This window comes from Dunckerocampus dactyliophorus, chromosome 3 (assembly GCF_027744805.1).
Source record: "Dunckerocampus dactyliophorus isolate RoL2022-P2 chromosome 3, RoL_Ddac_1.1, whole genome shotgun sequence".
In the NCBI taxonomy this organism is placed as follows: Eukaryota; Metazoa; Chordata; class Actinopteri; order Syngnathiformes; family Syngnathidae; genus Dunckerocampus; species Dunckerocampus dactyliophorus.
In genome coordinates this window covers 37,095,885-37,240,063 of record NC_072821.1, presented here as the reverse complement: position 1 = coordinate 37,240,063, position 144,179 = coordinate 37,095,885, and the positions used below count along the sequence as shown (strand labels likewise).

Genomic DNA, 144,179 nt, shown 5'->3' with positions numbered 1-144,179 from the left:
CCCTAATCGTATACCTAACCCTAACCCTCAACCCCCTAGCCCTCAATCTATCCCTAACACCTTAACTCCTTGACTTTACCTATTAGAAGCGGTGAGTTTGAGGATAGGGGTGACAGCAAGGTTCTTGAAGCTGGAGTTTATTGAGAACGTAAGGTACTAGAACACCTGGTGATGATTTAGTTATTGCGTTTGGAGGCTTTTGTTGTTGTGGTTACACAGTACAGATCCGACATTTTGGGAAACCTGGACTCAAGCAGCAGTCTCTCATACTTTGGTACCACTCCGTGCTACTTGATGATACTTAAGTTCTGAGTTCTCTGAAGATGCCCAGCATTGAGAATTAAGTGAAATCTCTTGGTTCCTACCATGTTAAATCTCACAGGAAAGGACAAAACTGACATGCTGGAAATATTAAATCACATTGGCTAACACTTTCCATGGTAATATTCCACCCTGCAGCCCCCAAAATAAACACATTCCTTCCTTCATCTTCCTCAGAGCCTTTCAGAAGTCTCCTAACCCCTTGAGGGGGGGCTGCTTTTGCCATCAAGGGATTATTCAAGTTTAGGGAATAACGACTCCCCTTATCTCCATCCAGCGGTCCTCTGGGCAGAAGCTCCTCTTGGGCACTGTCACTTCCAAAGCTCCTCCACTTTGGATTGATCCATCAATGGAGATCCCTCCCTCGCCATTACACCCCCTCCCCCGCCTGCCTCGTGCCCTTTCTTGCTGATAATGCCTCATTGTGGAAGCCATAAAGAGAAGAAGTTATCTCATTTTCACCTGAGGTCATTTTTGGGGATGGTATTTTCTGTCCTATTTCTTGGGCTAATGGCTCTCAACTTTGCTTGCCGCCTCGATATAGCTCGCACTCTTCCAGCGGCATGCCGGCGTAATAGGCTGGGGCTGCGACGACTCTAATTTGAAGGCCTTTTATTAAAGCAGCCATACGTTATTAGTCAATGCATATAAGGAGAGATTGTCCGTCCTGTGTCAAGTCAAGTTAATTGTCCGTTGACTTCTTCACCTCCTTGCCTCAATGGCAGCAGGGATTAATTCCCTGCTAGTCTTTATGTCAAGAAGATGGACTATAAAAGATCTTAACATTTAATGTGACATTGCAAGTTTTTTTAGCCTATATTATTAGACTTAGTATTCATATTTTGCCACTGCTATTTATTGATTGTAAGAGCAAAAAAAGGGTGTTAGACCCAATGGATGCAATTTCAATGCAAATTCCACTCACTCATTCTCCTCCTAATGGCCAATAACGCAGCAGCTCCAACGCAAAGAATGAAGTTGACCTTTTTTGCTTGTCAGTGCGACAAAAGCGTCGACGCATAATCTTGAATTTAGGGCAAATTAAATCATGAACAAGCTGCATTCGACGCTGCAGCCCGACTGCTTGACATTAAATATCGAATTTCTATGAGAACTTACCCCCTATGGTGGTAGCAGATGTTTCTCTGTGCATTGAAGCAATAAGGAAAGTCTGTCAAACCCATGAAATGATGGAAAATATGTGCATTGTTCATACATTGAATTAGTAGCATAACAATTAGCATTTAACGAAAGAGTAAAAATGGTAGAAAACAGTTTTTAAAAAATCATTGGAATCGTAGACCTCCGCCAAGGCCGAACAACACCGTTACTGTACCACCCTGGTCCTGTAAGACGGGAAAGTGGGCAAAAAAAGGACAAAAAGTGAAAATACAGTAAATGTGTGGTCTAAAAGCAAACATACGCCACGGTCTTAAATTCAAACATTGGCATACACGGCGATGGCTGTACTGTCTGTGATGACGTTTGTAAAATGAATGATGGCGGTACGATAAACCCTCGCCACCCTCGCCACTTTGCGCTTCGAATTTCACAGCTTTTTTCAAAAGGATATTCATGAATAAATCCTCACTTTTTTGTCGCTGTTGTTATTGTTACCGACTTACCGTTCACTATAGTGAGATCTTCTGCAATGTAGCGACTTCCGGTGTGCGCGAAAGCTATGAATGACTGCTGCATGTACTTTGATGTTTTCCGTGACTATTAGTCGTGTTTGTTCGTCAAATGACCAAACGTATGACCCCCAGGGTGTACTCAAGCGTGATTGGTACTCATCTCTAAACAGTGTTTGAAGATTTGAAGAAAAATTGGTTATTTGGGATAAAAAAATGATGATAAATGATAAATGACAAAAATATACATACATACATATATAATACAAATATATACATTTACAGCAACACACACGAGCATGAGTCTTGTTTATGCCTTAAATGTCTTTATATTATTTTTTTTATTATGGCTATTATCTTGAGTAATAGGACGGTAAAGGTGACTATAGGGGTGTTATTTCATCTCTTGAGGGCTCTAATCATGTTAAAACCTGTATTTAGAAGGTCGTAATCAGGTTTTGTAATTCATAAAGCAGAAACTCTACTTTGTCGGTCTGGAGCCAATTTTTAGCACGATAAACAAGGGATTGCTGTATACTGAGTGGTCAGCATCCAGAAGCTTTATCTACCTCAGCATGCGCTTTAAAATGTTGCTCCTCAGCTGTTGGTGCAAGAGTCATCAAATGCACGTTACACTGGCTGGCCTGTTAACAATCAACTTATCAGAGCTATTAATGCTGGCTGAGCCGTTTGCTCCTTAGCGCTATTACAACATTGGTTCTGTTGCTGCTGTGTTGTAGAGTTTACCTTTTCATAAATGACCATGCAGTCGAAGAGCAAAATTTAAAGTAGGGGTGCACGAGGGCCAACACCTTGCTGGGCTATGCCTGGTGGCTCCTCTTGCTCTATACTCCGGTTCTCCTGACCTCCGTAGCGGCACACCGGCTGCTTGGAGCATGTGTCCGAATATGGTGCACTTTGCTGGGTGGCTCCCTCAGCTCTCTACTCTGGTTCTCCTGATAGTAGTGATGTGGTAGTCATGCTATTTTATGGTTAGGACAAATCAACAGGTACAGTTGGTCAAATCAAAATGTGTTTGCTTCCTTCTTAGCTGTGCACAAACATCCATCCATCCATCTTCTATGCCGCTTATTCTCACTAGGGTCACAGGTAGGCTGGAGCCTATTCAGCTGATTTCGGGCAAGAGGCGGGGTACACCCTGGACTGGTTGCCAGCCAATGGCAGGGCACATATAGACAAACAACCATTCACACTCACATTCATACCTATGGACCATTTAGAGTTGGAATGTGGGAGGAAACCGGAGTGCCTGGAGAAAATGCAAACATGCAAACTCCACACAGAGATGCCCAACGGAGATTCGAACCCGAATCTTCGCGATCTCCTTGCTATGTGGCCAACATGCTAACCACTAGGTAAAGTCTACATTTTATAACGTAGGCATGAAAAAGTTATCGGTTATCGGTATCATATCGGTCTCGCAAAGCAGAAAGTTATCGGCATGGGTTTGAAAAAAAGATATTGTTCAACTCAAAGTCAAAATGAGATTTTACATTTCTCTCCAATTATCGCCTGCTTCCAATTAGCGCCCTGTCCTCTGAGGTTTCTGTTATCAAATATGCGCCTTTATTCGGATACTCACCAAAATTGTAGGCGTTTTTGGTTAGCACACGTGCCACTACTCCACCAAGTTTCCAAGATATCGGTTGGGTAGTTTTTGTGTACTCTTGCTAACAAACCAAAAAAACGTCCAACAAAAGAATACCTTTCGGAAAGGAACCATTGTTGTGGACTTAAAAGCCTCTTGGACATTGCCGCTTGAGGGAAAGTGCCATGGGCTTCAAGTTGAGCGTAGGCGGATATAGTCGTGTAAGTTCTTCATAATCAAAGAGAAAGTGCCTTCCCGCCTCACATCGAGTGTGAACAAAGCTCTCCAATTAACTCTACAGCTGCTCCGGGATAACAGTTTGTGTCCGACGCGCTCACTGTTGCGCGGTGCATTTATATTTCATGATGTTTTTGGCAACGTTAAGCGCTGCAACAGGAGAGAAAGCGCCCAGGAATCAATGTGTGCTTTCCCGCAAGGAGAGGAGGAGGAGGAGGCATGTTGTTGTTTTTGAGTCGAGGGGGAGAGCGATGAGCGAACAGGACAGCACATCACCAGCGGGAAGGTTCCCTGCTAATAATAATGTTTGTCTGGCTGAGATGTGTGCTTCCTCCCAAGTAAAAGCACAGCAAAGCTCATAAATGCAAGCAGGGGATGATTAGAAACCTATAAACTGGAACACCATCCATTCTGGGATGCTGCTTGACTGATGATTAGTTTGGATTTCAGCATGGGAATTTAAGTCATCTATTCCAGGGTCAAACTGTGGCCAGGATAAAGCCGCTATTAACGGTCTTAACTGTCATGCAAGTGTAAAAAGAAGTTCACCGCTCTCAGTGTCCAAATGTCATTCACCGATACTTCGTCTGATTGTGCGAGACAAGGAATCCGACCGAGGAAAAATACAAAACTAAATCTCAAAAGAGGTTCTCGCCTGCTGGCGCGGCGACAGCACTCACGTCACCTAATAACATCCCTCGCCGCATACATCATCCCCAGGATTTGATTAGAGATCCGATTTATTTATTTGTTTGGCGCCGGGGACCCCACTGTCATTATTCCGCCTTGTAAATAATTCAATAAAAATGTCAGGCGCTGCCCTGCTCTGCATTAATAATAGGTGTAATAAAGGCGGGGGGAGGTGGGGGTGGCATGCGGGTGGAGCAGGTGTGTGCAGGTGACACAGTGGCGGAAACAAACAGTGCATTAGACTACCACATCCTGTAAATTGTGCTGTTTGTTTGTGTATGTGGTGCACAGCTGCTACAGCGCATCCGAGTGGACACCATTTTTTTCATTGGTCAATCGGGCAGTTATGGTTGAGCCCCGACCAATTCTGCCTAGCAACCAGCAACCACGCTACGAAAAATCAACACCAATGGATAGGGTTTGAAATGCATGGCTCTGTGCAACTTTGTACGTAATACAGAGCAGCGATTCAGTTGCTGTGTCTTTATTGTGCTACAGTGTAGCCTAGTGGACAGGGCCGGTACACACTAATGTGAGCGCCACACATTGCAGGCGGTTCTGGTCGTTATCTCTTTCTTCCGTCTGCTGTGATGTGACAGGCTGGTCCAAGCATCGGCCTTAAGGTCAGCGCTGGGCGGGGGTGTGTGGAGGCGCCATGTGCGGCATGTCATGGGCTTAATGACGTCCTGGTCCGCATGAGACCTGAGATAATCAATACTCTGTCACACACACACGGTGGTGTTTGAAGCTGCGGCGGATGACAACCACGCCACCAAACGCTCAACAGCTCTCCAGCTGTGACTGCCCGGATGTGACAGCTCCAAAATATGTCAAAGTCAAGTATGAGGGTGCCTTCACACCAAACAAGCGGACCGAGAATGCCTTCCAAGTGAACTCTGATGCGGTTCGGTTCGGTTGAGCTGCACGAGGCAAAATGACGGCATGCGGAAATGAGAAATATGCGAGACCAAATGCAATGGAAGTGCTTTCTCTTTCCTCTGCTCTTCCCTCTGTGTGTGTCAGAATGGCACTCTCTCAAAGTATACTTTAGAAGCTTTTGGTGAAATCCAAGCTGGTAAAAATAGCAGAATATAAAAATAACCAACGTATTCAACTCAGGAAATATCATTTTGGTTTGCAATATTTCAGTTACGTCACGTGATACGTCACGAAAGCTCTTTAAAAGTATATTTGAGAAGCTTTTGTGAAATCTAAGCTGGTTAATAGAGCACGACATAAAATTGACTTACGTGTTCAAACCAGCAGGTGGCAATTTGGTTTGTAATATTTGAATTACGACACATACGGTACGTCACCAAAGCTCTGTAAAAGTATATTTTAGCTTTTGGTGAACTCTAAGATGCCATCTAAGCCGGCATTTTGGTTACATCACGTAATATATCACGCTTGCTATTTATATTTAAGTATATTTGAGAAGCTTTTCATGAAACCTAAGCGGGTAAAAATAGCAGGATATAAAAATAGCCAACGTATTCAACCCAGCAGACAGCATTTTGATTTGGAATTTTAGTTAAGCTTTTGGTGAAATTTAAGATGGGTTTGGAATATTTGACTTATGTCACATAATATGTCTTGAAAGCACTTTTAAAGGGACAGTATATTTTGGAAGCTTTTGGTGAAATCTAAGCTGCTAAATATAGCGGAATATAAAAATAACCAACATTCAATCCAGTAGATTGCATTTTGGTTTGGAATACACATAACATGTCACAAAAGCTCTTTAAAAGTATGTTTTCAAAGCTTTTGGTGAAATCATAGCTGGTTAAAATAGCAAAATGTAAAAATAACTGACATATTCAATCCAGTAGGGGGCATGTTGATTTGGAAAATTTGACATATGTCACATGATATGTCACGAAAGCTCTTTAAAAGCATGTTTTAGAAGCTTTTTGTGAAACCTAAGCTGGTAAAAATAGCAGAATTTAAAAATAACCCAATATTGAACCCAGCAGACACCATTTTGGTTTGGAATATGTGAATTAAGTTACCTGTGCCTCAAAAGTTCTTTAACAGTATATTTTAGGAGCTTTTGGGTGAAATCCAAGCTGGTAAATGCAACAATATAAAAACACCCGACCTATTCAATCCAGTAGATGGTGTTTTGGTGTGGAATATTTGACTTAGGTCACATGTCTTGAAAGCGCTTTTAAAAAGTAAAGTATATTTTAGAAGCTTTTTGGTGAAATCAAAGCTGGTAAATATAGCAGAATATACAAATCACCGACATACTGTATTTGATTCAGTAGATGGCATTTTGCTTTGGAAATTTAGTGTTACATCATGTAAAGTGTCACAAAAGTCTTCTTTTAGAAGCTTTTTGTGAAGTCTCAGCTGGTAAAAATTGTCACACAATGCGTCATGAAAGCTACCAGTCTGAGCACTAAGACAGAGTGCGCACCATTCTCTTGGTCAGGACCAGAGGACTGAACCACACGTGTGAATGCAGCCAAGGAGTAAAATAGGGAAAGCAAGATAGCATCTCCTGCAATGCTAATGCACATTTGCTCCCTCTCTTGGAAATCATGCAGTCTTTCCTCTCAAATTGCCAAAGGTAGGCTCATGTAACAGAGCCAGGCCGGAGCCATCTCCAAATCACATTTTCCTCTTACAACCATCAAGCGTCTTGCCGCCGTTGATACATTGCGGCCGTCCCGGGCCCAGAAAAAAAATCCCTAAAGCGGAGCATTTTCATTCCAATCCATAAAGCGTGGTCTGGATTTGTCATCTCTTTAGCATAGAGAGGGCCTCCAATCATCTGTAAGAGCATGTGCCACGTTATTGGCGTTCATCCACCGCCATGTTCTCTCCTGTGGGAAATCCATTATTTGGGAATAAAAAACTATCTCATTTGTTTACTTGGCTAGAGGGAAACACATGTCTTCCACAGAAAGCTTAACACTCCATATCAGCCATGCTTTCCAGACTTAAACAGCTTGTCTGCAGTCATCTACGCGCACATTCTTGAGTAGGAATTTGCCTTTCATGATGTTTTAGCGTTGTTGCTAACATGTTACTTGATCAAAAATATCGGAATCCTCAGGTGAGGGTAGGGGCGTAGATTGACCGGTAAATTGAGAGCTTTGCCTTTCGGCTCAGCTCCCTCTTCACCACAACGGACCAATGCAGGGTCTGCGTTGATCTCGCATTCCATCCTTCCCTCACTCGTGAACAAGACCCCGAGGTACTTAATGTCCTCCGCTTGGGGCAAATCTCAGCCCGCAGCCGGAGATATCACTCCATCCTTTTACGAGCGAGAACCATGGACTTCAACTCGGGGGCTGATTTTCATCCCAGCCACTTCACACTCGGCCGCGAACCGATTCAGTGAGAGTTGAAGGTCGCGGCTCGATGAAGCCAGCAGGACCACATCATCTCCGAAAAGAAGAGACCCAATCCTGCAGCCACCAAATGGGATCCCCTCAACGTCCTGGCTGCACCTACAAATTCTGTCCATAAAAGTAATGAACAGAATCGGCGACGAAGGGCCGTGGTAGAGTCCAACCCTCGCTGGAAATGGGTCCGAACAGCCTGAATTAGGTGGTCCAACACCCCTCATTGCCGGAGTACTCCCCACGGAATTCCTGGAGGATTAAGGTCAAATGCCTTCGCCAAGTACAAGCCGATTATAGCTGGGGCATTCATTTACTTACTTAATGAGTAAGGAAGACGAGGCATTAATTGGAAGCAGAAAATAATTATGCAACATGCACGATTAGCAACATTTTAAAGCACATGCAGAGCTAGATAAAGGTACTGGATGCTGACCACTCATACTTCAAATGCAGCTACTGCCATCTTGTGAAGTTACAAACGAAATACATAGGAGGTTGCCTACAGCCGCAGCTGCTAATGGCAATGTTTTCTGACCCAGCGCTAATTATTAGCTTTTTCGACCACACCTTCAGTGACTTCATTGAATACTGTAGAGATGCCAGATAGAGTATTTAGGGTAGGTTTACTTCAAGACATGATACTACAAGATACGTAAGTTCTGCTAGTATCACATACAGCAGGACCTTCAAACGCCTCGTTTCCAAAGGGTGGCCCGTTATTGACCCTCGCTACTTGCGTTTAGCATATCCATCACTTCCTAAACAGATCACACAATGTCCAAACCACAGTTTGGGTGCTAAAAAAATTAAATTGTCCTGACTGTGAACATTCTGGTTAAAAACTACTTCCTGAATGAGTCTTGCTGGTGCCAAGGCGACGTTGCCAAGTGTACTGGAGTGACATCACACTTGGTGCTTCAGCTGGGCAGCACATTGGGCCAGCTTGGCAAACAAACGTCCCTCCTTGGCCGCAAAACAGCATCACTTCGGCTTTTGTGAAAGTACAAAATGCTTTTTTTCTTCTCCTTGAGCCACCAGGAGGTGAAGTGCCTATTGTTTTGTTTATAGAATATCAGAGGTGCTGGCGCGTTAATCTCAATAAAGGAGACTATTGGACTGAATTATCTGTATGATTGCCCTTTAGAAGTGCTGTCAATGCTATTTTCCTTATCCGCCTCTCCCCGCTATGCGAGGTCTGTGTGAGGAGAATGCAAGGCAGCCGGTTCAGACCCCACAAAAGGGCATTGCATTAGAAAGCCATACCTCTGCTGTGTGACCTTTGGCTACGCCGGGGAGGTCGGACCGTTCCCCGCGGACGCGCGGTCGGCTCCGCCGGAGGAAGCGGGATAGGTTGTAAATGTGTGATCGGGAGGAGTTCGGTGAGCAGCCGGCCAAATGAAAGCATATTCTTTTTGTTGCCTATTTACACTCCTGTATGTTCACGGCGGGAGACGCGGACGCCGCGCTGTGGAACAAATGCACAAAACCTGAGAGTCTCACCTCCTCGAGCGAGGGAATCCGTGTTGATCCAAAATGTTTCATGGGCCTTAATCCTCTTTGTCAACCCATCCCCACCGTGGAATGTTTCATTGCATTTTCTAATTGCAGTGGAACATTCAAAGATCAACAACCCTGAAGTCCAAACATTTGGAATTTGATTCGTTTTCTGGACTAACTTTGGAAAATGTCCCTTTTCCCTTCCTTCGGAGGACCATTATTTATGCAAAAGTGGCTTTTTAATGAAGTTCTCATGGTATGATGTGATATGTGTCCCTAGAGCCTGTTTGTGAGCACCAAACGTGATAAAAATCTATTATCCCACTCACTTGTTTGCGTTACACTGAAACGCTAGCTTTTGGAGTTGACACGATGAAAACACCTCCATCACAGACACGGTACCGCCCACCACTTGACCGAGGACAGCTTTGGAAGAAAACAAGAACAAACAGCAAAAAATAAGCTTTGCTACACATCTTAAAAATGTGTTTTTTGTTATCATTTTGGCCACGTGATGCCCCCTCCATTGACAGGCGTACAGAAGAGGGAGAGTTTGGCATATAAACCCACCCCCATAAAAAACATGCTTTTGATACCTACTGCTACTATGAAAACCACAACTACAACAGATACTACAACTACTACTCCTACAACTACTACTAACTGAACTACAGCTAAAAGCAACAAGTAAAACTACACCAGCTATTACTGCTACAACCACAACTACAACAGCTACTACTCCCTCAACTACAAGTACTACGACTACTACTGCAACTACAGCAAAGAACAAGAACCACAACAAACATGAACTGCTTATCACAACCACAGCAACAACAAATGCAACTGCAATCACAACTTCAACAGCTACTAAAACGACTACTACTACAAATACAACAAACTACTATTACTACTGCTATGAAAACCATAACTTCAACAGCTACTACAACTACCACTACTACCACCTAACCTATACAGCAAAAACAACTACAACAAACTACCACTACTATTACTGCTACAACCACAATTACTACTACAACAAACTATTAGGAAAACCACAACTCCAACAGCTACTACAGCTACTACTCCCACAACTACTACTACTACTACTACTACCTGAACTACAGTAAAAACCAGCAAATAAAACAAACTGCAACCACTATTACTGCTACAGCTAAAACAGCTACAAGTCCCTCAACTACAACTACCGTACTAGTACTACTATTTCAACTACAGCAAAGAACAGCAACTAAAACAAACAACTACAACAACTGCTACTACAACTGAAAGTACAACAGCTACTGCAACTAGCACAACAATAGTTACCACTGCTACTACTGCAAATGCAGCTGCAATCTGCAACCACAACAGAAAGCAAAACTAGGACAACTACAGTAATTATTGCTGCTACTATGAGAACCACAACTACAACAACTACTTTTACAAGTACTACTGCTACATCATCAACAGCACAAAACAACTAAAACAAAACACAAGAAAAATGTGTAATGACTGCCCCCACAACGGCAACAAAAAGGGCTATTCCTGCGATGAATCGTAAAAGAGGATACAAATGAAACGATATGAAAGGTACGGTGACGTGTTTCATGATGCAGAGCGTCATCACTGAATATCTGAGGACATGCTCTGCAGCTTTCTGGGTAAATGATGTTGCTTCATCTTTCTTGTGGAACGAGACATTTTCACGACAGAACATACCTTGGCGCCCTTTGTGGGATTAATAATTGTCAAATATTGCAAAACTGTCAGTATTTCCTGAGCATGTCCCATTTGCTAATGGCCGTAATATATTCCCCTGCATTCTGTGGAGAATATAAATCCACATTTACGCACCGGTTGCTCCTCCTGTGGACTGAGTGATGTTCTTGCGCGTGCGAGCGGCATCATTCTGCACATTACGTCGGAGGACATCAAACATTCGAAAACACACGTCTTTTAACGAGGTGGAGGCTAATTCATGTGTGCCTAGATGAGCCTCATGGCTTAATAAGGATCTAAATCACATTTAATGATATCTTACCCCGGCATGGACGCGGAACATTCCCAGCCCGACTTTGCCGACCGTTTAGTGGTGCCGGGGTGCAACATGACTCGTTTGCTAATTGCCGTCATGACTCATTGGATGGTATTAGTCAGAGGAATCGGAATACATCACCGCATTTAAAAGTACTTTTTTAGGAGCAATATGGGCCAAAACTTTTAGGTTCAATCACTCTTTTTCGGGCGAGAACGTAAAGTCAACTAAAACTAAACAAAGGTCAAGGCCTGCACGTTGTGGATGTTCCTGACTGAGCCCAATAGAATCATGGAAATAGCAAAGGACCCGTACTTGACTCCTGTGGAACACCACAGAAGCGGACTGTGGTGAACGAACCCAAGTGTTCCTCATCTGTTAGAGTGATTGGGCCACATTCTAATCATATGATCAGCTGTATCAACAGGGAGCGTGATGGAAATCTGGACTGATTTGCAAGCAGAACAAACCATGCTTTGTTGTGCCTATTTGCTCGTGGCTTGAGCCCCACGGTCTCCAAAAACAAGTTTCTCCAACGGCGTTTCTTCGTCAACAGGTTCTGATTAACCTGGAATACGTCCTTGCACCTGATAAAGGGGGAGGGGGTCACTTGCGGCAGACTTTCAACTGTCTCCCCTTCTGCAGAATAAAATATCCAAAAAGACAGATCTGTCACTGAAAAGTTTATTTCGGAACAGGCGACACGGACCGAGATGTCAAAGCCAGGATTGGCAAGAGCAGCCTTTGTCACGCTCAACAACGTCTGGGTATCGAGACTTATGAACATTGGAACAAAACTTTGCATCCTCAACTCCAACGTGAGGTCAGTACTGCTCTGCGGAGGGTAACAAAGACGATGCAGCAGAAGATCCAGGCATTCTGGAACACCTGTCTGAGGTGCATCTTTAGCCTCCCATGGCCAGAGACGGTTAAAAATGAAGATCTGTGGGAGAGAGCGGGACAGGAACAGGAACCAGTGGCTAAGCAGATTCTGCGGAGGAAGTGGGGCTGGATCGGACACACCCCAAGAAGCTAGCATCCAGCACCTCACAGGTGGAGAGGAAGAGAGATCGCAGGCGAGACACTGAGGCAGAACTGAAACAGCAGAGACAGAACCGAGTGAGATGGCGAGGGGGTGTCGATGGACATTAGCTACTAGTGTAGCAAGAGTGTACCAAATAGGGAACCCCGGGTAAGCAAAACTCAAAGAAGGGAGAAGAACCGAATTGAAAAGTCAGCCAGCCTATTTGATGGTATCACTTGATGACTGGACAGCAGGTCTCCAGAGACGACAGATGCTGCTGTGAAAACGTGCCTGTGGGAGTTTAACAGTCATTTGTCTTTTTCATATGTTCTTTTTTCTTGTCAGACTTTTATCTTGAAAAAATATGACTTTATCTTTGACTTTCTTTCTCTCCCTCAAGATTATTGGAAAAAAAACAAAAACAGTAAGACTCATTCATTCATGAACTCATTCACTACCAAAGTCGTAGTCATACGTTTTTATAATCCCGAACGCCCCATCCCAACAACGGATTTATACGTCTTTTACGTTTTTTTGTGCGAGAGGCAAAAAGAGGTGATGACGCAACTCTCCACGAATGCATTTCACTTCAGAGCACTTTTAAGCCATAAAAACGGCCACAAGGTGGCAGAAGTGCATTTGGTAAGAGCTCAGCGGGGATCATGTGAACGGAATCATCACACGTGACAGCAAGGAGGAAGTGAGAGAGCATGGAGGAGTGTAGCGTGCAGAAGGTTACGCATTGTTTAACGCATGCACATGCACGCCCACACACATGCGCACACATGCACACACATACTGTAGTTCTGTTCCAAATGTGACATTTGTAAACATTTGTTATTTTGATGTAAACAACCCCTTTTTTGTGTCATTTGTGTTGGTATAGTTGTTTAGATATTTCAGTTGTCACAAAAGCAAAAAGTCATTGTGTCAAAGTGAAAGTTACGCTTGAAATGTATCTTTTCACAAAAAGCTGTTTTTCTCCCTTTTTTAGTCAGGAACTGATATTTTCCTGAAACTTACCTATGTTCTACTGCTGATTACTAAAGAACGGAAAAACGTAGAAACACACTTTTTTTCTGATGAAAGACGAGAGTCTGATGTTTGTATAACAAAATAAAAAAACACTTTAATTATATAAATAATCATTTAAAAATTATGATTATTATTTTTAAATGTAAGGTTATTGAATTTTATATTATTTATTTATTGTTTTATTTTTTTATATTGAAAGATCCTGCATGATATCGCCTGCTGATCATATGCATTTTATTTATTAATATCGCTAATATGATGTGATGTGGTTGTGGTATGTTGCCACTGTTTTTGGCGTATATTGTGTGTATTGTTTGTCATTTCTATCCATGTGCTGCCGTTGGCATGAATTTCACCTGTCGGGGATGAATAAAGTCTAATATTTTACTTTAATTAAAGTATATGTTGTAATATGCAGTCAGTGTTTTTTTTGATAAATGACATTTGACGTGTTTCTTGACAAAAATCCAACATTTTTCTTCCAAGATTAAAATCTGTTATTATAATAAAATAATAAAATTGTTGTCAGAATAAAATTCTGAGTTTTTTTCTTCAGAGAAATGTAATAATCACATTATGTTACGTCATCTTTCGAAAAAACAAAATAACATCGCTTACTAAGAAAAACAACCAAAAAAAAACAACTTTTTTTTGTAATATAACAACTTTTTTCCAGAAGTTGACTTTTGCGAATTTTGTGAATTGGGACATCCATTTTTCATTCATCTCATCTTTTTTCTTCCTTAACTTCAAAAATAAATAAATAAATTAAAAAAAATCTCAAAATGTTAAAACTTTTCTCTTCATGTTGTGATTTTCTTTTTTCTTGAAAAAAATGTGACGTTTTTATTGCGAGGTTATCATTTTGCTGTTGGGAAAAGTAAATCAATATTGTGACTTTTTATTGTTTAAAAACACAACTTTTTCCCTTTAATTGCCATTTTTTTTCTGGAGAAAATAGAACTCGTTTTCTACGCTATCGGTGGTATCGCTAGTAGCACATCACCAGTGGGCCTCCCAGATGTGAACTACGTGAAGTGACGCAAGAAGAAAAAGAAGAAGGATAGCAGGTCCTGCTGAGGACTAGCAGCCAGGGAGAACATCTGCTCTTCATCGAGGCCGCGAGCGAGCTGGCAGATGGTCGCTGAGGTCTCCACACAATAGAGGAAGCCAACCGCCTCCAACACCGGCAGCATCGGCATCCGCCTGTATGCACACGCACACACACACACACACACACACACACACACACACACATGTCATAAACTCCCTGACACAAATTGTGATTAGACTTTATTCATCATAGTTGAGTGCAGACAGACAACAAGGTTAGACCGAACATGACAACGCTACTTTTTGACCTGATGTACTTTTGCTTGTTTCAATCACAATTTCAACATAAAAGCCTTCAGGAGTCCCACCTGGCCAAAAGTCATGGGAGGTACCTTTGATACGTTATTACAGGGATTCAATAGTGATCAATTATCAGATATGTACCGCATATAGTATCAGTGTAAAGTACATGTAAGATTTTTACCCAAACATTAGCAACGCGAGCACAGCTACAAATTGTTTTCTCTAAAAACACATTTTTCCTTTGACAAAAACAGACTTTTTCTTGTAAGATGACAACTTTTTATCATAAATGCATCATTTGGGACTTTTTTTTCAATCAAAAAAGATACTTTTTTCTTGTAATATTACGGGTTTAAAAAAAAGGATAAAAATCTGACTTTTTTCTTGTAAAATTACAACCTTTTATTATAAAAATACAACTCTTTTTTTTTGCATAATTTATAACTTTTTTCAATTTTTTTTTACCGTTTTCTTGTAATATTATGGGTTTTTTTCTAAAAAAAAAAAAAGCCAACAAAAATCGTACTTTTCTTCTTGTAAGAGTACAACCTTTTATCATAAAAATACAACATTTTTTGCATAATTAATTATTTTTTTCTGATTTTTTTTACTGTGTTCTTGTAATATGGGTTTTAAAAAAAAAGATGAAAAATTTGACTTTTTCATGTACGTTTACAACCATTTATCATAAAAAAATACATTTTTTGCATACTTTTGCATAATGTATGTTTAAAAAAACACTTTTTTCTTGTAATATTATATTTTTTTCATTACAAATTACAAAAATCAGACTGTTTTTCTTGTAAGATTACAATTTAATCCTAAAGAATACAACCGTTTTTTTCTTTTAAATATTTACAAAAATATGAGTTTTTTCTTGTATGATTCAATAATTTAATCCTAAAAAAACAAAAAATTTTTGCATTAAAAATTACTTTTTTAATAAAAAAAGTTACTTTTTTCTTGTAATGTTCTGGATTAATAAACTTTTTTTTCCTTTAAGATTACAATCATTTATCATAACACAAACTTTTTGCTTAATGTATTACTTTTTGTTTTAAAGAAATACTGTTTTGTTGTAATATTTTTTTTTCTGAAGAAAAAACTGAAAAAAACCAAACTTTTTAAACATTTTGCATAATTTATGGATTTTGTTTCTCCAAAAAGTCACTTTTTTCTTGTAATATTATGATTTTTTCTTCTTCTTCTTTACAAAAACCTGACTTTTTTTCTTGTAAGATTACAACCATTTACCGTAAAATACAAAAATGTTGCATTATTTTGCATAATTTATGACTTAAAAAAATTAAAAATCCTTGTAATATTATGTTTTTTTTCTTGTAAGACTACAGCCATTTATCTTAAAAAAAATAAAAAAAATTGTTAGGTTGTTTGATTAGAGTTTACATTTCTTTTCAAAAGAAAAAAAAATGACAAAAATGTGACTTTTTGTCTTGTAGGATTACAACCATTTATCATAAAAAACACAACCATTTTTGCATAATATGAGTTTTTTTTTCTTATTACTTTTTTCTTGTAATATTATGTGTCTTAACAGCGCTAACATTATTGGCGTTTGAACAAACTATAGTTTAAATAGCTTTATTTTAAGATGTGTAGCAAAGCCTGGTTCATTTGAATCCATGTTTTACAAAGCTGTCCTCCACCAAGCGGTGGACGTACACACAGGACGGGCTCACTTAGCTCGGGGGAGGGTTTGCTCATGTCTGGTGCCCACAAACAGGCTGCGGTGCCACATTTTACGGGTATAACATCATTAAAAAGTCACTTTTGCATAATGGGGGACTTTTAACTGTCATACAAGTGTAAAAAGAAGTGAACCACTGTTAGCTGTGGAAGGTAACAGCAATAAAGCACACACGACTCCACTTAATTGACACATTTTTCATGAATATCTGGCGTTTGCGTCATGCAAATGAAGCCCTGGTTGAGGTGTGGGAGCTTCCAGTTAAAGCCACCCCCTCCTCCTCTCGCGGAGGCGGCCATCGTTCCGGTTTGTGCCGAATACAAAAGAGGGGAAGGCGAAGGAGGGATGCTGCAGCCCAGGCGGGATTTGCTGGGCCAGCAGCACCCAAAGCACTGGAAGAAGTGATAGAAATGTCCCTGAATGACGGCGCAAATGTGTATGATGACAAATAACCTCTTTGAAGCGGCAGCGCGGCGAATAGGATCCCATTTGGCTATTTTAAAATGAGGCGAGGGGCGGCTTAAAATAAAAAAAAGAGGCCAGGCTGTGTCACACTGCTGGTTTTAGTGGTGTAGAAGCTGCGAGCAAAGAGGCGGCCATGTCCTTATCTAAATAAGAGTGTCACGCGTGTTCATTTGGATACTTTCCTGCAACAATATTTCCCTTGACGAGCCCACAATAACGCCAGCTTTTTTCTTTTTTAATGCACCCGCTTTGAAATGCGTCACAGCGTCTCCGTGCAGGTGCTGGCATAAATACATAAGCTGAAATCGAAATGGACTTGTGGAGAAATGAGCAATTTCCCAGCGGAAGGATTGGAAAGTTTGCCAGGCCGGCGGCGGCTGACCTGTCATCAATCACCTCACGGCGCCACGAGAGCCGCCAGGAGGCGGAGTCACGCCGTGCTTTGGGAGAAAGCACCTGAACGTGCGCGACTCAATGAGCCATGCGCTTTCTGCTGTTGACACCTCAGATTTATGGACGGGGGCTTTTAGGGCTTCTAATTCACTCTGCTGTTTTTGGTAATTGCTAAAATGCATCAGGTATTGCGTAATATTGGCGCATACTTATTATGCATTCATGATCAAACACACAATAGTATTTAAACCTCGATAAATAGCTAATTTCCCAAAACCTACAGGTAAATATCGACATGGCATCATGTAGGGACACAACACAACAGCCTGCGCACTTTCGGTACAGAGTGCTATCTTGCCAGCTGTTGACATGCTAACTGTTCACATGTTACCCTTTTAGCTAAGTTTCACATGTATATAGAGCGCCTGCATGATGTAGGGACACTAGAACTGCTTTGGCACTTTTGGTATATATTGCTATCTTGCTAGGTGCTACCATGGTAACTGTTAGCATGTGGCTATATATATATATATATATATATATATGTATATACACACATGGCATGATGTAGAAACGCTATAGGACAGTCTTGGCACTTTTGCATGTTAGCATTTTACCTTGTTTCCTCACATAAATACAGATATGGCATAAAGTAGGGACACCGTAGAACTGTCTTGGGACTTTTGGCGCATACTGCTATCTTGCTAGGTGCTAGCAGGCTAACATGATGTTAGCATTTGAACTGATTTACTCATAATAATAATCATAATAATGATAAAGATATGAGAATAACAATAACAGGGATTGTCACTGAGTGGGCAACATGCTGGCCGCCCGGGTCTTAAAGCTTCCTCTCAGCTTCTCGGTCTTTCCTTGTGAAGCTTCCAGCGGTGCCAAATGGATTTCTGACAGCTTGCCAGCAGAGTTCATGTCATCCGCATCCGCCGCCTGCGAGCTGGGGAACATGGCGAGCAGCAGAACAGCAGAGATTTCACGGACTTTAGAGGGAATTTAAAGGCAGCAAGCGGGCCTCGGTGTTGCTTTTTCTTTCTGTCTGTTGCTGTACGGGAATGTAAAGCCTCCAAAGCGCACCGCGGTGAAGTGAACTGGACCGCCTGGTGGAGTTTGGATGACTTAGCCTCGCCTGGTGACATTTTCATCCGAGGAGGGAAAGTGGAGCCAAAGCGGAGATTTATTCAGAACATCCAAGCTGGGACTTTTTCATGACTTATTGTTGACATTTGGAACTCGTCCTTTACGACGAAAAGGAACAGGAGGGAAAATTGCGAGTCATGCATCTTCTCCCAACGTCAAACGTGAACTTCTCTTTTTTTTTCCTGCATGCTTTTGATAGGAAAGTGCTGCGGAGGATGATTATGTTTAATGGATGATCCAATGTCCTGTTTTGCCATCTTCTGGGGCGGGACATGATTAACAAGAACATTGTGTTAGCCGAGAACAACAACCCACGGGACGTTTGTCTGAATGGATGTGTTTGTTCCTGACCTCAGAGGTGGAACAAGTACTTTGTTTTTACGTCCGCTAATGTCCCACTTCTGGACACTTCTTTGACGAATGCCGCATGCGAAGGTGGCCGGTCACAAATGCACCGACTGAAGCCGTTTAGGTGGACGTTTCACACGTAGTCGTCATTGTTCTTGTCTTTGCAGCAGTCAACTTTAGAGTAGTCAGGGTACAGCTTGCACAGACATGTCAGCCACTAGAAATGAGTCAAATAATCCAAACAGTTGGCGACTTAGGTGACTGGCAAGATAATTGGTCTTGCCAGTCTGGGGCTGCATGAGTGCTGCCGGCACAAGGGAGCGGCGGGGCATTGAGGGAAATCACCAGTTCCAACCGGTACTGTCATATACTGTAGATCACGATCCCTTGCTTCATTCTTCTTGAGTGCATTGAGGAATAACAGCACGCAGCATATCATGCACTGTCGCCCTGATAGGGACATCAAACACACTTTCTCGTAATGTTGCACTTTTCTTTTTCTGTTATGATGTTTTTATTGACAAAAACTCCAACATAGGGTATCATTTTGTACAATACTGTGACTTCTCCCTTTAATTAGCATTTTTTTTTAGAAAATACAATATTTTTTTCAAAAAACTATGTTTTTTTGTATGACGTGTTACTTTTTCTTGTAATATTATGTTTTTTCTAAAAAAAAAGAAGAAAAAAAAGACAACAATCAGACTTTTTTTTCTTGTAAGATTACAACCTTTTATCATAACAAATCTTTTTTGCATAATGTTATGACTTTTTTCTAAAAAAAATTACTTTTTTCTTGTAATGTTTTTTTTTCATTAGAAAAAAATGGACAAAAATGGACCTTTTTTCCTTAAAAAATTGCAACCATTTACCATGAAAAATACAACCCTTTTTGAATAATATATGACTTGTTTTTTTCCAAAAAAAAAAAATAAAATGAAAAGAATCGGACTTTCTTTCTTTCTTTTTTTGCATAATATATACATTTTTTCGTTTAAAAAATTACTTTTTTCTTGTAATATTTTTCTTGTAATGTTTTTTTTCTTTAAAAAATCTACCTTTTTTATAATTTATTTTTTAGAGTTTTTTTCTAAAAAAAAAACAAAATTTTTTTCTTGTAATATTTCAACCATTTATCATTAAAAAAATTTTGTTATGACTTTTTTCTAAAAAAAAAATAGTTTTTTCTTGTAATATTACGTTTTTTTCTTTACAAAAAAATTACAGAAATGTATCTTTTTTCCTTAAAAGATTACACCATTTATCATAAAAAACAACCTTTTTCTTTTTTCTCTAAAAAAAATGTTTTTCTTGTAATATTACGTCTTTTCTAAGAAAAAATTGGCAAAAATCTGACTTTTTTTCTTGTAATATTTCAACCATTTATCATAAAAAATCTTTTTGTTATGACTTTTTTCTAAAAAAAAATACTTTTTTCTTGGTTTTTTTTGTAATATTACATTTTTGTCTTTAGAAAAAATTGACAAAAATGTATCTTTTTTCCTTAAAAGATTACAACCATTTATCATAAAAAACAACCTTTTTTTGCGTAATTTATGAGTTTTCCTCTAAAATAAAAAATGTTTTTCTTGTAATATTACGTTTTAAAATTGTAAAAAATGGACAAAAACCTGACTTTTTTTCTTGTACGATTTCAACCATTTATCGTAAAAAAATCTTTTTGTTATGACTTTTTTCTAAAAAAATCACTTTTTTCTTGTAATATTACGTTTTTTTCTTTAGAAAATTTGACAAAAATGTATCTTTTTTCCTTAGAAGATTACAAACATTTATAATAAAAAATACAACCTTTTTTTGAATAATATAAGACTTTTTTTCTCTAAATAATTAACTTTTTTCTTGTAATATTATGTTTTTTTTCTACAAAAAAAATAAAAAAATACAATCTAATACAACCTTTTTTGCATAATATACCATTTTTTAAATACATTTTTTTTCTTGTAATGTTATGGTTTTTTTTTTTCTAAAATCTGACTTTTTTTTCTTTTTATCATAAAAATGTATCTTTTATCATAAAAAATACAACCTTTTTTTTTTTACATAATATAAATTCCAGGTTTACAGCAGCAAAAGAGCACAAGAGAGCAAAGAAAATGCAAAATCAAGTTAATGCAAATCAAGTTATGTAAAATATATATTTTTTTAATAGATACTTTTTTGTTGATAAAATGTAAGTTTTTTTCTGGACTTTTCTTTCTTCCAAGTCGACTTTTACCGCTGTGCTGCGGCATCCTGTCCTAGCAACGTTTGTTTTCCAAAGGAAAAGTATTTGATACCTTCTTGCCTGTGTGTTAACATGCATGTTTGTATTTGCAATGGAGTCTGCATTGCGTGTGTGCATGCAGCATATCATGCATTGTCATCCAGGGACATCAAACAGACTTTACTCACAGGCGTTGGCCAGTTAACATGTCAGTAGTGACAAAACCAGCAGCTTTGAAGTCTTTTGGCGAGATAATTGTGTCTTGCCTCCAGTCCAGCATGATGGTGGTAGCGCCACAGTCCGGAGATGCATGAGTGCTGCCAGCAAACTAGCCACAAACTGGGACGTGTGTTAGTTTTCCAACATGATAAGGAGCCAGAACGCACCGCCAAGATGACAGAACCCAGTTGAGCACCTGTGGGGCACCCTCAAGCTGTCCAGCGTCCAAGTTGATTGTATAGTTTACTGTCCCTTGGCAAGAGGGAATAAAATGCTTGGTGAAATGTGAGGGCTGTACGTGTTAAAGGGCTGCCGTGTCCCGTAAACGTCCATCATCCTGGTTTGTTTCCAGGAAGTCTCACTACTTCTACAAATAAAAGTCATCCCTGATTCTCCCTGAGAATCCGAGGCGTCTCAGCGGTGAATGTCTCCTACCAGAGGAGCTCAATCGTGTTTAAAAAAAACCAACAAAAACAAAGACGTAAGGTGGTGCAGAAAGTGAAGAGCGACTTTGACAGAAACCAGCCCACCCGCCATTGTCCTCGCACCGATCCACACTCCACTGGGCACCTGGCTTACCTCGCACACGCCGCCGACGCGCCGCACATGCAGAGTGCAGCTGACACTTCCTCAAGGTCGCCTGGCGATGGCTGGCGTACGGGACAATCGTTGTCGACGTGTCGCAGAACGGTGATTTGCGGGCCGATCCGTCGGCCGTAACGCGATTTAAATCTATTAGGTCTGAGTTGAACCGCTGACCTTGGATTCTCCTTTTCAAAATAAGTTGCCGCTCATTTGATTGGCCGGAGGCGTTCGCCTTGAATGTCAATGTGGGCTGTCGATGTTAGCGTCCATGTTGGTCTCAGGACTGACAATTTTAGCCATTAATGGGACAAAAATACAATAACACAGGATTAGCATGTTAGCACTTTAACAAGGGTTGAAGCACAAGGCTTTTATTGATAAAAAGAAAAGTGTTTTGTCTTAAACCATAATTATTGACTTCTGTGGACTATAAATCAACAAGTAAATCATAGTATTGCACATTAGCATGTTAGCATGTTAGCATGTTAGCACGTTAACTGAGGCTGAAGCCCACTGATAAAGAAAAATAGTGTTTGGATTGTTTTTTTGCACTTTAGACTATAAAGCAACAAGTACATCGTAAGATTGCATATTAGCATGTTAGCACTTTAAAAAGGGCTGAAGCTTAGGGCTATCATTGATAAAGAAAAATAGTGCTTGGACTATTTTTTGGGACTTTGGACTATAAAGCAACAAGTAAATCAGAATATTGCACATTAGCATGCTAGCATGGTAGCACGTTGCATGCGTTGTGTTTATTTGCGAAATGTTTGCTTCTATCGCCCTCTAGTTCAATTCCACCAGTCAGCGGACTCCAATGTGTTTCAAAAATTCTGAGACAAAAGTTTTTGGGACTGAAGACTTTTTGAGGCTTATCTTTCTACTTTTTTCCAACCTTCCTTTTCTACATGCTAATGACAGGTTTGCATCTTCTGGTGTAGCCACTCAAAGAAATCTGATGCTTTTTATTGCAAGGTCATCACTTTGCTCTTGAAAAAAGTACATAACTATTGTGAGTTTTTATAGTTTAAAAAAATACATTTTTATCTTTAATTGGCTTTTTTTTGAGAAAATAGAATTTGCTTTCTCAAAAAAATAAATTTTTGGTGTGACATTTTTCTTGACACAAATCTGATTAGCGTAATATTTGGTGTATAACTTTATAACTTTGAACCCTGTTGCCAAACCATTGGAAATCTTACAAAGAACACAAAATTCATGACACAGCAACTTGACACTCAAAAGATATACCCAAAAAATATACAAACATGCACCAATACAAGTTTTCCCACAATGCAAGCAAAGCATTGTCCAAGCAAAGCACTTCATCAGTGCCTGCCGGGGCGCTGCAATGATGTCAGTCTCTCTCAGTGCTCTGGGCTTCTCTGGCTCACTCTGGTGGACTGAGGCAGCATTGCAGCACCTCGGCAGTCATCTATCCATTTTCTCTGCCGTTTGTCCTCCAATTAAATTCTTTGCTCTGACAAAATGCATTATGGGGAAACATTAAAATAGTTCCTAGCTATTTTTTTGAGTGTTAAGTTGCTGTGTGATGAGTTTACTGTTGTTTGTAAGACAAACTGGTGATTAATGACCTCCTGCAATTTCCAATGGGTTGACAAGCTCGTTGTGAGTTTTTTCATCGCTCATGATTGGTTCCTGTCAAATAAATGGCTGCCTGGTCCTCAATGTGCCATTTCATGACGTGGATATGTGCGGCTTTCAGCCCGGTGCGGCTTATACCGTACAAGAACAAATCTGGTATTTCCTCTAAATTTAGTGGGTGCGGCTTATACACCGAAAATTACGGTACATTTTATCATAAAAAACTGCAACCTTTTTTGCATAAGATTATGACTTTTTTTATGTGGCCTTTTCATCATTTTAAAAAATTACTGTTTCGCTTGAACTGGCATTTCTTTCTCAAAGTTCTTCTTGTCAAAATTTTTCTTGACAATAAACTGACTTTTATCTTGCGGGATTACCTTTTTTCATAAAAAATGTAATCTTTTTTGCAGAAGATTATGACATTTATTTTTTTTTTTGCTCATAAGGTTACAACTTTTCTCTTCATTTTATGACTTTTCTTTCTTTTCTTTAAAAAATAATAATCATTTTTTTCTTGCTTTTATTGCAAGGCTATCATTCGGCTCTCGTGTGACTTTTTCTCTTTAATTGCCATTTTTTTCCCCTTGTTTTGATTTTTTTCTTGATAATATTACAAGGTGAAAAAATTCTTATAATGTTACAACTTTTCTATTTATGTTATTTGTTATTATGTTTATTTATGTTAGGCAGTTGGGTTAGTTAGGTTAGGTAGTTTTTCTTTAAAAAAAATCTGACGCATTGCAAAGTTATCATTTTGCTCTTGAAAAAAGTACACAGAGAGATTTACATCCCTGAAGACAAGCAGGGCCAAGTTGAGTGAAGGTGTCACATGACCGGCCGCCCTCCGCACTGCCTCTTTAATCCAGCGGCGTCCTATCAGCTCCTGGTCGTCCCGGTATAATTGTGTTTATTGATCGCAGCTTCGATGCGACGCGGCGGTATCTGCTGTAAATGGAGCGGCGCACACACAATCTGTTTACCTGTGCTGATATTTCAATATTAAAAGCTTTGGTTTAAGGTTTCCCAAGCCGACTTAGAGCTCCTGATGGCTTCTCGTCAATTGACAGCGGCAACAGTAACCCGCATTAACGCTTCAGAGAAAGCCAGTGCCAGTTGAAGTGATGCGTTATTGATTTTTCTTCCCTTCTAAATAAACCTCCACCCTGAGCTGACAGGAGGGGCGGCTATGCTAATACGGCCGGCGAGTACAAAGGTTGTGAACAAGGATAATGTGATGAAATGTGTTTGCAAACGGCGCTGCATGTCTTGGCGCAATCCCAGCAGACTTGCGAGAAAGCGTCTTTGTTCCGCAGCGGCAAAATCATCCCTGAGTCCACTCCTTCTTGACATCAATTATAAAAGCTGCCGCTCGTCTTTTCTTCTTTCTCCCGGTCTAACTTTTATTCTGCTTCTTTTGCACTTGAATGCCTTCGGGCCGGGTCGCTATTTGCCAGCCCGTCTGTCAGGCGCTCTCTATTACTTTGGAACACCGAGACAGCCACAATAGCCTCGTCCTCCTCCTGCCGCCGCTATCTGCGACTTGAGGGCATCTACAAAGTGCCCTCTGGCTTGCTGGCGGTGACAGCGAGCGATAAGAAAGCAGCTCCACAAGCGCGGCTTTCATCTTTTGTTTATGGCGTGTGCGGGGCCGGCCCCACCGCGTGTCTCAGGTGATGTCTCGACAAGGCGGCGAATGCACCGCAGCGACACCGCACGCCGTTAATAATGGATGGAGAGATGCAGCTCTCAAGACGCCCCGGCGGATGTTCGGCAGCTGAGAGGCTTTGGCCCAGAAACTCCCTCAACCACAAACACATCGACCCGACTGGCCATCAGCTGCCGTCACTTACCTCAACCCTGGTGAACTCTGGCCTCCCAAGACGACAGAACTGCAACTGTGCGTGTTCTGGCTGTTGCTTTGGTGTTTACATGCAATACTTGTGACTAGAGGTGCACAATATCTTTTATTTCTGTTTCTCAAGACCAATACGGCACAGATAACCGACCAACTGTACCTGTTGATTTGTCCTAACCATAAAATAGCATGACTACCACATCACTACTATCAGGAGAACCAGAGTATAGAGCGGAGGGAGCCAGCAAAGCGGCCCAGCAAAGTGCACTGTATTCGGACACATGCTCCGAGTAGCTGGTGTGCCGCTACGGAGGTCAGTAGAACCGGAGTATAGAGCCGGAGGAGCCACCTGGCTTAGCCCAGCAAGGTGCACTGGATTCAGGCACGGTGTGACGCCACAGAGGTCTCAACTTCTCAAACACCGCAGCACTGCCATTTCAGGTGGGTGATAAGTTTTTTGTGCGCTCGATTTTTTTTTCCCGTCATGGCGGAAGGAAGCGTCCGGGAGGCATCCTGACCAGATGCCCAAGCAACCTCATCTGGCTCCTCTCAATGCGGAGGAGCCACTCGTGAACAAGCCCCCGAGATACTTAAACTCCTCCGCTTGGGGCAGGATCTCATCCCTGACCAGGGGACCATGAACTCAGACTAGGACGTGCTGATTCTCATCACAGCTGCGAACCGATCCAGTGAGAGTTGGAGATCACAGTCCGATGAAGCCAGCAGGACCACATCATCTGCAAAAATCAGACACCCCATCCTGCCAACCACCAAACTGGATCCCCTCGATGAACCTGACGGCGCCTAGAAAGTCTGTCCATAAAAGAAATGAACCAGAATCCCTGGCAGAGTCCAACCCTCACTGGAAACGGGTCCAACTTATTTCCAGTATAACAACTTCCTTCCTCTTAAAGTGATTTTTACATCAAATGCCCTTCCTGACGCAGTATCAGCATTAGCAACACGACGTCACCCTTGATGAGAACCGAGGCCTTAAGGCTTCATCCTCCCCTCATCCACCGTCAGCCTCCCCAAAGTTACTTTGTTTGCTCGTTACTTCCTTGTCTTTATTAGCTTCCTTTATGCACCTCCGACATTTTTCATTATGCCGGCTTCTGATGCAGCAGACTCACACGAGCCTCCCGAGTCGTTTCAATATGGATAATGTTTCTCAGGGGTTCCCTCGTATCGACGCCGGCTGCTGGGAGGAATTGGTGTCTGGCTAATAGACTGGGGGAGTTTACACGGGCCGCGTCCTGTTGTTATTGAGTGTTTCATATTGGTGGGAGTAAAGTGCTGCAGGAAGTAATAGAGTGTGGTTGCAATCGCTCCCCGGGGCCGCGGGAGGCAATCATCAAGCTAAATGAGAGCGAGGAACGCCGTGCGAGACAATTGACGGCTGACAAATGGCCGCCTTTGATGCACGTTTCATAGTGTTCTTCCAACAATGTTCTTTTATTCAGCCGCATTTATTTATTAATTCTCCACACTTTTGTTGTAGTTTCAGCACAAGTCTGGATGGCGATCACAGCGAATGTCGGAGTCGGATAGAAGCCAGGCCCTGAGGCGCTGTGCACCCGCTTGGCCTTGTCTCCAGGCGGGCATATTTAGCCAGAACACGGGTGAGAACTAATTGTGTGAATGCTGAAGACCATTCACAAATTCACCACCAAAATCCTTCTACAGTGGAGCCTCGGTTTGTCGTTAATCTGTCCCACAAAGTCAGATAAAGACCGAAACACACAAAAATCTACGCAATATTTCCTATAGGAAATTTCAGACACCCACAAATATGAACATCGAGAGTATTTCATAGAGAAACATTATAAATTGACATGCAAAAAATTATGCATAATAAGTATTAATCATGAATAATGTTATAATTTTATTTTTATGTATTAATATTTAATCATTCTAATTCAAAACAAATTCATCAGTCAATCATTATTACGAATGGATGGAACTTATTATTGATATGGACTTCCCATATATCCTGACAAGATGGAATGAAATAGTAGTTTGTTACATGCAATGCTGTCCAAAAACTGGGACAGTGTACAAAAACTGAAAAATTGCCACAAAAATCAGAGGCTTGACTGTGTTTATTATTCCTATTCTGCCCTGTTTTTTTACGCTCAGCTACATCCGGGTTTTATATAATGCTAAATACAATGGAACCTCGGTTAGCTTCTGCCCCGGTTAGCATGTTTTTTGGTTGACGTCAAAACTTTATGCTACAATTTTGTGTGCATTCTCTAGTTAGCGTACAATATGGCGCGCCTCTTGTCGTGCTATTAATACACTGTGTGAGTCTGACAGTGTTTTTAATACATTTTTTCCCTATTAGCTAGGTAAACAAAATGGCAACACAGAACTGAAGTTGCATCGCCGGTCTGTGGTGTCATCAGAGGTTGACTCTCAAAAATGTTAACACAAAACACATTTTGATAGTTTTACAATTATAATTTTACATGTATAAAAATGCAAATTTAAGGTTAACATTTAGTGTTACTTTTACGTCATCAACCACCACCAAGTTCCTGTTTTCAGTCATGTCAACAATCACGTCTTCAATGAAGATAAAAGTAACCTTAAATGTTCATTTATCCCTTCATTCATCATTGATATGTATTTATTAGGGAGGAGCCGGATAATGCATTTTTGCCGAGTACGAGCATGAAACGAGTACAACGCGTCATTATCCGTAATCGTGATGAAGGAAAATCCTCATTGGGTAGCTACTTATGTATTCACTCTTCACGCTCTCTGATTGGCCAGTCACATACAGCAACCGCCCCTCTCTAAACAGACTCCCTACAGCCATGATGATGATGTAAAGTCAGCTGGAAAAATTTGCTTGTGGTGCTGAACGCGGTGCTTCTGAGAAAACTACAGTGAAAAAGGCTGACAGATTATTTCCCTGTTTGCCATCACTGGATGTTAGCATGAATCACCAACTTCACACAGATCATTAACATAATAATGAAAGCGAAATGAAAGTCTTACAGATCACTTACACACATACACAGTACACATACTGTATAGCTGAATCATGAACAATAAATATAGCAACTTCTGATCAATCCATCTCAATTTTACACTTAAAATAATGTACCGGTTTCACCCCACCCATTTTCTGTTAAACCACGCACACTTCCGGTTTATGCCAGGCCCACTCCAAGCACAGATACAGATACACGAGATCATTTTGATGGGTGAACAGATACAGATACAGATAGCGGTGTACTCGCTCATCCCTAGTATTTATATCCATTTCCAATTGTTTTCTACATGTAAAACGATAATTGTAAAACTATAAAAACTAGGGATGTCTGATATAGGCTTTTTTGCAGATAACCAATATGCCGATACCTTCCAACTCTCAATTTCTGATTCCGATATCAACCGATGCCGATATGTGTAACATATATCACATATCTGATCTTATGGAATTAATACATTTTGATGACCCACAATATTGCTTTAGACATTTTAGACATTTCTCTTGGAGATTAATAAAGTATCTATCTATCTGTTATATAGTGTATTTGTTGTGTTGTTACACTTCAATGCCCCTAGATGGCATTCATTTGCGTTAGGCCTATGTGGAGTATGTCTGTTGGATGGAGGATGGACGTTGCTATGCTAGAGAAAATATGTTGTCGCCCTCTCTGCAATAAAGCCACCCAAACAATAGATCGGTTCACTCTTTTTTAGTTGATATATGCACATATCACACCATCTATCTACCTACTAAGTGTACTTCTGTTTTAGTAGTTAACTATCGTCGGTGCTAACTGCGACACACCCACGCCGTGGTTTCAACATATCAAACTGAGGTCGTACAATTTGAAATTCAAACATAATATATATATAAAATATAGACAAAAGATATATACGCCTCTAAAGTCTATTCTAACTGCAAATCCCCATCAAACCATTCCAACATTTAAAAAAATGTGCTTATTTGGGACATGCGGGCCACTTATTGTCAAATTACCAAACATGTCCACATTTTTCGCAATTCCACATTTTCCATGGCAACAATCCCATTGTTAATGAAAATGGACCATTTTTTAGGTTCCATTTTTCTCACATTTCTGAACATTCCAGCATAAAAACATTCATGTCATTCAGGACATTCAGACCAACAGTTCCACATTTTCCACGCAGTATTTCAACTTTGGCATTCACAAGCAACGTTCTGCAGAAACTACTTTCTCCAGCATTCAAAGAATAAAAAAAACATTCAACCTAACAGTATTCCAACTGCCAAAAATTCCCTCTTTTCCCGTAATTCCACATTTTTCATACATCGTTTTTGCATTCACACGTAATATTCTGCAGAAACTGCAATAGCTTCTGTAGCTACCAAACACAAATTAACCCATTCAAAGAATTAAAAAAACATTCAACCTAACAATTTTCCAACTGCCAAAAATTCCCTCCTTTCCCGTAATCGCACATTTTCCATACAGCATTTCCGCATTCACACACATTATTCTGAAGAAAGTACCTCCGCTTAGCTACGAAGCTGTCTCGCTCATGAACCCTCCCCACATACAACACCCTCACTCATGGAGGAAATGAAGGCAGCGCAAAGTGTGTTTGGATGGAAGGGGGGGTTGGGGTGGGGGTGTTCAGGGGAGAGACAGGCGAGGCTAAAGAGGGACGAGAGTGAAGTCGTCTTGACATGATAAACACTGAGACACAGGCCAATTTATCAGACGCGACAGGAGTGTGTTGTAAATTGCGGCAGGCCTTGGCGCATTTACATCAAGTGATTGAAGAAAGTGTCCTTCTCGTGCACTAACACACACACAAAGACAAAGACAAGACCTTACACTCCCTCAGCTACTGTCTCAGAGATGCGCCTTCTCGTGTATAAAGGCCTACAAAAACATGCTGAGAGCTTCTTCATTCTTTATTTTTACAAGCTTTAGCGCCATGATGGAAACAGAAGAAAGTTGTTATGGTTCATACCAGGTTGTCACAAGCTTTTATTCCGACTGTTGAGGAACGTCAAAACTTGAACACACCTGAGAGCTTACTGTTCTATCTTAATAGGGGGGAAAATTGGAATCCGTAGCAACGGCGGTTTACTTTGTGCGACTCTAGAGACGTATTTCGCAATATGTATGCAATGGTGTAAAGCAGGCTTCGCTACACATCTTAAAATCAAGCTCCGCCAACTATCTGTCAGTCAGCTGCAGATGTGGGAGCCCTAAGTTTAATCATTTTGCTTTTCTTCAGCAAATAGGCTAACCTAGCATGATGTTGCTGTTAAAATGAGTGAGTGTAATGTTAGCACTTTAGCTCACATAGCTGTGCTAGTTTTGCTAATGATATACTTCACTGGTGATGGCTGTTTGTAGTTACCATAGACTTTAGTGGCGCATTTTTCCCCAAATATTGTCTGAATTCCAAATTGTGCGAACCCAGCGGTATTTGACATGAGAGGTGTTTATTTGCACGCTAGCAACATTTTGTAAGCCTCAAAACTCGCTGAACTGAAGACTTGTGATGGACGTTGACATCCGGCGTGATGTCTGCTGCGACGGTGATTCCTTTTGTGCGACTTTAGAGATGTATTTCGCAATAATGTATACAATGGTGTAAAGCAGGCTTTGCTACGCATCTTAAAATCAAGCTCTGCCAGCTACCTGTCAGTCAGCTACAGATGTGGGAGCCCTAAGTTTGATCGTTCTGTTTTTCTTCAGCAAATAGGCTAACCTAGCATGGTGTTGCTGTTAAAATGTGACTGTAACGTTAGCACTTCAGCTCACATAGCTAAGCTAATGTTTCTAACGTTACACTGATGATGGTGATTTTGTAGTTATGATCAACTTTGGAGGCGTTTATTACCCCAAATTTTGTCTGAATTCCAAACTGTACAACCTCAGCAGTAATTTAACGTTAGTCACTGTGGAGCCGATGACAACAAAGTACGGCAAGAATGCGGAAATAGTTCATATAGCGGTCCGTGTTTGATACCGTTGGTGAACGTGAGTAGAGCCCCTGACCGAACGGCCTTCGAGAACACCGAGAGGGCGAAGGGAAACATAAATCCCTCGTGATAAATCCGTGCCACCCTGTGCGTTTGCGACAATGACATGCGGCCATATTTCACCATTCATCCCCAGGAGCTCCTCCACTGAGACGGGATTATCGGGGAGGGCGAGTGCGCACTGATGCTCCTGCTTACATATTGGAGGCTTTGTTATTAATATTATTGTTATGGTAAGCCTAGCTTTGACGCCCACGCACAATCCAGGTGACGTGTTTGTGTTGCTTACATCTTTGTAAACACAGTGAGGCAGGATGTCTCACTCTGCCTGAACAGCTGATGTGTCAGAAATATGGACTAACTGTGTACTTATGGTACTTATGGTATGTACTTATGTACCAAGATGATAATTGGAGTTTAAGGCCACATGAACTGTACATGGATATTGGGTGATTCTGCGCCATCTGTTCATGTAATTTTTGTTGCTAGTATGTCTTTTATATTCAATACAGAGCAGTGGAATTAAGGCTTGACAAATAGTCATGTTTTCGCTCACTGCTAGCGTCATTGTCCATCTTTTCAGTCACTGTCCATGCACACATTGGTCAGTCAGCATGTCAATCATTCTAGCAGCACCACTGATTGGTCATGACAACACTCTCAGTGTGTTTGCGTTGGATCGGCGGACAGTAATCTCTCGTTTATCGCGATTAATTGGAAAGTGAATTTCCGTGAAGTAGTATTCCTTATTTATAAATATTTTTTTGAATATTTTGTCAGTTAGTGCATAGAAAACCCGTTGTACGCCCTTCTAAATATATTTTTTAACATTATTACAACCCTCTGGACATGAAATAACATCCCTATAGTCACCTTTCACTGGTATTATCCAATACAGTAGACATAAGAAAATAAAATAAGGGATGTAAGACACAAATCAGACACGTGTGTGTGTGTTGCTATAAATGTGTTCCCTCAGGGAATTGAGTAGCGGAACGGGGACCAGAAGTGACGTCGGGATTCAGAGTTGAGTTTTAGCTTGGTGTGGGTTATGGCTGTTTTTATTAGGGATTATTGTGCCTGCTGTGAGGTCATTCATACATGCAATGAAAGCCTGCAGTTCCGATTGCACACAACATTGCTGCAGCATTACTGACACCTAGTGACCAGTGTAGAATACAAGTCTTGGAATGCGTCTTCTGAATGCCTTATATCTGTATTTTGGTTCATTTAGCCATTTTTATGATAGCTTAATTTAGGCAATAATTTGCTTATATAGGAATATTATTTACTACTAGTAGGCAGTATTCAACCACAAAAAAACATGATTTATTTCATTTTTTGAAAAGCCGTGATAGAGTGAAGCCATGAAATTCCAACAGCGATGCGGCGAGGGACTACAGTATATGCTATTTGACGCAAATGGTGGTCACTGGTTATGGAACCCCCCCTGAACACCACCCACCCTCCAATACAGTTAAACTGCTTAACGCCTCGTTTACACTTACACACATTTTGTCACCTCAGTGGGATGCAGTTTTGCGTGCCAAAGGTGGTCAACAGGCTTCAAGTACGTGTAAACTGGGCGAGGGTGCGTGCCAGTGCGTAAAATTTTGAAATGTTCAAACTTTGTGGTACGGCATAATTTCCATGAGCTAGCTGTGAACACACCACAAACTATTCCTAAACAATGCGGGCGGTGCGTATCAAAGCGCGTCTCGCTCACATGAATGGGTTAACCTTTCCACCACCTCTTGGAGCAAGTCAAGGAGAATTCTCAAGTCATTTCTGTAGCCTCTTGGATCTTCCTTGTAAATTTCTGTTAATAAGTGATCATAATGCCCAAAGCGATGTCTTCTACAGTAGTCAGCAATTCCCTCTCCCACACTGTCCGTGCTTCCTTTTTTCTCCTTTATGCCTCCTTCCTGCTCTTTCCTCATTCTTTTTCTGCAGCTACGAGATAATATAGACTTCCCTTTCTTTTCTGCAATTCTACAACTAGTTCAACATCTTGCAAGTAGAAGAATGAATGAAGCTAGAGGTGATGCCTGCTGTTGCGCAGGACCAAATAATGCCACTACTGCTTCCTGGAGGCAGGAAGTGGTATTGACAGTGCATACGCATACGGCAACGTTGCGGGTTTGTAAAGATCCCAGATCGTAACCTTTGCAAATGGATGGAACCTACTGCAGTTCTCGGACAAACACTTGCGATTCGAACCTGAGGTGGTAAAATTAGAAATGAACTCCATCATCTCACCATCACTACCATCGATAGCCGGAGCTCTTAAATGGAGGAGGTTGGCATTACTGTAACCTCCTGCAGTTGAACCTGATCCACTCAAGAGGTGACGCTGGAAAGTTCACCTTAAAAGCCTGCGGCCCGTATCGATTATGGCAGCATTAAACATTGAAGTAATCACTGCGCTTAGTTAAATGATTGTATAATGAATAATAGATGAGATGGAGCGGCCGGACAGGCTGATAAATGGGTCTGGGTGAAGAATAGCGGGCAGAGTGATGGTCATTCAGTGACCGCGCTGACTTTTTGCTGCTGGCATTTTCGATGTGTCACTTTTTGTGTAGTTTTGCCGTCTTGGACTCATTCAAGGATAGGATTCATTCAACCTGCAAATAAAATCACAAAATGGGGGGGAAAAAAATTCTCTTAAGCCAGGGGTGTCCAAAGTGTGGCCGTTTTTGACTCGCAGCTCATTTTCTATTTGCACCTCAACATATTGTAAAAATAAAATGAATTAATTACTAATAAGAAATATTATTAGATGTTACACTGATTTGTTTTGTCACCCATAACACAAACACAAACTGGGCTCGTGGGACCATATGGGGGGGTTAAGTCACTGTTGATGTACTACACGGCAGATGGGGATGTCATACAACTTCATGTGAAAAATCCAAACTATCCCTTTAAGTGATGCATTTCAAAGATGAATTTGAAATGTAAATGTAGCATGACAGCAACCCCACTGCAGGCGATCACGTCCAAACTGTTCTTCGTCTTCCTTGAAGGTTCTTGTAGGACATAACGGCCTCTTTGGTGATCAATGCCCTTAGAAAGTTGAAACAAATATTATCATCTTTCTCTGTAATTAACGCTGGTCGTCGTTGGCGCTCGTGCGTTTTAAGACGAGCGACCGGCAGAGCCCTTTTTTGTCTGGTGTCAGATAGCTTGACCACAATTAACACACCGGTGGAGGCGACTTCACACGTGTGAATTTTAATGATTTGCCCCGACAGTGTGCAATTACTGGCCAGTGTGAGTGCAGCACACACACAAACACACACATTGTGTTATGAAGAAATAAGTGCTCTGATGTGCGTCATTAGACAACAGCATTCATTCCCAGTAGCATCTGTGGGCCCATCTGTACGTGCACACCACTAAGAATATTCCAGCCTTTATCAGTAGCACTGTTTGTCTACACATTTGTGCGCGTGTGTGTGGCTGTGGGAGTTCTGGCCGTAATGAATGTCTCTCTGGTGGACGAGCGTGTAAACACTGGAGGAGAGTGAACTCTGGCAACCACCATTCCCATTTGGCTCAATTAGGCCCGAAATGGAGACAATCAGCGGCGTTGGCCCCTCAGCCTGCCGGTGATGGCGGCGCTCGCGAAAACACACGAAATGTGAATAATCAAAGTCCGTAATTAGCCGGCCAGAGTGAGCGTGCAGGAGTGTGTTTAGAGGGCAGCGGCGGCGGCGGCACGCGCGGAGTAGCACAGCCTCCAGGAACAAAAGGCAGCAAAAAGAAAACACGTCGTGAACTCTCTGTGTTTTATGGTTTCTCTGTACAACAAAACCAGCGGCGACGCCCAGAAAGAAGTCTTCTGGAGCCACAAATGAAACGTCGAGGGAGAGGCGGCAGTCAGTGTTTTGATCAGCGGGTTCGCTCGGCTTTGTGGACGGCAAAAGTCAAGATGTAAAGAAGGAAAGATGCGAAAATAGAGCAAGGATGGCCTTTAAAGTGGCGGCCGACTGGGAATTCCAGGAGGGAATGTCGGAAAACTGGCCTACATTGTCAGTGAACAAGAAGCTGAAGTTTCACTGGCTCTTTTAAGCATGGAGAGCCTTTTCTCTAGTGGTTCACGTCTTGAAAATGACTCCAGGAATCTTTTCAGAAGCTTCAGTCTGACAGGACGGAAGGTCGAGTGGCACTCTACAGGAAGCTCACTTGAGACGAAATGATTTTTTGTATATATACGTTATATATTTTGACACATGCATGGTTGCATATGAGTGTGAATGGATACAACACCGCAAACCACAACAGTCTTTTGCAGAATTACCGACCCTCTTTACTAGGTCCACCAGCAAAAAAAAACAAAACAAAATGATGTTTACGAGAACAACTATCATTATATCTATATAATTTATATAGTGCCTTTCAAGGGACTTATCGACCTACTACAATACTGCAAGAGGTGTATACAAAATTTGACCTTCACAAAGTTTTTGGAACCAGCCCTTCTACAGGGCAAAGGTCCCCCCAGATTCTTTAACAGCTGTGGAATGAGTCTAGGATACTCAATGACAGTTTAGAATTTCATTTAAACAGGAGTAAATACAAGCAATTACAATGCCAGCACCGGAGAGAGTGATTAACCATCAGCGAAGCCCAATCGACCTCCGAACAGTAGTCATAGGCCGGTTTCAAGGTATACCACGGTATGAAAAAGTCACGGTTCCACAATGAAATAATAACATAGCACTACAAGTTAAAATTAAAAAAAAATATTTATTGTGACATTCTTGAGCCACTTGATTGCATTTACTGTTTGCATTTGGCTTTTTTTTTTTAAACAAAGTAAATATTTTTGTGTTTTGGCAGACCGGGGTGGTGGTCCCCCTTTTCAAGAAGGGTGACCGGAGTGTGTGTTCCAACTACAGGGGGATCACACGCCTCAGCCTCCCTGGGGAAAGTCTATTCCAGGGTGCTGGAGAGAAAGGTACAACTGTTAGTCGAACCTCGGCTACAGGAGGTGCAGTGTGGTTTTCGTCCTGGTCATGGTGGGTACATGGGAGTTTGCCCAACCGGTCTACATGTGCTTTGTGGACTTGGAAAAGACATACGACCGTGTCCCTGACAGAGTCCTGTGGGGGGCGCTACGGGAGTATGGGATTGGTGGTGATGCTTCGTGCCATTGGGTCCTTGTACAACTGAAGCAGAACCCTGGTTTGCATTGCCAGCATAAGTCCAGCCTGTTCCTGGTGAACGCTGGCCTCCGCCAAGGCTACCCTTTGCAAACGATTCTGTTCATAATTTTCATGGACAGAATTTCTAGGCGCAGCCAAGGCCTTAGGATCTTGTGTCATTTTGAGATGTGTAGCAAAGCCTGATTTTTTACAAAGCGATGGGTGTGTACTCTGGGCGAGCTCATCTTGCTAGGGGCGGGTCAGAGGTGGTATCATGTGTACGAGGAAGGAGGTTTTTCTGTTATATGACTTTTCAAGAGCAAACTTGTGCCGTTTTATTGGCGTAGCGGCTGAGTATAAACATTGGAGTTGTGTTGTTATGAATGAAACTTATTTCACTAGCAATTGGCTTTAAAAAGAATCTATTGCTATTTGCTCGCTGTTGACGAGCTCTTCTAATCAATATGAAATATTAAACCTCCACGGGGGTGTTAAATTGGAAGGGTTGTTTTTCATTAGCTATCATCCAGGGGAAATAAGATCATAATCCAGAATGAAACCTGTAAAAAAAAAGTTTCCATTGATGTTCCAGTCAAGCTTTTTTGATGTCCTGGTCCAGGTTGGAGTTGAACTCTTCATACGGCGGGTCGAAACCCCCAGCAGGCGGTGCCAGCTGAAAACAATGGCCACCAATGACGAGGGGGGAGGCCGAGAGGTGAAGCTGGCACGAGCCAAGGTCACGCCACTGGCCGCCTCGCACGCGGCAGCCGGCCGGCCTAATGAAGGGGAGGAGGAGCGCCAAGCTGGAAGTTGGACACTGTGAGGTATGTGTGGTTTTGCCAGTTAAACTTGCAAAGCCAAACAAGTAATAGTAACAGTAATGAAGGCTGTGCAGACATACAGTACGTACAGTAGGCCTACATACAGTACATACAGTATACTGTACATACACACAGATACAGGTGGTCCTGTATCTGCTAATGAATAAAACAGGTGGTCCTGTATCTGTACAAGTATCAAAATAAAAATACATTTTTATTTGATTTGTTTTTATTTTCATTTTATCCCGATATAACCTCCTCTTCTCCTGGATCTTTTTGTAACAGCGCACAGAATCCATGACCCCTCTAGCATTCATTAGCATTCAATCTTTTTTATCCTGAACGGTGGTCGCGACAGTCAAGCAGTTGACGCCAAACTAAGCTAATGCTGGTGGTTATTATGAAGTCCAAAAAGCTAACTGATGTTATCCTGAGCAGGCACACGCAGGACACAAGCGTATTTTTCCGCCGGGAGGCTCAAAAAGATAAGGTTCTGGATCCCCATTTGTCCAAAAGTAGTCGTCGGCGGCAGCTCTCATGGAGTTTACCATGATTAGTAGTAACAAACAGACGGAAGTTTCTATCAATGGGCTCTGTGAAATCAATGCGCCCAGGAAAGAAATGTTTAAAATTATCAAAATATGGCAAAATACTGTACGTATTACATGTTATCAAGACCGTGCTGTGAAAGCCATAAAACCTTGTTGGAGGCTTTTTAGAGGGCTTTATCGTCTACATAGATGTGTCCCATGATGGTGCATTGTTAGCTCCTTCATGCTAAGTTTTCCTCTCTCTTTAGAACGCACAGAAAAGGGAAAGACGGGTGCTCATGTTTCACATTGTGGATGATGATGGGCAAAATTCCCCCCCAAAAAAGTGCAGTTTTGGAAGCACACAAAGAGTGCGTTGAGTGTTAGGAAAGTACTTAGAGCAGCTCTTTAAGTCCAAGTACAGCATGGATGTCATGGATGCACTGATATGGAGTGTCATTATCAATATTTGATAGGGGTGATACGATTGATCGGCCACCAATCAGTATCGGCTGATGTGATCTGATTGGCATATGCCAATGCATGCCTGTTAATGCCGATCATGATCACCTGTGGCTAGCACCGTTGCAGGCTGCAGCAATCCTTTCGTGTACTGTCTTGACCTACCTAATGTCTTTGGTAGCGTCGTCCTCCCACTTTTCCCACAATGATGATCACGTCTGCCGTGTGGAACTCAATCGCCAACAAATGCCGTGGAAACTCTCTTGCGGGGCTAGCACGTTTAAAAGCTGAAGAACAAACAATTGACAGAGTATGGTGAGTTTTCGAGGCAGTGTGATCAGTCCAGGCGGCTAACACTCGCCCGTATGCACGTGACAGTCAGAAGGCTAAGCTAATAACCCCAAAAATAATTGAATTCATTGGACGAGATGAGCGGCCTTTCTCGGCCGTGGAAGACATTGAGTTCTGAGTGCTTTCTCACATACCTGGCAGTTCCAGCAAAGGACTCTCACACCCAAGGTCTCCTTAAAGAAGGCGTCTCATCCTCTGGACGTTTCACCGGTGATATACTGTATGTCCTCTTCTAAAAGTAAGTCAAATATGTTTTTGTCTCAATGAAGGTGATTTTATGCTTCCTTTTGTCATATCATATCGCCAGTAGCATGGGTGCAGCCAGGAATTCTATGTCTCATGAAAAAAAATTGGATTGCCCCCCCTTTATTAATGAATTTATTAATGAATAATGAATTACTAATTATATTAGTAATTACCTATTTTTTGGGTACCCTGGCAGTCAAGGGACCTTGGAATTGTCCTGACGGCACCCCCGGCCAATAGCACTATTAATAATACCATTATTAGCATTAGTTTATTAGCCAATAGCATTATAAATCGGTAACACTTTACAATAAGGTACACAAAATTACAGTAGTTAATGACCCTTACCCTTACCCTAACCCCTACTCAATAGTTACTCATTAGTTCTTTATTAGTTCCTCAGTAACTACTCTAATCATTAGTTCTTCATTAGTTCCTCAGTAGAGTCTAAATTTATGTGCCTCAGTCTTTAGTTCCTCATTTGTTCCTCGTTAGTTCTTCATTAGTTCCTCAGTAAGTAGTCTAAATTTATGTGCCTCGATCATTAGTTCCTCATTAGTTCTTCATTAGTTCCTTAGTAACTAGTCTAAATTTATGTGCCTCAGTCATTAGTTCCTCATTTGTTCCTCATTAGTTCTTCATTAGTTCCTCAGTAACTACTCTACTCATTATTTCTTCATTAGTTCCTCAGTAACTAGTCTAAATTTATGTGCCTCGATCATTAGTTCCTCATTAGTTCTTCATTAGTTCCTCAGTAACTAGTCTAACTTTATGTACCTCAGTCATTAGTTCCTCATTAGCTCTTCAGTAACTACTCCACTCATTAGTTCTTCATTAGTTCCTCAGTAACTACTCTACTCATTAGCTCCTCATTGGCTCTTCATTAGTTCCTCAGTAACTAGTCTATAAGTATGTGCCTTCGTCATTAGTTCCTCATTAGTTCCTCATTAGTTCCTCATTAGTTATTCATGAGTTCCTTAGTAACAGCAGTATTTTTGTGACCTATAAATCAATTGAAACACTTAAAATGACTTCATGTGGTCGGTATTGGACGATTTCAGTCCTGGGTGATCGGAATCGGCAAGATAAAAGCCTGATCGGAGCATCCCTAGGATTTGCTTATGTGAGCGTCGCCGAACAACACCAACGCACACCTGGGTCGCGACCCTGCAGCCCCTCCCTCTAGACAGCGACACGTAGAGGATGATGTTTTCCAACGGCGTCGTCTTTCCCGTCGTCCCTCGTTGGCATGAATAATGAAGCGCATTCACCTTGTTTATCTTTCAATTCAATATTTACTCCTTGTCAGACGCATTTGGGGGCTTTTCATCATCACCGTCCTCTCGATGCCAAACCTTTTCTTACATACCCTCCACGGCATTTGTCCTCTCTGTTAATGTTTGATGAGTGTCACAATAAAAGCGCAGCGAGCTTCTACCTGCAGCGCCACACTTGTGGTTTAATTATTTCTCTCTCTGTGGACCCCCACAGTCCCCTCCCACTCACTCCCAACCAACATCCTCCCAGCAGTATACCCCCATCCCCCTTCTGTATTTTTACCACTTCCTTTTCTTACCCTCAAGGTAAATTTGGGATAAATTGAATTAGGCAAGAAAAAGTAGGTCATCACTCCGTTGTGTTGTTAGCGTCAAGGTTAAACCTGGCGCTGGTGAATTCCCAGCAGTCGGTCGGATGCGTTATGTTTTCTTTGTTTCCACCACCTCACTTTCTCTGTGAACAAAAAGCCTCTTTGTGTGCCCGACCACAGCGGACTACACAATAAGGTACAAGCCAACGGGATCCAACACAAAAGCCACACTGGAAAAGATGGCTGCTGTAAAAACAAATAAACCGCCATGATTAATTAACCCAAAGTCTATAGACGCCGGGTGCACGGTCTACAAGGGTCGTGTAGGCAACCTCCTGTCGTAGTTTTGCACCACCTCCACAAAAAGGCAGTAGCAGCATTTGAAGTATCACCAACTGGAGGACGCCAGCGAGACAGTTGCAGACGTGTTCACAAAAGGCCCGGACGGGTACGAATGTGGTAAAACTTCTCGTTAGTTAAAAAAAAAACACACACACACACACACACACACACACACACACACACACACACAGAGGCACGAGCAGCCCAGCGTGACAGCCAAAACGACTTCTGACAGAAGTGAAAAGCTCAACCGGCCGAGTTTTGGGGAAAGAATGTGGAGGAATAATTTAACAACAAGGGAGTCGTCACACACGCTGGCGCTCAACAGGCGTGAACTTTTCTGCATTCTTAAACAGACAAAATATAAAAAAATCACGTAAGTCTCTTGTGCGCCGCAGCTTAATGTATTCTTACTCACCAACACCACTGACACTGAAATTGCTTACTTCTTCATTTCAGTGCTTACACTTTCATTGGCTTATGATAATACAGAAGAACAACATAAAAATCATTCTTAAATGAATGAATTATTATCCAGGGGGGTCTAGGGTCAGCCTACCCCAGCTGACTTTGGTAAACCCTGGACTGGTCGCCAGCCAATCGCAGGGCACATACAGTTGTGCTCATAAGTATTCATACCCCTAGCATTTTTTTGGTATTTCTTGTATATTTCTTTTCAGATTGCATTTATTCTGCAAAAAATGACATAAAAGGGTTGCACTAGGCTTTCACAAATACAGCATATGCATTTCTGGGGAATACTTATCAACATGACAATTTTTGTAAATTTGTGAAATAAAGCACAAATAAGAATGAAATTCCCCAGAATATACTGTATATATCTATATATATATAGACACATACATATACATATCCATATATTCATATTTATAATTGATGATGATAAGTATGATAATGTTTTTGTTTGTATTTGTAATATTATATCTAAAATTAATAGTAATCAATATCATTTATATTTATATGAAGTATATACAGTATTTCTATATTATTATATATTATGTCTATAATATGACATTGACAATAAATAAGCATTAGTGATGATAATAATAATAATAATTCCTGTTTTCCTCTGAGGATTTATGTCTTTGTAACATGTAATATAATAATATTTAATTTTGCTTTATAATAATTTCATTTTTTATATTTATATTTAAAAATAATCATAATTTCCTGTATGTATTAGATTAGATGTAATTTTATTATTTTTATGTTATACAAATATAAATTATATTATATATAATTTGAATAATTAGATTTGTATTAGCTATAAAAAAGAAGCATTATTCTGCAGGCTAACGTCAACCATGATGTGGAAGATATGGATGTCGTGTTTTCCTGTCAGTGATGCCAAAGTGGCTGATTTTATCCGTGGAAAAATAGAAACAAATGTGTCCCGACACCAATCTCTCCTCCTCTTGTTTCACCTCTCTTTCCAAAGTGACTGAGGAGAAGTGGAATGGACGCCGACGGGCAGCTCGGGTCGCTGCCCCCCCTTCCAGGCAAACAGTCATGACTTATTTGCGGGGCTGGGAGGTGGGATATTGACAGCATCATTTGCATGTCTGCCAAGTGGCAAGCAGGAGAGCGGCTGAAGGGGAAGTAAAAGGGAACAGACGCCATGTGATGGCAATTCCCCAATGAAAATCATCGCCGTCTGACATTTCATGCTATAATCATGATTTGGAGTGCATGAGAAAGTGGAAAGGAAAACAGAGGGGTTCACGACGTGACTGCAGATATTAAAAGAAGAAAGCTGATGCTGGACTCAAAGTTTTCACTGCAGACAAGCCTTAAAGCGACACCATAAAGGCAAGCAGGTACATACAACATGTGTGTGACGTCCTAGATGGTGACTCGGGCGTGTGGGGGGAGCCAGAGGAAAGCTCTTCTTTTATTGTTGACATAAAGGCGGTGCAATAAAGCGGCAGCCGCGGTGTTGCTTTATCGCTTTTGCAGGCTTTCTCGGAAAAGTGCGGCTGAGCATAAACGTATACGACTTTTTCTTTTTTTTTTCCTTGATGGCTTTGCAAAGTCATTTCATCAGGGCCAAGTTTACCTGAAGTGCAGTAATCCAGCTATTGACCCCCGTAGTCGATATGATAATATTTCAATTAATGCGCTGGCAGCGCAGTGCTGCGGGGAAAACAATCCACTTTTACATGCAGCAGACTTCAACTAATGACAGCGCGTGCGTGTCCTCTCAATGTGAGGCAAACTTTCTGTTGTTTTACTCCTGTGGTGCATTTTGCGCCAAAAATGCTGGGAAACAGTTTCATACAGTAATGAGGCTCCATTTGTGGGGTGGGGGCAACGTAATTGTTGAATTTGCATAATTGGCCGTGAGACATTTGCAAAATGTGAATAAAAACATGGCAATCAAAACAAATATGTTTAGAGCTTCCTTCTGTTGCTTCTTTTTGTTGTTTAAAAAAAAAATTCATTCAATACCAAAGACATACTTCTACGTTTTTATAAACCCGAGTGCTTTTACGCTTTTTTGTGTGAGAGGCAAAAAGAGGTGATGACGCATCTCTCCGTTCATGCATTTCACTTTCAGAGCAAATTTAAGCCATTAAAACGGCCACAAGGTGGCAGAAGTGTGTTTGATAAGAGCTCAGCAGGGATCATGTGACGGAAAAATCACACATGACAGGAAGGAGGAAGTGAGAGAGCGTAGCGGAGTGTAGCGTGCAGAAGGTTACGTGTTGTAGTGAAATTTTAACGCATGCACACGTGCACACACATTGTTCAGTTCCAAATGTGTGTTATATTTGTAAAAAAATATATATTTTGATGTTAAAACAAACTCTTTTTGTGTTGTTTATGTTGTGGTGTAGTTTTTTTTAGATATTTGAGCTGTCACAAAAGCAAAAAAAAAAGGTCAAAGTGAAAGTTATGCTTGAAATGATCTTTTCACAAAAATCTGGCATCCTCCCTGTTGTAGTTGGGAACTGATATTTTCCAGAAACTTACCTATGTTCTATGCTGATTACTAAAGAACGGAAAAAGTAGAAACAAACTTTTTTTTCTAATGAAAGACAGGAGTCTAATGTTTCTTTTGGTAGGTTCCATGTGTGCCTTGAAAGATCAGTCAAAATCGTCTAAAATGACCGGTACAGTAGGGGTTTGTCTTTTGAAAAATGGCTGCGATTGAATGAGTTAAATGTCACAAACAAGAGGGCTTCTGATAGGGGAGGGGCGTTGAGTAACTCTGCTCGATACGTGTTTTCATTTCAGAGTCTCCAAACGTCTCCACTAGATTTGACGCCTGTCACTTTTTTCAGAAAAAGAGTACAGCGGAACCTCGGTTAGCGTCATTAATCCAAACCCGGAAACCTACTCTAATCGAGTCAATTCATGCTAATCCAATTCATCTGTTCCCACACCCAAACAAAAAACACTTTGAACATAGAACAGGGGTTGGATGTAAAGCAACACATATTGATATGCTAAGAAGTTATGTACCGTAAATTTCGCTGTATAAGCCGCACCCACTAAATTCAGAGGAAAAATCAGATTTGTACATATATAAGCCACACCGGACTATAAGCTGTACATGTCCACGTCATAAAATGGCATATTGTGGCATGCACAAGGCCGTGAGGACCAGGCAGCTCTTTATTTGACCAATGTTGACCAATGATATAGGAGCCAATGATGAGCTATGATGAGCTATGAAAAAACCCACGATGATCTTGTCAACCCGTTGGAAATTGCAGGACTCATGGTGTCATCTTATATATACAACATTTAACTCATCACACAGCAACTTAACACTCAAAAGGGAGCTAAGAAATATACAATACAATTACCAATGCAAGTTTAAAATAAAAACAATATTTTAACTTCATCCCATAATGTATTTTGTCCCAGCACAGCATCTCATTGGTTATGGCTGCCAGGGGCCGCACGGTGGTCTAGTGGTTAGCACGTTGGCCAACACAGTAACACCTTGGAGATCGGGAAGACCTGGGTTCGATTCTGTGTGGAGTTTGCATGTTCTCCCCGTGTGCGCGTGGGTTTTCTCCTGCAAAAACATGCAGGTGAGGTTAATTGACGACTCTAAATGGTCCATAGGTGTGAATGTGAGTGTGAATGGTTGTTTGTCTATATGTGCCCTGCCATTGGCTGGCGACCAGTCCAGGGTGTACCCCGCCTGTCGCCCGAAGTCAGCTGGGATAGGCTCCAGCATGCCCCCGCGACCCTAATGAGGAAGAAGCGGTATAGAAAATGGATGGATGGATGGATGGCTGCCAGGGTGCTGACTCTGTCACCAGAGGGAGGCAGAGGGAGGCCGACATCATTGCAGCGCCCCAGTGGCCATAACCAATGAAATTCTTTGCTGGGATTAAATGCAATGCAAGTACTTTTTTTATTTTAAACTTGTATTGGTATATTTCTTATACCGTTTGAGTGTTAAGTTGCTGTGTGATGAGTTTAGTGTTCTTTGTAAGATGACACTGTGAGTCAGACAGTTAATTTGAGTAATGACCTCCTGCTTGTCTTAATTTATGACTTTATTATTTCATTCATCAAGAGCGCTTGGCGAAGTAAAAGTTTTAATATATTACATATATTACATATATTACTATATTACATTGCCTGGTATTGGCATTACACACAAAATAAGAATCATAGTGAAGGAAGAAGTGTGGCCCCGGAACAACGTAGTTGAATAAAATGAATTTAAGGGCTGGCGACTGAAGGAACGGGAAGGTTTTATGCATGCCAATTCATTTTGCAACCGAATCACTGCTCTGTATTTTATATAAAATGCTGCCCCCACTACTACTTTTCAAAGTCTTCTGTAGCTTTTGATCTTGCAGGAGTTCTGTAAGAGTGAGCTAGCCAACCACAAACGCTAACCTTGCTGTCGGGGATTGAAGTTCACATTTTAATAGAAGAAGTGTCAAACTTGTGAAAGAAGATGCCAAGCTGGTACCGGCGACCGATATCGTTAAAGCAGCTTCTCGTGTGGCAAGAGTCCACATTGTGCAGGCGAAAGTGACTTCCTGTTTGATTGTTGGTGAAAGCCGCAGACGTCGGCTTCTTTAATGGTACAGTATATTGATGGCGCCCATAGCCCCCATCCCCCCTTCCGCCCCCCACTGCATGTGCAGATATGAGCAGGAAACAATAAGGCCGCTGCTGCCGCCGCCGCCATGTTTGACGAGACTGGCAGAAGGAACCCAAAGGAAATAAAAGCACATAAAGACGACATGATCAGCTCGTCTTCCAATAACAAAGAGGAGCGCAGTGAGGACTTTTTGGAGTGTGACAAATGACAAGACAACCAACTTGTTTCTTTCGGAGTGTAGCTTCTGCTTCTCCTTTTTTTCTGCATGAAACTGCATCATGCTTCGCTTGCTTTAATGGAGGCCAAGTGCCGAGCCACCCAAGCGTTCCTTGCTTAAAGATTCCTTGCTTTAATTCACCTCAGGACGTAAAGATTTGGACACGAGGTCATTCCAGGTTTAAACACAGCAAAGTTGCCACTCCTTTGGGAAGTTCTACTTGTGTTCTTTCACACTGAACATCAACAACCGACTATGAGCGCTTCACAATAATTAACATAGATTATACATCCATCCATCTTCTACCGCATATCCGAGGTCGGGTCGCGGGGGCAGCAGACTAAGCAGGGAAACCCAGACTTCCTTCTCCCCCGGCCGCTTCGTCCAGCTCCTCCCGGCGGATCCCGAGGCGTTCCCAGGCCGGTTGAGAGACATATACCCCTTTTCAACTGTAGCAAACTTTGGTGTTGGTCCTGGATTCAGTTCGCGGTGGTGGAACCAGTGTTGCCTGCAAACTGACTCCGGCACCAGTTTCATTTTCCATTGTCCTGGGGAGCCGTGTCATTATGTCACAGGGGTTACGCCTCCCATCAGCAAATAATGGGAAATTTCAAGTGTTGACCATTTTTTAATCAAAACACACCACTCACTATAGTCCTTGTCACTGCACATTATTTACAGGCAAATCTATAAACATAAAGGAAAAAAATTAAGGTGCAATTAAGGTGAAATGCCTCCTCCTCAGAGGATAAATAGAATGGATCTTGCACCAAGTTCTCAGACTAGAGCTGTCCTATCTAGTCCCACCTAGTCTTTGAGCATGAACTGATGAAAGGCCAAACGTCTTCTTAAACAACTTTTATATATTCATACTCTTTATTTTCATGTTATTTATTATGAGCAATTGATTACATTTTTATTTTATCACATTTTTTAATGTTTGTATTCCATGCTTTCCCATCACGCTGTGCAAGTAACACGCAACAAAAATATAACACATTTGTTTTTGCTGAACTCCATCCATCCATTTTCTATGCCGTTTATCCTCACTAGGGTCGCTGGGGCATGCTGGAGCCCATCCCAGCTGACTTTGGGCGAGAGGCGGTGTATACACCCTGGACTGGTCGCACATATACTGTGGACAAACATTCACACTCACATTCATACCGGTGGACAAATAGAGTCGCCAATTAACCTGACATGCATGAGAAAACCCACGCGCACACGGGGAGAACATGCACACTCCCAAGCGGAAATTCGAGCCCAGATCTGCCAGATCTCCAACATGTGGCCAACATGCTAACCACTCAGCCACCGTTTTTCTCTCAAATATTATTAATAACATAATGATAATTATTCATTATAATATCATGCATTGGCTGAGTCCGGCGGCGCGGCGGTCTTCATCCGTGCATGTAAACACTGTGCAACACATACTGTACACGACGACAGAGTGGCGACAGTGCGCGGTGATACGACGGGAGAGAAAGTAAGGACTGATTTTTTTGGTCGTCATCACCAAAATCCGGTCAGAACTGGACTCGCGGGACCAAGTGGGGGGTAAGTCGCTGGTGATACGCTACGCTGCTGTGGGGATGTCACACAAACTTCATGTCAAAAAATCCCAACTATCTCTTTAATGCTTAATGCTCTGCTTAGAACCTCTTTAAGATCCAACAGTTCTTATTTTTCAACTGGTTTTAACTGGTTTTGAACAGGAATTTTTTGTTGCGTTTTTGTATTTGTGTGATGGCGCCACTCATGGCAACGACAAAAAGTGTCGGTGTCGGCGATACTGGTCCTGCATTTACTTGGCCCACCTCTACCCTGTGAGAAGTGCGTATGCCGTGCCGTACAGAACGTTCCGTACCGAGAAGCCTTCTTAGGAATTCATCCCGACTGGAGTACAATTCCTCTTTTCCCACAGTGAGCATCATCGCGACCATTCAGCCCGTCTCATTTCGACCGGCTGCCATTTAGCTGCCGTGTGGGACTTGATCCTCAGCACTCTCGTCTTCTCTCATCTCTCCCAGGAGACCTTTCTCCTCCCTCACATTTTCCTCTGCGCGTCTCACATTGGAGTCACTCAGCAAAAAAAAAGAGGCCTAAATAATTCCCTTCTTCAACGAAAACCTTTTATTTCCATCCAAACGAGCTTTTATGAGATTAGACTCCTTAAAGAATTGTTTTCCTCCTCCATACAACATCCAGCTCTCATTTTTGTCTTTTTTCTAGCGAGGGATTTAAGTTGCGTTTGTCCTCATTTTCCCAAACAGCTGCGCGAACAAAGCTGCAAACGATCAACAAGCGACAGTGACGCCGGGCAATTGTATCGCTGGTAACGCAATTAAAGCACACATGCAGCCACGCAAGCCCCCGCATAATGCCTTTGATTCCCTTTCAGATCGATAAGGGCTCTTTATTGGGCTGCTATCAGTTTTTGGTGTGCCTCAGTCCAAACAAAGAGAGTGGATGGTGGTCAGGCGCTGGAACCGAAGCGGTACACTGCCATCTTGTGAGGGAACGGCGAGGCAGACTTCCAGCCTGCATTGAATGCAAAATAATGAGAGCTTTGCCTGCCTAATGACCATCGCAAATAGCTGCTGGAACTTTTTTTCTATTTTTATTTTTCCGTCTCACGCAGTCACTGTCACTGCTAAGTAGCTCAAACGTGGCCCGTTTATTAGCAAGCACTGGAGTGTGCCCACACACACACGCACACCCGCACACACACACACAGTCAAATATGCATAAACTCATACGACAACTCACAGGTGAGTCACACAAATGTATTATGTGCGCGGCTCTCCGCAGAATGAGGGGCTTAGACCTGCATGAAAAGGACCACTCGGAACTCTTTTGATGCGCATTAGCATGCTAATAGCTCCCGTCTTTTGTTGGCCCGCTCATCTGCGAGGACGTCAGGGCTAATCTGCGTGATTCCTAATGACAGCGGCGGCTGATAAACACTGCGCGCCGTCTTCTCTGTCTCCCAAGTGTGCCCAGAAGGATGATGATCACTTTTCTGAATGAACCCAGGGAAGGAAACATTTCCTCACTTTTTGGTCTTTATTTACTCCCCACTTTTAATCTCTTTTCACTCCTTGTTATGTTGTAAAAAACTGCCATGCGGCCCAGCTTCAATGTCACAAAACATATTGGAATTCATCTTTTGCCTCAGTGAACCGCGGCTCCCCCGGAGCCGGTAGCACTCATGCAGCCCCAGACCGTGACACTACCACCATCACACTTGACTCAATTACTTCCTCCAAATCCTGCAAAAAAGGTGCTAGTTTTGTCACTATTTACAAGTTCAGGCAGCATGGTGCGGGTGCATTCAGGAAGACAATGCATGATATGCTGCATGCAGTTTTGCCTCATTAAACTCTAGAAGAAAATGGAGGCGGTCAATCTCTACTTCACAATGTCACAGTACATGTTGGAATTCATCTTTCCCCTCAGTGAACCGCAGCTCCCCCGGTGTCAGCAGTGCTCATGCATCCCCAGACAATGATACCACCACCACCATGCTTGACTGTAGGACTCCCCTCTCCAAAAAACATGCTAGTTTTGTCACTGTTGACACTATAAATCTCTAAGTTGCGAACACAACTCATGGGCTTATGAGGAAGACAATGCATAATATGTTGCTTGCTGTTTTGCCTCATTAAACTCTAGAAAAAAAGGGAGGCGCTCATGCTTTGCTTCGCAATGTCATAGAGTTCATCTTTGGCCTCAATTAACCACAGCTCCCCCAGTGCCACTCGTGAAGGCCCAGACCATGATACCACCACCACCATGTTTGACTGTATCACCTAGCAGAAAAAAAAACTAGAAAAGGCACTAGTTTTGCCGCAATTGACAATTTAAGGCACCAAGGTGCGGATACATTGATCTGGCTATCAGAAAGACAATGCATGATATGCTGCATGCTGTTTTGCCTCATTAAACTGTGTAAGAAGGGGGGAGGGGAACCATGCTCCGCTTCACAGTGTCACAGTACATGTTGGAATTCATCTTTCCCCTCAGTGAACCGCAGCTCCCCATCGTCGGCAGTACTCTGACAGCCCCACCATACTTGACTCAATGACCTCAACAAAAACATCCATCCATCCATCCATTTTCTATGCCACTTCTTCTCATTAGGGTCGCGGGGGCACGCTGGAGCCTATCCCAGCTGACTTCAAGTGACAGGCGGGGTACACCCTGGACAGGTGGCCAGCCAATGACAGGGCACATATAGACAAACAACCATTCACACTCACATTCATACCTATGGACAATTTGAAAGTCTCCAACTAACCTAACATGCATGTTTGACAGATTGACAATTGAAGGATACACTGGTGTGCCTGTGAGGAAGACAATGCATGATATGCCGCACGCTGCTTTGCCTTATTCAACTCTAGAAGAAAAGGGAGGGGATGATGCTCTGCGGTAAATGCTGGATTTCATCTTTCCCCTCAATGAACCACAGCTCCGCAGTGCCGGCAGCACTCGTGCATCCCCAGATATCTTGCTACTCAGTTGCCAGTTGCCTAATGGGCCAGCGGGTCCGTTTGGTGACCAGTAAGAATCTCCAAGTGGAGGTGGTATTACTGTCATTGTGCGTGTGCGTGCACGGCCCAGCTCTCCCATTGCTTTGCTGCCGTGCTTTACTTGTGAAGCAGGCCCGGGCGCGGTCTGCCCGCGTCAGGCTCACTGCTCCGCTTTCCCCCACTGGAGGCCGGCACACAAAATCATTCCAATTCTGCACGCATGTCAGCCTGAAAGGTAGCGTCCAAAGCAAAGTTGACTGGACCATGACTGCGATCTGCCCGGTAAATCAATTCACCGTGTTCATTTCACACGATCCAATCACGTGGGTGATTGATACGTGAGTTGACGTGCTGCCTCCCTGGCCACAGTCCACCTTGGCCCCGCAGCGCTGATGCCCGCCATCGACACCTTGTTATCAGACGCCGCCGCTCTCCCGGCAGCAGATGACAACTACGCTGAGAGGCGGGGGCTATCTGCATGGCCAGACAGGCTTAGCGGGGACAGGTAGCATTTAACACCTCGCCAACCCGCAAACACCGCATCCCCGCGCTTTATGGCTGCAGAACGTGGCCGCATTACGAGCCAAAGAGCAGCGATTGGATTGCAAATTAAAAGCCTTTCAACCCAAGCAGATGGCACTGGGGGGGCGGGGGGGTGATCGGGATGAAAGTGATGAGGATGGGGAGGAGAGAGCATTGTCGTGAGTTGGTGTCAGGCCAGCGGCCGTGCAGCATCCGCAAGGTCACCAAAGAAAGATGGAGGCCGGCGATACGCTCGCTCGCGCTCGTTTGATGGCTCTTCATTTGCAAGCCTCCATCTTGTTATCGGCCATCATTACGCCAGCTGCAGCCTCGCTGACACGTTAATGTGTGTCTGTGTGCCGCGCAGTCCGCCGACTCACACTGTCGAAGAGGGACGCAATTACAAACATGGCGGCTCCTCCCGTCCGCCATGATGGATGGAGGCGTTACGGCACAAATAAGACACAAAGGGTCGCATGCCGGTACATAAACCAGGTCCTCCCGGCGTCGCTATTAGGGGTGGAGGACAGCAGCCAGATAATGAAAGGAATATTGATTTAAGGATTTACTCTGCCTGGAATTCTTGTAGCCCCTCCAAGCCTGCCCCTTGATATCATTATTATTACTGATGGATGCTCAGCATTACCTGTAAGCATCCTGATGAGAGGAGGTGATATCATCTACATAAACATGATGGAAATATCTGCAAGGAGCCACAATATAGCCCAGCCTCTAAGTTCAGACACAATCTGTGACAAAAGGTTCCTCGACCTCTGTTTTGTTTGGATTTGGAAACAGTTTTTCCCGTACAAGCTGGTGGCTTCAGAGGCATCTTTTCACAAATATTTGGAGTTTTTTTTTTTTTTTTTTTTACTTCTCTGTTAATCTACTACGGGCCCGTCTTCTTCTGTGCGCACACACACTCACACACACAAGGGCAGGGAATATCAATGAAGTTCAGTGATTGCGGCAACTTTTCAGTGACTTTCTATCGAGCTGCAGGGAGCGGCTGATGAGTCATTGGTGCGGAACCTTGAGGGTGTTTACCTTGACCTCTACAAGTCATAATGTGGGGAAAACTAAGCGTCATTATCTTTGTAGAGGTGGAATTGTTGTCTTTTCTCAAGAAGGCGTTCCTGAAGAAGTGTCCAGTGACACTGAGAAGAATGGGATGCAGGCTTGTGGTGTCTCAGGTGTTCCATTGCTTGTTGGGTCAGTGCCGGTGGCAGGCAAACTGCAAGGGTCTCAAAGGGTAATAATGCAAGCAGACGTTTGAAAAGCGTGTGTGTGTGTGTGTGTGTGTGTGTGTGTGTGTGTGCATAGAAATAAATCAGTCTCACTATGGTTGGCGGATTAGCGCTCATGTGAAGTTATTAATCTTTGATATCACAGAGGAGATTTGATGTAATCTCTCTCACAGGAAGTCCTGTTCCTTTCACTTCAGAAGCTTTTCCAGATCTGACACGGTCTCCGTTGCCGAGGTTACTGTCTTTATTTTATTTTTTTGAAATCAAACCCAAAAGCAAAGAGACATGATGGGGGTACAGCGTGTGAAATGTCCAAAGATAGGCTAACTTTGACATCCACTTTGAAATAAATTACTTTTTTTTATATATTTGACCAACTGATACAAGATCTGCTCTGACTAACTTTTCTTGGATGAAACTTTGATCGTGGAACCAAAAGGAAACGTGGAAAAAAGGACTTTTTTTGTGCTTTCATGTTAATCACATCGTTCCCATGATGCCTTGTGAGACGTAAACAGGAAGTAAACTATAAGTGCATACTTTACGTACACTACATCGGGAGGTCACATTCCTGGAGGACAAGCCACCCATATAAACGTCTACCTTTGACACACGGCTCGCTCCTCCCCCTCCAAACCCTCCTGCCAGCTTGACGCTGATGTTCTCCTCCGATCTCGGATCAGCGTCTCCCTTCAACATGCCACACACACTTACTAAACGCATTTGAAAACATAAAATGTGTACATACTCACCACGTGTGAGTGATCATGTAAGATAAAGGACGGAACAGATGGCATCGCAGTCAGGGCCTAGAAGTTTCACATCAGTTTTACTTTTGCGTCTCACAGCGACTAGAATGGTCGAACAAAGTCAACATCAGTGCAGCATCAAGACATAAAATGTAAAAACTGTGGGCTTTTTAACAGGGGTGCGTGTATGCTGGATATTTCACCCGTATTGTCACGTACTTATACATTATTACCAACTTAGAATAATGCATGAATTTTTGGGGCTGTGAATGCTGGGGGGTCCATTGTATTAGGTATTATTAGGGGCCAAGCACGAAGACCCAGCGGTGTTAGGGCCCTATTGCAATCGTCATGTTTATAGTTCATATTATTATTATTATTATTCGTATTACTATTTAGCTTGTTAGCGTCAATGGCCATTAAAGACAGAAGGGAGGGTTCTGCAGCGGAATGTCATCTAATTTTTGCACTTTTATTGCAAACATCATCAGGGTTTGGCGGGGGAGGAGCGAGCCGTGCCTTGACGTAGCAGCATAACCCAGGCCTTATTGTATTGCATTTGTATTATATTATTGTATTGTTATATAGTAGAATGTCAAAATTAGACATTTACTCAGAAAACATGACCCCCACAAATAGCGAGGGTGTGCTGTACGTCATCTTTCACGTCTGTTGTGTTGCTGCAACGTCCTTTCATTGCCATCTGCTGCCGTGTTCTCGTCGGAGTGCACACGGCCGATTGCGGAAACACCCGCTTGCCGCAATGCGGACAGTCAAATGTGACATTTTCTTTTCAGTCGCAATCAAAATAAAACGTGTTTATCTGTGACCCAGTTTGATTTCAACTTCCTGTTGTAATTTCACTGCGAGCTCTTCACCTCCAGCGGCTTCGCGTTTTTACAATTTTTTATCATCTAAAGTGATTAAACTGAAATATCTGATGAAAAACTATTCCACCATCTGAAACGGTGACTGGTGCCCTTTAGCTGTTTCACATTTCACCAGGAGGCTCTTTTTGATGTAAGCTCCTTTTGACGCCGCGCTCCACTCATCTGCCGTTTTAAAAAAATAAATAAAACGTAACACGCTAACAAAGCGTGTTCTTCATACTTGACTCCTGCTCGGCTTTGCACTTCAGATGTGACGCCGCCAAAAACATCACGGCGGCCTCCGTGGCGGACGAGACGGGAGGAAAGGCCGATTTGTCTTTTCTCGGCGCTGTCATGGCGGGCTGCAGTTTGCAAGTTTGGCCTCAAGAATGGAAAAGAGCAGATTTTGATGGAGTCTTTTCTTCTGAACTTGACTTCCCAGCACATGACAGAGACAGTGTGTGTGTGCGTGCGTGTGTGTTGTTTGTTTGTGTGTGCTGGCAAGCGTCCCCTGCTGTGACAAAGTGGCGGGACAGGCAGTGTCACATGGCGGACAAATGCTTGCCGACACACCTATCAATCTCATAGGTCACTTGCCACCTGCACAACACACACACACACACACACACACACACACACACCACTCCATTCGGTTTTTATTCACCAATGGGCCTTATTTTGAGCAAGACAGCTGATGACGAATGGCACCAACATGCAGACAGAACGTGCAATCTGTGCATGAACCCAACATATTTGCGGCCTCATCCTAATGTGGGTGAATGCTTGTTTTTGTTTTCTGTTATTAAGTCTACTATATTGGACTGTAAAGGTGACTACAGGGGTGTTAGTTCATGTCTAGAGGGCTCTAATAATGCCAGAAACCGTATTCATAAGGCAGTACGCAGTTTTTCTATGCTCTAACTACGAAAATATTCCACTTATTAAAAAGAAATCCTAATTCATGGAAATTCACTTATCACGGTCAGGTCTGGAACCAATTAACCGTGATTAACGAGGGATTGCTGTAATGCAAATCCACCTAATCCTAAACCAGAATAATTGTAGTTTGACATACAGAAAGTTGTAATATTATGAGAAACAAACGTTTCAGCGCCTGAAGCACCTGAAGCGCAGTGAGCCAAAAAAACAAACGTTAAAACAAATGTTTTATGCATTATTTTTATTTATTATGTATTATGGAAATTTAAGTGATCTGTTACATATTTATTTATTTATTATTTGTCAATTTTCTTATTTTTAGTTCCATTTATCACAGCAAGTCTTCCAGGTCCTGAAGCAGCAAAACAGCCCCAGACCATCACACTACCACCACCATATTTTACTGATGCTATGATGTTCTTTTTCTGAAATGCGGCATTACTTTTACGCCAGATGTAATGGGACACACACCTTCCAAAAAGTACACCTTTTGTCTCGTCAGACCACAGAGTATTTTCCCAAAAGTCTTGGGGATCATGATGATTTCAATCAGATCTTTTCTGGTAAAATTGAGACGAGCCTTAATGTTCTTTTAGTTCAGCAGTGGTTTTGGTTTGGAACTCTGTTTTTGCCCAGTGTCCTTCTTATGGTGGAGTCATGAACACTGACCTTAACTGAGGCAAGTGAGGCCTGCAGTTCTTTGGATGTTGTTGTGGGGTCTTTTGTGACCTCTTGGATGAGGCAGATGAGTTGGTTGGCCGGCCACTCCTGGGAAGGTCCACTACTGTTCCATGTTTTCAGCATTTGTGGATAATGGCTCTCACTGTGGTTGGCTGGAGTCCCAAAGCTTTAGAAATGGCTTTATAACCTTTTCCAGACTGATAGATCTCAATTCATCTCAGTTAAGTTATGTTTAAATGGGGGGGGGGGGGGGGTCATTAACACTGCACTCATTAACATTTACAACAAGGAAAGTCAATTTAGTCTTTGCCTTGTTTCACACGCTCGTCAGCCAAAAGGTTTTGTCAAGAGCCTTATTAAGACGGACTTGTAAAATTAGCGCCGCCATCAGGCTGTCTTTCATAGAAATAAGGAGGGCTCTTCATCTTCATTCATTGGGGACGAGGACGAACCCTGAACGTCGGTCGCTGTAATTAGGACAAATGAAGTCATCCACACTTTTTTTTTTTTTTTTACAAGACGTATACCTTTTACGTCCTCATCTCGTGGTCCCCGGCGTGACGCTAAGTGAGCAGACAAGTCGTCAAATGATTCTCCTAATTTCTCCTCACCTCCCATCCATTAGATTAGCGCGACTATTTGTGTCTGCGCTTCAGGCTCTTGCATCGCAGCCGATACGCGAGCTTGCTTGTCTTGTCAGTTTTGTCTTAACTGTTGTCTTTGTCGCCCCGAGTAATCTGCGGGAAAAAAAAATAGAAAGTAAAGTAAAACGTCGCCCTCAAGCATTGTGTCATTACTCCTCTTGTCATACTTCACTTAATAGTCTGCTTGATTTTTCTTACTCTGATACAGCGGCCGTGCTTTTTTTTCACATCTCGTAAGGGACAATACGGCACAACAGGGGTGCCCAAACTTTTTCCATGAGGGCCACATAGTGAAAAATGAAAGGATGCAACTTTGCCACTTTGATATTTTGTAGACATGCTAAGATATATATATATATATATATATATTTGTAGGTGTAGGTGAAAAAGCTTAGTATTTGTATCAACTTCACTCTTTACTCTTTTTTTTTAACCCCCATTTTTTCTGTTTTTTTTTTTAATTTCCCAAATATTTCAACTTTCTTCTTAAATAATATTTGTACATTTTTTTCTTCTAATATTATGACTTTATTCCCACAATATCGTAACTTTTTTCCCCAACCTAGAAAAAATACAATATTTTGTTTAGCTTTTTTCTCTTATTACGACTTTTAAAAATCTATTTTGTTTTCTTGAACACCTGAACTCTGTGCGACTAAAATGACATCATCCGCCCTCATTGTATTAGGAATTTATTTTAGTAAAATTTAGACTTTTTTTTTTCTCTTACTATTTTGACTTTGTTATTGTAAAGTTACATCTGTTTTTTTTAATTTAATTTTCAAAATATTCCCGTAATTTTCCAAAAATGGCAACTTTGTTTTGTTTGTTTCTCATAATATGACAACTTCAAACAAAATAAAATATATTTTTTTTATATTTCAAAATTAGTTATTATTATTTTTCCTCACAATATTATGGGTTTACTCTTGTAAAATTGTGACTTTTTTCTCGTTAAAATATCGACTTTAGTCTCATAAAATTGTGGCTTTTTTTTTTCCATTTCTGCTGTTGTTTTTGTTTTTTTAATTTTTTTATTTTCTAACTATTTCAACTATCTTCTTGTAATTTTTTTTCTTCATAATTGGGACTTTATTGGCATAATATTTACCATACTTTTTCCAAACCTAATTTTCCAAAAATTACCCTTTTTTTTAATTTAGTTTGTTTTTTTATAATATTATAATCTTTTTTTTTTATATTTCAATTTTATGCTACAAAAATGAAGTTATTTTTCTTCATAATTCATTCTCGAAAAATGGCAACTTTTTTCTCGTTAGAATACCACGTTTTTCTCTTAATATCTTGACTTTATTCTATAAAATTGCAGCTGTTTTTTTTTTCATTTCTGCTGTTGTTCTTTTTCCACCTATTTCACCTTTCTTCTTGTAATGTTTTTTTCCTCGTAATTATGACTTTATTCCCATAATACTTTGACTTTATTTCCAGAATATTACAACAGAATTTTTCATAAAATGCAAGAGTATTTTGGGTTTTTTTTTCCTCATTTTATGACTAAAAAAAGAAAACATTTAAACTTTAAGCTACTAAAAAAAACGTTATTTTCCCTCATAATATTACGAAATTTTCTTGTTAGATTACAACTTTTTCTCCTTAATATTTTGACTTTATTCATGCAAAATTACTGCAGATTTTTCAATTTTTGCTGATTTTTTGCGGGCCACACTTTGGACATCCCTGCTTTTTTGGCAGGTGTACTATACACTGAAAATGGGTCGACGCAGCCATTATTGCCTCAATCCCTAGCAACAGGAGTGAGTCGTTGTTATTGTGTCTTACCCACAGTCAAGCACAGGGGCTGCACGAATGCTGCTGACACGGGGGGAGCTGCGGTTCTTTGAGGTGAAAGATGAATTCCGACGTGAGCTGAGCTTCGTCTGGAGTTTATTGAGGCATAACGGCATGCAGCATATCATGCACCGTCTTCCATGATCGGGACATTTTGATCATACTGTACAGCTTGGTGACCCTTTCTGCTCATGTGGTGAGGTCATCTCTCCCTCTGTGAACCGACGCTTCCCAATGCTGACAGCACTTGTGCGCGCTACAAAGGCAAGATGCATTTAAATTGCGTTGGCAGATATTTAGACAAAAATGTCTGCGTGTTGACTCATTTTCAGTGGATGGTGAATCTATATTGCTCTACAAGCTGTACACTGACTACTCTAAAGTACACCTTTCCATTGAATTGTCCCCTGACAAGGCAGAATAAAATGTTTTCTGTAGTCACAAGTGGCTTTACGGCGGCTTTACGGCGGCATGGCTGCAGCTGGTTGTTTCTCTTCGCCATCATTCAGGGTGGCTTTTACAATGTTTTCTCCCTCAGATCTTTATCTCCCTTTCATTCTCCATGTCTTCCCTCAGTCTCCTCCCCCTTGGAGTGCTTCTGTCCAGATGGCTGCTGACAGCTGTAAAAGCTCGTATGGAGGCTTTGACCTATGCTACGTACCCCTCCTACGCCCGCCCTCGCCCCTTTCCGGGCCTGTGCCGGGGTCTGCCCCTGCGACGTGGCTATCCGTGGCGGCTGATAACAGCCTCTTTTATGTGTCGCTTAGCAGCACAAAGGGAGGCGGCCATTGATCAAATGCCAGCAGACTGATGGCGGCTCAACAGGCTGCCTTTTTTACGACACCGCCGAGGGTGCGGATGGAAGAGGGACGATTCAAGTCTGGATGAGCGCACGGGGTTTAAAGTGACAGTTTGCTTCCATGCTGGAAGAGAGAAAGCGGGCAAAGCTGGAAAGCGTTGGCGTCTGTGCGAGGAATGGCAGCTGCAAGATGGAAGCTGATGCTGACGGTGCCGTCCTTTTCATGCTTTGTGGACCAAACCTTGGTTTCATTCTCAATACTCTTAGTTCAAATTTGCCTTACTTGAGAGTTTATTGTTAACTCATTCAATCCCGGCCATTTTTCAAAAGACAACCCCTTCAGTAGCGGCCATTTTAGACCATTTTGACTGATCTTTAGGGCACACAGAATGTTGTGTTCTATGGCGATATAAACATGGAAACTACCAAAAGAAAGATTCGACCCCCGTTTTTCATCAGAAATAAAAAGTTTGTTTCTACCTTTTTCTGTTTCTTTAGTAATCAGCAGTAGAACATACATGTAGGTACGTTTCAGGAAAATATCAGTTCCCAACTAAAAAAGGAAGCTTGTTGTTTCAAGCATAACTTTCATTTTGACACAAATGTTTTTGCTTTTGTGACAGCTCAAATATCTAAACAAGTCTTCTTCGTCCTTCCTGCCCGAAGAGGACCATCTATGAGTTGCATCATTGCTTCCGTTAGCCTCTTGTGCAAAAAAACCCGTAAAAGACGTTTAAATATGTTGTTGGGTTCAGGCGTTCGGGTTTCTAAAAATGTATAACTACGTTTTTGGTACTGAATGAGTTAAAAGTAACCGTGCGTGTATTCACCAAAGAACATGGCGATTCTTCTGACAATTATGATGCTAAACGTATGTGGCATTCCAACAAGTCATACAAACTATGATGGTAATTATGATGACTTGTCAATACCCATGTGACACAACTATGACATGCGTTATATGATAAGCGCTTGTACAAAGTAAGCAAGTAAACATGGTGGACAACAGACTACTAAAACTATTCCGATGATCGTAACAAGAGAAGCGTGGAGAGACCGCTGCTATGTAAGAACTACTGTTGTTCCCAAGTTACTAACTGTGTGTAGTATGAGTATTCATGTGATGCTATTCCTCTTTGATTCTAAGGTTATCAACCTAACTTGTGCTCCTGCAAATACTTGAGGCGTGAAGTAAAACTCAAAAACATCTACTGTACTTACAGTATAGAATAAATGTATAATTTAAATACAATATAATATAATTTAATATAAATATACATTTCAAAACACTTAACGATATAAATAGTAATATAAAAATATATTATAATATTAATATATAATAATAAAAATAATGATTAAAATAAAAAAATAATATGAATATATAATAATAGAATAATGATTAAAATAAATAATTATAGAAATATGTAATAATAAAGTAATGATCAAAACAAATAATAATAGAAATATATGATAATAAAGTAATGATTAAAATAAATACTAATAGAAATATGTAATAATAAAGTAATGATTAAAATAAATAATACAATAAATATATTTGTTGAACAATTTGCATGTGGTCAATTTTAAACAAATGTAATACTCATTATTTTTAAACCACTGAAATATAAAACAATATAAATATAATATAGATCTATATTCATAGAAATATACATTTTTAAATATTTGAAACATTAAAAATCCAATCCAATACAAAAAGATGTTTTTCTTATACTGTTATCAGAGGGACCACTTTGGGAAAAGTGTCATTTTCAGTGAGTCTGAAGGGTTAAATGAAGGTAAAATACCGAAAGAGCACTTTAGTTTATTCCGGTCATTACTTCACTTAAGAGATAAGATAGATAAAAGACTTCAAAGAGTTCCACTTGAATGTAGCAAAAGATGGCAACACCAAGATGCTGTTTTTGTTTGTTTGTTTGTTTCAAGACACTTGGCCGTCAGCAGTCCCAACAACAAACATGTATCTATTTTTAGCAACCTAATCTTTCTTTCTCCCTTTTCTTTAGCAGATTATTGAATATTTCCTTTAGATGTGATGCAGTGATATCCAGCAATGTTAATAATAACCATAAGTGCAGATGAATGTACTTCCTTACAGTCCTTGCATTGTTACCTGCCCGTGCACATCTCCACATGCGGCCGGCTTCAAAGTAATGGTGGGGGGGGGAGAAGTAAAAATCTATAAGGTTTAAAAATTCAGCAGCATCCCGCGGCTATCCATTTGTTCTCTTACTCTTTTTGAAGTGTGTGTGCGTTGACTTCTTGCTTCAAAATGCACTTGACCGCACAAGCAGGGACGTCTTGAGTCCAGTTGTTTGCACTTCGTGGATGAAGACATCTGCACCACTAATGACTGGTATGCGGCAGGCATGCTTTAACCGCGTGGTAGAGGCGGGCGGATCGATCCAAATAGCGATATTACCGATACCGGGGTTACCGTGATGAGACTGATATTGCACTCTTGACCATTTTATGTAATAAAAGGGAATAATTGTACTGTTATGTTAATGCTGTTACATTGTCTTATATTGTTATACACGAATCTCTCGTTTACCGTGGTTCATTTCCACAAAGAATATTTAGAAAACCTGTTAACGACCCTCTAAATACGGGTTTTAACATTATCAGAGCCCTCTAGACAGGAAATAACAACCCTATCATCACTTTTACACTCTTATCACCCGATATAGTAGACATAAAAAGAGAAAATAAGACATTTAAGACATAAATGTGTTTAGCATTAAAAGTGTTCCGGACGTGTGGAGGACAGAAAGTGATGCCGGGTGTTCGGAGTTGAGTTTTAGTTTATTGTTGTTATTATTATTGTGCCTGTTGTGAGATCATTCAAACCGGCAACAAAAGCCTGTTGTTCTGGTGCTTGTGTGTCTCACCGACCATTACTGTAACACAACTGATGCCTAGTGACTAGTGTAGAATACTACAAATCATCACAACGTCTTTGAATGTGTCTTCTGAATGCCTTATATTTGCATTTTACTTCATTTTTATGCTTGAAAAAAGTACAATTTGCTAAAATGTGCATTTTTTTTTGGCTAGCAATAGGCCGTATTCAACCATGAAACAGCATGATTCATTAACCAATATATTTTTGAAAAACTGATACTGAACTACGCCAGTACCGTAGTTCTTAGGCGTAAGAATGTTAACAACAATAATGATAGCAATGTCGCTGTAGCTTGCAGTGACCTGCATATGGAAATGGAGGAGTTGTTGGCACTTTTTGGAGCTTTCAGAGGGCATTATAGGTGGAAAAGGTGCATCCCATTACGTGCATTCAGAAAAGAGAAAGACGTATTCAAATCTCACGTAAGGATTGTGGATGATGGGCAAAATTCCCAAAAACGTGCAGTTTTTGGTTACCGGTTTTCGATTGCGTACATCCAGTTCCGTTTTTTTGCTCGGACACGACATGAAGAGCATGTGCAAAGTACGTATCAGTATGGACACTAAATTTGATGCCGACCACGCTGAAGTATCAGGCAGGGATGCCGAAACTTTCATTATTTTGTGGTTTAACGAGCTGGACGCACACATTGTGTTAAGATCATGGACGAAATGGGTTCAGGGATTAAATTATTCAATGATCTTGAAACATTTCCAAGTAAAAAAGTAGCAGTACTGCCGATACTGGCCCTGTATCTACTTGGTATTGGATTGATACCAACATTTGAAGTATGGGAGTTATGATGTACAGTACATGGGCCGTTCAAGATGTACACATAACAGGAATATTATGTGAAGGCGTGCGTCACCCATCGGAACCGTGCTTGCGGTAAGAATAGACAAACGATGATTTCTTAATTCTGGTGCTGCTGACAGAGACTCGTCTTGTACCAACCGGCGCAGAGGAAGTCAAAGAGTTCTCGCCTACATTGTGGGGGTTGATGATCAAGACGGAAAACTGGCGTCAGCGTTTAATTACGGTGGAAAAGCGCCACAGAAGAGAAAAACACAGACTGCAGAACTGGTTGTTAGCACCCTGATTCTATCTGTGACCCAAACCCCAACCCAGCGCTTTTACGCTGCTGAATTTCTCACAAAATCCTTAAAATGTTGGTGGTAGAAGTGCAAACAAAAATGAAAACTTCTTTTAAAAGTGTCAAGGTGTTAAGTACTCGATGTTGCATGGCACTGGGTTATACCGTTTTCATCCTGGGGCAGGGGGGAATGCTTCTATCCATCTGTCCATCCATCTTCTTCCGCTTATCCAAGGTCTATCCCAGGCCAGTTCAGAGACATAGTCTCTCCAATGTGTCCTGGGTCTTCTCCAAGGCCTCCTGAACATTGGACGTGTCCTGAACACCTCCCCAGGCATCCTGACCAGGTGCCCGATCCTCATCTGGCACCTCTTGAATGCTTCTAGCATGACTCGAAAGGCAAAAAGGCTAAATAAATTCTCAAGGCGTCGAATCGATCGCAACTGGACTGACGGGTTGTCTTCGAAGATGTTCTGCCATTGCCATTGTCATTTGAGCAGTTTGCAAACAACTGTCCACCGAAACGACCTGCCAAGATCCCACTCCAGTGTATCTTAACGATTTTGCACCCTTTTTATGTATTTACAAAGACATCAAGGAAGACGGCGGCAACCTGGAGATGGTGAAATCCTGGAGCCAATAGCCAGACCCTACAACAGGGCTTGTAAGATCCACAATAGCCTTCCTGGTTGGACACATCACTGCTCTGCTCTATCACTGTCCAATACTTTAACATTTCAAAATTGTATCACGAACACTTAAATTGTACTTTGAAATCCTAAACGATAACACTTCTGCAGCAATCAGTGTCTTGGTACCAAAACTCAGAACAAGGGCTGACTGTACCACCAGATCGGTAACCAACGGACGTTTGCCACGACCAGGTTTTAAAAATTCTTATGGACTGAGATCATTCTTTTATGTTTTTACAAAAGCTTGGCATGCGACTCCTCAGCACTTGAAGGTTATTCCAACTCTGAGACATTTTAAAAAGTCCCATGCCCACCATCTGATGGACTGCTGCACTCACTGAGATGTTTCAGTAGACTCCTTCTGTTGGCTGCTTCCCCCCGTTTCTGTACGTCTGGGTTGCCTGTGTTTGTCCTAAGCTGGCTGATGTGGATGTGTTTATGGTCTGCGGAGCAGGAACCTGCTGAAAAACAGCATGTATGCTGATTGTTTTGAATCTTTTCCTTCTTAAAATCGAAATGAATAAATACATAAATAAATAAAAACACAAGGTTAGCTGTCACTTATTTGAGCCATTCAAAGCAAAGTCTTGGAAAATGAATAATTGCAACAAAGGCAAGAAAAGTAAAGGTCTGTTATGCCCGAGAAAGAAGTCAGAAAAAGACGAATCGTCTTAGATTCCAGCTCTGGAAATTTCTACATGTAAAACCAACAGGTGGCGCCTAGCGACCTCTCCCCAGTCAAGTAAGAAATTTTCTTCCTGTCACTAGACACGGACCCGCTGGAGAAAAAAACGGCAGATTTATGATGTCTTAAACACAGTTTGCTTGGTCCGTACGGCCACTGGCCAAAAAAGCATGAAAAGTAAGACCGGTTTCTGGAGAAACTTTCAAGTTCATCTTGGACTGGTGCCTGACGTCGAGGCATCCTGAAGGTAACCTTACGTGTTCCCTCCTCACCCATCATGTGCCGTCTGTTCTTCTAACATTTTGGTGGCAGCGGGTCCCTTGCGGCCGCCACCGCTGCCGTGTCACCGCTGTGCTTCACCCGGCCGTCACTTGTCAATCAAACGACGGCAGCGCCTGTGACCCTTCCCGTCCTTGGACTGACGAGCTGACGGGTTTTTCTCGCCTGAAAGTTGCTTTGTGCAGCTGAGGCCGAGGGAAACGAGGACTGGGTGGAACCTCTAAAGTGGAACTCTCCCACGCGATTGTACAATTCGGAGTACGTTAACTGACTAGAGGAGTGTGTCAGATCTTTGGAGTTAGAGATGCTTATCTTTTTTTTAAACAGATACCGATAACGTTTGGTATGGTATCGATAACTTTTTTATATCTACTTTTTAAAATGTAGATTTAACTGTAATTTGTGCAGACCTGGATATAAGAGGGACTCCAACAAATTAGGATTAGCATTTGACCTGTTGATTTGTCCTAATCAAATCTCATGACTTCACTACGATCAGGAGAACCAAAGTATAGAGGGGGAGGAGCCACCTGCTGTGGCCCAGCAAGGTGCACTGTATTCGGGCGCACGCTCCCAGCAGCCGGTGTGGCGCCACGGAGGTCTCGGGCAAACCCATTGCAATTTTCAAACACCGCGGCGCTGGCGTTTCAGGTGGCTGATAAGGTTTTTTGTGCGTGCAAAGTTTTTTTCAATTCCCCTCATCGCAGAGCATTTGGTGCAGCTAGCATGGAAAATGTCTTCCTGGGAAGTGAATGTTTGTTTGCAAGTGAGCTCAGCTGAAGTTTCGACAGGCTGTTAACGTCACAGGCGGGAGAAAAAAGGACCGCTTAATATGCTCAGTGGCGCCGTACGGGTAATCTCGTGTGTTTTTCAATGATCGTATTTATCGGTATGATGTCATAATTCCCTGTTATCGGCCCGATAGTTATTGTGCACCCGTAGTTTATTCCACAGTTGACTTGTTTTCCTCAGCAACAGCACAGACGCTCGCCTCTCACTCATCTCCCGATTGACGTTTTGCCAAAAGCAGGACCAAAATACCACACGAAGACGCGTACCCACTAGCCTGCTGGAGTAGTGCTCAGCTATCACGGCTAATTCCTGAATACTGGCGCCGCTTCAGGCCGCCTCACGAGAGCCTCTTCTGGGCTTTTTCATGGAAGTTCAAGGAGGCTTTTCTGGCATCAGGTGCAGAGACAAAGAGTCGTAATTATCATCCCAACCTTTTCTTTTTTCTCTCCATAACGAGAGATGTGGGTTGTGGAAATGAAGCCGCATGATTCGGCATATGGAGCGCTGGAGGAGAGTCCTCGTGAGAACTCCAGCCCGCATTCACGCGCTGCCTTATTTGTGCCGTGAGGAGCACTCGAGTGTCCTTTTTATCAACAGAATGTTTATTTGCTGGAGGAAATCCAAGTTCAAACTCCACATGTGCAGATACTGTCAATAAAACACATGCACTTTACAACAACTATAATAATAGCCAAAATCTCATCATAGCACAAGGTCCTAAAAAATGTCATCTATTGATCGGGACATGCTCCACTTGTCAGAATTTGGAAGATTACTGACAAGAACCAGAGCGGATCACAATGTTTTAGCCTCGGCCAATGTCAACATGTGCAGTAGAACCAACCATGATCAAAAAAGACCCAAATATTATACAGTGGAACTTTGGTTAGCGTCACTCATCCGTTCCAGAAGGTCCGACTCTGACCCAATTAATTTTTTCCATAAGAAATCATGTAAATCCAATCAATTTGTTCCAGAAAGCCAAAAATGTTTTATGGTTTCTTATGCAGAAAAAAATGTATATAAATGATGAATGAAAGAGACGAAAGAACATTTAAGGTTAAGTTTACCTTCACTGAAGACGTGATTGTTGCCAAAGACAAGATGTGGCAGCGAGATCAACACATTTCTTGAATTCAATAGTGTTTCTCACCTCAAGCCTCTCCTCTTCTTATTGATTGTGGCTGCAAAATAACCCAAAATTAAGCGGAAGAAAGTTGCAAGCGCCAGCATTTTAATAAAGGAAGGTGAGAAATGTGAATGAATTCAAGAAATAACTCATGGCAAAACAGGAAGGTGTTGTCCGTGTCGATCTCACTGCCTCATTGTGTCTTGGTAAACGATCACATCTACAGTGACGGTAAAAGTAACCTTAAATGTTCATTTATCCTTTTCCTTCAACATTTGTTTGCATTTTGAATTGTTTTCTGCATGTCAAACTATAATTGAAAAACAATAAAAACGTGTTTTGCAGTAACATTTTAGAGACTTGTGACATAACTGTTAGTCAGCAAAGAACTCCCATCTTATGGGTGACGGAGCTGACTTCTGGTTCCGGTTTCCATGTATTAGCAAGATAATAGGATGCTAACAAGGACGATATGTACTAAAAATACATTGAGAACACAGTTTGACTCACACAGTGTATTAATAACAAGACACACGCCATATTGTACGCTAACCGGAAAACTGAGGCAAAATTTTGATGTAAATGTTCGACGTTAACCGAAAAAACACGCTAACCAGAGTGTACGCTAACCGATGTTGCCTGCATTTGTTCAAAGATCATTGATAGTAAACATTATGTATGCGCAATTTTAGCATCAGCATCTGCATTCCCATTAGGCTAGGCTAGTTAGGCTAGTCCCGAAAACAGGGGTATTCAACTAAATTTCAAATAGGTCCAAAAACAGAAAATTTCATTCAAGCTAAGGTGTGAATGTCTCTTCTTTCTACTTAATTTTTGTGGTTTATTTTTGAAGAGTTTTTGCTGAAGTTGCTAACAAAGAAACTAGCATGTGGAAAATGCCTCGCCATTTGTTTTGATAGACACAGGATACGACTTCTTCAGCTTGTCTGGCCCGTCCACAACAAAAACTGCCGCAAAAAAAACAACAGCAAAAAAACAAACAAAAAAAATCAGCTGTCATTTAAGGTCATTCAAAGTTATAATCTAATGAGGAAAAAGTCGTAATTTTACAAGAATATATTATATTTTTACAAAAATATAAATAAACATTGACATATTCAAGAAAAAAGTCACAACATTATGAGAAACAAAACAATGACTAAAATTGCAATTTTTAGAAATTCAGGTTGCGGAAAAAGTTACGTTACGAGAATAAAGTCAAAATATTTGGAGAATAAATTCATAATTACGAGAGGAAAATTTGGAAGAGGAAATCGTAAATAGTTGAAATTTTTTTAAGAAAAACAAGCAGAAACAGAAAAAAACAGGTGTAATTTTACATGAATAAAGTCAAAATATGAATAGAAAAAAAGTCGTATTATAAAAAGAACAAAAAATCACAATTTTACAAGAATAAAATGTAATATTATGAGGAAAAATAATGTTACTTTAGTAACATAACATTGAAATACAAAAGAAAAAAGACATTTTTTTTAAACTCGTAACATTATGAGAAACAATGACAATTATTGGAAATTTAAGTTGTGGGAAAGTTAGAATGTTACGCAAATAAAGGACAAATATTTTGGGAATAAAGTCATTATTACAAGAAAAACACCTACAAGACGAAAGTTGAAATAGTTAAGTTAGTTAGTTAGTTAGTTAAGTAAAACAAAAGCAGAAAGGGGAGAAAAAGTCAAAATATTAAAACAACAAACAATTTTTAATGAGAATAAACTTGTAATATTATGAGAAAAAATGATGTCATTTGAGTATCACAATGTTGAAATGTTAAAGAAAATGTTTTTTAAAAGTCGTATTATTATGGGAAACAAACAAAACAAACTAGCGTTGTAGTTTTTTATAATATTACGGGAATAAGGTCGTACTATTACCAGAAGAAAAAAGGAAAGTTGAAATAATTGGAACATTTAAAAGGAAAAAAACAGCAGAAATGGAAAAAAAGCAGCTGTAATTTTCCGAGAATAAAGTCAAAATATTAAGAGAAAAAAGTCACATTCTAATGACAAAAAAGTCGCAATTTTACAAAAATTAACTTGTAATATTATGAGGAAAAATAATGTCATTTTACCAGAGTTGAGATATACATTTTTTTTTTTGTTTAAAGTTGTACTATGATGGGAAACAAAACAAAATAAAGTTGTAATTTTTGCAAATTTAATTTGGGGGGGGGAGTTATAATACGGGAATAAAGTAAAAATATTACGGGAATGAAGTCATAATCTTACGAGAGGAACATTTACGAGTTTGGAACAGTTGGAAATAAACAAAACAAAACAACACCAACAAAAGAAATGTACTTCTGTTTGGCTTTGTGGTCCCTGCCGGGTGTATCGGTGTCGCCGGTGTGCTGAGGGATCCAAATGGACTCTGCCTGTTTCTGACGGTACGGCTGATATCGCAACGAGGCATCTGCTTTAAAAAGTAAGACATCTGCTCAAAGGTGACATATAAAGTTATCTTAGCGGGGGCTGACAGTGCCGACGCAGCGTCTCGTTTGCACTAAATCAGATTAAAGTTCGGGGGCCAGATGGGACGGAGGAGATGAGCTGTGCGTCGCTTGAGGCTGCAGCGTGACGCTCAGCGCAAACCATCTCATTAGACGTGGAGAGTTCAATGAGCTACAAGCATGACAGGAGTTATCTCAGGGCACTCGGTGATGTTAGATTACATTTTCATACGTGAGGAAGAGGCTGCGTATGGCGACGAACGCAAGGCCGCTAACTTTGGCTCTATTCAATTAACCGCAGAGCACACCTGTCAGCATTTGCGTCATAAAATAAGGGAGTTTTCCTGAAATTCAGATGTCCCACAAGAATTTCCACCAGAATTGCGCATCACCCTCCCCACGCAATCAACACTGTGCTGCAATTAAGGATAAGGAGCAGCGGCCCACATGCATCCCATCCGTGAAGCAGGACTTTAATTCCTGACTAATTGAGGCTAAGACTGAGATGGCGGTGGGAGGGGTCTGGAATCCTGCCGGCGGACCGACCGCTGAGCCTGGTGATTAGCCGAGCTGTAGTTAAAGTAACCAGAAAACTGATCCTCGCCAGACGCACCTGAGTCTTCCGCATCCCACAGCTCTCCATGGAGAAATCGCCACCCAACTTTCCCGTTTTAGCTCCTCCGTAATGGCAGCTGCCGGCAGGAGGCGGGAGCAGGAGGAGAGCAGGAAAGGAAATTGATTTGCTTCAGACTAATTCATATCTGGCCTGTGATCAGTTCACACGACCGCTGAGAGAATAAAACACAAAGGGCGAGGATATCTAGAATATTCCGGCTGCTACCCATGCCGAAGTCTTACCAGGACAGCCGTTTGTTAAAATAGGTTTTTCTTCATTCTTGTTGGTCTTGTTTTTGTTTTTGCTTTTTACTAGAAGGACTTCTTTGTACTCCAAGCTGACACATTCTTGACTACATCAACATCGATTGTGAAGTAAATCCATCACGTCTGTTGAGGCTTCTGTCACAACGTAACCCTTCAAACAGGCACTACTGTTTCATTTTAAAGGAAAAAATCCTTTTCAGGGTTAAGTTTCTGTCTGAAACTTGGGATTTAGTGTTGGGGTTTGGGTTTTGGCTTAGCACTGTGGTTATGGTTTCATGGTTGGGGCTAGATTTTAGGCTACGGAAAGGGTTAGGCGGGTTTGGGGTTAGGGCTAGGGTTTGAGCTCAGTGGTTGGCAACAGTGTTAGGGTTTAGTGGTTAGCATTGAAGCTAGGGATTGGGGGTTTTGAGGTTGGGGTTAAGGTTAGGGCAAGGGTTCAGTGGTTGCAATTAAGGTTAGGGTTTAGTGTTTAGGACAGGAGCTAGGGTTTCGGGTTTTGTGGTGGTGGTTAAGGTTAGGGTTAGGGTTCTGTGGTTGGGATTAAGGTTAGCATTTAGTGTTTAAGACTGGAGCGAGAGTTTCAGGTTTTGTGGTGGTGGTTAAGGTTAAGGTTCTGTGGTTGGGATTAAGGTTAGCGTTTAGTGTTTAGGACTGGAGCTAGGGTTTGGGGGTTTAGTGGTTGGGTTTAAGGTTAGTGTTGGAGTTGTGGTCTGGGATTAAGGTTTGTTTTGTTGTTTTTTTTAATACAGCTACTGTCTTTGTTGTTAGGGTGTGATACATGAATTATTGTGCTTTGTGCTGTCATTTGCTTTGAAAACCTAGAAAAAGCCCAAAAGGATCTCTTTGCGATCAGTGGGTGAGCAGTGCCCTCTGGTGGCCACGTAATGAACTCCTAACCACCAAAAGAGCATCCTGGCTGTCTTTGTTGCATTTTAAAGCATCATGTCATTTGAAACACACACACATACACGTGCGTGTTTGTGTGTGTGTGTGTCCCAACATGAATACACTCATGCCATGCAGAGTGTCTCCCAGGAGGAGGAGGAGAAGGGGGGACAGAACACACGGATTCATTCACCAAACAGGCACAGCAAGGGCGAGCAGAGGGTGAAGGAGGTTTTCTACACTTCAGAGGTGCTGCAGAAGTGACCTGAAAAAAAAAGATTTCAGGAAAGGTCCTACCAGGACCAGAAAAGTATAGTTGAAGCGACCTGAAAAAATGGAAAAGTGAAATTCCTTGCCATTTTGGTCCCTGTCGAAACTCCTAAAAAAACAATTCTGGCAAAGGTGATTTTCAGACATTGTGTCAATTTTTGAGTACCGCCGGGACCCCTGATGAGGGTGTGAGAGGGTTCCCTCTTTTTGGCTGCAGTTCCCTGAAGGTGTGGGGGACATATCTTCAGCGGCTGGTGTCTGCCGGGCCCAGAAGAGTCCAATCAATGCTCACATTTCAGGACAGAACGATGACGGATGAGAGAGACTCGCATCACACAGCAGATCAATAATATTCATAGCTTCCAGCAGCTAAGTAGACGCTGCACAATGGACGCTCAGGGATGCAGCTGTTCACCTTTACGCTCCAGCGGGAGACAACCTGAATGAGACATTGTCCTCTGCTTCTCAAATAGACTCACATTCACAGAGACACAATGCAGCGTAATGCCAGTCGGTTTGGGTTTGTCCTTCAACCCCCATAGTTCCAACTGTTTGTACCACGAGGAGAAAGCAGATGAACGCCATGTCAGGCTTGCAGTTTGTGGAGTTTGACCGTAGACGGTACTTTATTTTAAATAAGCCTTGCCCCTGTCATGTGCTACCGTCACCAGTTTAAGGGGTGGCACCACCTGCAAGTACGAGTGAAAGATAAATTCTTCGAGAATCAATTACAATACTATACAGTATATTTACAAAGGGAGCCACAGAATTCAAATTAATTAGGATTATTGAATTCAAATCAATGAGCACTTAATGCTATGAGTAAAACGCATGAAAGGTATGATGAGGAAATACAGTAAATATACATTATCCCACTGGTCACTTCTCAGCCTCAAGGATTCGGCACAGCTTGGTCACGGGTCTGTCAAGAAAAGGACTGAAGCCATTGTCTGTAGCTTCACAAGCCGGACTAAACCCTTTTCATCAGCTTTCGTCTCCAGCACTCTTCCTTATGTCTTAGTGTGTAATGAGGTTTCTGCCAGAACGTAACCCGTCAAACAGGGACTACTGTTTGATGTCATGTTAAAAGAAAGTATCCTACTCGGGTTAAGATTAGGGCTGGCATTTGGGATTTAGTGTTAGTGTTTTGGGTTAGGACTAGGGCTCTGGTTTGGTGGTTGGGGGTAAAGTTAGGTTTAGAAGTTAGGGTTAGAGTTAGAGTTGGGATTTGGTGGTTTAGTGGTTTGGGGCTAAGGTTAGGGTAAAGGTTTAGGTAAGTGCTTATGGTAAGGGTTCAGTGGTTGGGGTTAAGGTTAGGGTGTAGTATTTAGGACAGGAGGTAGGGTTTGGGGGTTTAGTGGTTCAGGTTAAGGTACGGGTAAGGGTAAGGGTTAATGGCCTCCTAATTGCCTTTTCTTGCAGTAAGAGTAGGTCCACAGACTGCAGAAAAAGGTAGCCAATGTAGTGGACCTGTTTCTAGCGACATCTGATGTGATGTCTGACTTGGGAAAGGTTCTCGGCACGGATATGAGCAGGAAGATGTGGTTGGTTGTCAGTGGTTCGAGGTCATGTGTGTCTGAGGACACTGTGGACAGGAGACGATTGTTGAGGATTGCCTTTGTCGATCTGTGTTCCTACCCTCACCTATGGTCATGAGCTTTGAGTAGTGACCGAAAGGACAAGATCGCGGGTGTAAGCGGCTGAAATTTGTTTTCTCCGTAGCGTGGCTGGGCTCCCCCTTAGAGATAAGGTGACAAGCACTGTCATCTGGGAGAAACTCAGAGTAAAACTGCTGCTCCTCCGCATTGAAAGGAGCCAGATGAGGTGGCTCGGGCATCTGGTTAGGATGCCTCCATCCTAATCCTAATCCTCCATCTCTCCTTTGGGAAGACCCAGAATACGTTGGAGAGACTATGTCTCTCAACTGGCCTGCAAAGGCCTCGGGATCCGCCGGGAGGAGCTGGACGAAATGCCCGGGGAGAGAGAAGTCCAGACTTCCCTGCTCAGGCTGCTGCCTCCGCTATCTGACCTCAGATAAGCGTAAAAAAAATTGATGGCTAGATGGATGCCTCTGCATACAAGACAGGGTCCTTCATCCATAAAGATCCATCCAACCATTCAGCGCTTTTTAGGAACATATGACCCTTTCCCAAACCTCACCGTAGTTGGGTTGAAGCTCCTCATTTTGGACCAAAAAATGAGAGCCTTGGAAAACGTGCATGTGTTTCCTCGCTTTAAAGGGCTACCGAAGCAAAATCTTCCCTGCAGGTAGGAAGAAACAGCTGTGGCCCATCGAGGTGACAAGAAACTTTGGACCTCTTCTAACCCCAAGAACCTCAGATCGGGCCTGATTCAAACTCAAATGAGGTCTTTCTGTATTACATAGACCAAGTATCCCTCAACACGTCAATACGAAAAAGTGACATATGAAGAGATTGCCCTCAGCTACCCTCAGCACCTTGTGATTGGGTATGATTGAAAATCGACAGAGAACATAGAATCTTTGCCACTGCGAAGCACCCTATGGTCACGCATCAATGAAAAATCAATGGAGGTCTTGCTCTTGATCAAGCTGTATTATCATAGCCATAGAGGAGAGATTACAACGTAATGACTTTCCCATGGAATGTTCCGGTGTCTGCCAGCAGCAGCAGGAAGAAACACAAGCAAGAGAGAGAAGGAGGACGCAGAGGACAAGTCCACCAAAGAGTAACCACAGAGCATGTAGGAGAAAGTCCACAGTGGGATTGATGTTATATGAGCAATAAGTTAAATAAAGGCATTGGGGCAGCAAACAGGCAGGCTAACGACTGATGAGAGTGATGGCTTGCGGCTTCAACGGAAACGCACTCAAATGTCCGACAGACAGTAAACGCCACACTCCTCCAGGCGTGTCTTTTCCAGTTCGTCGATGAGCGGCAGCCATCTTCCAAAACAAGACTCTCCTCTATGCCTTCACTCAGTTTTTTAGTCAAGTACTCCAGGAAGGAAGAACACATTCTGCTGGACACAGTTCTGTGTGTTCTGAGAGTTCCCTGCTGCCTCGGGATGTGGGGGTGGGGTGTCCCCTCTAGGATCTCCTGCCGGTGCAGGACCTGCAGCACTGCTCCCCGTAGAACTTGTGTCCGCACACGCCATGCTGAGGGACCAGGTGGCACCAGCTGAAGTGGTCTGAGCAGGGGGGGTCAACTGTAGAGTGACAACACCACACTTGTTACTTCTGCCATGTGAAGACGTGTCTTCCTTGATGTGTTAGTTTCTAATGTTCACTGCAGCCACCTGCAGGACTGGAGGGGAATAGCATGCGCTGCAACTGCTGAGATTTACTACCAATAGAGAAAATGATTTAAACATAAAAGCATCATGCTGTTACTGCATCAAGCTTTCAGTCTAGCTAGATTTAAGTCTATTAGATTCAAGCTGGGCTTAATATTGAATACAGGCAGACAACAACGGCTGTTTTTTTAAAGACAAGTTTTAAAGCTTTAAAGGAGTTTACCTCTTGGAGTCAACCCAGCAGCTGTGACCCGGTTCTGGTGGTGTTGCTGCTGCGGTGGTGCAGGCGGGGCGGCCGGGCAGAAGTGAGTGTTGCACGCCCTGGAGGTGAGGGGCCGCTGTTGGGGGAGGCAGCCGGCCGCGGGACGACCCTGGCGGAGACACTGGACGGTACGCGTCTGGACGCCACCGCCGCAGGACACCGAGCACTGAGGGAAAGGAGGAGACGAGATGGTGAAGAACATGGAGGCAGCACAAGGATGGAGACACACAAAGCAAGAAGAAAGTCTGTCCACATGCATCTTCTCTGGTGGAAACATGCAGCACCACCCAAAAAAACCCTACGTCCACTAAAAAAGTGGACAGGCCAGAGTACCATACCATGTTGTGTTAGCGTTAGCATCGTCTGTCACACTTGGTTCATCTGTACCTGTTGCCATGGAGAAGAGTACCAGCCCAACACCACAGCACCGGAGGCAGTCCTGCTCCCCGCCAGGACCCGAGGCACCTCAGGGCACGGACCTCGGTTGCAGACCTGCTGGAGTTCCACCGAGGGTTTGGCTAGATTCCTGCACCTCCTCACGGGGAATTCCACAAACCTGCATGGGGAAGAAGGTGGTCGACTGAACTGAATTAAGTCTTTTTGCAGAATGAAATGATGTTTTTGTGAGCTGTTCTTACCCTCCCTGGAAGTCTTTCTCCCCACAACGGAGCTCTCGCTTCTGGGTGCCCGGACCGCAGGACCTGGAACACTGAGACACGGAAAAGGTAACTGTTTGGAGCGTTTCCAGGAATAAAAGGTATGCTCCCGCGTGGTGGTGAAGGATACAAAAGCAGAACCCAGTACTCTGGTATAACGATATACAAGTTTCATAGCACTGAACTACAATCGCCCTTTGCAATATTGCAGTTCGATTATCGCTCCCTCGCTATATTGCGTTTTTTCAGAAATAAATTAATAAATAATGGCTGTTTGGTGGTAGGTGGTGACCAGAATACCACATATCACTTGTCTTTCAATATGTTTCGACTAAGACCATAGCCTATCACAAAACATAATTTCTGAAAATACGCGATATAGCGAGGGAGTGATAATCGACCCTAAATATTGCGAGGGCCGACTGTATATCTTTTACTTGAAATATAACATTGGTGAGGGTCTTCTGACCTAGAAAGTAGGAAAGATCACAGAAATCTACCTCAGCAAGCTTGTTGTTTTGCATCAGTGATACGTTAATTTGCTAAAAAAGGCTGCTGACAAGCTTGAATAATCTTTCATTTATTGTATTATATATACCGTGTGGTGTCATCTGACATCAAGTTATTCCAAAGAGGACTGGTCGCTGTCAAACGGTGTCCTCCATATTTCAACATACAGTCAGAACGTAACACAACAGAGCATAGCCTACCTCTCCCCAGGAAGCGGGCGCCCACTGGAGCCTATCGTTCTTGGGGCAGCGCCGCAGGACACAAGTCTCCTGGGCTTTGGGTCGCTGGTGCTGTCGGCACATGCTGTCCGGCACCACCGCCGTCTCGGCCCCGGGGTCACTGCTTTGGCAGAACACGCTACGCTTCCTCAGTCCGCGGCCGCAGGTCTTGGAGCACTGCGGGCGGAGGACAGGGTGAGGGGGACGCAGTGAGATGTTGGTGGCACCCTCTGGGGGGGTTTATCGGAGCGTACGTGACACGGAACCTGTGTTTGCCCTTCACTTCTTTCAGTTTGAAATGTTGGACTGTGACTTTTGAATTAACACTGCAGGTCTTAGGCTGCGATGTTGAAGAATGTCTGTGAATATTCTCGTTCATTCAGCTCATTCTCAGGGCATGGTTCTCATGTGCATGAGTGCTGTCGGAACTGGGAGCCAAAGATCCAACACAATTTTTTCATAGATCTTGAGGATTGTCAATAATGACAAAACTATCCACTTTTTCTGGTCTTTTGGCAAAAATAATTGTATCTATAATCCAGCATGGTGGTGGTAGCGTCACGGTCTGGTGCTGCACGAGTGCTGCCAGTGCTGGAGGGTAGGAGCATTGGTTCATTGAGAGGATACAGGACTTCCTACTATCTAGCTGACTTATCCACATGTGAAATTGATCAGGAATGAGCTGACTTTACAAATACAGTGGTGTGAAAAAGTGTTTGACCCCATCCTGATTTCTTATTTTTTGCATGTTTGTCACACTTAAATGTTTCAGATGAAACAAATCGAAATATTAGTCAATGAGAACACAACTGACATAATTTAACTAAGATTAATGGAGATCAGTCAGGAAAAGGTTATAAAGCCATTTAAAGCTTTGGGACTGCAGCAAACCACAGTGAGAGCCATCATCCACAAATAGTGAAAACATGGAACAGTGGTGAAACTTCCCAGGAGTGGCCGACCAACCAAAATGACCCCAAGAGCGCAGCAACGACTCATCTGAGAGGTCACAAAAGACCCCACAACAACATCCAAAGAACTGCAGGCCTCACTTGCCTCAGTTAAGGTCAGTGTTCATGAATCCACCATAAGAAAGACGCTGGGCAAAAACGGCCTGCATGGCAGAGTTCCAAGACCAAAACCACTGCTGAACAAAAACAACATTAAGGCTCGTCTCAGAAAACACCTTGATGATCCCCAAGACCTTTGGGAAAATACTCTGTAGTCTGATGAGACAAAAGTTGAACTGTTTGGAAGGTGTGTCCCATTACATGTGGTGTAAAAGTAACGCCGCATTTCAGAAAAAGAACATCATACCAACAGTAAAATGTGGTGGTGGTAGTGTGATGGTCTTCAGGACCTGGAAGACTTGCTGTGATAAATGGAAGCATGAATTCTGCTGAAGGAGAATGTCCGGCCATCTGTTGGTGACCTCAAGCTGAAAGCAACTTGGGTTCTGCAGCAGGACAATGATCCAAAACACACCAGCAAGTCCACCTCTGAATGGCTGAAGACTTTGGAGTGGCCTAGTCCAAGTCCTGACCTGAATCCTATTGAGATGCTGTGGCATGACCTTAAAAAGGCGCTTCATGCTGGAAATCCTCCAATGTGGCTGAATGACAACAATTCTGCAAAGATGAGTGGGCCAAAATTCCTCCCCAGCGCTGTAAGAGACTCATTGCAAGTTATCACAAACGCTTGATTGCAGTTGTTGCTGCTAAGGGGGGCCCCACCAGTTATCAGGTTTAGGGGGCAATCACTTTTTCACACAGGACCATGTAGCTTTGGAATGTTTTCCCCCTTAATCATAAAAAAATTATTTAAAAACTGCATTTTGCGTTCAGTTATGTGGTCATCGACTAATATTGAAATTAGTTTGATGATCTGAAACATTTAAGTGTGACAAACATGCAAAAAAAGAAGAAATCAGGAAGGGGGCAAACACTTTTTCACACCACTATGTGTTAGTATTGAAATTCACCACACGCTGGACTATCAAACCAGAAGGTCGCCGCTGGGATGAGGGTCCATTACGGCCCGAACGTTAAATACAGCAAAGCCATCCCTCCCAAATGAATGTGACCTCCAACCATCAGTATTATCAGCAACATCGCCATACCCAACTGTAAACTCATCTAAAGAGTCACAGCTGCTCATTCGGGACTGTGTATTGCTTTATGTGACGCATGGCTATCATTTATTACACACACACACACACACACACACACACACACACACACACACACACACACACACAAGCTGCTTCATCCCAGCAGTGTTTTTTTTGTCACTGAAAGCTTCCATTGATCTTTTCAAGGAGACTGGCTTTGACCGCCACCTGAACTCACTCAAAGAGTCAAAGAATGACGGCTCTGTGACAGCTGACTGGCACTTTTTTAACAGAATTATTGGCTAACGCCGCCTGCAAAAAGTCTGATTTGCTGTATGACGCACATGAAAAGGTGCTCATCTCAGACACAGTCGTGGGTTCAAGGCTCTCCTCCATACTTGATTGACTGTACAGGAACTGGTGCAAAGGAAAATTATTAATTTTATTATTACTTTCAATGTATTTACTTGAAATTTGTCACTTGTAATTTTTTTTTATATATAATAATACTGTAAAAACACAATTAACAGAAATAATAACAAAAATACTGCACAGATACACAGACCGTCTGAAAAATAATTTTTGAAAAGTAAATGATTATAGTAATCTTATTATCACTACATTTATTATTATTTTATTGCTATGGTAAAAAAACAGACAATTATACAAAAGTATACAATATAATAACATAACAGAATAATAACTATTATTATAAAAATACATACTATATTTTACTGATTATCTTAACTATTTAATATAAAAATATAATGATGTAAAACAGGTCAAAAATAAATACTCTTTCAAAATGACTATTATATATATATTATATCTTAAAAAGGAGATGTGCAATTAATAGGTTCCAAATACTTTTTAAGTGACGTCATCTGGCAGTTTCGCATAGGTCCAGCAGAGGGCAGCAGAGACTTGAGCATAACCATCGCTCTGTCTGCAAATATGATCGTTTAAGAGCTGGATGGAGCCAATGAAGTACATTTTTCTGCGCCGTTGGATATTGACATTTTGACGTACTGGTTCAAGCACAGAATAATAATGCACACGTGGTCTGTGGAGGTGAAATGTACCTGAGACCAGGATCCGGTGTTCCAGTCTGGGGGGCAGGCCAGGGTGTTGCAGGGCTGCACCTGAGCAGGAGAGATGACGGGGCAGAGGGAGTGAGCGGCCACCTCCTCCCTCTGGTAGGTCACCTTCCTCATGCAGCGCAGAGTCCTGGTCTGCTGGCCTCCTCCACACGATCGACTGCAGGACCCCCAGCCTCCCGTCCACCAGCTGAGCAAGATAACAGTATTTAGGCGTGCGGTCTTTCGCACACAACCGGGGACTATTTATTTACCTCACAGCAAGAACTCTGTGAAATCTGACAGTAGCATCAAACCTGCACTAAAGCTTTCTGCGTCTAAAATAGTTGCAGCCGAAGGGGGACATTACAGCAAACGAGTGGTCTGACCACCGCCGGCTCAGGCTCAGGCGGGACGGGAGACGGAGAGTTGGACAGATGGTTCTGAAAGGACGCGAGACCGCAAAAAGACCGACGTAGACCTGCCTCGGGGCTTTTCCTTCTCCTTAGAATCCCGCAGCCCGATGAGGCGAACTGCGGCTGCACTTTGGAAAAATAGGAAGGATTGGATATTTGGCTTAAGGGATTCTTTCCATTCTTACACTGTGTTTGGCCCACGATTATAAATAACAACACCGGGAGGGGGGACTGTCTTTTTTATCTCATTTTGAGGTAGAAGAGGTGCCATTCTTAAGCTAATATTGACTTTCATTGTAAGCCAGCGGGTATCTTTCTGCAATAAAAAGGCCACACAGCATTTAAAGACACTAAAGACGCTCATTCTGATTGCTGCCGACTCCCCTTTCTGATCATTTACTAAAATAACAATCCTCTTAATACATAATGGCCAATAAAAATGGCACTAGCCCCCCATGCAATTTCCACATAGAATATCAAGGAATGTGTGCAGAAGCACTGTTTATTCCCTGAGGGGCAAACAGCAGCATGGGGGGTCAAAGTGTAAAAAGCAGGTCTAAAAGTATGTCTGGTGGAAAGGGGGGGTTGGACTGGCTCAGCATGGCCAGACTAGCCATGTCTCCCGGGAATCTCTGCACAATAAAACATGTCAGCGCCTAAAATGCATGGAAGAGTCCTAAGCCAACTTTTGCACATGGATGGAGAAACAGGAAAAATGGCAAAAAGAAAATGCTATGTTAAAATTAAGCAAAATATTTGACAAAAATGTTAGTATTGTAAATATATATTTTTTTATATTTTCAAAATCTTTGAAAATATTTTAAAAATTAGTGAAAAAATTTCAATAATCATAAAAATCCAAGCACTTCAATGAGTGCCTAAAAGGGGCTTTCATTTGAAATAATTACCGTATTTTCTGCACTATAAGTCACACCAGTCAAAAACGCACAATGAAGAAGAAAAAAACACGTATAAGTCGCATTGGACTATAAGTTGCATTTTTTATTTGATAAAATCAGAGACCAAGATCATCTTGAAAGGCAAGTTAACAGGCTAACTAGGTGGTATGTTAACGTAATATATTAACAGTTATTCAGATTACTATAGCCTAAACAACATAACATAACTAGTTTACTTGCAAGTTGTCATCTGGAGATTATGATTTTGTTTTTGTGTTTCGTCTTTCTCAGTTGTCTTTATAAGTTGATGTTTATGTTGTGGTACAGGAGTGATAGGAGTAGCAGATACGGGCACACAAGCCTAGAGCGCCCTCTCGCAGCCGTCAGTGTGGGAAAAAAAACATACATAAGTCGCAAACCATGAAAAAAAGTGTGATTTATAGGCAGGAAAGTACGCTACACTTCGAATGAGGCAAATACCTCCACCAAGGCATGTGTCACCTGTGTCCTGTAGGTGGCGCTAATGGCGTAATGCAAAGGAAAATTCTTGGACACTCAATGGATCGGTTCTAGAATGTCTCAAAATCTGTAGAAAGTTTAAAATGCGTAGAAATCCGAAAAATGGGGCTATGTAAAGACGAGATGCAGATAGTCTCACTTTGAATATTCTTATTCAGTCAAGACAGTGCATGACATGCTGCTGGCTTCATGAACACAGGGAAGAAACAAGATAACACCGGAACCCAAATTTGTGTAAATATGGGGACAGTCTGTGGAGCTACTGCATGGCTGTCCAAAGTGTGGCCCGCGCATTCTTCAAATATAATTTAACAAGAAAACAGCAAAAATGGGAATATCAGCAGTAATTTTACAATAATAAATACTTAATTTAATATTTAATCAAATATTAACAGAAAAAAGTCTTAATTTTACAAGAATAACGTCATTTTAGCAGCATTAAAATTATAATATTAAAAAAAAGATTTATAAAAACAGAATAATATCAGAAACAAATAAAAACAAAATAAAGTTGTCATTTATGGAAACTTTATTTATTATTCTAATATTATGGCAATAAAGTCAATACGTGGAAATAAAGTCTTAATATTATGAGAAGAATATTTACAAGAAGAAAGTCGAAATAGTTGGAAAATTAAAAAAAATAACAACAGCAGAAATAGTCACTTTACAAGAATAAAGTCAAAATATTCAGAGAAAAAAGTCTCATTTAACAAGGAAAGTTGCAATTTTACGAGAATAACTATTAAGTTATTTTTTTAAAAAGTAAAAATATTATGAGAAACTAACAAAACAAAAAAAATGTTGCAATTTTGGGGAAATTATGTCAGGGGAAAAGCTATAATATTATGGGAATAAAGTCCTAATAGTATTAAAGAACATTTATGAAGATTATTGAATTCATTCAATACCAAAGATGTATTTGTACATTTTTATAATTATAAATAATATACTTTGACATTTTTTTGCGCAAGAGGCAAAAAGAGGTGATGACGCACTTCAGAGCAGTTTTAAGCCATACAAACGTCCACAAGGTGGCAGGAGTGCATTTGATAAGAGCTCGGCAGAGATCATGTGAACGGAAACTCACACATGACCGGAAGGAGGAAGCGAGAGAGCGTGGAGGAGTGTAGTGTGGAGAAGGTTACGCAATGTAAGGAAATTTTAACGCATGCACACGCGTGCACACACATGCACACAGATAGTTCAGTTCCAAATGTGAAAATTGTAAAAAGTTCATGGTGTTGTATTTGTAAGTAAATTGTTATTTTGATGTAAATGTTATGCTGTTGTGAGTTAAGAAGAAAGAACACATTTTTGGAAAATAAAAAAACAGCAAAAATGGGGGAAAAAAGAGCAAAGATCCAAGTTGATACTAATAATAGGCTTTTTCACCGACATGTCAAAGCTGCAGGTTTTTTAAAAATATTTAATATATACAACTTCTTAGCATATCTGCCTACAAAATATCGAGGCGGCAAAGTTGCATCCTTTCATTTTTCACCTTGTGGCCCTCGCTGGAAAAGGTTTGGACACCCTGATCCACTGAATGCTGGCATCATATTTTGCAGTGACATAAAATCAGAGCTTCATTTCTGGCTTTTCAAGTTAAAGCTGCAACCATATAAAGAACAGAGCGGCTTTTGGTGCTTTCTGCGTCTCAGAGAAAGCGTAAAGTTTTCTTTCTATGGGGGTGTGAGCAGGGCACCCTATGTGGACTGTAGGGGGCGGGTCCGGACGTGCAAGTGGACTGTTTAATACCTTTGGCCAAGATAAGAGAAATGCTTGAGACAGATTAGAGACAGGAAATGGCGTCTCGGGTGGTGGGAACGTCGTTGAGAAACAGAGGCCGAGTGTTGGAAGCGTAAGTGATATTTCTCTGGCTTGCTCCACTCCGCCCGGACTTGTTTGCACCCGCCTTCCTCGGTCCGCGGCGGGCGAAGTGACAACATCCTAAACATCCGACGCATGCGTTTTGTGTTTCTATTTCGGCCCGGCGGTTTGGACGCGCAGGGCATAATTTGAGCATTAGTTGAAGTGCCGGTGCTCTCCTCCCTGACCCCAAAAACGTGGTGCCCTGCCTCCGCTGTGAAGCGGAGATGTAAATCACTGGCCTCAGCCAAAGGCCTTTCATTGGGTGCTGTTTCAACTTGTACGCCACCGCACTAAAGCCTGCATGCACGCCCTGCTTTGAAAGTGAGCGCCATTAGACGCCGGGTGTAGACAACAGAGATGCATGGGTGGGCTCTGGATCTATGGGGGGTTTTGTTCAGGTCAAAAGACCACTTTAATCTCAAGTTAAGGTTTATATCCTGAAGGCTAGACTGAAATAAGATGCCTCTGGCAAAATACTGCATCATACCTGAAAGGATTCCTTTCCATGCCAGAAAACAGTACAGTCTGTGACTTCCACATTGTGAGACAGTAGGATTAGTGGTGGGTAATGTGGCTAACAACGCTACCTTGGAAGCAAAGGAAGCCACCACATTGCTACAAACCGTAGAGTATTCTATTAGAGCTGCTGTATATTACATCCAGTGAAAACGTGTTCGCCCCCTTCCTGACTTGTTTTTTTTTGCATGTTTGTCACACTTAAATGTTTCAGATCATCAAACAAATTTAAATATAACACAACTGAACACAAAATGCAGTTTTTAAATGAAACATTTATTATTAAGGGAGAAAAATTCCAAAGCTACATGGTCCTGTGTGAAAAAGTGATTGCCCCCTAAACCTGATAAGTGGTTGGCCCCCCTTAGCAGCAATAACTGCATTTGTGATAACTTGCAATGAGTCTCTTCCAGCGCTGGGGAGGAATTTTGGCCCACTCATCTTTGCAGAATTGTTGTCATTCAGCCACATTGGAGGCTTTTCCAGCATGAAGCGCTTTTTTAAGGTCATGCCACAGCATCTCAATAGGATTCAGGTCAGGACTTGGACTAGGCCACTCCAAAGTCTTCAGCCATTCAGAGGTGGACTTGCTGGTGTGTTTTGGATCATTGTCCTGCTGCAGAACCCAAGTTGCTTTCAGTTTAAGGTCACCAACAGATGGCCGGACATTCTCCTTCAGCAGAATTCATGCTTCCATTTATCACAGCAAGTCTTCCAGGTCCTGAAGCAGCAAAACAGCCCCAGACCATCACACTACCACCACCATATTTTACTGTTGCTATGATGTTCTTTTCCTGAAATGCGGTGTTACTTTTACGTCAGACCACAGAGTATTTTCCCAAAAGTCTTGGGGATCATCAAGATGTTTTCTGGCAAAACTGAGACGATCCTTAATGTTGTTTTTGTTCAGCAGTGGTTTTGGTCTTGGAACTCTGCCATGCAGGCCGTTTTTGCCCAGCGTCTTTCTTACGGTGGAGTCATGAACACTGACCTTAACTGAGGCAAGTGAGGCCTGCAGTACTTTGGATGTCGTTGTGGGGCCTTTGTGACCTCCTGGATGAGTCCTCGCTGCGCTCTTGGGGTCATTTTGGTTGGCCGGCCACTCCTGGGAAGGTTCACCACTGTTTCATGTTTGTGAGGCAGGTCCTATGTAAGTGATTTCTTGATTGAGAACAGGTGTGACAGTCATCAGGCTTGGGTGTGGCTAGAGAAATTGAACTCAGGTTTTAACAGGGAGGGGGGGCAATCACTTTTTCACACAGGGCCATGTAGGTTTGGATTTTTTTCTCCCTTAAGAATAAAAAGTTTCATTTTGTGTTGAGTTGTGTTGTCCCTGACTAATATTTCATTTGTTTGATGTTCTGAAACATTTAAGTGTGACAAACAAAGAAAAAAGAAAAAAATATCAGGAAGGGTGCAAACACAAACACAGTGGCGGTGTAGCAAATGTCAGCAGGACTAGCGTGATAATCGCAAACACTGCCACGGCGCTGTGGTCCTCCTTCATGCAAATGTCCTTTCGTTTTCATAGAAAACCATTTTTAGCGTGAACACTGACAGGACATTGTGTTATTTTCAAAAACGTGCACTTTCAATCCCCAACAGTTTTGCGCTAGAAGAAGAAGACCACAGTGTTGTGTCGCTACATGATGATGATGATGATGGTGATGATCACACAAGCAACGAGAAACCCGAGCGCCGAGCCCACTTGGAGCGTCGCTTAAAAAAGGACGAGAGGAAAGATGAGACAGCGGGTCAGGGAGGAAGAAGGCAAACTGCAGACTCCTCAAACCGCACCGTGTGAGGGTGTGCATGCATGCTTGTAATAAAAGCACTTGGCAACGTGGACGCACACATGCCGCATGTCCCGCAGCCACACACACACACACACACTTACTATGCAGGGCAGGGCTGTGTGTTGCAGAGGTGAGATCCCAGTGTAGGTCTGGTGAGCGGGTTGCACATGGTGGAGTTGACGTGGACTTTCTGGTCCTGCAGACAAATAGCTTTGGTGGCGATGCGACCTACAGGGAAGAAATGATGGTATAATGTAGAAACACCACGGATAACTACTACTAAACATAGTACTTACATGTGGGTAATACTAATGACCGTGTCAGTCAAAGCATTGTTGTCTTTTTGTGTACTGTGTATTATTTGAAGTATTTCCCATCGTTTGTGCTGTCTTCCAGCGGGGGGACGCTTAATGGACATCTGGTCTGTGAGTGCACTTTTTGTTTGTTATTCTAACTGTCACATTTGATTACAACAGATTGAACACCGGGTCTTAAACACTGACCAATGGAAGCTAACTAGCATAGACTCTGTCCACACGTAAACATACACGACTCACACGGACGGGAGGAGAACTTATATTTTTTTCACTCTGTCATGAGGGACATGCCATGGCTGACTTCATGACTTCATGCAGTGTTAAGGTAATGTAACGTAAGCTAATGCCTCATCAATGTTTAGTGTCATTACTGCCGCCTAGTGATCAGAATACTACAAATCACATTTCGATATGTATTTCGATATGTTTCGAGTAATAATAGACCGCAGTCTACCACCAAACAGCACATCCTTTATTAATTCATTCATTTCTGAAAAAAACACGATATAGCGAGGGATGACTGCACAATCAAACCTCGGTTTTCATACGCCCCAGTTTTTGTATAACTTGGTTATTGTCTAGAAATTTGCGCGTAACAAGTACTGTGTCATTCCGCAAAATCGAGTGCCCAATCAAAGCACCCTACGTGCTGCTGACTCACCGTCCGTGCATTTTCTATTGCGTGTGACTGCTAAATAACCCCCCATGGGGCCCAAGGAAAGTTGCGAGTGCCAGCAATTTCATAAAGAAGGTGAGAAACACAACCGAATTCCATCTTGTCAGGATGTACGGGAAGTCTACGTCAACAGTAAGTTCCATTCATCATTTGGAATTCTTTTGCATGCAAAAACATAGATCAACTCTATAAAATGCATTTTCTGTTGATGTTTTTGGACATCTGGAACAGATTAATCGGATTTACAGTCGTCCCTCTCTACATTGCAGTTCAAATATCGCTCCCTAACTATATCGTGTTCTTTTAAAAAAAATAATGGCTGTTTCGTGGTTGACTATGGCCTATTATTAGTCAAAAAAATATCGAAAGACAAGTTATATGTTGTATTATGATCACTAGGCATCAATAATGTTATGAGACATTACCTTTCACACTGCAGAGCCGAGATTGAATAAAAAAAGGTTCTCCTCTCATTCTGTGTGGAAGTGGTAAGTTTTTGGCTTCTTTGTCCTTCTTCCCCACTCTGTTTGAAACACTTTCTTCAGGGGATAGTTGGGATTTTTTGACATGAAGTTGTGTGACATCAGTAAGTGACATCAGTAAGTGAAGTAAGTGACAACAGTCACTTACCCCCCTCACTAGGTCCCGCCAGTCCAGTTCTGTTCGGATTTCCGTGACGAGGAACCTAGTTCCGCTTAGTTGATGGGTCATTTAAGTAAAGAGTTTGACTTCTCAAAACACGTGTAGTAACAAGTAAATTGGAGAGGCTAACTAGTTAGTTCGCTAGTTTGCTATGCTAGGCTGTTATGTCCCTGCAGTGGTACCGTAGCCCGTAGAATAATAGGGGTGTTATTTCATGTGTACAGGGCTGTAATAATGTTAAAAGCTGGTCTGTTTTCCCCTGAGGGCAAACCAAACGGTGCCACAACAATCATCTCGTTTTGGTGACATGAATGTAAACAGGAAGCAGGTTTGATGTATGGACTAGTTGGTCCACACCCAAGGTTCCCATCCACCGCTGTGACACACCAGAAAAAGCTTGGTGGAACGCTCCTGCCATAAAAATCATCCATCCCGATCACCGCATGCGTGCGCATGACGGCAGCCCTCAAAGACAAACGTAGAAAGCCCACATCCAAACACCAGCTCACCTCCAGCGCAGGGAGCGGAACAGTCGGAGCGCACCACGCCCCAGCTGTAGTCCGGCTTCCTCTCGGTGCGAGGCAGCGTGTACTCCCAAACCACGCCGGGGTTTCTGCCCTGCAGGAGGATCTGCAAGAAGACCAAGAAGAGTCCTTTAATTGTCAGGGAAGACACGCTTTCTACATCAAGGGAGTCCACAAATAGCATGACTTGTTCACACGACACTCTTGGTGGTAGCAGAGTGGATGAATCACATTGGAGCTGCAGTCCTTCAAGGCCCAATTCAACAAATACATTTGTTAATCAACTCAGGCAGTGGCACAAAAAGTGAGGGGCGCCACGCTAGAGGGGGCAGCAAAGCGATGGGAGGAACATTTTTTTGAGTCGTCATTTTCTGTATATAACAGATGTTTGTGCACGTGTAAATGATATCATCAATAACACTGCACTGATTACCCCCCTCGCCCCCCCCACCCCCAAACACACACAAACACACACATGCACACACACACACACACACATACGCACACAGACTATAGGCGCTCTAGTGCCCGCCCCCTTGTGTTATATAATTATAATTGTAATTAAACGTAAACGACACTGTGTGTGCACATGTGTGCACGTTCATGTGCATGTGCATGCATTAAAGTTTCCCTACAATGCGTCACCTTCTGCATGCTACACTCCTCCATGCTTTTCCACTTCCTCCTTGCTGTGAAATGTGTTTTTACATGCGAAAGACCCAAGCCGAGCTCTTATCAAATGCACTTCTGCCACCTTGTGGTCGTTTTTATGGCTTAAAACTGCTGTAAACGTGACATCTTTTAGTGTGCAGTTGTGTCATCACCTCTTTGTGCCTCTCACCTCTAAAATGTAAAAGATGTATAAATACGTCGTTGGGATCGGGCGTTCGAATTTATAAAAACGTATAAATACATCTTTGGTATTGAATGAGTTAATCGACTAAAAAATAATCATCAAATTATTTGACTTATTTATTATTTATATATATATATATATATATAGTATTTTTTTATACAGCACCAGACCACAACAGAAGTAATCTAAGATACATTTGACATGCTATATTGTAGATCATGTCTGTCAGCGCAGTCCCTCCGACCCATGCACACGCACATCCCAAATGCAACTGCATACCGTCGGCCAATGCTGCATGCGTGCACGTGACAGCCAACCCCCCTCCACCACATAGCTGCAAACCTAGCAGAATTACTGTGTACTCTTCAGGGGCGGGTGGTGCATTTGGTACCTGGGACTTGACCAGCCAGAGTTTTTCTTGGCAGACATTGCGAGGGGCAGTGTTATTAAAAAAATAATGATAATAATAATCGATGCTGTCATTTAACCTGACTAGGATTCAAACCACATTCCCTTGTGCCATTACTTATTATAAATAAGTGCTAGCAGGTATACAGTATGTAAGTTCCTTATTGAAGTGCAGCATTAATAGTCCCAGCTTGTAGTTGAACAATGCCAGCTCACTGATTTTGTCTAATTTACTTGTCTCTGTCCATTTATATCAGTAGTATGCAGTCACGGCCATCAAAGCCTTTTCTGCTGGCCTAAACGCTATCAGAAGCACTGACCTACATTTACAACTTCCATTATTGAATATAGAATCAATATTTATCTAATAACCATAAAAGGTTTAAATAAAACACATCTACTCACCAGAGATGTATTCTCTTCCTCGTCAGCCACTGTGGGCGTAAGTCAGCTTGTTTTACAGTTTTTCTCTGATCAACCAATCAGAGGAACAAAAAGTGCTGATGTAACTGTGAGGTGAATCTGTGGTGAATTTTGCTAGTAGCGTTTAAATGACATGGGCCTGCACTCCGGATTCTGAAGGCCCTGGGCAGATTACATTGATATGGCAACACAAGGAAGCTGAAGTCTGATTGGACAAACATATCTAACTTATACATGGGAGCAGCGCAGGCATGAAACACGCTACTAAATGAAGATAATGAACTATTGGGAACAATTAATACAATTTCATGGAACAAATACTACAATTGAAGTTGGAAATGTAGGTCAGTGCTTGTGGTAGCGTTTCGGTCAGCAGAGAAGGCTTTGCACCCCACTGCTCCTTTTACTCGGCGACTTGTCTATTTTACGTCATCAAATAAACTGTAAGTTGGTCTTTAAATCACATACATTTGAAAGCTACCATAGAAAAGCGGACTCTAAGTTTGAAATATGCTGCATTGAGACTTGCGGGACATGAAATATGGATATATAAGTGTGACAACGTGGCAGGGTGCTTTAGCGCTATCATTAACTTTTGGCCACGAGCCCCTTGAGAGTTCAGCACACATTAGGATGCGAATTTTCTTCCTCTGTGCTTCAGAACCAGCTCACCGCACAAGCGGGATGGTCACTTTATTTGGACAGCGCACTGCTCAATTTCCTGCATCTTCCACCGCACCACATCCTTTTCCTATTCTCTCCGACCAGCCGGGGATTCCGAGTTACCTTGCAAAGAACGTTTATTTGGACGTCCAATTCGAGCGGAGACTCGCAGATGAAAGAAAACGAAGGTGGTCATTAGAGGGTCCGAGAATCATCACGGAACGTACACGAGGATTCGCTAAAAGCTCATTTGCATACTCAAGCTATCACGCTCTTCCACAGCTAAGGGTTGATAATTCTCTGTCAATTTTACAATTTGCCCGTCGTTCGACTGTCAAATTACTGACACAGCTGTCGATACGGCTGATTTTCCTTGGCCTTCATCCCAGCTTACACAAAAGGAGTGAAAGCCAAGCGCCTCCTGGGTCCCATCCACGTTTCAAAATCCCCGAGGCAACAACAGCCACAGAGTCAAACAATCAGTTATCGCCTCCAAGTGTGCGGTGGGTCCGGTAGCCAAAAGGTGGAGCATTTATCTCCGGGCCTGCACATGCACGAATGTAGCTGACGGGGGCAAACAAATGATGTGTCAAGGCTTCAAAACGCTGCCTATGTTAACCGCTGTCGCTTGGATCACAAAAGGAGGTCGGCGGGCATGCCGAAACCTCCCGTGTGTTTTAACGTCAACGTCAGAAGAGGCTGACTCTGCAGAAATTAGGTTACGCTTACATGTTGATAACCAAGTCAAATGGGAAGTTTGTGCCTTTCTTCAGCAAACATAAAGAAACCCTTTAGACAAACACCTCTTCCCATGTCTCTTATTATGCCAAAGTGACTTTTTAATGATGTTCTTAGAGTAAAATGTGTCCCTAGAGCCTATTTAATGAGCACCAAACGTGAGAAAAATTTGTCATCTCCCTCACTTGTTTGCTTCGCTTTTGACAGAAGAGGCGCACAAACGCTCGATTTTGAAGTTGCGTCTTTTCATGACGTCATGAAGGAAAAAAAACTCCATCCTAATAGACATGATAGCGCCTCTGACCCACCCCTAGCTAAATGAGACCACCACCTTGGATACGCCCACCACTTGACAGGCAGCAGCTTTGTAAAAACAAAAAAAGGCTTCACTACACATCTTAACATTTAGACAATGTAGCCTGGAGCCCTGCCAACTATACATGGGAGCTAATCATTTAATTTCTCTTCAGCATGTAGCTCCTCCCGGCGGATCCTGAGGTGTTCCCAGGTCAGCTGAGAGACATAGTCTCTCCAACATGTCCTGGGTCTTCCCTGAGGCCTCCTACCAGTCGGTTGGTCCTTGAACACCTCCCCAGGGAGGCGTCCGAAAGGCATCCGAACCAGACGCCTGATCCAGACTCATCTAGCTCGTCTCCTCTCCGCTTGAACCCGCAATCTTGTCCTTCCGGTCGCTCCCCAAAACTCATGACCATGGGTGAGGGCAGGAACGTAGCTCAACTCCTTCTTCACCGCGAGAGACCGATGCAGAGTCGGCATGACTGCAGACGCTGCACCAATTCGTCTTTCGACCTCTTGAACAAGACCCCGAGGTACTTAAACTCCTCCATTTGGGGCAGAATCTCATCCCAGACCCTAAGGGTGGCACTCCACCCTTTTCCAGGTAGTGTTGTTATCGTTGTTATCGACGTTACAATACCACCTTTATCCTTAATGATGGTTGCAAGAGTCTTCTGCGGTGCACTAACTGTAACTACTTTTCCAGCGAGTCTTGTGTTTACGGAGCAAGCACCCAGGACCACCCGTATAACCTTAAAACCCTGCAGATACCCACATGATTTGAATACCCTTTCTTCAACGTACAGAATACATGAAGTTCAGCATCTGACGCAAACATAGCTCCATGGTCCAACATTGATGTTTTGGCTGGTACCTAGTCGCACATGCTCAGACTGAACATTTTTCACAATTAGTTTCTCCAAAAGGCTGTTGTCATGGTAGCAAACCAAACGAGCAGTCTTCATCCGTCTCCAGTTTGCTTCCACTCTATATTCATTCTGTTGTAATGCAATGCTTCCTCCCAATCTCGAGCGCCCAATTCCCACCAATACATGACACGATGTACACCAGCAGACACGCAACAGAAGAGCTGTGTCCAAACGTCTGAGACTTGATCGCTTCTTTTTTGCATCTTTCCATCTGCGTCAGTGCTGAAGACACCCAACGGACGTCAGCGTCCGCCAGGATAAGCACTGCAAATCTTCAAACAATTGATTTAGACATCGCCAAATTTGTGTCGCAACCGTGCCGCTTGTTGGAAACGCGTCTATGAAGATCATGTGCAGGAAAAAACAAAAACCAAAAATCCAATTTGTGCGTCCTGACCTTAACTCATCACATTCAAAGAGCTCCATTGCAGAATTCTTAATCTTTTAATCTTGCGGCGAGCCTACTCTCCAACCAACCCTCCATCAAGCTCCTTTTTTTGTAATTACAGGGCATACTTAGAGAGATTACGGCTGTGACATCTGCAGATCAGCACAGATGTATGACGGCCACGCACAGATCATGGTTACTCGTATTAAGCTTCCTTTCTCTCCAAAGGACAATGTCGGGTCCTTAGAACGTTAATCCTGCTTTTGTACGTCGTCAGCGTCTCAATCGGTAATGGTGATGGAAAGCAAATGTAAAAGTCCAAAGGGGATAAAAGAAACGAGAAGACATATCATTCTAATACTACTGGTTATCTCAAGACCCGTTTCATTACCCTTTGAAAACCGCCAGACCCCAGTACAGGGGGCCGCCAGATTGCATTTGTGTTGCTACGGCAACTGCTGGGGACACACCGATCCACATTTTTTCACTTGATCTCGACACCTTTGGATATATGGCGATACCGATAACATTCTGACACCAGAGCTCTGTTTTCCCAGCCGTCACCACACATGCGAACACGCACAAGCACTCAGCCTGACGCCTTCAAGGCCTCACAGACAGTCGGACAACACAGAACTCTTAACATCGCACATAACCCTTCTACTCCTCTAAAGGTTGCAAATTTGGAACAAATTCACCACATGGTGGCGCTGTTATTAAAACTCCGAGTTTGACCCCATAAATTGGATTGACTTGAAATTTCTAGAATTCTAGAAGTTGATGAGCTCGCTCACCCGAGAGGAGTTCAGAGTAGAGCCGCTGCTCCTTCACATCAAGAGGAACCGGTTGAGGTGCCTCGGGCATCTAGTCCGGATCTAGTCCCGGGGCAGACCTCGGACACGCTGGATGTGGACACGTTGGGCACACTGAAAAAGGTGGCGGGAGACCGGGAAGCCTGGACTTCCCTGCCGAGACTGCTGCCCCCGCGACCCGGACCGGGATAAGCGGAAGAAAATGGATGGATTACGACTTTCTACCCCAACCTAATTTTCCAAAAATTACAACTTAACTTTGTTTTGTTTATATTACTACTTTTGAAAAATTATGTCTTTTTTCTTTAATATTTAAACTGTATCTTACTAAAATGACATTCTTTTTCCTCGTTATTCGACATTTGATGTGTAAAAAGTGAGCAAGATTGGTGGAAAAACACAGCCGCCATCCAGCAAAACGTCTTTGCAGGCAAACCTCCAAGACTCAGCGACTAATTGTGCATAAGTCATTAAGCATTTATGTCATGATTATACAACTTTGAGGATATGTGTATTACATGTATGCTAGCGTGTGTTCCAAAGCATTTTGATCACAACCCGTAGGGGGCGCCACAAATGTAATTTACAGTAATGCGAGCAAAATAGGATGTGGCATTCCCGTGCAGTTTTGTTTGTCAGCAGTCTTAAATGTTTGACTTTTCCAGTTTTCTCCTCCAGGTTAATGTGGAGCAACATTCTATAATTGTTCCAAAAAAGAAAAAAAATCAATCTATTGTGTTCAAGTTACGGTCAAAATTGCAGCTACAAAAGCAAACAACAATGCGTGGCTCACCAGCCAACAGCAGCTCAACGAGCGCAAAAGCTCTTCTCCAAAATAGCTCCCACAGCCGAGACATTCCTCGATTCAAGCGACAGTGACCGGCGAGCGAAGCAAATACCACACTGGCCGCCCAATCCTGTCTTTGAAAGCACCGGCCTGCACAAGGCCTCAGCAGCTTTTTTTTTTTTTTTTTTTTTTTAACACGAGTGAAAACCTCACCTGGTTTCCACTTCTGTTTCTGCAACCTGGAGGTCAGAGTTCAAGAGAAAACAGATGCTTCTGCTGACATAGTTACATCCCCCCACACCAACAAGACTGAGGATGAACGACTCTGCGACTGATGACTTTGGCTGTCAGGACTATCCACCTGTAACACCATCGCATTCTGACGCGTTAGGGCAAGCAAAGACTCAGACGCTAAGCGTCCATCACGTGTTTTTGAGGTGAGAGGACGCAGTTGCAGTTAGCATGTGACTGCCGTTTACTTTACAGTGCCAGGACTGCCATCATGCTTATTAACTAGATGAAGCAATCTCTGCAGAAGTTGTGCGTGAATGCTGAACTGAAATGTAGAATGAATGTCGAAATATTCCAGAAATGGGATACAATCTATTCCGAGGATCGAACCAGCAACCTTCAGGTTGAGAGACGACTACTCTACCACCTGAGCCATGCCACCCCCAGAGTAAGCCACCTACAGGTATTAATAAAGGAACCTGACCTGACCTTTGTTTACACCACTAGACCAGATGTGGCTAACAGCGCTCTTATTTTGAAAGCCGAGAAACACTTACCGACACGATCGTTCCTTCTCCTCACGATTGACAACATTTGATTCACATTATGTCAATTTCCGCGAGTAAATTCTGTTTCCCGCAGAAATCATTCAGCCCTACTGTGTTTTTTTTATTTTTTTTTTTAGAAATTGATGAAAATGTCTTGTTTTTTTGTTGTTTTCATTACACTACTAAAATTAATCAAAGTAAACAACAAAAACATACTCAAAGAGTTAACTCTCTGACTGGGGACTTTAGAGGGCAAACATGCAAAAAAAAAAATTAAGAAGGGGGTAAACGTTTTTTCACGCCACTGTACATAAAAGGTGTGTCAGGAAAGTTCCAGGACTGTTCCTGTTGATCACATTGTTCTATGTACGGGACATCGTCCACTGTGAGTTCTTGTCACAGGGCCAGACCATCAACCAGTACATCTACCTAAAGATCCTGCAGCGTTTGCGTCTTTCTGTGCACGAGACGAGACGAGAGTTGCAGCAGGACAACTCACGCTGCTCTGAGTATCCAACAGTTCCTGGCTAGGAAGAACATCACCGTGCTGGAGCAACCGCCTTACTCACCCCACCTGATTTTTTTCCTCTTTCCCAACCCAGCTCAAGATGGTCACCAAGGGGACCCGTTTTCAAGACGTGGATGACATTAAATGACCTTGACGACGAAGCCGCGAAGGATCCCGGAAGAATCCTTCCAGCCGTGCGTGAATGCGTTGCAGAGAAGGCTGGGAAAGTGCATCAGACTCCAGGGGGATTACTTGGAAGCGGAAAACTTGGAGGTTGCAGCTTGGATTTGAAATATATCACCGGTCCTGGAACTTTTCCGATACACCTCATGTACTGTACGTACAGTAAATGTGCAAGCAATGGCTAGTTTCAGTTATGCTGACAACGGCTTATCTCGACGTCGCGTTCCACTATAGCAGCAACGTTTTGTTTTTGTTTGTTTTTGCAAATTTGGCCAGAATATTAGGACCCTACTGACTCCTTTGGTCATGAAATTGAAATCACCACTACATTCCTTATGAATGACCCTGGACCCTCGTTATTTAATGCATATTACTTTTATTTTCTTGGAAGTTGGTTAACCCTTACATCATGAACCATTTGTCTTCTTCACCCTTTTAGCGAGCATCAAAAGTTCATTCATTTTAGAATATGCCAATAGAAAAACAGCTTCGGGCCAGAAATGGCACCCGTGCCAGACTTTGGCAATCGCTGCTATTAAGTCAAAACCCCCTGAGGTTGTCCAATTCACAATTCAGCCTGGAATTTTCAGGACAAATACCTCTAAAGACCACGCGTGACATCATCTCAGCGTATCGTGCCAGACTTTGTCTTTGTCTTTCCGTGACGCCATTGTTGACAGCGTACAGCGAGTTGATTAACCCTTACATCTTGAACCTTTTGTCTACTTTTTCCACTATTCACCCTTTCACTGAACATTGAAAGATCTGTGGAGACACTGTGAACCCCACCGAGCTTTCCTTAATTGATATTTAAAGCTTTCGAACCTTCTCCAACCCTGACATAACACCTTAACCCTTCAAGACGGACCTCCTGCTGCAGCGCTAAAGAAAGCTCCAACCACTCCGTTCAATGACTCGGTCTATACCCTTCTAATTAATCGAGGCCATGTCGCATGAAAGAAAAAAAAAGAACAGTGGGACAGCATCTCTGGTCAGGGAGCCTGTCACCGCCAATCGGCATGAGAGCACATCACCCGGCTTACTTCAAACACCAGCGTCTCATTAGTCGGCCCGGCGGCGTAGAGCCTCTCCGGCTTGTTGAAAGAGCGCTGGTAGCTGAACACGGCTCCTCCGATGTGGAACTTCCCCGGCCAGTCCACCGTCCAGTCCCCGGTCAGGTAGTACTTCCTCTTCAGGGAACGCACCGCCAGGTAGCTGGTGGAGACCTCCATTTCTTCCACGCGGATGCTTCGAGCGCCAGCGGGGATTGTTACCATGGAGTAGTACTCTGGATCAAGATCAAATAAAATAATATGTCATATAATAATATCTTTTCAGCTCAATTTGGGATGCGTACTTTTGTTTCTGAATATTTCAAGGGACTGTTGCAACCCCACTAACCCCTACTTCTTTCCTGACATGTTGCATTGTACAAATGTAAACATGTCGTAATCCTTAAAGTAACTTTGTTAGGCATGTCCTAAATAAACAAACCCATCCCCATTCCCAGTGTCAGCTAGGACGTGCTTACCGTTAGCCCTGTGCTGCAGGGTGTACTGGCCCTTGTGAAATTTGCACGTGGAGTTGCTTCCTTTACAAACGCCACATGCATCCAGAGAGGCCTTGGAACCCAAAATCTGATCGCAGCCGACAGCCTGCACAGGAACCACACCAAAAAGCAGGCATCTTAGCTGTGTTAGGTGCTCGTAAATGCATATAAACGGAGTGACGAGACGCTTCAAGGTGGCAGAAAAGCAGATTTCACTGCAAATCCCAGCTTGTTTGAATGTCTTTAAGCATTTAAACACATCAAAGCGTGCTGGATGGTTAAAATGGCAATAAAGTGACACCAGCATTGGACACATTCAGCTAATCATCCTCTGCAAGCTTGTACACGAGGGCTGTCCAATGTGCGGCACGCAGTTCCTTTTTTGAACTGGGCTGCAGCACATCATAAAAAAGACAACAGCAAAAATGGAAAACTGCGCACATGGGCATGAAAAAGAGTTGAAATGTTGACACTAATGATGCTAATAATAAGACACTTTGTCACCTACGCTGCAACACTGCTGAAATGCAGGTGTTTATTTATATATGTAGCTACATATTACCACAAAATTGTAACTTAAAAATATTTCATCTACAGTACATACAAAAATAGAATATTATAAAATATGGTCTGATCATCATTAAATGATTTTTAAAAATATGTTAATAATTATAAAATGTATACATAGAAATATTCATTTTATATAATACAAATACAATTACATTAACATGTATAACCTACATTTTATATAATCATGTGCTTTGACATGCAGGTGTTTATTTATGTCATATACTGTATATGCATATATTATACAATTATAAAAAAAAATATTTTAAAATATGTCATCTATAGTACATAAATAAAATAAAATATGTTGTCACCAAAATCATTAAACAATTTACAAAAGTTTTAATAATTATTTTAAAAATTCTATGTTAAAACGATAAATGATATACAGTATAAATACAATATACATAAATACAGTATAAATACAGTATAAATACAATTACATTAACATGAATAACCTGCATTTAAAATAATAATTTAAAAGTACACTGCTGAGGTGCAGGTGTTTTATCTACATAATGTACACGTATGTGCATATATTACACAATTATACCAACAATACATTTCAAAGTATTTAATATATAGATATAATATAAAAAAAGAAACACGCTCTTATTGTAAATGTAAGTTAATGTAAATATATTTGTATTTATATTTTTATTATCTAATAAAATATTGTAATTATTTACTGTTATTATTAAACACGTGATGATTTAATGTATTACCTGTTTATTAAATGAAACTTGTTTTGGTATAATGTATGTATATTTTCAGTGTTATTATATGACAAGACTGTGGGGACATATAAACCTTCTGAGCATATGTATGTTTTTTTTTAAATAGCCACAGTTAAAAATATTGCAATGGCCCCCTGCATCCTTTCATTTTTTAGCATGTGGACACCCCCGCGCCACACGGATCTTAAAGTGAATGCACACAGCTGCAATCAATTGCTTATGCCTTATCCAAACTGTTGGATTATTTCAAGAGGCTCACAGCGTTACACGTGTTGCCAGATAGAGTGCAGCCCTTAACAAGAGTATACAGTATGTATGTTGGCCACAATGACTGCAGTTGCCGACATACCGTACTGAACTCAACATGTAATTCATGTCTGTGCCAATTAAGGCCAAAGGCTGGTGGCCCACCAAAAGCAACACTGTGGCGGACTCATTCCGATTTAGTTTCTGCTTCGCGTCTTCCCCGTGGACAAAGTAAGTGTCAACGCGTCGGTTTAGGTTGAACCACAAGACAATTGGGTTAAGTTGGAGGAAAGATCATGGTCAGAGTTTTGAAATTATTCTTTGGAAATGCGCTCTTGACAGCTGCTGAAAAGCGACACTTGCGGTCTACCGCCCCAAAGGCGGCGTTTAGGTCAACAGTGGAACGGCGGTCACTCGGGAGCCGAGGCCACCTGACTCTCTTGAGTGAATCATCCCATTTCCATTGGAGAGATCATCCGGAGTGTCGTTTTATCCAATGGTAAGGAAATAAAGTGACAGTACCTCACACACTCCGTCGATACAGATGTCGCCCTTGTGGTCGGAGCAGGAGGTGCCATCTTTGACCTTGCTGGACATGGCAAAGAAGAAGTCAAAGTCCACCGCGGTGCAGTACAGCTTGCAGATGTCTTCATCTGTGCAGGTGGGATGGGGGGGGGGCACAGAAACAAAGTCAATCAGCGGGAGAGGTAGGGTGAGGAGCTCTGGAGATGCTTCTTCCTGGTTCAAAAGGGCCGTAAGACCTTATGAACAAACAAGCAATGCATCATTGGACTCATGCTGCTGTAGATGGTCCCACTGACGACCTGGGACCTCAAATTGCACAAATACATCTCTGGATCGACACCTCCATTAAAAGTGAACGGCCTTAAAAGTTACTGGTGGATGCTAAACCAGTGATAAACTAGTATCGGCTTTGAGGCCGCTACGAGGTCTACTTCTGGAAACGTGGCTGATGTTAAATAAATAGTGCAAAGCCCCTTAAATAATGACACAGCTCTTCAAAAGTGGCAAAAATGTGTCAAAGCACAGATAAATAAATAGAAGTATTTGTCACATGCTGTGTTAGCTTGGAAAAGTCAACGATCCCATACTGAAAACGTCATAACAATAGTAAGCGTGCAACGTTTCAGACTGAGCATAGTGTTTTGGGACACTCCAGCTAGCTTATAAAGGTGCAAAATTTCAACGTCAACATACTGGCATCTGTTGGTCTGGCTGCTCAAGTTTTGCACCAAAAACATTCCAAACTTTGTTTTTTTTGCAGATCTTTAGTCATGGCAAACTATGGAGCATGCGCGACAATCCTTTCGTCGGCAGCCTAAGCCCTCGCGGTACCTGGTGCACGTCGCCACGATCCATTCATCTAAAGTTTTATGGCTGATTCTTGTTGATTCAGGAGGCTGCTACCGGCGAAGCCGACCGAATCGTTCGCTTGTCAAACCGGATATCCGTTTTATTGTTCACAAACCTACTTGTAAGACAACCCCAACATTCCAGTTTCAATCAATTCAATGACCCTGAATGAATGAGAATATTCACTGGCATCCCAGACGAGACAGAGGCCAACGATAAATTCGATCCTCCCCGTAGTTGATCAAGGAGATTTAGTTAAGTGCCTATCCGTCTCTCGGAGTACCAGCTTTTACCGATGGAAAACGTCAGGGGCTGTACCGAGCCAAGATGCCGAGCTGGGAGGAAAGGGGGACTGTGATTATAGTGAAACTGGGTTTTTCGTTGGTATGAGCCAACCTTGGGTCTTTCTGCCAAATCCTGACTGACCACCTAACCAACAAAACCGACTGCCTTTGGTGGCGCTAAACCTGCCGTTGCAGTACCAGCAGCGAGCTCCAGCAGAGCGTGAATGGGAAAGGACAGACACTGACAATGAAGTCTTCTCCGGGGATTTATTGTCGAGTTCAAAGATCAGCCATCACAGACAAGTCTGAGCAGCTGCCCGTGGTTGAAGTACATGACAGCAAAGGTGACTTGGCCCAAGGTTCCAAAGGCGGTTTAGAATATGTTCCTCCCAACATAACCTCCCATTCATCAAGAGCTTAAACAGGCCCGGGACGCTGGCCAAACACACCGCTGTCCTTCACTGCCCTCCCTCCCTTTACCCTCGCTCAGAGAGAGCCAGAAGGCTTCCTTTTCAAATCTATTCCCACTGTGTCGAGGGGTGCAAGTGGCTGCATGCCTCCCATGCATATTACACACAGTGATCGTTTCCTCCAGCTTTTTTGGCCCCAGACACCCCGGCAGTAAATAGAGCTTGGCATCACAGAAAAAACCTCATTAAAGAGATTTGGGCTGGAACAGCACGGTGCAGAATACAGAAGATCAAGCCGAATTAAGACGAGACAAAGCTCGCCCGCAGCAATACGCACGGCTTTGTGTGTTTAAGAGCTGGCCAATCAGACGCTCCCCAGCTCTTGCGCTTTATGTCGGAATACGGCGAATTGCGTGACGTCTTTAAAAATCCTAAGGGAGCACTTGAAAATGTTGTAAAGGAATCAATTACTGACAGCTCGTTAAGAAAAGCTTTACAGTTGTCACACAGGACAGACCGTCCATTCATTCAAAGTCTTCACAGAATAAGCCTTTAACAGTACCGTCCACTTTGGTGTACGGCTTCCACTTGTAGTACCAGCCCCTGAAGGGCTTGCTGTTGTACTCGGCGCATTGCTGGGTCCGGAAGTCCACAGTGTTGTGCGGGCACGGCCGGGTGTTACACAGCTGGTTGAAACGGCTGGAGCCTGAACAGAATTTACCGTTGTACTGCGGCCTGCATCACACAGGGAAGACAAATCAGCCTTGTGTTAGGGTGAGGAAACTGTGGCACAGGGTCATCAAAAGTCTTCCTTGTCCAAACCTTTTCCTCCCGCGAGGTCCACATAGTGAAAAATGAAAGCATGCCACTTTGATATTTTGTAAAGCAACACATGTAGATATGCTAAGATGTTATGCATATTTCAAGAAAAAACTGCATCTCAGCTTTGTCATAAAGGTGAAAAAGCCTATGAGCATCAACTTCGGGTTTTGCGCTTTTTTCCCCATTTTTGCTGCTGGTTGGTTTTCATTTTCCAAACATTTCAACTTTCATCTTCAAAAATCTTCGAATATGTTCTTGCCATAATATTATGACTTTATTTCCATAATATTTTGACTTTATTCCCATAATATTATAACGTTTTCCCCAACCTAATTTTCCAAAATTACAACTTTATTTGGGTTGTTTACCATCATATTACGACTTTTAAAAATGAACATACATTTTTTTCTAATATTTCAAGTCTAGACCCTTAAAATGACATTTTTTTTTCATAATAGGAGCTTAATCTCGTAAAATTGCAACTTTTTTTCTCATTCGTGTTACATTTTTCTCTTGATATTTTGACCTTATTCTAGTACATTTTCTTCTTGTAATATTAAGACTTTATTCCCATAATATTTTGACTTTATTTCCATAACATTGTAACTTTTCCCCAACTTGATTTTCTAAAAGTTCCTTTTTTACGGTATTTTGTTTTTTTCTCATAATATTATTAGGACTCTATGTTACTAAAATGACATTATTTTTCAGCATAATATTACAAGTACATCCTCATAAAATTGCAACATTTTTCTCTTTAGAATACAACATTTTTCTCTAAATATTTTGACTTTATTGTCGTAAAATTACAGCTGTTTTTTGCCATTTCTGCTGTTTTTTTGTTTTATTTTCCAACTATGTCAACTTCCTTCTTGTAAATATTCTTCTTGTAATATTAAGACTTTATTTCCATAATATTTTGACTTTATTTCCATAACATTTTAGCTTTTTTTCCCCATGTTTTTTTCTCATACTATGACTTAATTATTCATTATTTTTCAGCATAAGGTTACAAGGTTATTCTTGTAAAATTGCTACTTTTTTCTCGTTCGAGTACGACTTTTTTCTGTTAATATTTTTACTTTATTCTTGCAAAATTATAGCTGTTTTTCACATTCTTGTTGTTGTTTTTTAAATTTTCCAACTATGTAAATATTTTTCTCATTAAATTTTAACTTTATTTGTATAAAATTATAACTTATACCCCAATCTAATTTCTAAAAATGACAACTTTGTTTTGCCTTGTTGTTTTCTTCTCATATTATGACTTAACAAACAAAAAAAATCTTTAACATTTCAAATCTGTTCTACTAAATTTCCTGCAAATTATTACAAGTTTATTCTCATAAAGCTGACACTTTTTTTTGGACTGGAATACAACTTTTTTTTCTTAATATTTTTTATTTATTCTTTTAAAATTCCATTTTTTTTTTTTCAATTTCTGCTGTTTTTGGGGGGGGGGGGTTCCAACTATGTCGGCTTTCTTCTTGTAAATATTTTTCTCGTTTTTAATATTAAGACTTTATTTCTGGTTTGTTTGTTTCTCAAAATATTACGATTTTAAAAAACCTTCTTTCATATTTCAACTCTATGCTAGCAGAATGACATTATTCTTCCTCATAATATTCTCGTAGAACTTTTTTGGGACTCGAACAATTTCAACTTTTTCTCGTAAAGTTTCATCTCATAATATTAAGACTTTATTCTAAAAATGTTCCCCAACCTAATTTTCTAAAACTTACAACTTTATTTTGCTTTGTTTCTCACAATATTAAGACTTTTTAAAAAATATGTATTTTTCTAGAATATTTCAGCTTTATGCTACTAAAATGATTTCCTGCCATTTTAGTTGATCCCTTAGGTGTTTAAAGCTGCTGCGATCAAAGCTCTCAAGTTTTTGGGCAAGCATGCTTTACAGACTTTATTCACTGGGAACAGAAACGGGCCTTCCCCAAAATGTTCCCACAAATTCACTTCAGGGAACAAAAGGCTGATTGACTAATTCCTTGATTGAAAGGTTGTTTCCCAAGACTTTTGTTGGTAGGAAATGCACTGGTTTGACATTTTAGCCGTTGCAAAACGACGTCCTGCATTGCTGACATGGCAAAGTCAGCACTGCTGCCTCACAGTACCAACTTTCGTTTCAGACTGCGGCTTTTTCGCGTGGCATTTGCGTGTTCTCCAGTTTCCACCACAAACACCGTTAAATGATTGGTTGTTTAGGTTTCATTTCCAGTCAGTTCCCTTGACCAACTGAACTCTGTCCTTTAAAATGTGTTCTGTGTGGGTACAGCCTGAAGAATATCAGCTAAAAAGAGAGATGTCAATGTACTGTACTGATTTCCGACGATAAAACCATCATTTTTGTCAGGCTGGAAAGGATCGCTTGAGTATGAATACAACAAAAGAGCTGCAGCAAGACCACTGCATTCTCCCATCAATCACCACATGTTGGAGAGCGGCGTCTGTTGACATTTAGCGGGCATCACATTTCCCACAGCTTTTAAACTCATCGTCGAGCATTCCAGCCCGACCACCAGCGGAGAAAATTGACTTCAGCTCTTCACGCGGTAAATGTACGGCTAGCGCGAACACAGGGAGAGACGGAAGAACCATGCTGATCAAACACGTCTCGTAAAAACAGCCGGTGATGCAGCACGACGCTTGGCGAGCGTACTGAAGAATGCTGACTAGGAACAGAATCCCACACAGGAGGAGAGTAAAAAAAATGGAATGAATTGTCTGGAATGAATCTTTTCTTCTAAACAAGTTTAGTCTAAACAGTCTAACAGTACGGCCGAGTATTAGGGCCACGTTGGAAAAAAAAGAGATTTCAATAATAAAGTCGTACATTTACGAGAATAAATTCATAAATTTACAAGAATAAAGTTGTACATTTATTAGAATAAAGTTGTACATCTACGAGTAAAAAGTCATAACTTTATGAGAATAAAGTCGTAAACTTACAAGAAAAAAAACGTAAATTTACAACTTTATTATTGTAAATTGACGAGAAAAAAAGTCCTAAGTTTACGAGAACAAAGCCTTAAATTCACAAGAATAAAACATAAAAAGAAAAAAATCCTGCATTTACAAGAAAACATGTCGTAAATTTACAAGAAATAGGTCAAAGGTCACATAAGTCCCCCATTTTCATAGCTGTCTCGGGTAATGCCTGTTACGACGAAGTATTAAAATAATCCGAGGTTTTGAGCATAAAGTCGTACATTTACTGTACGAGAATGAAGTCGTAAATTTACAAGAATAAAGTCGTAAATTTATGAGAATAAAAGTCGTAATATTACCTTTGCCAAAGGTCACATAAGTCCCCCCTTTGCATAGCTGTCTCAGGCAATGCCTGTTACGACAGAGAATTCAAATAGAGATTTTGATCATAAAGTTGTAAATTTATGAGAATAAAGTCGTAAATGTACGAGAAAAAAATTGCACATTTACAAGAAAAAAAGTTGTGAATTCACGAGTATAAAGTTGTACATTTACGAGAAAAAATGTCGTAAATTTACAAGAAAAAGGCCAAAGGTCACATAAGTCCCTCATTTTCATAACTGTCTCAGGCAATGCCTGTTACGACGGAGTATTAAAAAGAGATTTTGAGCATAAAGTCGTACATTTACAAGAATAACATCGTGAATTTCCGAGAATAACGTTGTGAATTTCCGAGAAAAAAAGTCATAAATGCACAAGAATAAAGTCGTAAATGTAGAAGACAAATGTCATAAATTTACGAGAAAAACAGTCGTAAGTTTATGAGACAAAAAGTCGTAAATTTACGAGAGTAACGTTGCAAATTTACAAGAAAACATGTTGTAAATTTACGAGGAAAAAGGCCAAAGGTCAGATAAGTCGAGAAAAAAAGTCTGGCTATTACCTTTGCCCAAGGCCAAAGGTCACATAAGTCTCCTCTTTTCATAGCGCTCTCAAATTTACGACTTTTTTGTAAATGTATGACTTTATTCTCTTAAATTTAGGCCTTTTTTCTTGACTTTACTTTCGCAATATTATGACTCTTTTTTTCTTAAATCTACAAATTAAAAAAAATGTAAAAAATAAAAATAAAGAATAAAGTCGAAAAATTTACAAAAATAAAGTCGTACGTTTGCGAGAAAAAACCTTTACATCTACAAGAATAAAGTCGTAAATTTACAACAAAAAAGTTGTCATGTGACCTTTGCCCAAGGCCAAAGGTCACATAAGTCCCCCCTTTTCATAGCCGTCTCAGGTAATGCCTGTCACAACGGAGTATTAAAATAATCTGAGATTTCAAAAATAAAGTCGTAAATTTACGAGACTAAAGTCCTCAATTTACAACTTAAAAAAAACAAAATAAACAAACATTTTTAAAAAATCATCAATAAATAATAATCTGAGATTTCAACAATAAATTTATGAATACATTTACGAGAATAAAGTCATACATTTACGACTTTTTTTCTTGTAAATTCATGACTCAGTTCTTCTTTCTTTTTTCCAATGTGGCCCTAATGCGAGTTTTATGACTGATGCTGTATTTCCTCCAGTGTCTGCGCTGTGAGACAGGCAGGGTCACGCGGTGACCCGGCCAGCCAGAGGTATCCTAGGGGTGCCTGGCGGTGCTTCTCTGATTTACTGTCGCTTATGTTGAGAGTCGATGTGTCTGCTTGCATGCAAACCCTACAATATGTGCTTTCACGTCCTGATCAAATAAGCTGGTGTGTTTCTTTGTCTCGGGGCTCTCACCAGTTGACAGAAACATTCTATCTCCTCTCTGCTTGATTCGTGCCTTTTCAAAGCTTTGAAAATAAAATAGACAAAAAATAAGTTGGTTTCTGTGGACAGCCTTTATTGACAGAAAAATTGCCAAAACAGAAGAAGCAGCATCTTCCATCAAAACGAAGGGTGTCTGAGGGCATTCAAAGTTGGGTCAATCAGGCTTGGATCGGGGGTAAGAGGGAGGTTGTTGGGATGTAGCTTGATCCTATTAGGCCGGCAGCAGACAATCACATATGGTAATGTGCTTACGGCGCGGCATTCGCTCCAATTGGGCCTTCTTCAGCGCATTTGATCGACTTTGGATGCTTGCATCCCTAAGTTCCACACAGTTCCCAGGCATCTCTTTAACTTTTTGTCTTCTGCAGCATTGACCATTTGATAGCAGGTACTTCCAAAAACAAAACATGAGCCAGATATGATTCTTTGGTTTGTGTTTCACAGCCCTCAGGGCCTGTCAGGATGCTTAGATGTCCCGAGGCGCTGCTATGTCTTCCCCAGCAGCGGGAGGAGATGACTCTGCCGTGCCAAGGGTGAGCATGTCTCAGGCACCTGTTTCATTCAGTGCCAGAGTGAAGGAATCTCTTAGTGAAGGTCCCAACTCGAGCACCACTCGCCCATCATTCCCCTTAAAATGAGTGTGTGACAAAATGTGCGCCGTCAAAAGCAGGTCAAGATTGCGACCCTAATCTCCCAGGCTTGTTGGTGAGGATTAGGCTGACTGCGTTTGATCTGGCAGGTGGTCTACGGGGGGGAACCACCGAGCAAGGAGGCAGGTGGACGAGGGGGTGCTGGGGGCGAGAAGATTCATTGTATGCCTCGGAGCGGCTACGACTGAAGGAAAGCTTTAATCTACCAATTCCACAGAGGCAGACGCTCATGTTAGATTGGACTGATGATTTTGTGCACGGCGCAAGGGGCGAAAGTGCCTGTTTTTGAATTTATGAACTTCATCATGGGAGTCGGGAGTCATCGGGGTCGAAATCCTTACACGATGAAAAAAACACGAGTGATGAATGCATCACTGCATCTTTTTGAATGAACGGTATTCACAGCCCTGCACCGTCGCACATTTTTTGTCATTTTTGTTTTCTATGAAAACAAGATGTTTTTTGTCAGAAAACACATCTCATTCACCCAAAGTCCGTAATGAGGTATGCATTTGTGACAATACAGAATGAAACCACCGTAGCACTGTTAAAAAAGCCCACAATTGTTTTCATTTTCCAAGTATTTCCACTTTCTTCTAAAACCTTTTCTTCAAATATTTGGACTTTATTCCCACAATATTATCATTTTTTCCCCAACAGAATTTTCCAAAACTGACAACTTTTTTGGGTTTGTTTCTCATAATAGTACAACTTTTAAAATTACATTTTTTTCTTTAATATTTCAACAGTATACTATTAATATACCATTTTCGCTATTGAGTTGTATTTATTTTTTTGCAACTATCTCAACTTTCTTATTTTAAGTTTTATTCCTGTAATATTAAGACTTTATTTCCATAAAATTATAACTTTTTCTTCGTGATTTTTCTTAAAATATTACGTAATATAACCTATTTTGTAAAATGGCTAAGAAAAATGAGCTACTGTTTATGCATTTCAGGACAAAGCCTTGTGCCAGTAGTGTCAACATTTCAGCTTTTTGTCTTCACATTCTGCCATTTTCCCTTTTTTTTTTTTTTATTCCTACACCGCGTAGCTGGCCAGTAACAAACAAGCCACGGGTCGCAAATGGCCCCCCAGGCCGCACTTTGGACACCCCTGTATTAAGCTAATAAGAAACGTCATAGCCATCCATCCAGGCAGCTCAGATGTTCATGCAGGCTATGACTGTTCTCCTATTGTGTAACAATACAACATCGCCCTCTACAATCAGACCCATCGCATGTCTGCACCATCAGGCCATGGAAATAATGCATAAAAAGCATTACAAAATATCACAAAATACAATATGTTAAATTTTGAGAGTTTTACTAATTTTTGTTTATATAAACTTATTTTTATAATAACTTTAAAAAAAAAACAAAAATATGTAATTAAAAAAATAATAACATAAAATAAATACAAAATATTTTAATTTAAATTTTTTTATGTGACCTGGTCCTGGAGCCTCTCTCGGGGTGTACTAGAAGACATAATGGTAAAATACCACATCAAAAAGCAACATTACATTACGGCTACACAGAGTTTGCCTTTTCTGTTCAGGGCTGCCAACTATGGAACACGTTACCAACAGAAATCAAATGAATCGCAGACGTGTTGGTTAAAGGAAACACAATAACAACTGAATGTCCTCTGTTATCTTGCATTGTGTGTTGCCTAAGTTTGTTGATGGAGTTGTATGGTGTGTTTATGTTATCCTGTACACATCGCTATAAACTCTCCCTACAGCACATCAGTTGCGTTTATTGTCGTGGAACAATGTTTAACTCTATCATCCCTATTGGAATACATTTCTATTCTTGACAGGGAATCCACTCGCCCAGACTTAAACCTGCTGATAAAGTGTTGACAGAGCTCTGGGTGACCCTGCGCGACACCTTCACATGTCTTCTAACTGCCCAATTAGGCAGCGAGTGGGAGGCCTTCACAATATTAGGTTCGGGCGACCCATAGGTGTGTAACATTCGAGCAAAGACAAACAGTAAGGGGCCTAAGCTTGATCCTTGCTGCACACCTTTTTTCAGAAAACTATGGAAACAGGTATGGAAGTACACATCACGATGGTTTGAAAGACAGTCGGTGAATTGCAGTCGACAGGCCGATTCAGGCTAATCCATGTGGTGCTGGCCCGATTAGGAGTAGAGGGGCCCTGCCAAATTAATCACTGAGATTACCAGCGGTCTCCACACACACACACACGCACACACACGCGCACACACACACACACACAGTTGAACGAGTTCAACTACAAGATGAAGTTATGAGGTCTATTTATTGTCAATTATCAATATAAAGTCTGTTTACCCAAATCAGGGGTCCGACATCAAACCCTAAGACCCGGCTGCCGTTCCCCCCTCCGTGTCCCACTGACCCCGTAACTCGGTGCGTAATAGCAGGAGCTGCTGCAACAGCGCCGCGGGAATGATAAACGAAGCTGACAGCTAACCTGCTTGAAAAGGCCTCCGTGGCCCCCGTTGCTCTGCCAGTCGTGGCGTATGCGTAATGTGTATCATATGAGCAGAAAACATCTTTGATCCCTGGCGGGGATTCAGGAGACGGGTCGGCCGCGTCCACGTCTGCCCGGCTGTTAAGTAAGCGCCGATGAGCCCAGTGGAGTGAACAGTCCAAATATTTAAACTGACCCCTTTGTGTGTTTGTAGGGGGCTGGAGGAGGGAAAACCTCTCCACTTGTTCCACTTTTACACGCCAGGTGTTGGTTGGTGGAGACAACGCTTCAAGAGCAGTTGCACCGGACCAAGAAATACAAGATAAAGGCATCTGATCATCCTCGATATTGAATAGCAGTCGGCAGTGAATGTTTTCAGAATTTGACGACCATAGAAAAGACTTGAAAACTCGTCCGAAAAGGTGTAGGAAGAAGTTTTATCCAACCTCTTCACCATGTCTCAGCAATTACTGTTAGCGCCTGTCGACTGTCTTTGTTGAACATTCATTCATTCATTTTCCATTCCGCTTACCCTCACTAGGGTCACGGGTCTTCCTTGAAGAGTTCACATATTAACATTTATTCATGACGACAGAGAAGAATAAAGAATGTGTAAGAATTTTTTTAAAAAGAGTTGAAACCAGGGCAATTTTTCCCATAGGAAATAATGTCAATCCAATTAATCTCATCCAGACACCCAAAAATATGAACAGTAATACGTTTCATTGAGAGTAATTATCATTTCATGTGCAGAAAATGATGCAAAATAAATATAAGTAAGGAATGGATGGAACGTATTGTTCATGCGGACTTCCCGTACATCCTGGCGAGATGGAAGTTAATAGTGGTTCTCACTGTCTTTATCAACTTTCTTTGGCCCCATGGTGGGTTATCAATAAAAAACATGTTTTAGTTTTCTTGTTAAATTATATTTTTAGAATGCACTGCGCACCACTTATGCATCTAATTTCCCTTTACTTTTCACTTTCACTTTCCTATTCTTTGACACATTGGTATGAGAAGAGTCTGCCGCGCGCTAGCGAGACACCACGAAGGGACAAAACGTAACTAAAAACAACAAAAGTGACATCGTTCCTCAGTGTGGCCACACACGACTACGTATTTTTTCTTATTTCTTCTTGTTCTTTTCTTATTTCAGCTTCTTCTGACGCCCCGCTTGCCACAACACGATGTGCGATGCAGCCCTTATTTCCCCGTGAATATTAATTCTTCATCCGTACTAGACCAGTGCTTCCCACGGAAATACAAACAAACTTTCTACTGTGACTTATTTTTAAACACATATAACGGGACTGTCTGTGAATGCGGCTTGTCGTGAGTAAGTAACACGTAGGGTGCTTTGTTTCGGCACAGAACGATACCATACAAAGCAAAAGGACTAGTCTGTTATGTGCGATTCATTCATTTTTCTATGCCGCCTGTCCACACTTGCAGAGGTATGCTGGAGCCTATCCCAGCTGACTGTGGGCAAGAGGCGGGGCACGCCGGGCCAACCAATCGTAGGAGTACCTGGAGAACATAAGCAAATGCCACAGAAGGATGACCAAACGGAGGTACGAACCCAGATCTGTATGGTCATCATGCTAACCGTGCAGCCCTTATGTGCTATATTGTACAAAAACCAAAACACTGTACAAAAATAGGCTAACTTTGGGTGAATTGTTTTGACATCATACGAAAACTGGGGTGCACGAAAACCGAGGTTTGACTGTAGCTTGTAAACACCAGATGCTTGTACTGCTTTATTTCTTTACTTAATCTGTTCCGGAATGGACTCCATTGTCTGTTCTGTTTCAATCCTCGTTACGGACGGTTGGGGACCATCAGTTCCTGTCCAAGTCTTCTCCATTCACATCAATCCCGTGCAGGTCTTATCTACGGAGTCAATGATTCTCTTGTCCAGTCCTTGATGTCGTCGCTCCACCGTCTCCCCTGTCGTCCGTTAATACGGCTCTCAAAGACGTGGGTGCAGAGACTCTTAGCTCTTATGACGTGGCCAAAGTATTGCAACTTCCGTTTCTTGATGTTTCTCATGATGCTCCGCTCTGTTCCCCATTTCTTTCAGTAAAGATTGGGCCGTCCAGCCAATACGCAAGGTTCGCCTATAACAGCTCATTTCGAAAGCTGTAAGTCTTTTGTTATCTTCAGCTCTGAGGGTCCACGCTTCACAGCCATAAAGCGCCACCGGCCACACAAGCGTTTTCAGGAGTAGTTTGATGCTCTTTTCGAGTGCGCAGTCTCACCACAACATTCTGAGTGATCCAAGAATTGAGCTCGCCATTATGTCGTGATTACATGCAGGTTCCCGATCAATGATGGAGCCTACTTCACATACGGATATCCTAAAAGTTTTTCGTGTCGTGTGGGCCTACAGATGTTTTTCCATTAAATGTTTCCCTTAGGTGATAATTCTGAATGGAATCCATAGTCTGCTAATGTGTCTTGAAGCAGCTGAGTCCAAATGGAGTGCACTGCTTGTCTGCAACCAACAGAGGCATTTTTGTTTTTTTTTAAACAAGTTAGATGGAAATGTTTGGGATTATTTGGCCTTCTGTCATGAATGGAACATTTTCCCTCTGCTATCAACAAGCCTTCAACATGTCTTGTTCAAAGCAGATGTTCAACATTTCATGCAAATTGGCTTAGTCATTTTTGCTTAATCATAACACATGGTAAAGGGCAGACTACTGTTAGGAATGGAATATTTTCCCTCATCTTTGAACAAGACATGTTGAAGGCTTGCTGATACTTAATCAGTTCCAGAATTGTACTTCAACATATTCCATTCCTAACAGTAGTGTTACGACTATGCAAAAATGACGAAGCCAATTTCCATGAAATGTTGAAGGGGGAGGAACATGGGCCAAGGAACGTGTTAAAGATGACGTGTTTGCGTTGCTACGGCATAAATGGTACAGTCCAACGTCTGCACTCAATTTACTGACATTCTACGATGAGTACTTATGTATAATGTCATGGAAAGTAATTAATAGTAGTACTAGTGTGCAAAAACACCAGATTCTTCCTGGCTGCCTGTGAAGACACGCTATGAAAGCGGCGTTGCACTGTGGGATGTGCAGCATTACGTCTGAGTGAGCAAGCAGCAATGCGGGACGTTCCACCGAGCGTCTTGGCAGCCTTCGGCGCACAGAGCCTGCTATTAGGAGGTTTTCCCCCGTCCGTCTGGCGCATGGGGAGAGATTGTCTTTCTCTTCTGTCAGTCTGGACTGTCAGCTGACTCTGCGTGCACGCGCTGACAGCTACCTGGCAGACGCCGCGTTCAGGTGCTCCAAGAGTGTAGGATAAAAGAGCTGTTCTCGCTCACATGTTTTGATGTCGTAAAAGCGGTCAGACGTTTCCTCTACTGAGGCGATGAATGCCATTTTTAGAGGTATATGTTTTACCTGAGGATAAGTGGCATAGAAAATAGATGGCTGGATGGACGTTTTACCTGGGGCTGGTGCACGAGCGTTCTCGGTACATGACCCCGCCTCCGCAGGTCCTGGAGCATTCCGACCACTGGGACCAGGCTGACCACTGTCCATGGACGGCTTTGGGGCCGTGCTCCCCATATTTGACACACTGACCCCGCCAACACCACTGAGGAAAGACATGGAAGAGTATAGGATGAACAATAATGAGCGTGTGCTTGTAGTTTCCACGAGAAGCCAACAAATCAGAGGTCAAGCAGGGTCTTGGATTGGATTGTGTGTGTCCCCGTCCCCAGAAACAGTCCTCACCATGTCTGGCCCGCAGCTTGTACCCTCTGCGGCGGGCATGAACTTGGTCTCACATCGGTGGCCCGTGTGGTGACACCACAGCGACTTGCAGATGTCCTGTCCAAAAAGAACCACAAAATGAGGTCAGGACAGGACGTCCATCAGACGTTGTCTACCGTGACCGCTGTTTTCCTCCCTGAGTGGGCATCAGCTGCTCCCTGCCAGCGCCAGAACCACCCCGCATGTTAAGCCCCGCAATGAGCTCCCCTAAAAAAAGCCTTCACGTCAAATCTAATCACTGCGCTTCTTTAATGAAACGAGCCGTAATTGTGTGTGTCATCTGACCCAACAATGCAGAGACAGAGCGAGTGAGTGAGCACAGAGGGAGAGCCCGGACCGGGAGACAGGCTGCCGATCCTGGCAGCCAGCCCGGCTGCAGCGGGCAAGGACGGAGGGTAAGAGCGGGGAGATGTTTGAGGGTTTTCCTCCGCTGGTTTCCGCTGACAGCCTCAGCAGCAACGGAGGATTCATTGCACATGAGACAAGACCATGTGAAGTTTGATACACAGCAAGGATTTAAGGAACGTTTACACAAAAATGTTGCAATTTTGAAACCATAACAATGTCACGCTGAATCCTGTTCACACAGACTTGCATCAACCACAGAAAACATTTTATCAGCGTACATGTGGGTGTCAGATATGACATGTGGTAGTAATACAAATGGACGCAGTAGTCGTGCAGAAAATAACATTTTTGCAGAAACACACCCCTAACATCAGCATGCCGTACCTTATAGACAACTATTTTACATGGAAACGAAATGGTGTTGCACCTTTAGACTCAAATGCTCCAGTTTTCAAGCACTGAAAGAAAAAACAAAGCAGTTTTTATGCATTTTTGAGTGGGCTTGAGGCCCCCGAGGGTGTCCGTTTTTGGAAATGACAAAGCTACAGTTTCCGCTGTAAGTACTTCACAACAAAAATAACACTGATGGATTCAAGACTAAATGTACATTTTGCGGGAGAAGTGTTCAAAAAAGAAACAAAGTAATAGTTCTACGGACTGCCATTGGTGCTTTGGTTGCAAATTCCTGGGCGGAACCCTCCTACTACGCATCCATACGATGTACCTTTTCATAGACAACCATTTTCAAGGAAACAAAACTGTGTTGTTTTTCAAATCTTGCATTTTAGTTTCAAATGCTCCAGTTTTCAGGCTCTAAAAGACTACAGTGTGCCAAAACAACAGATTTCAAGCATTTTTCAGTGGGCTCAAAGTCCCTGAGTTTGTACGTTTATGGAAACAACAAAGCTACAGTTTCTGTGTTAAGTACTTCACAAGAAAAACAACATTGGTGGATTTGTTTTATAAAGCTAATTGTACATTTAGCTGGAGGGGCATTAAAAACTCATAAAAACAATAATTCTGTGGTCTGCTTTTGGTGCTTTGGTTGCAAATCATACGCGAACACTCTCTAACACGCATCTCTGCATGATGTACCTTTCATAGACAACCATTTTAAAAGGAAACAAAACGGTGTTGTTTTTAAAATCGTGCATTTTAGTTTCAAAGGCTCCAGTTTGCAGACAAGACAACAATCTGGTAAACAACAGAGTTTTTATGCATTTTTCAGTGGGCTAGAGGCCCCGGAGGGTGTTCGTTTTTGGAAGCGACAATGCTACAGTTTCCGTGTTAAGTTCTTCACAACAAAAACAACATTGGTGGATTCGTTTTTTTAAAACTAACTGTACATGTTTCTGTAGGAGTGTTAAAAACACAAACAAAACAATGTGTTTGGAGATGTTGTGTGTTGTGTGGTCTGCCGTTGTTGTTTTGGTCGCATTTCCAAGCCGGAACACACCCTAACACTTATCCGCAGATCGTATGTTTTTACCGAGCGCATTTCCCAGCGGTTGTAGCTCACGAAAAGAGAGGTTGTCGCCATTCAAACAGCATTTCCATTTGAATCGACACCAATGAATACCAGCTAACATAAAGACCTCATCGAGCCCACAGGGCTTGACCGGGGTGGGGGTGGGTGGCGCGGGGGGGTCTGTCCATTGAAGGAATTCAATAAAATACGGTGGGTCGGAGGCCGTTTGGCAAAGATGACGGCAATTAATAAAGCCATGTCTATTTAGCAGGACATCATTGATGCTGCAAAGGAGACAATACCCGCCCTTGCATGATGGAGGTGCTTGTTATGACGGAAGCTCCTTAGAGGAATTGTTCTGTAAGACTCTTCTATAGATTGTGTTTTTCCATACAGGCGAGTGTGGGAAAGACTTGAAGTCTGCATAAGAGTTAAGAGTTCAGGAGAGGACAGAAGCAGTCTGTAAAGACTTGATTTTAAGGACAGGTTTAAGAAAAGCCTTCAAACTCTGCATTCTTCAGAAAATCCAAGGTCTTCGCTTTTCTGTCGTTCCCTAGATGCATTTCCCAGATCAGGGATGTCCAAACTTTTTCCAGCGAAAGCCGCGTGCAGAAAAATTCAAGGATGCGAGGGAGCCACTTTGATACATTTACATCAAAGATGCTAGAACCAATCCAGTGTAGCTCAATACGGTGGAACCTTGGTTTTTGTACACCATGGTTTTAGACAAAAATTATCGCCACAGCTTTTGTACACTGTCTCGGTTAACGTAGCCCCAAACAAACTGGTCAAGTCCTCAAACAAGAGTTGGGAAACTGTAGGCAGATTCCGGTGAATCATCTTCATCATGCGTGTGTGATTTATTTGTTCCTAGAAGGCACACAGAACGATGAACAACTCTGTATCTGTCTGTCTCCTTCCGCTTTCAAGCACGACGCCGTACCCTGATGAGGTGTTCAAGCACACTGTGTATTTCTGAGTGTTTCAAGAATCTTTTTTTTTTTATTTATTTAGGGCAGCTACAACTTTGATAAGAAGATGACAAAAATTCTTAAATTCAAAAAAGAAAGTCGGAAGCTAGCGTCAGGTACAACAGGATTGTAATGTAAAGATTCCTCGTTTACAGGGGGAATGGTTTACAGGTGACACATAACAAATGTCACATAAGTAAATGTCTCACCTTAACAAAGTCCAGGCTGCACAATTTGGCCTTGGCGCCAAACTGCCACTTGCACTGCGTGTCTGCGTCATAAAGCTGCCCGGGAAGCTTCTCGGGATATTTGTACTGGCCGATCTGCTTGGGCTCGTCCACCAGACAGGACGCCTGAGTGGTTCTAGTGAACACAGCCAGGCTTGAACATCACAAACGACGCCAAGGGATGATGATGAGGATGATGATGATGAGGCTCACCCCAGGAAGCGGCTGAGGTACTGCCGGCTGCAGGTGGACCAGGAGAACACCCCGTTGTTTCCTGCAAGAGTCGGGGACATGATGTTGCCCTCGGTTTTACGACAGGGGTTCCCCTCGCCGTCGTGGATCATCCCAAAACTGGAGCAAGAAATACAAGACAACAGCCACCGGCTCTGTCACTATAGACTATTTAAAGCCAAGATACATGAACAAAGTGATGTGCCGACACTTTGATGTTCCTATCTGGAAGACACTGCATGATATGCTGCTTGCGGTTATGCCTCCTTATACTCAAGAACAAAACGGGAGGGGGTCATGTTCTGCTTCACAATGTCACAGTACATGTTGGAATTCATCTTTCACTTCAATGAACTGCAGCTTTCCCTGTGCCGGCAGCACTCGTGCAGCCCCAGACTGTGACGCTTCCACCATCAGGTTTGACTCTAGGCAGGACACAATTATCCCGTCAAGAGACAAGAAAAAGTTGTTAGATTTGTCGCTATTGACAATTTAAAGCCATTATATATTTGAAAAAATGTGTTTGATGTGCAGGTACGCCAATCGGGAAGACAATGCATGATATGCTGCATGCTATTTTTCCCCAACACATTTAAAAACTAAGAAAGGGCTCATACTCTGCTTAACAATGACACAGTACATGTTGGAATTAGAGTAATCTTGCTCGTCAATTAACCACAGCTCCCCAGTGCCGGCAGCACTCGTGCACATTACCACCACCATGCTTAGCTGTGAGCCAGACACAATTATCTGGCCAAAAAACTCCAAAAAAACATAAAAGGTTGTTTGTTTAGTCGCTACTGACAATTTATAGCCATGATCTATGGAAATAAAATGTGTTTGATGTGTCAATGTATGATACGCTGCATGACATTATTCCTTAATACACTTAAGAAGAATTAAGAAAGGGCTCATGCTCTGCTTCACAATGTTGGAATTACAGTCAATTTGCTCCTCAATGAACCGCAGCTTCCTAAGTGCCAGCAGCACTCATGCAGCCCCAGACCATGACGCTACTACCGTCATGTTTGACTCTAGACAGGACAGAATTATCCCCCCCAAAAAAAGATTAGAAATATACGTTAGTTTTGTAACTATTGACAATTTAAGACCATGTTCTATGAAAAAAAAATGTGTTTGATTTGTGAATACGTTGATGTCCATATTAAGGAAGACAATGCATGACATGCTGCATGCTGTTATTTGTCCATACACTTCACTAGAAACAAGAGCTCATGCTCTGCTTAACATGTTAGAATTACAGTAATCTGGCTCCTCAATGAACCACAGGTCCCCAGTGCCGGCAGCACTCGTGCACACTACCACCACCATGCTTGACTGTAAGCAAGACACAATTATCTCACCAAAAGACCAGAAAAAGCTCTTTGTTTTGTCGCTACTGACAACTTAAGGCCAAGATCTATGAAAAAAAATGTGTTTCGTGTGCGGATACTTTGATGTCCCCACCAGGAAGACAGCGCATGATATGCTGCATGCTGTTTTTCCTCATTAAACTTAAGAAAAAAAGGGAAGAGGGTCATGCTCTGCTTCACAATATTACAGCACATGTTGGAACCACAGCTCCCCAGTGCCGGCAGCACTCGTGCACGCTACCACCACCATATTTGACTGTAGGCAAGTCACAATTATCTTGCTACTCACTTGTGTTGCTATTTAGACAATATCTGCTGCGTGACTCATTTTCAGTGGATAGTATACATCTATACATCTACACAAGCTGTGCAGTGACTACTCTAAAGTTGACTTTCTATAGTTTTGTCTCTCGACAATATAATAGAATGCTTGGTGAAATGTGGGAGCTCATGTAAGTCACGTTTCTGTCCTAGTGTGTCAGTTTGACTCAGCATGCTCCTGCTATCTAAACGTCTTGACATATTAGCATCTGGGCAAAAAAAAAAAATAAAAAACACATCTCCAAGGTTTGTGTTGGGAGCGTGCCAGGCAGATGGAAGAGTTTAACCGTAAAAAAAACAAAAAACAAACGTCAATCAAACAAATCAACCTTCTTTCTCAATGGAAACGCAAACACAGAGCGCCGTGTCTCCTCAGGCCATCCTCTCAAACAGTCGCGGGCGACGTTGACGTAACGTTGGCAGGTCAAAGCGCGTTTGTGTCTTTGCCCGTGACGTTTGAGACCCTCTCGGGCCGACGCAGCGGAACGTGACTCGCAAACTGAGATGACGTTTCACCCGCTTCCAGTTTACAAGTGCAATGTCTGTCACTCGGCGTGACGCGGCTGTCAGACGTGCTGTTGGTGTTGCGCCAACGCAGCGGTGTAATATACGAGCATACGTACTTGTGTCCAGACTCGTGGGCGATGGTGAAGGCCAAGCCCAGTCCGGTGTCCTCGTTGATGGTGCAGCTTCTGTATTTGCTGCACATGCCGCTGATGGGAGCAAAACCTGCAGACAACAACAAACATGCAGTCGTGTGAACTTTTAAAAGGAGGACATCCCTCTCTCTTCGACTCTTCTCTCTTTTACTCCTAAACCGCTGCACACAAAAGGGTGAACATTTGCCAAAACATGCCTTGCTACTGTGTTGCCTGTGCTATTATTTTTCTAGCAGATAGACCACATTAAAGCCCAAAAGTTTGACCCGGTCAGTCTTATGGACTGATTGAAATTTCTCACATGGGTCTACAAAACACCCACTGTAACTTTTGGGCATTTGGCCGAATCACGTCAAAATGTGGTATACCCCTGTAAGGCACTAACACGCACATGTGTATAAAATTTGAGCATGATTGCTTGAAAAACATGGCCGCCATCAAGCAAAACGTCTTTGAGGGGCACAATCATGAATGCCAATGTTGTTAATGCGCTTATAAAACGTTTTGTGTCCATGATTCTATTTGATTTGACTAATATTAGTACACATTTATGTCACACTGACTTGCTATGACTATATGCTCGAGGCTAGAGTGTCTCCACAACAAGTCCTCCACATGCTTATCACCTGAGTCATATAGCCTTGAGTGTCTAGGCATGTGAGTCTGCCCTTCATTGTCTCTGTCCCTCACAGGAGGACATCACCCCTCTAGTGTGTATAGTCAAACATTTTCTCTAGAAGCCGACTGTTCAGGTTGTATTGATTTGTCTCCTTGCATGCAAGTTTTATTACTTTGTACCTCTCATGATTCTCAAAGAACATGTCTCGTCTCATCTATTTTGGAGCCAAGTGCAGATGTGCCCTTGACAATGTTGCTGGTAAAATGTGAGTGTAATGCAGGGCTGTCTAAAGTGCGGACCGGGGGCCAGTTGAGTCCTGCGGCACATTTTAAAAATCTAATTTAACAAGAAAAATTGGGGAAAAAAAGAGCAAAGAGCGAAGTTGATACTAATAATAGGCTTTTTCATCTGTATGACAAAGCTGAGATGCAGGTTTTTCTTGAAATATATATAATGTCTTAGCATATCTACACGTGTCCCTGGACACCCCTGGTGTAATGTTAGCACATGGCTATGTTAGCACATAGCTCATTTTGGACAACGCGCATCCAATCCACTCTTGCAGGACCTCTGAGACGCATTTTACATTGGTGAAAAATCTTGTACTAAGAAACCTTTAACGCTATTTTTCCAGCTAACAAACTATTCAGTTCAGTTAAGCATTACTTGCACTTTCAGGCACTCATTCAAGCCCTCTTCAAACTTTGAACGTGTAACATTCCCAAAAATGTGAAGCAACTGCGAGAACCAACCTGTCCATCCACGGATGGACCAGCTTGGACACGGAACCTAAAACCAACCACCTTGTGTGCACAATGCAACACAAATACAACATTTTGGTGGAGGCTTTAAGGTGGCCAAACAAGCCAAACCAAAATGTGCGGGAACTAGCGCTTGGCCGGCCTTACCCAGGGTGTCGCAGGGCTCGTTCTTCCAGGAGCAGATGTCCAGCCCGGTGAGGAGGACGGCGTGGTCGTGCCGCTTCCCGCTTTTGCCCACCAAGCCCGACTGCCACTGACAGAAGCTGTTGAGCGACTGGTCGGCGTGGTGATTTATGGTCAGGCCCAGCTGCGAGACGAGGGCACAGGGTTGGTGAGGAGAAATGAAAACCCCCAGAATGTTGTAAAAAGGATATTTGAGGAATTGTAGCGTGAATGGACTCACAGGGTCTTGTTCCAGTAGCAACAAGCTAACTACCACAATGTTGATGTCTGTACCGATGGTGCCGTCTTTGAAAAGACTGGAAACCTGCAAGAAAATAGTTTTAATGCATCAAATGAGCCAAGTCTAACATCCATTAGCACTATGTTGTGTGTCATCATGGCTAAACACACACCTACCATTGCCAGGACGACCATAGAGGCCGTTTTTTTATGAATGTGGGAAGACTTTGTCACGGATGCACGTTTGTGGTGTGAACACAAGTGCCGTATTTAGGAGAATGGGAAGACGGCACCGCATTTTCCCGTAAAGACAGGTCTACTGTAGTCCCACCCACAAGAGGTAATGACTGGTTTTCACTGGTCTGCTCCCAGAGACAAGATCCAAGGAAATCGAACAGAAGTACACCTCGTCTAAAACCTACCGGACAAAGTTCAAGATACGGCGCAAAGTAAACGTATACAGTCAAACCCCAGTTTCCGTATGATTCGATTTTCATCCCAAATTTTCCTTAGTTTTCATACAATATTGCACATAACAAACTAATTTGTGGTTTGCCGCATTGTTCTACCAAACAAAGCACCCTACGCATTGCTGACTCACCGTCCGTGCAACTGCTAAATAACCCGCCATGGGGCCAAATGAATTTCTATTCATTGAATATTGAATTTCATCTGGCCAGGATGAAATTCAAGTATGCATCAAGAATATGTTCCATCCATTCCTCATCAATTATTATTTTTGCATTGTTTTCTGCATGTAAAACCTTCATTATTCTCTATAAAATGTATTTTGTTGTTCATGTTTTTGGGTGTGTGGGACGGATTCATCGGATTTCCATTATTTTGAATGGGAAAAATTGCCTCGGTTTTCATACGTTTTGGTTTTCATCTGACTTTTCGGAGTGAATTAATAGCAATGACCGAGGTGCCACGGTGCTCTGCCGTTTCACTGCTAGCCTGTCACTGAAAATAACGTGACACGTGTACTGATAAAGTTGTTCAAATTCACTCAGTATGATTGCTATTTTTTGTGTAACGTGTAGCTAACAAATGCAGGTCTTTTTATTTATTTATTCATGTTTTTATTTTAGTGTTTATTCATGTAATTTACATTTCTTATTGGTTTAAAAATATATGGGCTACACGTTACACCAGGGGCGCCCATTACGTCGATCGAGCGCTACCCCTCCATCACGAAGGTAGTTTGGGTCGATCGCATAAACGTGACTTTGTAGATGCCACGTGACATCCGTCAGCTGACATTAAGCTCCCCTCCTGATTCGCTCTTGCTCCCCCGTGGCAATGGTGAACGATCTTTGGGACTTGTGGTCGTTTTAAAAGTAGCTCCCAGGCTGAAAAAGTGTGAGCACCAAATATAAAAACTACAACACTAAAACAATACATTTCAAACATGTCATTTTAAAAATGTATCATTATTATTACTAGTGATTAGTATTATATAATTATGACATCATAATAATATAATATAATGTAATACAATATCAAAGAATAGAATAGAATAATTAATTACTATTATTAATTATTAAACAGATAATAATTAATAAAAAATAATACAAATCAGTGCTGTAACAAAAAGTAGGTACAGCATATTGTTATCACAGACTAACAAAAATAAACTAAATAGAATAAATAAAAAGAATAACTAATAATAGTAATAATAATAATATGATAATAACTAAAATGATTAAAAAGGCATCATTTTGAAAGTAAAGCACTTGTTGTTTGCCTGTTGGGGATCAGAGCAAGACAGTCGCATCATTTTGGTTTCGTTTTTCACGCCGGGTGCCCTTCCTGATGCAATTCTTGCCAGGACTCAAATGCCCTCTGCCACGCAAAAAAAGAAGAAGAAGCGTTCCAAATCCCATAAATTAGGGCGCTCCTCAAGCTGTGAAGCCATTAAAAGTTATCTAGTAGTCCTATTCACCATTGAAATATCCACACTGTACTGTCCCACATGCTGGGTTTATAGTCTTTAATGAGGTGACAAACCGTCCCGTTGGATGGAAACACGGCCCCCGTCTCCTCTTGCGCTGCCGACACTCACCATGTTCATCACGGTGAGGACGTAGGTGGTGACGTTGTCTCGGCCGTGTTTCTCCAGCATCTTCTTGTCCGCCACCACCAGGGTCTCCACGTTGAGGCCCCCAACCCTGTTGGAGTCGATGGGTGACCTCCTCGGCCTGCCGGGACCCTCGGCGTCCGGTGCGGCGAACTCATCCGGCATCACAAAAAGGTCGTCGGCAGGAGGCTTGGGGGCGTCTGTGAGGACCCAAAGTGTTACCACAAAGGTGAAACGTCTTTCAAACACGAGACAACTTCACCTGGAGTTGGACGGAGGTTAGCTAGTTACTCAAGTAGCTTGCTAGCAAAGAAAGAACGCAAGCCGGACAGAAAGCTAGATAATGGTGGTTCATGAACACGTATGAGCAGTGCGAGGAAAAGGAAGTTCCCTTACATACATTGCTTGCGGCGCCCGCAGAAGTGTTGCCTATGTGGGTCTTCCTGTGGGTCGTCGTGGTGCTGGCTGGACGGACCGCCTGTCGGGTTGTGGACGACGTGTTCGGCGGAGCGTTTGTAGACCACGTGCGGCCGGTGACCATCTGGAGCGCTGTAGTTGTGACGTTTGGCCAGGTGCTGAGGTAGAGGCGAGATCAGGTACTCGTGCTCGGACACGCGGATCAGACCTGACTGGGAGACACACACAAGTAACACACAACCATTTAGGTTAGAACTCGTAACCTTAGCAACGCACAGACGTCCACCAAGGTTGGAGTGTTAACAAAAGTGGGTTTGTTTGTTCATCAGTGTGCTAGCAGGTTGCTTCCTGGTTCATCCAAGGACGAAATCCTCCAGTTCCGTCCCCACAGTGAGCGCTACAGGACTTGATTCATTCCACACGCCATCCGGCTCTACAATACCTCACCTGTCTGTAAAAGATCATTCCAAACATGATAGCGTTGTAATGTCTGCCCTACGTTGTTTATTTTGTATAAAGTGCACATTTACTTGTACACACTATTTTAACGATGCAAATCGTGTTTGTCTTACATTCTTTTTATTTTATTACATTTTAGTCATATCGTACTGCATTTTATTGAAAAGTGTTTTTCTTTTTCTTCTGCAATTGAGCTACTGTCACCAAGCTATTTCCCTCGTGGATCAATAACGTCTGTCTAAGTCGAAAGTCTAGCTAGGACGACAGGTTCACAGCATTTTAGATTGGATGGGGCTGGTTCCTTCGTGACTTAAACGGCAAAAAGTGTGGCCCGGGTGCCATTTGCAGCCCACGGCTGTTTATTAATTGGCCCGTGGCACATTTTAAAAGTATAATCTAACAAGAAAAATTAAAAAAAAAAAACAGCAGGAGTGAAAAACTCAGTCATTTTACAAGAACAAAGTCAAAATATTAAGAGGAAAAAAAGTTGTAATTTTCACAAGAAAAAATATTATGAAGAAAATAAGGTCGTCTTAGTAGCATAAAGTTGAAATATTATGGAAAAAAACATTTATGAGGGAAAAAACAAAACAGAATTTTTGGAAAATTGCATGGGGGGAAAATGTTGTAGTATTACGGGAATAAAGTGAAAGTATTATGGGAACAAAGTCGTACCCTAACAAGAAAAGAGACGCAATTTTACAAAAATATACTCGTGACATCATGAGGAAATACAACGTCATTTTAGAAGCATGCGGTTAGAATATTAAAGAAAAGAAAAGATATTTTTAAAGACTTAATATTATGAGGGACAAGCGCAACAAAATAAAGAAAAAATTAAGTCAGGGGAAAAATGATAATATTATGATATTATATTATAATATAATGATATTATAACATTATATTATGATTATAATACTATAGTATCAAAATATTATGGGAATAAAGTCATCATTAACAGAAGAACATTTACAAGAGGACAGCTGAAATAGTTGGGAAAAAATGACAGAAATAGAAAAAAGCTGCTGTAACTTCAAGAGAATAAAGTCACAATATGAAGAGAAAAAGTCTTATCATAACGAGAAAAAAGTCACAATTTTATGACAATAAACTCGTAATATAATGGGGAAAAATAATGTCATTTTAGCAGCATTTGACTTGTATATCCTGATATTTACATCCTGGAGCCGGATGAACAGATCCATTGTGACTGAATCAGCACAAATCTGCATTTTTATCCAGATTTGCACCATAAATAAGCCTGCCAACTATGGAGAGGTTTTTGCATCGTCTTGCTAACTAACCCACAACCCAAGAAGGAGTATGAAAAATGTGTTTTGTGCTTGGCAGAGGTAGCAAGTTAAATTTAGATGGTCGATCTTACATAAAAGAGGCACCGACGTCTTCCAGTCATCTTCAATCGCCGCTAATTCGCATCAAAATTCTTAACCAGCCCATTGGAAGACATAATAATAAACACACAAATCAACCCACTGACCCACTGAACCTTGACCTTAGTGTGTGTGTGTGTGTGTTTGTGTCTACGTTCCCCTCGCCGAAGTGTTTTTGGGTGTCAGCATGTGTGTGTGTGTGTGTGTGTGTGTGTGTGTGTGTGCCACTGGCCTGACACCCCCATCTTCTCCCATCCAGACTAGCAGGTGGCAAAATAAACACAAGACGGACAAAAGAGAAGCGGCAGTGTTGTCAAAACACCGCAGGCCGCCGTTATCGGACAATTTGAGTTGAGTGTTTCGAATTCCTGGAACGTAAACTTCCTCTAGCCTACATTTCACACCGAAACACAGACACACACATGGGGCTTTTGAAATGTGACCCAAAGCAAAAGTCTGAACACACTCTCAAACTCCTCTACGGTAGGTACTTGACCATCTTGGATGTGTGTCATCGTGGTTTCAGCTTCACAACCTCATAGTACATGTTGGAATTCTTTCATCTTTTCCCCAAATAAACCGCAGCTCACCAGTGACGGTAGCACTCGTGCACACTACCACCACCATGTTTGACTGTAGGCGAGACACCATTATTTCTCCAAAACACCATAGAAAGTTGCTGGTTTTGTCGCTACTGACAACTTAAGTCAAACAAAAAAGGTTTTTGATGTGCAGAAACGGTGATGTCCCAATTGTGAAGACAATGCATGATATGCTGCAAGTGGTATTGCCTCATTAAACTCAAAACCAAAGAAGGGAGATGATCATGCTCTGCTTCGCAATGTCACAGGGCATGTTGGAATTCATCTTTCACCTCAATGAACCATAGCTCTACAGTGCTGGTAGTACTCATGCACTGGTAGCACTCATGCACACTGCCACCATCATGTTTGACTGTCGACAAGACACAATCATGTTGCTGAAACACCATAAAAAGTCACTAGTTCTGTCACTACTGGCAATTTAAGTCATCAGAAAATTGTGTTTTATGTGCGGAAACTTTTATGTCCCAATCAGGAAGACAATGCATGATATGCTGCATGCGTTTTTGCCTCATTAAACTCATAAAGAAAAAGGGATGGGATCATGCTCTGGTTCACAATGTCACAGGGCATGTTGGAAATTATCTTTTACCACAATGAACCACAGCTCCCCAGTGCTGGTAGCACTCATGCACACTACCAGCATCATGTTTGACTGTAGGCAAGACACTATTATCTCTCCAAAACACCATAGAAAGTCACTAATTTTGTTGCTAATGACAATTTAAGTTGCCAAATTTTTTTTTACATCCGTGGCTACGTTGATGTCCCAATCAGGAGGACAATGCATGATATGCTGCATGTGCTGAGAGAAAAGGGAAGGGAAACATGCTCTGCTTCATAATGTCACAGTATATGTTGGAATTAACCTTTCAACTCAATGACCAGCAGCCCCTCTGTTCCGGCAGCACTCGTGCACAACACCGCCACCATGAGACACAAACATCTTGTTACTCCCTTGTGTTGCCAGCTATTTAAACAATAATGGCTGCGTGTTGACTCATTTTCAGTGGGTAGTACTGCTATATAAGTTGTACACTGACTACTCTGAAGTTGACCTGCTGCGGTATCGTCCCTTGATAAGATAACTGTCATAAAAGTAGTGGCTGGCTTTGCTTATCTTCTCATCTTTTCCTCTGTGTCTGTAGTTTTACAACGTCCACTTTATTGCCTATTCCTCAGCTAAAAGATGAAACACACATTTTAATCCTGAATGCTGCAGTTGGTGAGTGATATCGGCATAATTATCACAGCGTCATTCCTTGGGAACTTTTCCTTCCCTGGAGCAGCAACCTTAAAACTTGAGAAGTGAAGAAGGTTGGGATGAGGTATCAGTCTTCTTTCGCGTTTCATCTTATTCACCTGCTGACAAAGTTACAATTAGTCACTTTTAAGCTGTAAAGCTGCCAAATGAAATGTCAAAAGACTCATGTTTTGCCTTTTAACTCTGCCTTGGACACATGAAAGCGTCTTAGGTTAGTCTAGACTAAAGTACTTAAGCTCGGTAATGACGAGTGCTCACCACAATAGCTCACGATTTTGCCCGCAGTGTGTTCTGACTTCCCCCGGTGGCTACAAATTGAACTGAATCGAGCCTTCCGATCTTCCCTTGTCTGGAAAATGACAAAACTGATGCTCATTTGATTGACAGCTGATCTTTATCAAGTAAAGCCTTTGGGTATGTCGCTGCCTGTATCATTAGCGCACCGCCAACCATGCAAATAATCCATCATGCGCGTAGTGATGTGCAAAGTCGATGACTTGCCGCAACACTGAATGTTTAAAATGTCATCATGGATCAATAAAGAAGCGTTTTCCTGACCATGTTAGCTACCATGTTCATGAGCCAACATGTTGCGTAATTCTTCTGCTGTGTAACTTTCTCAGGGTTTCCTACCATCACATGATAGGACGCAAATGAGTGCTACAAGTGCTTACATGCACTTAAGGATGGGGGGAGGGTGGCCAGCAGCCCAAAGGTGCTGATTACTGCGGCCCACAGCACATCTGTACGCCAGCAGCACAGTCATGTGATCCTTGTGGGCAGAGCACAGGAGTACGAGATGTACAGTAAATCTTTGCCACTGTCATTTATAAGTTTTTAAAAATGCAATGCTGCTACTGTCCACCAGAGGGACCCAGGAGACCTGGAGCACAAAGCAAAAAGAGGGAAGCTGACGTCATTGCAGCGCCCCAATGAATGTGTTGCTCAGACGCAATGCCTTATGGGAAAACTTTCAAACATTGGGCTTTTTTTCATTTTAAACTCATATTGGGACATGCTTGTATATTTGTATACACACCTTTTGAGTCTTAAGTTGCTGTGTGATGAATTTAGTGTTGTTAGCAAAGTGTTCTTTGAAAGATGACACCGTGAGTCAGACTGTAATGTTGTCATACTGTTATATGTACTGACCTGCACTGACCAGTGGGTTGACGAGCTTGTTGTGAGTGCACTGATAGCTCGTGATTGGCTCCTGCCAAAGAAAGAGTTATCGTTGCGTCACTGACTCGCGAGCAGCACAGTATTTAAACCGAAGGTCTCAAACTCGTGGCCCGCGGGCCATTTGCGGCCCACCAAATCGTATCTTGCAGCCCGCGACGGGACATCAAAGAGTAGTGTAACTGCAGTCCGCAACATCCGGGCAAGCTCAGTGTTACTTCCATACTTACGGGGGGCAAGTAAACACCAACACTGAACTAACAGTGGTGTTATCACATGGATGTATTGTGAATGGTATCGTATCGTGAGGTACCCTGAAATGCTCAGCCCTGCTCCCAATACTTGATGCAGCCCAGCCTCACTCAGACTCGACCTCCACTGGCCCCCAGTGAAATTGAGTTTGAGACCCCTGCTTTAAACAATTAGTAGTAGTTCTGAAAAAGGAGATGTCACAAGATTAGAATTTAGCCAGAAATTAGCCACAGCGCTGTATATTAGTCTAAATTAAGCATTTTCGATTTGTTTGACAAAAAAGGTTTTAAAGGCTACCTATCACAAACAGTAGCAATGGGGGTGCCGGCCTGCAGTCTTTGAAGGAGGCGAGCACACATGTTAGCACACATGCTGACAAGTGACGTCAAAACGTTTTTGTCTCTGGACACGACAACCCCCCTCCCCCCCCGCGGTCCCCTCGTTATCCCGTGCGGAGCCAGCAGGGGACACGTGGACCACTCCCTCGGCGGCCCATACAAATGGAAATATGAGTGCGACGCTTGGCCGTGCTCCATCAGTCACACCGTGACCTGGAAACAACGCCTCAACTGTGTCATGCTAATGACTCCAGAGTGTCATGCTAATAGCGTTTAGCTTCTTAAAGAGCGGAGCTGGTAAAGCAACTCTGAAGGTCATCGAGGCTTGAGTGAAAACACCCGAGATGGATGACAACAGATCTCTCAGAGTTGCCAACAACGTACAAAGTCGCCCATTTAGTGACCAAGATTGAGCAAGATTGGTTGAAAAACATGGCTGCCATCATGGAAAACGGGCGGGAAAAGACAGTGACGATTAAAAACGTCATTTCCAATCATGTTAACACATCAGAACACCATAGGCTGTCCTACATTTTCCACGATTGCATATGATACAGTAAAACCTCAGTTCTCATTATCAATTTGAACACAAGAAAACCCAAGCAATTTTTCCAATAGGAAATAATGTAAACCCAATTCAGCCGGTTCTTTAGCAGTCGTACTCAATAATAAAATGCACAGACTAGTTTGTTTGTACAAAAACCGAGGCCAAATTTGGGCGAAAGTGTGTCTCAAAAGCAAAAATCATAAAAAATTTCAGTGAAACCTGAATCATACAACAACTGGGGCATCCAAAAACTGAGGTTTGTTTGACCGTAGTTTGTTACACACAATCCAATACGAAAACCTAGACAGTATACAAAAACCAAGGATAAGTTTTGCCAAACACTTTCAACTAAAAGTTTTTCATACTAAAACTAAAATTTTGACCGTAGTTCGTCCTGCACAATTTTGTAAGACAACTGAGACATTGCACAAAAAGTGAAAAGTGTTTGTCAAAAACCAAAAACTGGGGCGTATGAAAACCGAGGTTTGCCTTTAGTTTGTTACGTGCACCACTGTAAGAAAACCGAGACAAAATTTTGGCAAAAATTTTAGACAAAACCCAAATCATACAAAAACTGGAGTGTACGAAAACTGAGGTTTGACTTTATTTGGTCACAAGCAATATTGCAGGAAAACCAAGACACTGTATGACGATGAAAAATTTGGGCAAAAGTTTTAACTGTATTTTGTTTTGACCACATTTTGTCACGCACAATATTGTCTGAAAACCGAGATGGTGTACAAAAACTGTAACAAAATTTTTACAAAAAACGAATCATACGCAAACTGGAGCGTTACATGCAATATTGTACAAAAACCAAGACTGTGTACGATGACTCATGCACAAAAAGCAATTACATCCAAAACCGAACCATGCGAAAACTGGGGCATACAAAAATCGAGGTTTGACTGCATGAAGTATACTATAGTGGTATATAGCGAGTTCCTAAAAAGCAACAGAAGAGAGTAAAGAAGTACTAGTAGTTGAACAAGATGGCCAACAGGCTGCAGAGAGGCGACACTGGTGGGTCATTTTTGATGTATGGGCTCACTTTGCACACTTTCAGTCTCCACTTGAAGTCCTCCGCAAAGCCCATTAGTCTTGTGTGAGAAAGACCTCGCATCAAAAACAAAGGACACACACACACACGGCATCCCACGGCCACCCCCTCCTCATAAGTTGGCATCTAACAGTGGGCACTACATCACTGTCAGCCTGCAGACCACCAGGGAGCGGCTCCAGGCCCGCGGCTCGGCTCATGAAGCCGCCCGGCCACGCCAGCGAGGGGGCGGCGACGGCCCAATTTGTTGGCCCGTACAGAAAGTAGACAGGTACAAATGGACCGAGGACTGGCTGCAGATCAGTCACTGGTGTGTCACCTCAACAGGGGCGGCAGGAGGAGGGTGGGCGCGCTCTTAAAGCTACGGTTCTTCATCCCCATCCCTGTGCAAACACTGCACCAACCTTCTGCAGATCACCTCTAACTCCTAATGAAAGAGTAGTTTTTTAAAGTACACTGGCCAACAATCACACAGTTGGAGCTTAGGTGATGATATTTGGAAGAACAGCATCATTCATACTTGCTTAAGCATATTTTGTCCTGTGTGGTTCAAAATGGTTTAAATGGAACAGAAAGAAGCCAGACCAAAAAGATCTGATAGGGTCTAGTTTGGGGTCAAGCAGTTCAAAGGATGACAACCTCTTCTGAGGTACTGTTGATTAAACATCTTCATTCTCTCTTTGCGACGGACACTTCACTGGAGCACCGAGCCTTTAAGGACGCGGAGAAAGCCATTAAAACGTGTGTACAATTAACAAGGCTTTGCTGGGGCAAATCCCTCATTGGTGCTGCTCTTAATTCCATCTGAGTAGCAACACTTCCATTCCATCTGTTGGAGCGCTCCAAGTCCAGAAGCCCGGCTGACTCCCCCCCCCACTTCATGGCGTCTCCTTACGAAGGGGCTCCTCTTCACTTGCTCTCGCTCCATTTTGTCCCCTTTGACACGAGCGGTCCATCTCTCTGAAGAGACGAGCCGGCCTCCCTGGGAGATTCCGAGCGGGACAATAGCCCCCGCATTATCCTCGCACAACACTTTCTCTCTCCGGCCCGGCACTCACTTGCCATTCATGATGTCACCCTCTTTTCTTCCTGCTCGCCATTGTTTGTAATCCCACCTTAATCTCCTCCAGCAGCCCTGAATGGACTTCTCTCTTCGTTTCCACTTCATCCAAAGACTCTTGCGCTGCACTGAAGCACGGGTAGTCTTTCATTCCACAACTCGCAGCACCGCGGTACTCGCATAAATAGACAGAGTGGGATGTCATTCATTCACCTTTTAGCTTTGGAACAACACTGGGAACTAGAGATGCATGATATCTACTTTTTTAATTTAGATTTAACTGTAGTTCGTGAACATCTGGAGGTAAGAAGGACTCCAACAAATTTGAATGTGACCGACTGTACTTGTCGATCTGTCCTAATCAAATATCATGACATGACTGCTACCACATCACTCCTATCAGGAGAACCAGAGTATAGAGCAGGAGGGAGCCACATGGCGTGGCCCGGCAAGGTGCACCGTATTCGGGCAAACGCTCCGAGCAGCCGGTGTGGTGGCACGGAGGTCTGTGGCAAACCTTTTGTACTTTAAGAAAGGCAGCTGCGCTGGCGTTTCAGGAGGCTGATAAGGGTTTTTGTGTGCTCCATGGTTTTTTTTCCCGTCATCGCGGAGCATTTGGTCCATTTGGCACGTGAAATGTCTTCCTTGGAAAGTGGAGTGTTTGTCTACAAGTGAGCTCAAGGGAAGTTTGGACAGGCCGTTGACGTCACAGGAGCGCTTGACGTCGATTTTTAAATGATCGGTTATGGGAGCTGTTGGCTTTATCAGCATGATGTCATAAATACCTCATATCGGAGAGATAATTCTGGCGCACCCCTTCTGGGGACCACTTTACAAATCAGAATACTCAGAAGCTAACCCAAAAATGGCAAAAGAAAAACAAAGGCCAACCATTGGAGGACATTACCCATAATGCTGCAGTGCACATGCCAGGCCACTAGTTGGCAGTGTGAATGCTGAAATTCTAAATATGACTTACCAGTCCCGAGCACGTGGATATGGCCGCCGAGGATGACGACAGGTTCCGGATAAATCCCTGATAGAGGCAGCCCTGAAAGCCTTGGCCTCCCGTTAGCGTGGCGATGCCGTCCAAGCCCAGCGTCTGCACGGTGAAGCCCGGGCCGACCACCGGGGAGGGCTCCAGGTCCAAGTGCACGTCCCGGCCGAAGACCGAGAGGCGGTAGTGCAGCGACGACGAGGCGGACCGCTTGCTGCGGGATCCTCGCCAGCTCACCTCGTGGCTCAGGTAGCGTCCCTGAGCGTCCACCTCCACCGGGGTCGCAAAGGCGTAGTCTGTGGAGGACAGGAAGTTTGAGGGAATCACTAACATAACAACGAATAATCCATAATAATGTAAAGACTGCAATCTAGACTCCAAGGTAACCAAACAGCAGGTATTGTTCCCAAGTTAAGGGTATGAGAGCAGAAAGCTTTCAGGGTAGTGCCCTGGTATACGAAGGTACATGGTTCTTGTCCACATTGGACCCCTGTAGTCAACGTGCAAATGTTCAGTCCCAGAGCCAGGTGATGCTAGACCAATCTCCTGCCTCATCAAATCACATGAACGACCCATTAACATCACACAAAACACTTAACACACGTCCGATACGGGTCAAGACATGAGAACGCAGCTTGTAAATATTTAATAGCTTCATTTCCCGCGACTGGGACACTTATTTCACTGTTTCTTCTCTTTAAAGCCGCAGAAGGATCAGCAGGCGTTCCAACGCTGGGAGAAGTCCAGCTTCTTTTTCCTCCCGCAGTAAATCAAAAGCGTATAAATGAATGCAAGTCGTTACAGCACACGGCAACTCAGCCAAGAGGGAATCCCAGAGTGTGGAGCACATTTTGGACCTGGACCCGCTCGACCCTGACATTGTCACACTGCTAATTTGCTCCTGGAGGACTCCAGCGGTACCACACTTTGGGAACATATCCGGTTATTTACAGCGGAACCTCTAAAGTCCAACACTGGGCGTCCAGAGTTTGCAAACATGGGGAATAATGGACATGATGACCCTGTTGCTGTCATAAAACCTGTAATAAGTGAACAAGAAATGTTGACATTGATGTACAAAAAGACGTCAACCCATGTGGAAAACATAAAGACAACAAAACACGAGCACCTTAACTTTAATGACGAAGCCGCAACGCAACTTTGCATCCCAGATGAGCCTCGTGCAAAAGAAGCGAACCACTTTTACGAATAGAAAAGGGTAAAAACAATAAAAGCCTAACTTTAAAAAGGTACATTTAATGATGTTCTAACAGTAACATGTAAAAACAGGCTTCACTACACATCTTATAATGCAGCCTGGAGCTCTGCCAACAATACATCAGCCACAAAACACGCACACATCCTCTTAGAATGATTGACAACGCCACAATGCAACACCGCTTGTTAGGGAGTGCTGCCAAAAAGCCAAAGAAAAAGCACAGGCCCACATGACTCGTGTTTTATGTTTTATGTTGACAACGGTACCGCTCTATTTACATGTCATCTCCACTTTTCTCGCAGCTTCAACATGCGCCGCCAGCTGCAGCACAACAACAACAATAACAACAACACAAAGAGGAGCACTCACCATGATTTAAACCCTGGCTGGAGCTGGCTGACACTGTGTGGGAGGAGCAAATGTGCAGAGTCTGCCAAGAATGGAAAAGAAAGAGGAATATAAGCAGGTAGCGACAGGTCGCAAACACTGCGAAGAGTGCACCCAATATACTGTATACTGTATGTGTAATATGCATAGAAAATAGCATGGAAGCGCATCAATCCCAATCTGCATGAGCTTGAATTGCAGCATACCCTGATGAAGCTCCAGGTGAGCAGCGTGGAGAGCAGCCTGGCTGGAGCAGAGCCCGCCAGCGGGATGAGTGAAGTCCAAATGAGGAGCAGCAAACAGTCCATGGTGGTGGTGGTCGTGATGGTGGTGGGCGCAGGCGAGCTCACACCTCCATGCCGCTTCTAAAAGTGCGCACAAGCCCTAAAAGAGCGCCACTTCCCCTTATCGTCATCATCATCATCACCGTGGACCCCCTCCCCACGCGGCTCCTCGCGTGCTCAGGTGAGGTCCGCAGGTGGTGGCCCAGGGCCCAGTCATGAGTGTGAAGGTAGTCCACCAAGGCTGACTGACTGACTGACTGAGCATTGAGCGCTGGATGGGGGAGCGCAAGTCATGTGCCGGCAGCCAATCAGCGTGCAGCATCACGGGACCACGCGTGGACACGCACATGCAACACACTGTGCGCGTACACGTGTGATGTAGAGCAATGGCTCGGTAGCGTAGCGTGTGCCCATCAAGCATTCAGATGCACGCAGCAATCAGCACTGTTGTACAACGTTTATGCACGTGAGAGTCATTCAGGTTTTGTGTATCCAAAAAAAAGCATATCCACAACAATTTTGTTGTTATTTTTCTATGAAACTGGGGAAACCTATGAAAACAAAATAAATACACACAAAATAAAAATCCTGCAAATAAGTGAATAAATAATAATAGTGCATCGTATACATTATAAATACAAAAATCAACATCACTTTAATTAGCCACACACTTGCAAGCAAAAATAGGCTACAGTACATTTACAGTATGCAGTAACTAGATATAATAACTACACAAAAAGAATATAAAATACCTATAGGCTACTGTAATCCCTCGCAGTTAATTGGTTCCAGACCCAACTGTGATAAGTGAATTTCCACAAAGTAGGATTCCTTGTTTACATAGAGCATAGAAAACCTGTTTACACCCTTATTTGAGCCCTGTAGACATGAAATAACACCCCTATAGTCACCTTTACACACCTATTACCCAATATAGTAGACATAATAAAAGAAATAAGACATATAAGACCTATATAGGACTTTTACTTGTGTGTATTGCTGTAAATGTGTTCCGGTGTGAGGGGAGCTAAGAGGAGGGGGCGGACAGGAAGTGACGTCGTGGGTTCAGAGTTGAGTTTTAGCTTGCCGTGGGTTACAGCCGCAACAGTAGCACGTGTTAGGAATTATCGTGCCAGTTGTGAGATCACTCAAAAAACTGCAATAAAAGCCTATTGTTCTGGCAATCAAGTCTGGTGCTTGTGTGTCTCACCCAACATGACAGTGACATTACTGACACCCAGTGACCAGTGTAAAATACTACATCATCACAATATTTTTGAATGTGTCTTCTGAATGCTTTATATTTGTTTTTTTTTCATTTGTTTAGCCATTTTTATGCTGGAAAATGCTTAATTTAGGGAAAAAAGTCAAATTAGCTTAATTATGCATATTTTTTTTACTAATCATAGGCCTATTCAACCATGAAACAGCATGATTTATTGATATATCTTTGAAAAACCGTGATAAAGTGACACTGCAAAATTCGAAGCGCGAGATGAGGGATTACTGTATTTTGAAGGTGAATTTTTTTCAAATTTTTTTGACGCCCCCATTTGCCTACACAGTCGTCCCTCGTAAAATAGCAGCTTGATTATTGCGTTTTTTCAGAAATGAAGAGATTAATAAATTATCCCTTTTTCGCGGTAGACCATGGTATATTATTAGTCCATTATTATATATATATTACTAGACGGTAGTAATGACACAAAACATCAAGACATTACCTTACATTACCTGAACACCGCATGAAGCCATGAAGTCAGCCACAACATGTCCGACATGATAGAGTGAAAAAAAGTTGTCCTCCCATTCTGTGTGGAAGTGGTACGTTTTTGTCTTCTTAAGTTCTTAAGTTTAAATAAATTTGAGGCTAACTGGCTAACTCCTGCAGCATAAGAATTGCACAATGATGAATGAATACATTAATAAATAATAATAAATAATGAATAACAGGAGTATAAAGTTTGCTGAAGGGCAAAAATGACAGAATGAAGCATTGCTGTGACTTCAGAATATGTTTTTTCTTAGCATGTAAGTGCAAGTTACAATCACTACTGTTTTGCATTCATTTCTGTTTTGTAAAATGATGACAGTCAAGCATTCATTGGCTCCCTTCACGCAGACCACTCACATGCATCCTTGTATGTGCAGCTGTGTACAATAAAATGAATGCAAAAAGACTTCAACACTTGACTTCAAAGTGTCAAGAGGTCCGGCGAGTGTGTATAGGAAGTGTGTTGTGCCTTGATGCTGCTCCCTGTGGCAAAAGAAATGAAAGTCAATGGACAGTATAAACAACTAGACCACAATCCTACTTCAATAGCTGTTGAATGTTCCAGCAAATTGCACTTTTGAATAAAAAGCTTTTTTTCTGCGTAAAAATGTCGTACAAAGTGGGGTTCCCCAACCACCGGGAAGTGAGAAACTTTCAGGTGCAATGATAAAAATAAATAAAAATTCACTTAAAAAATATACATTTGTAAATAACTACATTGAATTGTATGTAAATGTAAATGTTTGAATTATGGGTCATTATTTTATTTCAAAAATAAGATAGAATTCCAAATGCCACAGTTTTTGCATGTATATGTTGTTTGTTGCGAGCAATCCCACTTTATTCGACAGTCCTTGAATGCACCACTGTGCGTAGGCCTGTCACGATAACAAATTTTTCTGGTCATTAATTGTGCTACAGATTATCGCTGATAATCGATCGTATCGACACCATATTTTAGACCATTTTTTCATTAATTATATGGCATAAAATCTATACCATATATTCCACATAACCATATTGAAAGGTTGCATTTCTTTTGCAATGCAGCGAGCGACACTGTCTTTAAGCGCGCACCATTTTGCGCTATTTTGTTTATATTTACATTGCCGACCAAATGCCTCAGTAAGCGTTGGCTGTCGGGATGAAGGCTCCGCTGCACCTCCAGCGGTAGTTTTTTTTCCCAGGTGGGACAACTGAAAAGGATGGTTGTGTTTCAGGTGTGCATACAAGTTGGTTGTTTCCCCTTCTTCCTCGTCACCACTTTTGAACAAATGCGACATATCGGTTTGTCGGTGTTCCTGCGCTCACCTTGTTCATTCTGTTTAAAACAGATATATTCTCACACTGGGGCGGTTGCGTTCGCCTTAGAAGCCATCGCTTCTGTGCCTTCATTCATGTTAGCGTATGCTTATTTTCTGCTTTTTTTGCTGCTAGCACTCTGAGCACTCACTAGTAGCCTCGCCTCCACAAAGACGCTGAATGAGAGGACGGTTCGCGTTCTCTGTTCATTCCACTATAGAACAAAATTGCACAGACAGATGCAGAGTGAACCCTCTTGTCATGCAGCCTGTGTGGCTCAGAGAGACACGCATGAAACATGCATGCATGCATATGTTCATTTAGCGGCATAATTATCGACTTTATTTTAATCGCTCGATTAATCGATTAGTCTGACAGGCCTAATTGTACGTGTGCTAATTTTCTTCCAAGCTACACAGATAAACTACCATACTGTATTTTTAGCCTTTTCCTTTCACCCCTTTTGGTCCCAAATGCTGATACTATGTGGGAGTTCATAAAGGTAAGTTTTGATGACGTTATTGAGTGCTAATGTGCATATTTGTTGGTGCACAAATCACGTCAAACAGCGACATAATAATCTTCTCTCTGAAAAACAAACCCCAGGCTCATAGTGGTGGTTTGTGGGTCTGTATTCATTTTGTGCTTTTGATTTGATGTTACCGTTTTAGTTTTCCGCCTTAGATCGCTGTCATGTTGAGATTTGTGGGAACACGAGCCGCTCCGTGGGTCAAAAAAGGCTGGGGACCGCTGGTATAAACGGTCGGTTCATCTGAGACCTTATCATTTCCCTTGGAGATGTCCTTCTGTTGGCTCTGCCAGGAACTATTTTCTGCACCGGAAGACATCTGTTTGCCCGCCACTCATCTTTCCAAGCCATCCCCTGCTCCGTACCGTATCAAAATTCACCGGATCTGGCAGCCATGCTGGTGTTTAATACCACGCGTGCTGCGTTTGCTGAACCTGACGTCACGAGGAATGGCTCCAAAGATTGGTTCTGCTCAGGCGATGTTAGTGTCGGGATTTTTTTTTTTAAATAAATCAGGGTTGGATTTGATGCAAAACATGCACATGGCTGGCTGGCTTTAGTCATGACAGTGCAGGATATGCTGCTTACCGTTATGCGTCACTCAACTGAGGAAGAAAAAAATGATAGATTGGACACAGAATTTGCGCCAGTCTGCAGACAAATTGTGGCGCTTTGCTGGTGTCATGTAATCAAACTATGAAAGAAGTCAGGGTGGCTGCTTTAGTCATGACAGTGCATGATATGCTGCTCATACCTTGCTGAACTCAATTTGCACAAACCTGCGAATAAACAGTTGGTATACTAGCTTGTCGCTTCAGGCTTATTTCTTAAAAATCAGGACGCAGCAACGTGAGCGGTGGCAAGTAAAGCAACAACGTAACACCTCGTCTTGCCGACTCGTGCATTCTGGCGCGGCTCCATCTCTCCTGAGCCTGTGAAAGACGATCACAGTTGAGCTCTCAGATAAACTTGGAATATTAGGAGGAAAAATAATGTCATTTTAATAGCATCCAGTTGAAATATTAAAGAAAAAAAGTCGTAATATTATGAGAAACAAACAAAACAAAATAAAGTTGTCATTTTTGGGGAAATTAGGTGGGGATATTATGGGAATAAAGTCATAATCTTATTTATGAACAGAAAATTGACAAGTACAAATTTCAAATAGTTGGAAAATTTAAAAAAAACAAACAATAACAGCAGAAATGAAAAAAAAACCCAAGTCATTTACAAGAATAAAGTCAGAATAAAGAAAAAAAAAGTTGTATTAAGTGAGGGAAAAAAAGTCACAATTTTAATAGAATAAACTCATAATATTATAGGGGAAAATGATGTAATTTTAGTAGCATAGAGTGGAATTATTAAAGAAAAAATAATGTGATTTTTGGAAAAATTAGGTTGGGGAAAAAGTTAGAATATTATGGGAATAAAGTCAGAATATTACCAGCAGAAAATGTACGAAAGTGATTTAAGGCCGCATTTATATCCATATTTCTAGGAAGCTGATTAGTCTAATCATTTGTGACGTGACACACCTGAGTGGGCACCGGTCCAACGGGGTGACCACACCAGGTTTGTCAGAAAACTTCCAGGACTGGCGTGACAAAAGATGCTGTACATTTCAAATTTAAACTACAAACTACTACAAAGTAATCCCCCCCTGCAGTCTAACGCACTTTCCCAGCCTCCTCTGCCAAGGATTCTTCCACGTCTTCAAAACGGGTACGGGAATGCTAGCTACCTAGCCTTCCAAGATGTAATTATTTTTAGTATTTTTTTTTTTTCGGACATCTAAAGAGCAATTTTACGACAAGGAAATGGCCGCTCTAATCAGCCGACACCTCAACATGATAATGATTTGGGATTCCCCGCTTTCACTTTGAAGTGAGAGGGGGGTTATTAGGTGATGGGGCTGGGGGGTGTCATCAGTTTGTCATATAGGTGGTAGGAGACGAGGGGAGGACGTCCCATCAACAACAAGCGCAACAACTGCCTTTGATGTGCTTGTTGCCGGGTAGATTAAAGCCCACCGCACCTGCAGCTAACATATTACTAATATTAATTGTCAATCTTTCTCAATACTTTTTGCTACCGTGCAACAACATATTTATGTTCGTGGTGTCTTGAGGGGGTTGTACAAAAAAAAAAAGATGCATTTCATGACAGCGGTTTGTTTGGAATAAGCAAACAAAACAACAATGAGCAATTGTGTCGTTGCAATGACATGTTATGGCTGCCAAATGAATTCCTCGAGATTGAGAAAAACAGGATTTGAGTGACAGGAGGTTTAGTGTGTAAAAATAAAAGTAGCAGTAAGGAATTTGAGGGGGTTTATTTATTTCTTTTTTACACAAAAAAAATGTGCATTTAAATTCTTGTTAAACTGCAACCATGTTGAGGAAAAATAAAATGTAAATATTGTATTTAATTAAATTATAAACTACATTAATCATAACAAAATAAGTATTTAATACAATTTAATTAAGTAAAAACATGTAAAATTAAAATAACAACAAAAAATGTATTTTAATTAATTTATTTATTGTCATTCAAATATATTATGAAATAATTATAATTGTATAATTTGTGTGAAGTGTAAATATGCATTTAGTTGTACTTGTACAAAGCAATTATGATATTAAATTGATGGTGTTTTTTTTAATGATTTGACTCAGGAACCTTTTTTTCCCCTCATAGGAAATCATGAACACATAAGTAATCAGTTCCAGGGTCGAACTGTGGACATCATAAAACCCTTAATAACGGCGCAGGCGATGTTTTAGGTCACATTTTAACATCCTGTAAGGGTCACACAAGTGTAAAAAGAAGTTAATCACTGCCAACAGTAAAATGGAAAGTTGATCGAGTGTATACATGTTGTACTGAGCAGCCAGGACAGAGACGTGTGTTTCCCTTTCTCTTCTTTTTGTGACTACATTCATTTCTTGCGCTACAATTGTAATCGCATTTTTCTTCTTCTGCAGCCCGTGTGGAATACGAAAGTAAGTATGACTAAGTAATAACCCAAAAAACACCTGAAAGAAGGGTCTTTAAAACATCAAACTTTACTTGTGAGCGTGCACATGTCACGTAAGCTGAGCCGCATGACCTCACCCAGGTAAAGAATAACAGTGGGTGCGTTTGTTTTGTATCACGGGGGTGCCCTGGCAACTTGATGGCTCCGGTCACAGAGCTGCAGGCGTCAGGTGTCAAGCGATATAACACCAAAAAGACTTCAATGTCCCACTCAGGACTGTTGAATTCATTACCTGTGGAGCCCGCACATCTAAGCTGCTTTATTTCGCTACAGTTAAGGGGCGGGGCCAACAGCTGACAGGCGAAATCTTCAAGTTGCAGCACAGCCAAGAGAATTACGTAAACGTAAATTACATAAAGCACAAAAAGGGCCGAGGTATTAATTAGTAAGTGGTAAGTGGTAAGTAACTTTAATAATGATGTAGGGTGCATGAGAAAGTGTAACAGAAAATGTAGCTCTCTGGCCAAATGCTCATTTATTAACAAATACTCTTCAGAACACGGCAGCAACAGAACCAATGTTGTAATAGTGGTAAAGGGTTAAAAAAAACCCCAACAACAATCAGGGGGTTGCCTACAGCCATAGCTGTTAATGCCAATGTTTTCTGACTGGGTGCTAACGAGAGGCCACGGCGTTTACTTGCTTTTGTAGACCACAAACACGATATTTATAGGAGACTCAGTGGTTAAGCGAATAGGAAATAGAAACTATATTAACCCAACATTTTAAAGCGCATGCCGAGGTAGATCAAGCTACCTTAATTAGAGACCCCGATGTGACTCAGGAGGTAGAGGGGTTATCCAGTAACTTGAGAGTTGGTGGTTACCTCCATCCCAGTCACAACATTTGTGTCTTTGAGCAAGACACTTTGGCTACTTTGTCTCCAGAGTCACTCACACAGGGTTGCTTTGCTGGCCCACAACCCGGGTCCGGTCCCCGGGTACTGCACGGTGGCCGCCCACTGCTCCTCAAGAGGACGGGTTAAATGCAGAGACGATGTTCACTGTCAATTTTGCATTATTGCCAGGCAGATCGGTGCAGCGTCAGCAGCGATTCAGACCCTGCATCAGTCTGTTGTGGTGAAGAGGGAGCTGAGACAAAAAGGAAAAGGTCTCCATTTACCAGTCGATTTACGCTCCTACCCTCACCTGTGGTCATGAGCTTTGGGTAGTGACCGAAAGAAAAAGACAGTGGGTACAAGAAGCCGAAATGAGTTTCTTCCGTAGCATGGCTGGGATCTCCCTTTGAGATGTCAAGCACTGGGAGAAAGTAGAACCGCAGCTCCTCCGCAATGAGAGAAGCCAGATAAGATGGCTCTGGCATCTGGTCAGGATGCCTACCAAGGTTTTCAGGGCACATCCGACCAGTAGGAAGCCTCGGGGAAGACCCAGGACATGCTGGCAAGACTATGTCTCTCAACTGGCCTGGAACGCCACAGGATCCGCCGGGAGGAGCTGGATGAAGTAGCCGGGGAGAGGGAAGTCTGGGCTTCCCTGCTTAGGCCACTTCCCCCACGACCTGACTTCGGATAAGCAGAAGAAGATGGATGGATGGAATTTCGTGCACATACATTAGAGACTTCAATGAACCCAGCGGCAAACAGAAAGAACCGATCGGAAATTTGAACCCACAGTCTTTAGGCTGTGAGGCATCAATGCTAACCACTCTTGCATTGTGTTGTCCTCACGTTGTGGCGTTTAGCACGTCGTCCGTCTGGCGATTCATAACAGCTTACATTCGGGTCTGTTGAGCGCGCAGTCGCCTGTGTAATTGCATTTGTTGGACTGGCATCCAATCAGTCAACGTTAGGAAGTCAAAGGTGCGAAGACTCCAAAATGGAAAAGTGGACCATCGCATATGTTCTTGTTCTTTGGTTGGTTGGGCGCCAACAAAGACATATTTCTTTAGAAGCGCTGCTCTCATTTGATTGGTTTCAGTTGTCCACCATATATTTTCTTAATAGAGTGACCCAAAATGTCAAAGATGTAAAAAAAACCTGTGTGTTCTTTCAGTAAAACCCGCTGCCTCGCTCGCTTGGTCTCTCGTGTGCCGATTCGCTCCATCGGATCAGATGCTCGATTTTTCTCACCGACGGCACCGTCGTCGATTCAGTGCGCCTAATCGGCCATGAGAAGTTGTCGACAAAGGCCAACGAGGTCCAACGGGACACAACGCAAACGCCGACGCCGACCGACCAACCGCCGGAGCGTCGGAAAGCGAGATCAAAAGGCTTCGTGAAAGAAGCAGGACGCACGCGAGCGCGGCCTCAGTGAGTCACTTCAGAGGTGATGAGATAATGAGGTCCCGTCAGGAGATGCTCACTTTTTCCACCGCGCCACAAACGCAACGTGACAACCGACAGTACTCGCCGCCTGTACCCAAACGCCCCCTCGCCGGTTTTCACCTCGCAGCCTCATGTCTGCCTGGCTCGGAGCGACAGAAGGGGATTTCCCATCGTCCCACATGCTGTCCCCCTTTTTCCCCCAGATCCCACCCACCGTCATCATCACTCACTCGCATCCTTTCGGGGGGGACGTGACAGAGAGCAGGTCCTGTCATGGCACCGCTTAATTGATGCTTGACCTGCCGCCTTTGTCTCACGCTGCACAGTCTAATTGAGATGATTGGCTCGGCCCAAAACAAGATTTGGGGTGGGACACTTCATTAGGCACCCCTTGTGCATCCAATACAAAGACTGTAATCAATAGGGTTCTTGCTGTCACAGAAAAATACCCCAAATTTGAAAAGACGATTGGTTTGAACGACTGACAAGAGAAGTAAGATAACATAAAACTACTTGTTTTTTTGTTTTTCAACTCATCAGCAGTGACTGTTCTGTCACATCTCAAAATGAATAGCGTTCTTGCTCTGACAGAAGAAGCAGAGCTTCAAAGTTTGAAGATGGCTGTCTCTTTTAGTAGCAATATCAGGGAACATGTGTTCGTTTCTATCTTTGGCCTTCACCACTGTGGGCATTGTCTTTCAGATCTCGCTCAAAACCAATCGTTTTCTTGCACTAAACTACAAATGAGTTGCTGCGCCATTCTTGTTAATCAGCTGAAAAATGGGTTTGGGTATGCTTGATGCCAGTGTTTCCAGGAGGCTAGTGGGAATGTTGCTCCAGGTGCTGAAGATGGCTTCACGGAGGGCATCCACTGTCTGGAACCGATGTCCATTTTTGTAAACTTCCCTTGCCATCCATCCCCAAATGTTCTCCATTGGATTTAGATCAAGGAAACATGCAGGATGGTCCAAAAGAGTGAGCTCATTCCTCTGGAAAAAGTCCTTTGTGAAGTGCAGCGTTGTCCTGTTGAAAAAGTCAGTCTTTACCACACAGACGAGGGCCTTCAGTCATGAGGGATGCGCCCTGCAACATCTCCACATAGCTGGCTGCCGTTTGTCGCCCCTCCACAACCTGAAGGATTCATTGTTCCATTGACGGGTCATGAAGGCGCCCCCTCCACTGTGCCATGTGGAAAACATCTCAGGTGGGATCTCCTTGTCATGCCAGTAACGTTGGAAGCCATCTGGACTGTCAAGGGAGAATGAAACTTTCTTCCACCTTTCAATGTCCCATGTTTGGTGCGCTCATGCACATTCCAGTCGGCCAATTTTGTGGCGTTGAAGGAGATGAGGCCTTTGAAGATGTTTTTTGTTTTTGAAAGTCTTCTCTCGCAGATGCTGTCTGATGGTTATTGGACTGCACTGGGCACCAGTAACAGCCAATGAGATCCTCTGGCTCATTTTTTTTGGGTCTACCACTTGACTTCTTTGTTCCATGAGCCTTTGAAGAAGTTTCCCAATCTCAGCAGCAATGACGCGCTGCGAGAGG

The 144,179-nt window shown here is 42.3% G+C and overlaps 1 protein-coding gene across 2 annotated transcripts; it reads right to left on the bottom strand.

Moving 5' to 3' along the window:
• Window positions 1-68,548: 68,548 nt before the first annotated feature.
• On the bottom strand, window positions 68,549-133,969 carry adamts18 (ADAM metallopeptidase with thrombospondin type 1 motif, 18). Of its 2 annotated transcripts, XM_054771434.1 has the most exons (24): window positions 133,628-133,969; window positions 133,404-133,464; window positions 131,798-132,111; window positions 122,650-122,878; window positions 122,235-122,449; window positions 120,171-120,254; window positions 119,915-120,074; window positions 118,352-118,457; window positions 116,017-116,154; window positions 115,786-115,939; window positions 112,751-112,846; window positions 112,462-112,610; window positions 100,846-101,018; window positions 98,738-98,868; window positions 96,648-96,771; window positions 96,160-96,404; window positions 87,331-87,451; window positions 85,288-85,414; window positions 79,172-79,376; window positions 75,962-76,156; window positions 75,234-75,304; window positions 74,983-75,151; window positions 74,557-74,761; window positions 68,549-74,246 (listed from the first exon to the last, which is right to left on the bottom strand). In XM_054771434.1, the coding sequence occupies exons 1-24, from the start codon at window positions 133,727-133,729 to the stop codon at window positions 74,128-74,130; spliced, it is 3,693 nt and encodes a 1,230-aa protein (XP_054627409.1). In that variant the 5' UTR covers window positions 133,730-133,969; the 3' UTR covers window positions 68,549-74,127. The 2 variants fall into 2 exon arrangements, with proteins under 2 accessions (XP_054627409.1, XP_054627410.1); XM_054771435.1 differs by lacking the exons at window positions 133,404-133,464; window positions 133,628-133,969 and having other exon boundaries at window positions 122,646-122,878; window positions 131,798-131,940.
• Window positions 133,970-144,179: the final 10,210 nt, after the last annotated feature.

Coding starts and splice junctions, on each gene's coding strand:
- adamts18 (XM_054771434.1), bottom strand. CDS start 133,729: ATGGACTGTTTGCTGCTCCTCATTTGGACTTCACTCATCCCGCTGGCG. Junction 112,847..115,785: donor GCAGCCTGGACTTTGTTAAG/GTGAGACATTTA, acceptor CTTTTTGGACAG/GACATCTGCAAGTCGCTGTG. Junction 75,152..75,233: donor GAGAAAGACTTCCAGGGAGG/GTAAGAACAGCT, acceptor TTCCCCATGCAG/GTTTGTGGAATTCCCCGTGA.